Source organism: Epinephelus lanceolatus, chromosome 15 (genome assembly GCF_041903045.1).
Source record: "Epinephelus lanceolatus isolate andai-2023 chromosome 15, ASM4190304v1, whole genome shotgun sequence".
NCBI lineage: Eukaryota > Metazoa > Chordata > Actinopteri > Perciformes > Serranidae > Epinephelus > Epinephelus lanceolatus.
Window position 1 is genome coordinate 39,046,053 of NC_135748.1, and position 144,179 is coordinate 39,190,231.

Sequence of the window (144,179 nt, forward strand, 5' to 3'; positions counted from 1 at the left end):
CACGCTACAAACATGATATGAGGAATATGATGAATCGCTGTAGATTAAATCACCCAACAGGATATAAAGGAGCAAAAATGAGCTCAACCTTAAACATCTACTGCAGTAAAATGCAACAGTATAGTTACTATAGTGGAGTATTCTCACAGTGTGGTGTTAGTACTTTTACTGCAGTAAAGTATCTGAACACTTGTGTCCACTTAGAGACAAACTTCACCTGTCGGTATGAATGCTCGTGACAGGCAGCCATGAGTGTGCTCGCCCTGCGTTTGTTGTGTAGAAATAACCTCCAGAGAGGAAGATGACATATAAGGCTCTGCCGTCACTCTCTTCCTGTTACGTAAAAGGACGACGAGCACGCCCACTCCGGCTCTTTACAAACGGCGCCACAAACACCGACTGTCTCCGACAAAAAACCTGACGCCTGTTCCCGTGATCCTCCGTAAAATATGTACTTATCGTCTTCAGTGCTTGAGTCCAGCTCGTCGTCTGGATGTTTGTGACGTAAAAACTACAGTGGAGCGGTTTGTTGTGAAGACTGGTACACCAAGATCCCCGATATGTGACGTTGTCTCACATATGGAAACCGCATCGCCAAAGTACATTTAAAAAAACGCCCACTGAATGTTTGCAGCGGTCAATGTGAAGTTGACGACGTGATAGAACATAAATTAGGACATTTAACAACGTTAAAATAGCACCTGTTCATTTCGGCACACTTGTCATGCAACAAGCAGTGCGTGTTTAAATATAAATTAAACTTTTGTTCACTGTTTAACCTCTTTTTCCGGTTATTTCAGAGCGGTAGCATTTGCACTGAAACGTGGTGGCAAACCAAGCGAAACGGTGTCGTTGTTTAAATTTTGTGTATTTTACCTGATGTTTTTCGGGTAAATAAATAAGAAATGTTGTTGGTTTCCAAAATGCAGCGTGTGTTTTTCTTTAACGTACAAAGCTATGTCGATAAACAAGGTTATTTTCACTCCGAGGATTTTTGAATGGAGTTTGGTCTGCTGCTCTCCAGCACGTATTGGGGCAGGGCTTCCTCCAGTGTTGGTACAGACAAGGAAGCCCGCTCAGCCAATAGGAATGCGCCATTTCTGAGAACAGAACGCGACAAGCCAATAGCGATCTCCGGTGGTGGGTTTTTCTTTTGTACTCGCCTCTGATTGGACAATTATCCAACAGATGCCGTCATTTCCCTCGTGGCGCCGCGTTCGTATCGACCAATGGCGGCGCCAGAAGAGATATGTCCTATTAAAATTGAGGAATGGGTCGACCAATCAGATTTCCCCGCTGCAACCACCGCTGTCAGCGCAACCAATCGCGTGTCGGGAAACAGAGCTCGGGGCTCAACAGCTTGTTGTTCGTGTATCGCTTTGCAACCCGAGCGAGAGGGGAAGCAGCCGCGTCCGTGAATGTAAGTATAAAATTCTTCCTATTCTGCCCTGAACCGAGCTTAAACTTATAACAGGTACAATCACCGGCGGACCGGAGACAGAGGGCCGTGTGGATGTCACCGGAGAGACCGGGAGGGTTCCAGTTAGACGCTGTTGTAACGAGCTGACTGTGAATTGAATGGCAGCGGCGGTCGGCTTGTTTTTGCAGTGAAGAAATGTGAAGCTTCTGCGCCTTTGTGGAGCGGCCACATATTAAATAAATAAATCCACAACAGTTTTTGTTCCGTCGAATGTCACACGGTCCGGCTCGGCTCGACACAAACTTAGTTTAGCCCGGAAACGGTGGCTAATGTTGCCGTTAGCCGAGCCCGCTGTGGTGTTATCAGACGGTTTAAATCGCCATATGATCCACAGACCAGCTAGTTGAGTCGCTAGTTAGCCAACTAGCTAAATTTAGCCCCGGAGAGTGAACCCGCCGCTCGGTTCTCCGCTCAAACAGCCGTTGTGTGGACTTTGCTCGTGTTGTGACTCGGTTATATATGAACCGGGTGTCTGTCCCCAGCAGCTGGTCGCTAGCAGGCGGTTTTTTGGGGGGGAGGTAAAGTTAGCCGAGCTAGCCGAGCTGACATGGCGAGCTGTGATGGCGACGCGGAGCGGAGCGGGAAGGAACGCTCCTCTCCGGCCGCCGCGCTGTTCGTCTCACCGTGTCCCCTCACGGACCCGCCGATATTTAACCTCCAACCTGCTGAAACCGGCGGCTCCTTGTTCAGTACAAGCATACGTCGCTAGCTAAGTTAGTGTGAGCTGTTTGTGCCACATATTAGATCTGATCCAGGCAGGGAGGAGGAGGAGGGAGGGGGCCACACCGAGCCAGGGAAGAATGCCTGAGCTAACACAAGTGAGAGGCTAGTTGGTTAGCTTAGCATTATTTTAACAACCTCAGGACAGCATGACACCCTGTCCCTGTCTGTCCCCTCATGTGTCGCCAACTTTAATCACGAGTCCCGCCTTGTCTGTGTCTTTCAGTGAACCACAATCTTCCGAGCTGGACTCCCTCAAATAGCCGGAAAGATGAAGGTGAGTGTTTGACCTGCGACACAAGCTGTTCCCACTCTCAGCTCCATGTCTGCTGGGACCTTTAAACTGGGCTCAGATCATGGTCTTGTACTGGTGTCTGACCAGTCATCTCAGCACAGTTTATATCCAGCTTTTACACTGATGGTCACACACACACACACAGTAATAACCTCCTGTTTCAATCAAAGTCAATGGAGGAACAACACATCTGTTACCGTCTGCAGGCCTGACATGAACATGTTTTAAACATTTTCAGTGTAAGGATCCTGGTCTTGGTCTCATGTCACAGGGAACAGAATATCTAGTAACAGTAATATAACAAGCTGTTTAAATACTCCACCTTAGGTTTGTATATTTTTACTATATTCTGATGTTTTATGGACAAAGTGACTTAAATTAATCTGTAGATGATTTGTTAAGTAACACAACAGTTAACTGCAGCCCTAACCCTCAGTATCACCCGCCCTACTGTTAATACACATATATGGATCATTTCTAAACATAAGTCTCCACATCAGCTCCCAAACAAAGATGGCAGTTGTAAACCTGTCACTTATCTGGTTGCCATCTTATTTTGGGTCCTGGTCTGGACATGGACTCTGTGAGACTTGTTAAACCTGTCCTTCTCAGTACAGCAGAGGAACCAGGAGAACTAACAGCTTTTTCTGTGAATGACATCCATATATTAACACAGAAGTCTTAAATGTAAAATGGATTAAATTGCGGAAGAAACTGGAGCTAGGTCCAGACCTTCAGTCTGCCACAAACAGTTTAACTCCCAGACTAAGTTTAGTGTATTTAAAGGAATACTTCACCAGCAAAATGATCATTTGTACATCAGTTACTCATGTTGTGTTACACTGAGTTTATGAAGACAACTTATTTTTTCTCTCACTTGCGCAGTATAATCCAAGTCTCATTTGTCCAAGTTGTATGCTCAGTACATCACAAACCCATGACTGTTCACTTAGATATATCAATATAAAACGCTTCTGCCTTCAAGTAGCCTGCCTGAGCGCGTGCATGCGTAGAAGCTCCACATGAGCGGAGTTCCAACGCAGACACAAGCCCAGACAGGCTACTCAGCTGTGCCTGAGACTGTTTGTACTGATGTGTTTTAAATAATAATGTTGTAGTGAAAATGCACATGTTTTGAATTACAGATGTCAGTGGGTAACTGTTAATCGTTAACTGCAGAGAATATTTTTGACTGGTTACACGTCGGTCTAAAGGTTAATTTTACCACTCTTCAGTTCAGTAGTAGTGCCAACACTATGCTGTACCACAGCCAAGCTAATAAGTTATACATGTTACACTGGTTAGCCAGTTGCCAGTGCTCTGAATCGTGCACCATGTGGTGAGCCAGCTAGTGGTGCTGCTCATTTGGCAGTTACCGCAGGTCAGGATGGTGCTGTTGCAGAAACATTGTGCCCACCCTCTGGTCTCCCCCCAGGATAATTGTTAACTAAGTTATCACAGTTAGCACCATTAGCAGCTTCAGTGCGGCTAGTGGTGCTAACATGGTTAACAATGCTAAAGAGGTTTTGGATCAAAATGAACTGTTTACTCACTGGTTCCCACCAGTGTTACCAACAGTAATCACTGAATGAGTGCTACTGCTTGCTAGCTCCCACCAGGCCAGTATACAGTGCAGAGTGGAGTACAGGTGGAGACAGTGGGGTAGGCATTGGACACTATGTTTTAGTGGGCTAATGTGGTTGGCTGTCTGTCAGCAGAGCCAACAGGAAATAGAATAAAAGGCAAAACATCTACAACACAAAACATCAGAATTTCACCACCTCTAAACAGATTGTGTTTTGAAATGTGGCGCTAAAGCTCGATGAGTCTGTGGAGCGACAGACTAAAAGGAAGGGCCTCTTATATTTCACATTGTTCTGCTTTTTTTCATTTAAATTAACCTGTTAGTTACCAGTTAATGGGTGTTAGACTATCAAAAGCAAAATGAACCAAAACTGACATTCCCTACTTTAATTAGTGCTGAGCATACAGCTGTATAAATGACACATGGAGTATGCTGCACGAGTTGTGTGAGAGTTTGTTAACAGATGTTTTGATAAAGTTTTGCCGTTGTTAAACGTGGACGCCATTTACTTCAATTCACCTTTTTGGGATTCTCCGTTCACTGGAGGCATGAGAGGAAAACACAGTGTAATATGCAGCAAGTTATTGATATAACTGATAAATAGTCATTTAGTGTTCCTTTAATCGAGACTAATGTTAGCAGCTAACTATGCTACAAAGGGCTAAAATGGAGTCGTATCATTAAATGTCAGGTTTTAGCCAAAGCCACATCATCAGCTGCAGCTCCTCTGCTGTGTGCTGTATTGCATGCTGGGAGTGTGTGTGTGTCTTGATGTTTCCAATATGTGTGTGTGTTTCAGGCAGCAGACGAGCCTGCCTACCTGACAGTGGGGACGGATGTCAGTGCCAAATACAGAGGAGCGTTCTGTGAGGCCAAGATCAAGACTGTTAAACGCATGGTGAAGGTGAAGGTAAGACTCACAGCTGACAGGAAGTCCAGCTGGTGACCAAATAATAGAGCAGTCTGGCATGTTCATAAAATGACATCATGTATTGTAATGCAGCTTTTAAAACCAGGAAAAGGAAGTGGGAAATGTCTTCTTGATTATAGTGATCCAACATTTACATTCAGGATAATGAGGGAAACTTTTTAACAGCTTCAAAAGCCATTTTACATTATATAACATATCATACCTCACCCCTCTAATATCTATTTTATATTGCTGTGAAAACATCAACAACTTTGTTTCTCACCAAAAACTACATATTAAAGATTATACTTAACACATCACGACAAGGTCATAATTTACCTTTTACCAACACAGTTTTACCGAAGAGAGCTTGAACGCATCATAATGTGAATAAGTGCATTCTTCGTAAGCTGTTAGCTCCAGCTGCTAACTCTGACTAGCATTATCAGGGAAACAACAGGGTGCGTCCTCTGATGAGTTGATAGTTAGTTCACTGTGTCCTTTTGTCCTGGAGATGTCTAAGTGAAGGTCTCTGTTCGTCCCAAGCATGTTTTCTACCGACAATTGGACGCTGTTAGTTTGGAGTCCTGCTTCATAGCCTGCAACACAACAGAAAAACCTCAGTGAACATCATCTTGTTTGCTGATAGGCTGATGGCAGTCAACAAGGTGAATATCAGTGATACCGATGTTCATCCCATAAATCAGTGCATCTCTAACAACAGCTGCTGTTTAATCTTTGGTAGACTATCACCAGGTGAACAGCAGAAAAACACATTGCAGTGTTATCCACCAGAAGAGTGTGTGATTTGTTGGATGATGATGAGTCAGGTTAGTTTTTACTGTGTCAGTCTGAGCGTGGTGAAGTATCTGTTTGGTTGTCTTCGGTCTCTCTGTGAGGTCTGTGCACGCGTCATGTGATTCAGAAGAGCAGTGATAAAGTGAAGCAGCAGAAACAGTGGACATCTGTTCAGTTTGTCTAGTATTTAAAGAAGTATTTGAGAAGCAGCAGCATGTCCACATATGTCTCCGTCTGCTGTCTCTGAGAATACATGATTCACATGTCTTCATCTGTCTGTGTCTCCAGGTCAATCTGAAAGGTGAGAGTACGTCCCAGGTGGTGCAGGATGACCAAATCAAAGGACCACTGAGGGTAAGATGATGATGATGATGATGATGAGTGTGTGTGTGTGTGTCTGATGTTGAGCCTTCAGCTCGCTGCAGAGTGAGTCATCATCACCTTGGAAATGGGGAAAACTAAATCCTTGTCGTGAGACGTAAATATGTATTAATGAAAGATGTTTGTGTCTCTGTGTGTCCTTCAGGTGGGCTCCACTGTGGAGGTGAAGACAAACGAGGGTATATCCAGCGAGGCTGTCATCAGTAAGCTGACAGACGCCAGCCTCTACACTGTGGGTGAGTGTCTGCTGCTGCCTGCTGATTGGTCCACACACTACAGGTGTAACGGTCCACAGGAGTCACAGATCAATTCAGCAGAAACACACAAAGCCATATGGACCTGTTACTTTTCATGTATTAAGAGCAGACAGGAGAGGAAAGACAGACACAGTCCTCCTGGTGAAGACTGAGGAAACATTTCTGTAAACTGTTTTCATGATAAAAACAAGGAACATGTCAAACAGGTTGTAGAAAATACGGGTTGTTTTTTCCTCGTCCTGCTGATCAGCACATCTGGGATATGATGTTGAAAGTGTGATAACATGTTGGATGTATTTCCATTCACAACGTAGACACACCCTCCTCATCTTACACACAACTTTCTGTGTTGTTGTTGAAGCTGAGCGGGAACCTGCAGGCAGGTCTTCAGCTCCGCTGTTTCATTTGAGTTCTCCATAGTGCGACTGACTCACAACCAATCAGCTTGTTGTGCTAGCCTCAGCACATGTTGCTAAAAGTTTCAGTAACCCCTTCTCCACCGAATTAGCTCTGGTTCTTGAACCTGTTCTGTTCAGGATTCTTGGAACCTTCTATCCAGTGAAGCAGCTTGCGTTTCCAACAGTTACGCACAGCACCATTGTAATCAATGATGTGTCTTCAGTGGAGGGTGTTGCTTAATAGACATAAATAGTCAAAGTAGATATCAGTTTTCACCACTAAACCAAACATGGATCAGACTTTTCTGAGACCACTGCGCGCTCTTTTTGTTCCGACTATTTCTCACTTGACTTTTCCGTTGTTGCCTTCTCCTGCTATTTTTTGGTTCAGAACCAAGTCTTCAGGTTTGAACCAATTTATTTCTGGCCGAATGCTCTGAACAGTTCAAATTGAAATGCGGGAACTGGAAGGGAAGTGGTTTCATGCTGGTGGAAAAGGGGTGTAAGTGAAACTTGTGGTTGTGAACTTTGCTTCCACATTACATACAGTCTGTGTATTCTTGACTGGTTCCCAGTGTCAAAGATTTTTACATAAAGCTCACACATTACAGTTTAAAGCCTCAACGTGAGTCACAGTTGGGTCAGTTTTATTTCTACAACCCGAAATCACAAATTCGACTCAGAGAGTTTTACAGTCTGAACATTCATCACCTGACAACTCCACGGAATGATGCTGTAGTGTTCAACACCACAAGAAGACAGACACAAGTATCAATAATAAACAGATTAACAGTCTCAGGTAGATGGATAATAAACACATGAAGACTTTAAAGCCATTTTTACACAGATGTCCCATCTTTATGCCTCCTTTGCACTTTTACATATAACCAAACAATGGTGGCATCATTCAGCTCCAGTGTGTGATCTTTGACAGAATTCTGTCAGAGCGGATTCAAAAGAGACGTAACAGGCATGACATGTAGCACAATGGCGTTGGCCTCTAGTGTGACATAACATACACATCACATACACATCAGCTGCGCTTTCTAAACAATAACAGTGACAGAACATGGCAGTAACAATCCTTTACTGTCCCTGTTATATAGCGGCTGATCTAGTGTGAGGAGCTTCTGAATCTCTTTTCCCAATTTGCAGACATTTTCTGCCACTTTTCTTCTCCTTTGAGTTAGCTGCTAACTGCTATCAGCTGCTTTTGAATTCTCCCATGGTGGGTGGCATGCATAACATGTCATCAAAATGTCACACCCATCCTGCTGGCTGTCCCGTTCATACAGACATGGTTTCAGCGCTGTTACTACCTCTGTGGTGGATTAAAGGCGAGACCACTCTGTCCCCCCATTCTGTGATCACACCTTATGTACAGTATGGCGAGGCAGCATAACAGCCAGATATTTCCTCCTTGAACAGGCAGTGTAAAAGGGTGTAAAAAGATGTTGAGGAATTCCCAGCCGCTGCCAAAACTCTTCTCCACCATGGAAGTCTGGGCTACGTTCGCCCTGACAGAAAACCTTTATTTAAACAGAAACAAATGTGCGTTGTGTTACTCAGGTGCACTGCCCTTAGCATGGTGTTGTTTATTTTAATTCAAAAGGCTTTATTGGCATCATGGAAAACATATGTTTACAATGCCAAAGCAAGTGTGAAACAAAGAAATCATGTACTATAGTACAATAAGTAAAGATCTACCAGAGTTTTTTTTTTTTATGTAAACCTCAATGCTGATTGGGTAACACCTCTGATACTCCCACCAGACAAGAGAAAACAAACCTCAGAGCCCGTTGTGCACCGTTGCACACTGTTTTAAGATGGCAGTCAACCACGAAACCGTAGCAGAATGGTGCACACAGTGTTCAGACTGTACGTGCTCCTGATGAGAACACTCACCGCTGCAGGATCAACTCACTGATACAGTTCAGAAACTGTACTGACATGTTGTGTGTTTGATCTCTGAAGTGACTCATCCGCACGGTCAGAGGTCACATGACTGCAGGAGGCTGATGACACATCATACACTTTCATGAGTCTGTTTTAATGACTCAGGTGATTGAGAGAAGGAGTGGGAGGAGCTTCTGTTTGTGGAGCTTCAGAGTTTGTCTCCATGGAAACACAGCCGTCTCCTGGATCAGTGATCAGTGACCGGTCCATCTATTAAAAGCTGTTCTCGGATCAGATTCATAGAACGTGCTCAGTAACAGAAATTATTCAATAATAATAAGCCGTCATTCTTCCTACTTTCAGTCTCACACTGCACATGTGTGAGGTCACTGTGATGCCGAGATGATAGGCTGTGATTGGCTGATGGGGAGGAATGATGATGCTGAGAAAAGGTTTCGCTCAATGAGCTGATGATGTCAAGTGATGTCACAACTTCTCTTGGCTGTCTGACCAATCCCCTGTCAGGTTACCTGCAGACATGAACAGTAGGGGCTAACACGGTTCGCATGCTAACAGCAGCACTTTACTGTCATTAAGTTTGTCTCTGTGGATCACCAACTGTAGCCAATCAGCATCTTTCGTCTTCTTCTCCTGCTGTTTCTGTTGTTTCTCCTGCAGTTACAAAACAGGAAACTGTGTGTCCTAAATGACAGATGAGTCCCACCCCCTCTCTGATTGGAGAAATTTTAGATTTCGAAGGTCAAAGTTCAGATAACTGAAGAGTGTGTGTCTGTGCGTTTCAGTGTTTGACGATGGAGATGAGAAGACTCTTCGTCGTACATCTCTGTGTCTGAAGGGAGAGAGACATTTTGCAGAGAGCGAGGTAAGTCTCTCACAGACAGGCAGAGGGACTACTTATCACTCCGGTCTTCTTCCACCACTGTTTCTGAAATCATCTCAGTCTAATATGAGAACATCTTTTAATATCTGATTGTTTTCTCTGTCAGACGTTGGACCAGCTGCCGCTGACCAACCCGGAGCATTTCGGCACTCCGGTCATCGGCAAGAAGTCAAACCGTGGGGGGCGCCGTTCATCTCAGGCTGTGTGAGTTGGCTTTATTTAAACTTTATCAACAACACGGATTAAAGCAGATGTACAAAGAGCCTGTATGCTTCTTTAATTATAAATACACTACATGCATACATACGACACTCTGTAAAGATGGAAGTGTCTTATAAGATATAACATTATTGAGGGCAAATTTAGTCGCTTCAGCAGCACAAAGAAATTAGTACAAATAAATAATCCTATGATAAATAAAAATGATTAGAGGAAGAAGAATTATAGTAAGAGGTAGGGGTGCAGTGGTTCACAAAATTAACAGTTCAGCTCAATACAACACAGTGGTGTCGCGGTGATGATTTTTATCGACAAACAAACGAAATAATTGTGTGTCTGAAATGAAAGAAAAATTTAAAATTTAAAAGAAATTAAATGTGTAAACACTAAAATCTTAGTTTGGGCTTTTGTTTTGTACAAAGTAAGAAGTATGATCTTGCTGACACGGGCTCAGTTACATTAGTAAAGCCTGAGTTTTCCACTACAGAGTCAGGTCTATAATCGTGGTGTATATTTGCAGCTATAAATGTAATGATACCAGCCCCCACTGTGCTTTCTTTTTCCCTCTCTGAATCAGTTGGGAATGTCTGCCTAAATGCTGTGGAGATAACGTTAGCATGTAGCTTGTGTTGCTCCTTGTTTTTGTCTGGTTTCACCAACTGACACACTGGGGTGATGTCGGCGTAAATGAATTGACATGTTTAAAATATTCCCACTGATGTAACCTATTAACGTGTAGCAGATGTGACACGTAGTTTCTTTATCCACCACTCTCTCGCCATCTCCCTCATAATTCACAGCAAAACCAACGTGGCTCCAAACACCAGACCTGTCGGCTTGCTCTGACAATGGTGTTACTAACCATCTTGCTATGAGCTAGCTTAGCATAGCTGCCTTCCAGCTTGTCTCACTGGAACAGAATGTTTTTGGTTTGGGGGCTGGAGGGGTAGACAGCACCTTGCCTGTTAGGCTGTGTGGGCTACCTTGTTGAGCGCAGTGGTACTGTGAACATTATATTAGGAAAGGAGAGGTGGAGTGACACACAGCAAGGGCCGCAGGTTGGAATCGAACCCGGGCTGCTGCAAAGGCCTCAGAGAGCCTCAGAGCTATGGAGGGCGCCCTGACAACATTACATTAAACACAGTTTAAGCTGTATATTTTATTTTCAAATATAAAAGGAAAGTTCAAGGTATCATTCCGTTTGTAATGCGTACTGAACCTAAAGCATCTTACTGAGTGGTTTAACACAAATGTGTGTATTGTTACACCCCTAGGTAAGATGTTCAAAAGAGTGGAGGTAAAAATAGAAACCATCAAAGAGTAATGAAAGAAAAAGTTAGGAGGTAAAGATCACAGATCTCAAGATATTTATATTTATATAACTATAATTTCTAATTTTAGTCTATTTAGATTTATTAAGACATCTGAAAGAACATAAGATACAGTCAGCAGATTTATACCTGGAACCAAATTTAAGTCACTTCCTGTTTACTGTAAACCGGAATAATGACTCTCTGTCTGAATCTGTCTGTCCGTCTCAGGGCTGATGAGGAGAATGAGTCTTCGTCCAGTGAGGATGAGGAGGACGACAGGAGGAGGCTGAACGATGAGCTGCTGGGAAAGGTCTGCAGTATTGAGAATGAGGAGCCCAGCAGCTGGTACCTGGCTCTGGTAAACACAAGCACACACACACACACACACACACACAAAGGGTTTCCATGGATCCTTCTTGAGAAGAAGTCTTAAGAGGCATTAAGGCCTTACTTGGTATTGAAATTTCTTAAATCAATCTTTCTAAGGTCCTAAAAAAGCTCAGACATGGGAAGTAGGTTTCTGATAACTCTTTAGTTTTTTCAGGCGTTGCTTTGTAACGTCTCAAAGTAAAATCTCTGCTGCTCACGTAAACTCAGATGACGATTCATCCAGTTAAAAGATATAACGTCAGATACAAAAGACCAAAATCTAAAAAGTACGTGACTTTAATAGTAAGAAAGTCCTCAGCTTGAAATGTGTTCTGGAGGGGACAAACTGTTCAGCCAACATTCCTTTTTCCATTTATTTATTCATTAATTTAGTTTTGAAACTCTGGCTGTGCTCATGTTTTTGTGGGTCCGTGAACGCAGCACAGGTGAAACTGGGTTCTTTTTTTCCTCAGCAGCAATTTGTGGAGTTTTAGGATGTGGGGTGGATCAGTGAGAGGAGCTGCTGCTACAGAGGCAAGCTTGTAAACCAAGCGCTTTAACAGTTAAGTTTCACTTTCACTGTGCCCACGTCTATACCAAGAACAGGATCTGCAGTCCCCAAGTGTTGCAATGAATAAGCGAAAGGTGTATTTTTTTTTCTAGCAGCGATCATAATGAACGATCCAGGTCCAAAAATTAAAAAAATCAATATGTAGCGGCCGATTTTGTTTTAATCACAGCCCACCAAAAACCACCATGAATGTGTGGGAAACCCAGAACATGGTGAAGTGAAACTGGTGTGTAGTGATCTATCCACTCTTTCTAAAGGGTCTCTACTGTGTCACCTTAGACACGAGGACTCACTCAGGTGTGTGTGTCCTGCAGGTGGTGTCTCCCAGCTGTCACGATGAGCTGGTGGTGAAGAAGGATCAGTGTCTGGTCAGAGCCTTCAGCGACTGCAAGTTGTGAGTTTTCTTTTCTTATTACTGATCTTTGCTCAGAAGCTGATCGGCTGTGTCTCACCTTCGTCCTGTTTCCTGTTGTCTTGCAGCTACACGGTGGCAAGGAGACATGTCCACACCGTCAGCTCCATCAGCATCTCTGAGTACTCCTGCAGGAGAGGTGAGTCACTACAGCTCCCACCATGCACCAGGGCAGAGACTCAACGCTGACTCTTTTGTGCATTTTCATTTTTCTGCTTCTATGTTTTCTCACTCCTCTCTGCTTCCTCCCCTTCGTCTTCCCCCAGGGTTTGAAGCAGCCGAGGAGTTCCTGAAGACCGGGGAGGTCCCAGATGTCTGGAAGATGGACATGAGTCAGATCCTGGACTCTTCCTCCAGCGATGATGAGGACGATGAAGATGAGAAGGAGAGTGATGAGGACGAGGAGGATGAAGACGAGAAGAAAAAGAAGAAACACATAAAGGAGGAGGTGAGTGTTACACATGGCTGTAGATGTTGACTTGTCTATCTGTAGATGGGGATCAGGTGTTTACCTGTCTGTCTGTGTGTCTGTCCAGCCAGAGGAGGAGCCAGATCCAGAGGAGAGAGACCACTTCCTGCAGCAGCTCTACAAGTTCATGGAGGACAGAGGTGAGACCTCAGGAATGGTTCAACTGCTGGAATGTGGCAGCATCTGTTCAAAGGCTCCTGTGTCAAAATCCAGTTTAAATCTTTTAATGTCTGTCTGTCCATCAGGGACTCCCATCAACAAGCCTCCAGTGTTGGGTTATAAAGACCTGAACCTCTTCAAGCTCTTCAGACTTGTCTATCACCATGGAGGCTGTCACAAGGTGAGCACTGTCTCCCTCCTTGTCTCCCTGTCTAATGATCAGCTGCCAGGCAAGTAGCTAGTTGACGATCAGCTGCCTGACTTCAGCCGTCTGACGCTCAGTTGCCTGACGTTCAGTTGCCTGACGTTCAGTTGCCTGACCATCAGCCGCCTGACCATCAGCCGCTTGATGCTCAGCTGCCTGACGATAAGCCGCCTGATGTTCAGTTGCCTGACGTTCAGTTGTCTGACGCTCAGTTGCCTGACGTTCAGCTGCCTGATGATCAGTTTTCTGTCTCCCTGTCCGTCTCCCTTCCTGTCTCTGTCACTGTGTTGTTGTGTTGTAGATTGAGTCTGGGACCGTGTGGAAGCAGGTCTACATGGATCTGGGAATCCCCGTCCTCAACTCTGCTGCTTCCTACAACGTCAAGACGGCCTACAAGAAGTAAGAGAACTCACCTAAGCACACCTCCACCTGGTTTCCCCATCAGCCCCCCCAGCTGTTTGCTAACAGTGTCACTTGTGTCGTCAGGTACCTGTATGGGTTTGAGGAGTACTGCCGCTCCGCCTCCATCACCTTCAGGACCATCCATCACAACAACCCCCGCCCTCCCACCACAGCGGCAAATCACAAGCCACCGGCAGCAGAGATTAAAGAGCCCTCCACACCACCGATGAAGGCAGAGGCTGAGGATGACAAGGTGGAGGAGGCAGAGTCAGAGAGTGAGAGCGAAGAGGAAGAGGAGGAGGTGAAGGAGAGACAGTTGTCCCCGAGGGTGAGACACCAAGACATCAGACTTTAACCCACTTAATGTGAATTTTATAATTGTTAGGTGGTCTTCTTCTTCTTCTTCTTCATCTGCTTCTTCTTCTTCTTCTTCATCTGCTTCTTCTTCTTCTTCGTCTGCTTCTTCTTCCTTGTCTTCTTCTTTTTCTTTGTCTGCTTCTTCCTCTGCCTCTTCTTCTGCTTCTTCTTCTGCTAGTTCTTCTTCTTCTTCTGCTTCTTCTGCTTCTCCTCCTTCTGCTTCTCCTCCTGCTTCTTCTGCTGCTTTTTTCCTTCTTGTTCTTATTCTTATTCTTCTTATTACTATAATGAGGAGCGTCCTTCTTACCTGTTGCTCCTCCTCATGGATTTTTGTCCCTTGAACAGGTGATTGATTTGTTATCACAGCTGTAATAACTTTGATTTAAAAAGAAGAGTTTGTGAGTTTGAGTATTCGTTTAAAGTTGTTATATTTCTAGTTTGTGGTCTGTGAGTCCAGTGGAAGTATTTCTTTTTTGTTGTTTTCCGTTTGTCTTCTGACATGGACTGACTCTGTGTGCGTGTGCATGTGTTGTAGGGGAGGAGGAGGTGTGTTGGGAATCAGGTGAAGCCAGACAGAGAGTCGCCCTCAAGACCAGAGAAGAGAGGAGGAGGAGACAGCGTTGAGGAGCAGAGGGAAGTGAGGAGACGCAGCAACAGAAGAATGGAAGACTCTGAGAAAGGCTCTGAGGAAGAGGAGGAGGATGAGGACGACGAAGAGGATGAAGAGGGGGAGAGGAGGAGAGGAGACGGGTGAGACTGAAATAAACATTCAGATTTCTGTAATTCAACTAAAACATGAAAACTGTCAGTAGTGGAAGTACTCAGATACTTTACTGAAGTAAAAGTACAGGTGCCGCAATATATACTGTCGGCTACAAATATTACTTTACGTATAAAGTAATAGATTACAATCTAAGAGTGCTTTAAACCGTGTGTGTGTGTGTGTGTGTGTGTGTGTGTGACCAGTGAGGATGAGGAGGATGGGGATTCTGTGACGGGGACGAAGGTCCGGGTGAAGTACGGCAGAGGGAAGACTCAGAAGATCTACGAGGCTCACATCAAGAAGACGGACGTGGACAACGGAGAGCAGTTTTACCTGGTTCACTACTACGGCTGGAACGTCAGGTGAGTGCAGTGTCGGAGGCGGAGTCTGTTGTCAGCTGATCAGTTAAAGGTGCAGTGTTGGGGCAGAGTCTGTTCTGACGCAGGTGTGTCCGATCCACAGATACGATGAGTGGGTGAAGGCTGACCGGATCATCTGGCCAGCAGAGAAAGGGACAAAGAAGAGACAGAGGAAGAAGGTGAAGGTGAGTTTGGTGAGGTCATGTGACCTGCTGGTGCTGAATACATAGCAATCAAATATGTGTGTGTAAATTAATAACAGACTGAGATATTTTGTGAAATAACCTTTTCAAAAATATCTGTAAACATTTGGACAGTGATTTAGTTTGATCACTTTCAGCAGACATTAGTTTAATTAGTGTGCACCCTGCAGAGAAAAACAAGATGGCCGCTGTTGTTGTTGTTGTTGTTATCTTCAGAGGTTCATGTCCTCTGTGTCCCCAACAGAACAAGGACGAGGTGGAGCGGGACAGAGACAAAGAGGAAGAGAAGCCGCCATCGCTGCCGGTGGGGAAGCCTCCAGGAGGGAAGCGAGGTCGTCCTCAAATCAGGACAACGCCCACAGGCTCAGCGGGACGCAGCGTCTCCAAAACACCCAGCACAGAGGGACGTTCCAACGGCAAGAGAACTGAGACGCCGTCCAGCATGGCCAACGGAGACAGTAAGAGACACTGAGCATGCTCAGACCAGGACAATCTGTTGTTTAATACTGGTGTGATGATGCTGATGATGTGTCCTCCTCCCCGCAGACACTCCTCGCAGGAGAACCAGGAGAACGTCGGGAATGTACGACTCTGACAGAGCATCCAATGGTGAGAACACTTCCTGTTTCCTGTCACTGATCCGGTGTTTAAGAGAACTAACTAACCAATTCACTCCTCTGTCTTCCTGCAGAGGATTCTGGGAACTCATCAGAGGACAGCGAAACAGAAGACCCACCTGACAAGAAGCCGTCGCCCTGGCGAGGGAGGACTGAAGCTCCACCCTGCCAGAAGGAGAAGGAGAAGGAGGAGGAGGTGAAGGAGGACACGAATGAGGTCGCCAGTGTCACAACGACTGCCAGTGAAAATGACAGTGCTGTTGCCGCGGCAATAGCAAGTCAGCTGCCTGTTGCCGCGGCACCGGCGAGTCCCAGCACACCTCCGAAAACGGACAAACTCCTGAGCCAATCAGAAAAGGAGGAGGCGGAGCAGAGGGAGGAGCCAGCAGTAGAAGCTGCCATGTTGCTCGTTCAACTGGATAAGGAGGAAAAAACGTCTCCGGAGCGAGTCATGAAGACGCTGTCTGTCCAAGAGACGGACAAAACGTCCCCCAGCAGGGCGTCTCCTCTGCCTGACAACAACTTGCCTCCTGAGGAGCAGCTGTCCTCCCCTCAGCCTGTCCCTGCAGAAGAAGAGGACAGCAGGTCCACTCCTCTGTCCTCCCCCAGGTCCAAAGGGCGTAGGGCCCTCCTCAGGGAGGCGGGATCTGAAACTCCTCCCAGAATACCCCTCTGCACCCCAGCCCCCACTGCCAGCCCCTCCCATGTGGCGTCTCCTCCTCGCGGCGTCCTAAAGAGACAGGATGAGCCCATGGTGGTTCTTCACTTCCTCCCCACTCAGCACCTCCCCCCTGAGTCTCCCGCCGCTGACTCTGACACAGACTCCGCCACAGAGGAGGAGCAGGAGGAGGAGGAGGGGCGGTTATCTGAAGAGAGGAGCAGCTCCACGCTTAAACGTAAAGCAGCAGAGCAACGAGCAGCAGACAAGAAGCTCCGCCCCGACAGGAGGCAGGAGGAGGCCGCCTCCCCGAAAACTTCCCCTGCCCCACCCAAGATGAACCTCTCCTCCCCCCTCCGCAGGGGGGAGTCAGAGAGAAGGAGTGAGGGAGTAATGAAGACAGAGGAGTGGCCCCGCCCGATGGAGGAGACGCCGAGGAAGGTGTCAGAGGAGCGTCTTATGGGTGGAGCCACGAAGGAGTCAGAGGTGCACACTGGGACACCGACTCCTGCTCCGGAGGCCCCGGGCCCCTCCCCCGCAGAGGAGCTGGAGATTGGCCCTGACGCACTGGTCTGCCACGAGGTGGACCTAGACGACCCTGATGAGAAGGAGAAGCCTTCCACCGCCCCAGAGCACCTCCTCCTGATGATGAGGGAGTCACAACCAGCTCCGCCCCCGCTGCCCAGCCTCCTCCACGCCTCCCTCCCCTCCCCACACACCCCCCACCTCCCCCAGCCACAGCTCAGGCCCTTCATGCCAGTCACAACACCCAGCGCTGCCTCCTGCCCTGAGGAGCTCCACCCAGCCAGGAGCGCTGCTGAGGAGGAGAGAGGAGTAACAAGGGGGGAGCAGGAGGGAGACTCCAGTCCCGGGTTTGATGGCAGCGCCTCCTCTTCCTCCACCTCCCTTCTGTCATTGCAGGATACGAAGGACAGAGGTAAGAGTCAAGACCTGTATGAGGTTTGACCAGTGCCACAGATAACGCCTCCTCTCTACTCCTGTTTCCCTCCTCCCTTCTCTCTGTCTCTCCCTGTCTTCTCCTCCTCCTCTCTCTGTCTCTCCCCATCTTCTTGTCCTCCTCCTCCTTCTCTTTCCTGAGAGCAGAGGCCTGTATGAGGTGTGAACAGTGGTGAACATGTAAATAAATGAAGTTCAGTGTAACTAAAACATAAAGTTGCACCGCTGTAAAGCTTGAAGCTTACAGGAGTCAGTGGAAGGACTCCTAATTGGTTAGTTGTTGTAGAGAGTGACCTGTGTGACCTTTGACCCTACAGGTCAGAAGAGGGTGATGGACTGTAACTCGAGCCCGACGGCCAAGAAACAGAAACGCAACCAGAAACGACCAAACACACCTGGGAAGGTGGAGAAGAACGGAGCAGGTGAGCTGACACAGTTGAGACATTATTGCAGTGACAAGTGTTTCACGTGAACATTTATTGTCTGAAGTTCAGAGAAACGATGTAAAGGTCATGGATGTTAAAAGAGAGGTGGATCCAGTGTTGGAGGAGCGGCCTCCTTCATTCTATGAAAGTTACTCTGTGACGCATGAGACGAGGAAAGTTTGATGTCTTGGTTAGAAAATGACCTGAATCTTCTGCATCTTCAGGCCCATAGAGAAGGCGCACTAGAGAGTAGGCTAACTTCCTGTTTAGTGCTCTGCTAACTTGACTTTCCAAATGTTATCGGACTGAATGGAGCAAATCCCACACAGTGAAACGAGACATTTCACTGGGCTTTTAAGGCTAAAAAAAATGTTGCCACTGATTCACAGATGTCTCTTTCACAATGTAAGTCTATGGGAAAAGTCCCACGAGATCATGTGACCTCAAAGTTGTGATTTCACATTTAACTACTTGTCATATTGGCTTCAAGCCTGGCGCTCTTCCTGGGGGCCTTGTAAAGGTCCGCTCACTTCCTGGTTCTGAACAAGGCTATTCAAAGAAGGCGGGGACACACTCTTTGACCCCACAGAAGCTATGTGATATGACACATGTTTAATGTAACTGGGGCTGCAATGTTGGAGGGTTACAGCAGATGGCACCAGAAATGAAAGGATGGTGTCCACTCAGGTGCCTTTTGGGTGCCCTCGGCCTGTCAGAACTCTGGCTGAATCTAAACGTCTGCACTTCCCAGCACTTGCAGACTCGAGGCCGACTGCAGACCCCTCTTCTATGATCGTACGCCAGCTATTGAGCCTTTCAGCAAGTGCAGAGTAGATTTCACTGTATGTGTGTTAACCCAATGATATGACACTGTGACTTCTCGTCTTGTTAACATTCTTGGTTCTGGAGCTTTCCTTTACATCACATGGTCATCGGACATCTCCAGAATGTTGTTAAAGGGTGTTTTCAGCCCTAGAGTCGTCTCCTTTGGTCTGAATCAGGGACTCATGTTGTTCCAAAGTTGCATAAATATAAACGAACCGCACTGAGGGGGCAAACAAACTTAAATTCGACTGAACTGAACCAAGCAGGGCAGGTGTGAAGCACCCTTAAAGATTAAACAAGTTGACGACCAAAGATTGATTTTTATTTCAAGTGATGTTAATTTTGTTGTTTTAATACTAATTTTTATTTTCAATAACTTCCTTTCCTTCCCCCTCTGTCCTCCCCCAGGTCACAGCAGTGACAGTGAGGACCAGTCTCGTCTGTCTCTGTCTCAAAAGTCTCACAAGTCTCGTTGTCCAGGTCTCTCATCTCCGTCGTCTCACAGTAAAGACAAACACAACTTCTCCCCTCAGAGGACGTACAAGTGGACCTTCCAGATCGGTATGCTGACAGTATTTCGAATATTTATCCTACTAACGTTAGGAGCACATTCCAAATTTCCAAGTCCTGGAGGACAAAATATAAAAACATCTCTATCATCATCATCAGCAGCTCTGATGAAGGCTCTGTGTATTTGTATTATGATGTGAACCAAGTAAACAGATGAAATGTTAATGTTTTTTTACTTCTTATATTTATAGCACTACTAATCTAGTTGGTATAATAACTGGTCTCCCTCCTCCTCCTCCTCCTCCTCCTCCTCCTCCTCCTCCTCCTCAGATGAGCTGGACAGCATGTCGAGCACAGAGAGGATCTCCTTCCTGCAGGAGAAGCTGCAGGAGATCAGGAAGTACTACATGACCCTGAAGTCGGAGGTGGCGTCCATCGACAGACGGAGGAAGAGACTGAAGAAGAAGGAGAGAGAAGGTAGGAGGCACAGGGCATGCTGGGAAATGCAGTCCATCACATACTTGACTGTTTCCTGTCAGTTGATTATTATTTTTTTGTCCCCTCAGTGTCCAACACAACGGCGTCCACGTCGTCGGGCTCCTCAGACACAGGTATGAGTCCGTCCTCGGCCTCCCCGACTCAGAACACCGTTGCTGTGGAGTGCAGGTGATGACACGCCCACCAGTGACACGCCCACATCATCAGCCACAGCCCTTCCAACCACAGACTCCGCCCACTCAGCCAGCTCTGAGGGCATGATGGGAAAAAAACAAAATCCCTCCAGGTCAGAGGGGGGAGGGGGATAGGGGACTACCACCTGACATTAGCCCCGCCCCTCACTTGTGGACTGACTTCCTGTTTGAGGAGAGAAAGGAGACAGAAAAATCAGCCGTCTGTTCAGCTGCCACAGAACACTTTCGTTCCTTTCTTCCCTCCTTCCTCCCTTCTTCCCTTCCTCCAGTGCGTCAGTGCATCTCCTAATTTCAAAATAAAGTGAGAGGTAATTTTCTCTGGTTTAATTTTCTTTAAGTTCAAACAGGAAACAGATTCCTGAAGCTCATTATGCAATCTTTCTTTTCTTTTTCTTTTCTTGTTAACTCAGCGTTTTTTAAGAAAACAAGAAAAGATTAAAAAAAAAAAAAAAGTTTCCTGACTTCTGCTGTGAATGTTTTTGGTCTTTTTTATACGGAATCAGAGCTTTTATTTTGGTAAAAACAAACAAAAAAATGTTCAAAAAGTTTCTGATGTCACAGCCGGAGAGAAAATTAAATATTTGTAGAGACAGGTTTTTTTTTTGTTTTTTTTTTTGTTGTTATTTTTGTGTAAAATAATTAAAATAAATCTTATTTATTCAGTTTTCTAATGTGTGTTGGTCGTATGGAAGATCATTACTGCCAGGAAAATAAACTGAGTATAGAAAACTCATTTAGAGATTATAAAATAATTAAATGAAAAATACTCATAATAAAAATGGCATGATTTTGATTTAAAAAGTCTTAAAATTTTTGGTGTAAACTTAGTAAATGTAACCTCCATACCTCATGATTTTGATTGAGGAAATTGAAGTTATGATCAGATCTCATTGTTTGAACTGGGTAAATCTGGATTTGAATCACAATTCGTTCACTTTGACTCAGAAAGTCTTAAAATGCCGTTTTAATCTAAAAAATTTCAATTGAAAAAATGAAACTTCTACTAATTTTCAATTGACTAAATCAAAATTAAAATAATGTGACTTTTTATCTCAAAATTCTGACTTGAAAGTTCATTAATTAAAAAAAAAGTAAATTTATTATCTCAAAATGTTCCTTTCGTTAATTAAAATTGAGACTTTGATATTTACTTTTGACTTAAAAGTTTGACTTTGTGTCAGTATTCTGACCTCAAGTGATTTTGAATTTAATTTTTAGAAAAACGTCTGTAATGTGGCCTCATATCTCGATTCTGACTCGTTAATATTTATGACTCGTGGTCATGATTCATACCACGAGTATCCTTCATATTTGATCGGTTTATTTTTCTTCTGGCAGCTTTGATCTTCCGTACAATTAGCACTGATGTTGCTCCTGGAGAACCTCTGCTGCACTCCCCGACTCTTCTTCTGTGGTTTCTGTCTGACAGACGGCTGTTTCCTCAACATTTCTGTGTTTGTACATAAAAGCTCGGAGTAAAGAAAAGAATAAAACACACCATGTATTTGAAAAGTACGTTTTACACGCCTGTAAAGAATGATTTATAATATTTTTTAAGAGAAGACTGTTTGTATTATGAACTCCTCCTCTGTTGTTTTTTTCTATGTGGTGTTTTGTTAGCGGCGGTTCGAGAGCGACGACTGTAAATACACACACACACACACACTTCCTCCTGAAAAGAGAAGCCATGTTGGAACTGTGTGACAATAAACAGCTCTCTGTTTCTAATAAAGTTTTTAAATATGTTTCCACGAGTCTTGATCCTGATCCAAGACCAGCTCGACTACAGGAGCGGTGCGTTCAGGTGCTCGTTGTAAAGTCATTGATCGAATACCGAACAATACTCAGGTAGGCTGTGGTGTTTAAACCATGCTCAGTTGGTACTAAGAAAATCTCCCCCACACCATTACACCACCACCAGCAGCAGCCTGAAGCGTTGATACAAGGCAGGATGGATCCATGCTTCCATCTCAATGTGGTTTTTCCAATCTTCTATTGTCCAGTTTTGGTGAGAAAACCCGTGTGAATTGTAACCTCAGTTTCCTGTTGTTAGCTGACAGGAGTGGCACCTGGTGTGGTCTTCTGCTGCTGTAGCCCATCTGCTTCAAGGTTGTTGCTTCAGAGATGGTCTTCTGCACACCTTGGTTGGAACCAGTGCTTATTTGACTTCCTGTTGCCTTTCTATCATCTTGAACCAGTCTGGCCATTCTCCTCTGACCTCTGGCATCAACAAGGCATTTTGGCTCACTGGATATTTTCTCTTTTTGGGACCATCCTCTGTAAACCCTAGAGATGGTTGTGCGCATAAATCCCAGTAGATCAGCAGTGTCTGAAATACTCAGAGCAGCCCGTCTGGCACCAACAACCATGCCACGTTCAAAGTCACTTAAATCACCTTTCTTCATCATTCTGATGCTCAGTTTGAACTTCAGCAGCTCGTCTTCACCATGTCTACATGACTAAATGCACTGAGTTGCTGCCACATGATTGGCTGATTACCTATTTGCGTTAACGAGCAGTTGAACAGGTGTACCTAAGTGGTTAATGAGTGTATGTTCCTCGTATTACTCATTTAAAATTTGGTGATATGCTGCGTTAACACTGAAATGTCACTTGTATTACATGATACTGTCATTGCCCAGGCCACGCCCCCTTTTACAAAAAAGAAACATGCAGGAGAGAAATGGAAAAGTGTTGAAAATCTGTTGTGTAGCAGGTTAACCAACGCTCATTGGTCTACTGCCATATGCCACTAGTTGGTGGCTGGAATGACTAACAAGAAAGTAAAGCTAGCAGTTTGCTCATTTCCAAATGTCTGTGAAGTGCATGTTTAATAATGTATGGCTGTGTCTCTGTATAGGCCTGCCTGTTTCAACTACGTAAGTCATAGGTAAATGCAAAACGTATGGAAAACTTTTCAAAATTTATTGGTAGGAATGTGTGGGAATTCTAATTCAGCAAAATCCTCCTCAGGTTCTTCAGTCTCATTAACATGAAGCTGCAACTGCTTAGCTTAGCTTAGCATTAAGACTGGAAACAGCTATCTTGGTTCTGTCCAAAAGGCATCGCACCGAACACAGAACACTCCGACATGTAAATCTCAGAAAAAGTGGCTCGTTGGTGGATTTAATTAAATTAAAACTACGCTGCACTAAAACAGAAACTCAACACTATTTTAGCTCCAATTTTTCAGGATCAAACTGCTCATTGTAGAGCAGTGTTTTATTGAGCCGGTTTAGACCAGCGGTCTCATTTTTTAAAATGTTGCATAAGATCAATACTAATAATGTATAGACAGACAAAAGCAAAAAATGGCATGCGCCAAAACATTCGACAATTTCAGGCTTGCTAATTTCCATGGACTCATCGATGAACTGATTAAAATTTGGTGGTCAAAGGTCGCTGTGACCTCGGAAAACATGTTTTTGAACATGAGTCAAGAATGCGTAGCTTATTATGACATTTCACACAAATGATTAACATTTTATATCCAAAAGGTCAAAGGTCAACTTGACTGTAAATGTTTTCAACGTCATACCTCAGGAACAGAAGGGGAGACGTCTGGTGAGATACTGAATTGGTGACACTAATCTTGGGTGTCCACTTTAAAACTAGATCATAGATTTGTGCTGCTGAGGGAAGATGTGTGTGCAGCATTCATGTTTTAACAGATATCCACGTAAACTGTAAGTGCAACTCTAGTGGTCTCTGACGTCTATAAATCCACTTAGAAATCACAGAAAACTTAACGAAGACACTTGTTGGTCTTCTTACAGAATATAATTCGGCTTCAATGCAGCCTGAAAAAAAAAAAACATCTTGGCATTACGTTCGGTGAGGAAAGCTGGGAAACCTTGAAGACACTCACAGATGCTCCACAAGTTCCAGACACCTGCTTATTCAATTCAGTTCATAAGTTGTGGCCAAAAAACATGTTTGGTGAGGTCACACTGACCTTTGAGCACCAAATTCTAATCACGTCGTTGAGTCCAAGTGGACGTTTGTGCCAAATCCCTCAAGGTGTTCTGACACATTGTGTTCATGAGAATACAACATATGAACATGCTGAAACATAATTGTAGTTACTTCTGAATTTTTTTTTTTTACTGTGACATTAGATTTTTTATTTCCACACATTAAGAAAAAAACATGTTCACAATGTTTAATAAAATATTTCAACATAAAACTGAAAAATTAAATACCAACATTAAAGGACACCTCAACAGTTTGTGTCCACGAGTTAAACACATCTGCCCTCCTGTTTTACACTACATGTCCCATGATGCTCTGAGACAGAGCAGTGCTTCAGCTCGGCTTCAGACAGATGAACAGTTCAGTCTTTACTCAGCCAACATCCTGGACCTGTTGGACCAGGAGCCGCCTGCAGGGGCTGTGTTATGAGTCCACATCAGACCGGTTCAGTGCAGTTCAGCGAGGTTGTCCCAGCAGTCCGGCTTTAGCAGCCAGAGCCTCGTTCTGCTGGATGTGGTACTCCTGGAACCGCATCGAGATCCGCTGAGTCATCTTTAGATACTTCTGGAGACACGACTCGGAGCAGGTCGACTGAAACCACAAACAATTATGAATTATTATATGAAATAAACTGCTGAATCACCAAAACAAAAGACGAGCAACTGTGTTAGGAAATATCTGCTGCCTTAAAAGTCAACTGCAACTCCCAGGGTACATTTCACCAACAAACAGCAAATCACAGAACTCCGAATTAAACTTGTTAATTCAGCTGAAGATTCCACTCAGTAGAAACCTGATAAAGCTGTTATTAGTTTAAATCCCTGTCTGATTCTAGATCATGCCTGCAGCTGAGGCTCATGGGTATTGTAGTATTTAGATGAAAAAAAAAACAGTTGAATAAAGGATGCGTACAAATTAAAACACATTAATCTGTCTCCTCGAACTGACTAGTTTTACTGGTGAGAATCGTGTTGGTGTGAGCGCTCACAGCGGAGGTAAAGTGGCAGGGGATTGGTCAGACAGCCAAGAGAAGTTGTGACATCACATGACATCAGCTCATTGAGCGAAACCTTTCTCAGTATCATCACTCCTCCCCGACAGCCAGACACAACATCATGGAAGAATATTGTAATATATGAGGGATGTTTTCTGGCGCAATGTTTTTTTTTTTTTCCTTCTGTGACAACCTAAAGATGTCGGAGTGTCTTTGAACGCACCGTCAAGAAGACTTATAATAACAGTTGCTCATCTGAGCTGGAGTTTCACCTGAACTGTGACTGAAACATGAATAAATTAATCTGAACACTGACTGATTTTCTCTCTGCAGTGACTGAGAGTTTGTGTTAACAGGAAGTAAACAAGTAAACAACTGTGTTTACCTCCTCTGGCTTCACCTCCCTGGTGGTGAAGTCTCTGACACAGTCCATGAAGCAGTTCTCCGTCACCTTGTTGTACGTCCCCAGAAACTCCTTAAACTGAAACAACAACACACAACTCGTCATTACCATCATTATTATTATTATTATTAACTGTGGTTTCACTCCTGATGTGACATATCATAAGTACTAAGACTCTCGTTTTTCTGGTGAGAATCATGTCAGAGTGAGTGGTCACAGCGGAGGTAAAGTGGCAGGGGATTGGTCAGACAGCCAAGAGAAGTTGTGACATCACATGACATCAGCTCATTGAGCGAAACCTTTCTCAGTATCATCACTCCTCCCCGACAGCCAGACACGTCATCACAGCAGCTCTGTCTCCGCAGCTGATAGTGTATTTACTTGCACAACAAGGAAGTCAGCCATTTTGAGTTAGATGTGTAATTTTCGTGCTTTTTTTTTTGGCCATTTCCAGGAGTCATACTTTAACAAACTCCTCCTACAGATTTGATCTGACTGACTTCAAAAGTTGATTAAAGCTTGAGTTTTCGTCTTCACAGGTCTTATACGACTTCAGGCCCAAAGCCATCAACATGAACACTGGGTGTCATGGTGATTGCACCACCTTCTGGCAACAGGAAGTGCATCTTATATTTTGATTAACATTAAATTGACATGGTGGGGTCTACAATTGATGTACAATGTGTTCTTCAGCACCATGTGTAAACAGGAAGTGGAGGATATACTGTCTCACTCCTGCGTGCAAGGTCCGACTTTCATAGAAATGAACAGTGGTATCAGCCAGCAGGGTTGTGCGAAGGAGCGAGGGCCTGTTCAAGGTTGCTTGCAGCTTTAATAAGGTCTGCTTTTTAACTCTGATCCTGAGAGAGGCAGTTTTATTTCAGGTGGATTTTGCAGCTGAATCATTATTTGATACCAATATGTAATTAAAACTGTTAAAAGCAAACAAAGACAGCGGTTACCTGTTTGATCTGATCGGATTCAGTCACCTGCACCGCCATGATTCCGATTCAGAGTCTGTGAAGAACAAACACACAGCACACCATTAGACTCCATTAGAAAAATGTGACACTTACAGTATTCACTCCCTCATCCACGATCACGTCTCCTGTATAAACACGAGCATTGATCAGGACAATCAGACATAAATACTGTTAACGGTATTTTCCTAAACTTTATTCATAAACTTAAATAAATGATATTTTAAATTCTGGTGTGTCACTGTGCAGCAGCGTCCTGCCGGTTAAAAAGACGATTTACTGAACGGTGTTTGGTTCAGATCAGATCTCTGATAAAACAGCTGCACTGTGATCAGCCCTTTATACTCACTTACAGATAAAATATTCTCTTTTAATATATTAAAGCTAATTATTCAATTATTTCCCTGCAGGATCAGTTAGCTAACAGCTAACGCTAGCTAGCATTAGCTTCGTATTTCCGTGAGATTTAGTTGTAACGTTCAAAGTCTTCCGTCAGTTTCACACCGACAGCCTCAAACAGCCGCTGAGTGTTTAAATCTTAAATACGATTAATGATCAGATGTTATTAATGGATAACTAAATTGATCTCACCTGAGGACGATGTTTAACGTGAAGCTCCTTCAGCGGACTGAAGGACACGTGAGAGACCGCGGACAGAAATCAACGTTACACCGCACATTCGTACCGCATATCTATTTATTTATTTTATCTTTTTATTTTAAAAGTAAACGCAAAATAAATTCGCCGGAAGAGCGACTTTAAAACAGATTATTACTTTACTATTACGTTTATCTCTAAGGAAAAAAAGATTATAAAAAAAATTGTGACGAAAGTTCCCCTTGGAAACAAGCTGTGCGCGAGTGAAGAAACGTCCGGAGTGATACAAGTACTCAACAACATGAAGTTCCACCTAACAGTCAGTGACGTCATATCTAAGTTCTGTTTTTCATTTAGAACAAATAATCTTAATATTTAAATAAAATAAATAAATATATGCTTTTTAGATTTTATAGGAATAAATGTAAATATTTAAAGGTTTCTTTGCCTTTCTCTATAAATATATAGAAGTATATATTAACATACTTGTGGGCTTTTCTTTGTAGTAATCTTATTTTGGGTTTAATATTGCTTGTTTTAAAGCTGCCCATTTTTATACTGTATTTTTGTTCTATTGGCTGTCTGTAACTTATGTTGCGGCCTGTCTCGGCCAGGACACTCTTGAAAAAGAGAGTTCACCTGTGGGTTGTTGTAAAGGGCTGTATAAATAAAGTACATTTACATTTTACATTTACATTTAATCTCAAGGTTTTTCTGATTAAATAAAGGTTAAATAATAATAATAACTCCCTCAAAAAATAAAAAACAAATGGGAGTAATTATTTTAAAGCGTATGTGGTGATGGAAAGTCACTACATTCACTCAAGTACAAATTTGAGGTACTTGTACATTACTTGTGTATTTCCATATCATGCTGCTTTAAACTTTTACTCTCCTCCATCTTAGAGGTAAAGAGGTACTTACTGCACTACGTTTATCTGACACTTGTACTTTTTACATCAAAAACACATGATGTACTTAGATGATATGATACTATATTTACTATATATACAAAGTACTATATTTCCCTCAGAGGTGTAGTGCAGTAAAACACTTCCCACCACCACCTCTCTTGTATTTTTATTGACATAAACTTCTGTATGACTGTATGTTGTCGTTTTTGGTTTCTGAATTTACAGTCGAAGTGAGACATCTGTCTGCGTTTTGTAAAGTCTCTGCTGCTAACCGGAAGCCGGAAGTTCAGTGTTTTGTTGTCAGCAACAGTTGCTGTTTGCCGAGTTGGTCGCTTTGACAGTTTAGTTTGTGTGTTTTTATCTTTCTGACGCGTCTTTTTGTTTCTAACGCGATGTTTTAACTTTATAAACTTCTCTTTTCCGTCGTCACTTCCGTCTTTCACCGAGTTTTAACGGTCCAGCAGCTCCTCGGTCCCGTATGATGCCGGAGCGGGAAGTTTGAAAGCGGCTAGCTGAAGTTAGCACGTCGACTAACAGCTCTCTGACAGCCCACAACACCTTTAGTTAAAAGTTAATTAAAGTATTAATAAGTACATGGATCAGTATGTCGTCCCGGCTGGCCTCCAGCTCAGAAAGACAGCGGGGTTCATCCGGTGAAACCAGTCCGGATCAGTCCTCCTGCAGCTCGGACACCGGGGACGTTTTGATCCGGTCCACTCGGGTTCTTCCTCTGGATCGGGGACATGAAGGTAAACCGGGACCGGGATCCGGATCTGTCCACATAACCGTCCAGAAACTGCGGGACCCGCTCGTCCAGCCTCCTCTGTCCGAGCAGCAGCAGCGGAGCTCCGGGTCGGAGAAGCGGCAGCAGCGGCTAAAGCCCCGACAGAAGCCGGAGAATGCTCCTCCTCTGCGGGTAGTGGGACACGGTCAGACCGGTAAGAGCTCCGGGAGGTGGTGAAGATCCACCGGTGACCGACAGGAGCTGTTTGTTAACGGAGATTTACCCACAACAAGCTAATGAATTGTTTTAGTCTGGTCGGCATCAACAGATTATTTATATTATATAATAATATCATTTATATTTTAGATTAAATTTTCTGTGTTATATTCATGTATCAGATTTCAGGTTTCCTCCAAGTCACTGCAGTAAAAATATGAGAATCTAAAAAGGAAAAATGCAAAAATAAAAATATTAATACAATGAACAAAAATTTAAACACAACACTTTTGTTTTTGCTCCTATTTTCTTTACAGGTTTAAGTTAAAGATCTGAGACTTTTTAATTCACTCGACAGATTTATTTCTCTTTAAAGTTTGGTTGCAAATTTGTTAACATCCATGTCAGTGAGCACCTCTCCTTTTCCAAGATAATCCATCCACCTGTCAGGTGTGATCAAAATGCTGATTAAACAGCATCATAACCACACAGGTGTGCTTTGGGATGGTCACAATAAAGGGATATTCTAAAATGTGCAGTTGGATCAATCAGGCCAGTTTATTTGGCCCAGTTCTTGGGTGTCATTCATCCTGAGTCTCAGCTGAGTCAGGCAGTCAGACGCAGCCTGACTTATTTCTTCCTGCATGCCAATGCTGGGCAAAGTCATTTTTGAAAATGTCCCAGTGATGGCAGCCAGTTTATTAAGCTGGATTCTGGGGCATCTTTCATCTCAGCTGAGTCAGGCGACCTGATGTGGTCCGACCTATTTCCCTATGTGTGCCAAGGTCAGGCCAACGTTCGGGGCCCGGTCATTTTTGCTCACTTGCACTTCTGCTGTGTGTTTGTGTGCAGACGGACTGAGGAAACCTGGACTGACCAAGGAGAACAGAGAGCCCAGAAGAAGAGTGAGTCCTTCTCCTTCCTCTTTCCCCTTTATGTTTCCAATTGATATTAGTGTTTGTGTCGTACGTGGAGCCCTCATTTTTCCAGGAGCTCGTAGCCTGATGACTGATGACGTCATTATTCTTTTGACATTACATCATGCAATCAGCATTTACTTCATAATTAGAAGTTCCATGTGCACTGACTCACTCTGATCACATTATTATAAGAAGTCAGATCTGATGTAAAGTATCTTTGTCCTCCAGCAGCGTCCAGCAGCAGAGTCCAGTCCAGACAGGAAGCTCTCAGCTGGGACACACAGCGACCAGCAGCCTGGTGAGAGAAGAACCAGCTTTATTAATCAATTTATAATCAATAATCAATCACTGTCAGGACAAACTAACTGCTGAGGAGCTGAAACACACTGGTTTTATAAAGTTGTGTTGAATTTGATTGATTTACATCTTTACACAGTTCAGTTCAGTGTTCAATGTGATCATCTGGTCTTGGAGACTCTAAATATCTGTTATTGATTTTTTATACATGTATATTAGTGTCACTGCCGAATTGATAAGTTATCAGATGACACTGACGCAATAAAACTAAGGTGATGAAAACATAAAGTCAGATCTTCTGTGGACATCTCTTCCTGCCCCAGAGCCTTTGAGCAGCTAAATCTGCTGTCAGTGTGACACATTCAGTATCAATATTTGACATCATCACCCTCAGGTGACGACCTTCTGACGTCCCGTTTTGCTGCTGGAGGTCGTGGAGTCGTCCTCGCTGCTCTGAAACAACGGTGAGAAAAACTAAAAACACACAAAAAGTCTGTGGAGTCTGGAGCATGTTTAACAATGAGAGGACTCAGTTTATATTGTAGGAAATGAAACATGCAGTCACGTTTAAAATGGACTAAAGACGTAACTGTTGTGATGATAAATATCTGAAGAAAATAAACTCAGTGAATACACCTCCGGCTGTCCATCATGGAGTGACAGAAAGTTTGTACTTATATTTAATGACCTTCACTGCCTGCACTCACCTGCTGTCTGTCCTCAGGTCTCACAGCGCCCCCCACAGGAGGGAGGTCAGAGTGCAGCTGTTGGACCCAGAGCCCCTCAGGACCAGCTCCCAGGATGCTCCTGCTCCCAGCACCAGCTCCAAGGATGCAGTGGGTGTGGCGGGGGTCCAGATGGAGGCGGGGCTGTCCTCTGGTTGCCTTAGAGATGCCACCAAAGCGGCAGCAGCTGCTGCAGCTGCAGCTGTAGCTGCTGCTGCTCCTCTCATCAAGGTACATCTGGTCTCCTGTCAGTAACTCTTTAATCCCTCTGACGTGCAACACTTCCAGAATGCAGTATTTACTCACCTCTCAGTGTTTGTGTGTGTGTGTGTGTGTGTGTGTGTGTGTGTGTGTGTGTGTTTGTGTGCAGGCTCAGTCAGATATGGAGGCTCGAGTGTGTCACCTGGCTGAAGGAGTTCAGAGGCTGCTGCAGGCCGACAGGTACACACACACACACACACACACACACACACACACGCTTGTATTGTCCTTGTATTTCTGTGAGGATCCTCTGTAGCTTCAAACATGTCAGACACACACAGTTACAGATCTGTTGTTCACTCAGCAGTGATGAATCATCAGTTGAACTGTTCTCTGTGAACACACACAGTCACACTGCTGAGCATCAGTTGGTACAAAACAGCCGTCACTCACCCCCCGACTGTGTGACATCACTGTCTGCTCTGTTGTCAGGGATGGTGGAGACAGGGGGCGGAGCCTGAGCCAGCAGACGCTGCATTACCTGGAGACGCTGCACAGTCAGCAGCTGCAGCAGCAGGTAAACACTCACCTGGGCTCCGTTCAGCCTCGACAGAAAGTAGTAAAACATTTATTTAAGCAGACATGGTGGTGCGTTCAACAGCCGTTTGTGTTATACATGTGCACCACCTTTTAGTACAGCAGGGTTTAATTCAGTTCAGTTAAAAGGGGCTTTATTAACATGGGAGACACGTTTACTTCAACAAACCAAGTGTGAAATTGAAATATCTGAAATTCAACAAAAAATAAAAGTTTATCTAAAACATCATATTGTTGAGTCGACATCTGAACCAATCAGCTGTTAGATCAGGTGAGAGCCAGGCGTTTCCCATCATGCTCAGGGTCTTGCAGTCAGTGGAGAACACCTGGCTCTAAAAACTGCGGCTGCCTCGACCTTGTGAGATTATTGCTGTCCACTTTTGTATGACGTCAGAGCAAGTCGGGATGAAGTTGCACACAAAACTAACCAGCATGCATTGTGCCTGAATCATCTCGAACGAGCCTCTTGTTTCACACCATACACAGGAAACATGTCATTCAACCTGGAAACCCTAGTTTGAATGAGCCCCTGTTCAGCCCACACCAAACTCTGACTGTCTGACTGCTCATTGGCTCTCCTCTGCTCCAATCAGAGCCAGCTGCTGGAGTCAGCCCTCAGGATGATGACAGGCCACGCCCCTGCGACCCGTGACCTCACAGCTTCGGGTCAGTCACCCTGTCTGCAGGTCACTCATCTGGACACTGCAGGTAAACGTGATACTTCCTGTCTTTAATGTTCAGTACAGATGTAAAGTATGTGTTTATGGATCAGCTGATCGTTATCAAAGACTATTATTGTGGAGCAGACTGAGAGGAGAGAAGGAGGTGCAGAGATAGTGTGTGAGGTGAAAGGGCAGGTGCACACAGGTGTGACAACAACAGGTAAGTTAATTATTGTGGTTAAAACTCTCCCTCCTTCTCCTCTTCATCACTCAGTGAAACGTGGACACACAGACATGACACACATGTTGATATAAGTCAGTGTGACTTCTCATTATCACTGATGTTCATCCAGAATAAACATCCAAAAATCCACGTAGAAATCACAGAAAAAAGAATCACCATGTTTTTAAGTTTCCTTCGGTACCACAGAGACCCAGCGACAGATGTCTGTGGAGCTGTTTACTGATCATTAAGCACGCTGTCAACGGATGCAGGCGTTTCACATCTCAGAGGTTGTGACACGTTGTGAGCAGCAGGTGGCAGCAGCGTCTCCCCCGACACATGGAGGCTGTCACTGCTCACATGTGCTGTTACCATGGAAACACTCCACCTCAATCCCAGACTGATGCAGCAGAACAGATCAGTGTTTTTTTCTTTGGATGGAGACGGGGTTGTCATGGTAACCAGGCTGTTTGTAGCAGCAGGCTATTTTTAGTCTCTCGTCTCTCCTGGGTACACTGCTGATACAGTGTGTGTGTGTGCGTGTGTGTGTGTGTTGACAGTATACACATTTACGTCTGTATGAGGTTTTCTAGGTCCCTGAGCAGGTTTCATTTGTGCTGGAGGAGGTCTTTGAGGTTCTGTCAGAGGTTGTAGAGGACTGTGAGGTGCTTAAAGTGATAGATCCGGATTTTTGAAGTGGGGCTGTACGAGGTCCTTATCTGCCACACATCTATCAGTGTGTTACCCATCTATTGAGGGTAACACACTGATAGATGTGTTGGCGTGTCCCCAGTTTGTAATAGCAGGGAGCTCAGCATTACATTGCTGTGAATGGGGGTTGACATCAAAATGTATTTTAGCCACCTTAAAAGTGTCCCACCTAGAAAAATCAATATCAGTTTAAGTCTACACTATATTGAGGATTTTTTTTACTGCTTTACCTCACCGTCAGGCAGCCTTTTATTTGGCACTACATTATTTTAACCGCAAAACTTCAGAATTTCTGTGCAGAAATTGCAGTACCACTGTTTGGTCACTACAAAAACTGGCGCACTACCTTAGGGCCTGCTCTTACCCAAATATGGTCACTTTAAAAAACCAAGATGGCAATGTTTGAAATGCTGAACTCGAGTCTTCGAAACAGCAGGCCACAAACCAGTGGGTGACATTGTGGTAGTTAGGTCCATTATTTTTACAGTCAAAAGCTGGATTTATACTTGTGTGTCAGCTCTATGCAGAGCCTACACACGTGGCCTAGGGCGTTGTGAGCATTTATACATGTGCGGTGGTGTGTCTGTGTCACTCTGCAGTAACACCTCCAAAACACTAGTCGGCGGCGGGGTTTCTGTGAAGTGCTGTAAAGTTTAGTTGATTCTAAACACACATTAAACACACATTAAACATGGCTTAATAGAGACAGTTTCAAACACAAGTACACAAATCAGCTTCACTATAACTCGCAGCATTCACAGACAAACACCTGTCTTTATCTGGACACATTTTCCCCACAAATACAACATGCTAATGTTTTTAGCACAAACCTATGGCATTTTACATTGTATTAATTAGCCTAGCAGCTAGCAGACTTTTCCTCGACTTATATGAAGCCAGGGACAACTAGCCTGGTTCCAGACCATAGACCCCGCCCACTCAACTGAGTAGGCTTGCATCTCTGGTCTGGCATACTTCAATGAATTTGCGATTTATCTCGTCCAAACGCTGGACACACCAATGAACGCCGGGGGTCTAGCGATTAGCCAATCAGCGCCACGCTGATGTCAAGCTGTACGCCGGTGGGTAACTGGTGAGGATAGCAACAATGGCGACCGCTACAGATCCTACAGACCACATTGACGATGCTATCGAGGTATTTCGCCACTACTCGCGTTAATGGAGGACCAAATTAAGGAAGCTGCTAAACTGGATTTAACGGCGATGCAGCTGGGCGTGCACGACGACAGAGACATTTTAAACGGGCAATGCTCACTTGTTTTCGGCACCCCCGAGGCATGGATACTAATGATGTCAGATTCTGGGTGAGTCGTTGATCTCTACTGATTGGTTAGGGAAAAAATCAAATTCCCTCCCCCTTGTAAATCGCCTTCAATGGAAGCCATGTCAGACTGAAGGTTCTGGGAGCTTCAGTCTGACACTCAGGCTAAGGGACAACAGCAACATTTAACAAAAGTAATTTTACAAAATTTGGCTCCATTACAACTCACAAGGTTCACTGACAAAACAACTGTCTTATACTAAATAAACAAATACAACATGCTAACATTATTAGCACAAGCCTATGGAATTTTACATTGTATAAATTAGCCTAGCGACTAGCAGAGATTTCCTCTGCTCATATGAAGCCAGGATAAATCACACACAAGACTTAAAATGCTATTATTGTGGAGGCTTTATTGTCTTCACAATTTATTCTTATCTGTGAAATTAAAGTAAATAAAAGCTTTGTTTCCACTGAGGGAAATGGTTTCAGCTTACAGAAACAGACAGGAGGTCTGTGTCGCTGTGATGTGAAGTTACCTTTCTGGGGAGGTGCACGTCACGCTATGCCGTAGGCTCTACGTCAACGCAGAGTCTACGGTACGGTGTCGATTTGATGCTGAAGTATAAATCCCGCCAAAGAGTTGACCTTTATTATCACAATAAAAAAACAATAGATAGTGCTGCCCTCATCAGCACACTGTCTGGGGTGAACCTTTCAGATTGTACTTTACTGATGAACTGCCATTCTCAGACCTCTGACCTCTTCAGTTTATGACATAATATATGGAGAAAACATTTGTTCAACCAACAATAACCTTTCTGTTTTCATTCCTTTAAGGCTCATTCTGACTGATAATATGAATTCTGTGACACTGTGAAACTGTGATATTTTCTGAGATGGTGAAAATCTCATACCATTGCAACCCTAGTACAACGTGTGTGTGGTTGTGTGTGTGCAGTCTGTGGATCAGACGCTCAGAGTGTCTCTAAATGTCCTCACTGCGTTTCACTGACTCACTCTGCTTTGTCCTCCTCTGTCTCCATCAGCAGACGTCCTCAGCAACCAGCAGCAAAGCTCCTCGGCAACCAGAGCTGCTGCCGCCGCTGTGGAGACTGGCCCAGTTGCTATGGCAACACCTTACCATGACCGATGGCCAGAGCAAACCAGGTGAAGGGGGGGGTAGAGGGGTGGATGGTGGGCTCTGTGGGTTGGAGCGTGACAGTTTTATTAAACAGAGACAGAATCCTGCAGACTGTTTAACATCAGACACGCTTACAACATGTGTCACACACATACACAACCACACAACCACTGTACAGTTTATACACACACAAACACATACATACACATATATCTATATATGTACATGCTGTGTGGATCTCATGTTGCGCCACATGAACACTGAGGATCTCCATCTCTCAATCAACACCTGATACTTCCTAGTGTGTGTGTGTGTGTGTGGGTGTGGGTGTGTGGGTGTGTGTGTGTGTGTGCGCTCATTAGCATAATCATTCAGAGCGAGAGTGAGGGGCGAACGAGGCTCCGGTTCTTCATGTATTCAGCAGCTTCCTCCTCCTCCTCCTCACAGCACGGTCGCCGGGCGCGTTTCCATGGCAACACAGACGGTATCCATCAGAGGCACACTGGAGCTAATCTCTGTGTGTTTGAGTGTGTATGTGTGTGTGTGCAGGTTTTGATGTCGGCTCGTTGATATCTTCGATATTTATATTTTTCCCAGAATGCCTCAGTATGGCGAGGAGCCAGAATCAGTAGTTAACCCCGTCCTGTCTGGACTCTGTTTAATAACTGATACTTACGCACAGAAACAAAACAAATGTCAGTCTCAGTTTGTCAGAATCAGCAGAGAGCGATCCGTCGACGGTTTCAGCTCTGCAGGTGTTCACATTATTCTGTCCAGCTGATCAGTAAAACCGATTGATCTCAGAACAGCTGAGGAACAGAGAGGAGGAACAGAGAGGAGGAAACAAGCATACTGAGAGATCAAGGCTCACTGCACACTGACACAGAGAGGTGAAACCTGCCTAGCAACACACGCAGATGTGTTTTTTTTTTTCAATATGGTACAGTATAACATACACTCACTGGCCACTTTATTAGGTACACTCTCCTTTTTAATTCTTGGTGTCATAGATTCAATAAGGTGCTGGAAACATTCCTCAGAGATGTTGGTCCATATTGATGTGATGACATCACAGTTGCTGCAGATTTGTTGGCTGCACATCCATGATGAGAATCTCCCGTTCCAGCACATCCCAAAGGTGCTCTATTGGACTGAGATCTGGTGACTGTGGAGGCCATTGGAGTACAGTGAACTCATTGTCATGTTTGAGATGATGTGAGCTTTGCGACATGGTGCGTTATCCTGCTGGAAGTAGCCATCAGAAGATGGGTACACTGTGGTCATAAAGGGATGGACACGCTCAGCAACAATACTCAGGTAGGCTGTGGTGTTTAAACCATGCTCAGTTGGTACTAAGAAAATCTCCCCCACACCATTACACCACCACCAGCAGCCTGAAGCATTGATACAAGGCAGGATGGATCCATGCTTCCATCTGAATGTGGTTTTTCCAATCTTCTATTGTCCAGTTTTGGTGAGAAAACCCGTGTGAACTGTAGCCTCAGTTTCCTGTTGTTAGCTGACAGGAGTGGCACCTGGTGTGGTCTTCTGCTGCTGTAGCCCATCTGCTTCAAGGTTGGACAAGGTGTTGTTGCTTCAGAGATGCTCTTCTGCACACCTTGGTTGGAACCAGTGCTTATTTGACTTCCTGTTGCCTTTCTGTCATCTTGAACCAGTCTGGCCATTCTTCTCTGACCTCTGGCATCAACAAGGCATTTTCACCCAGAGAGCCACCTCAGATCAGCTGTTATTATACCTGCAGCCTCTCTTCAGTGTTACTTGAATCTATAATGTGATGTGCAGACTACAGACTGCAGCTCCTGATACAGACTAGAGGAGGAGGAGGAGGAGGAGGAGGGGAGGGCAACAAGTGGCGTCATGTCAATTCAGTCTCAGAGGAGCTGCAGGAGTGGGGGGGGGGGGGGGGGGGGGGCATGACGTCACTTACTCTACCAGGTGGCATTCCTAGAGAAGGGGGAGGGGAGGGGGGGTATACAATCCAAATTCCTCAGCTTCTCTCGGAGTGAAGCATGCAGGGAAAAAAACGCAGACCACCCCTCTCCTCCTCCTCCTCCTCCTCCTCTCTGCAGCACAACACGGAGCTCCAGCAGCAGCAGGAGGAACAATAACCTGAGAGGAGCGAAGAGGAGTCACTGCAGTCCGTCTGTCCGTCGGTCCTCCTCTCCGGGTTCATTTCTGTCTGAAGGCACCGAGCAGCTCCGCGGAGGAGGCAGGGAGGGAGACGGGCAGAGGGAAGATGTCCTCCCCGCAGGTCTCCTCGTCCCGCAGACAGTCATGTTATCTGTGCGACCTGCCCCGCATGCCCTGGGCCATGATCTGGGACTTTACCGAGCCCGTGTGCCGGGGCTGCGTCAACTACGAGGGCGCGGACCGGATCGAGTTCGTCATCGAGACAGCCCGCCACCTGAAGCGGGCTCACGGCTTCCAGGAGGGCAGATCCTCGGCCGGCGGACCGCCTCCTCCACCGCAGCAGCAGCCCGCCGTGGCGAAGAGCCAGGCGGTGTTACTGACCGGGAAAGACCCGGTGGGGCAGATGAACCATCACCACCACCAGGCAGACGGACCGGGGAAGTCTCAGCAGCCCGGGTTGGACCGGTACTCGCTCGGTGCAGATAGCCGGGCTCGGTTCGACTACAGCGGGCACAGCAGCAGCAGCAGGCTGCCCAACGGACTCGGGGGACCCAACGGGTTCAAACCGGACGACGGACCGCCCGAGCTGAACCGACAGAGCCCGAACTCGAGGAGCAGGAGTCATGGCGGGCTAGTGTCGGCACCGGGACAGATGAACGTACCGCCGAATCTGCTGCCTCAGACGCTGCTGAACGGACCCGCCCCGCACGGCATGGCGAGCAGAGCCGCCCCGCAGAGCTCCATGGTCGGTGTGTCTCTTCCCGGACAGGTGGGGCTGTCTGAACCGGGAGGGAAGCGTCCCGCCTCGGTGTCCAGCACGGACCAGGAGCGGGAGCTGAAGGAGAAGCAGCGGAACGTGGAGGCTCTGGCCGAGCTGAGCGACAGCCTCCGGAACCGGCAGGAGGAGTGGGCCAGCAAGCCGAAGACTGTGAGGGAGACACTCATCACTCTGTCCGGCTGCACCCCGTTTGACGTCCGCTTCAAGAAAGACCACGGGCTGGTCGGCAGGGTGTTCGCCTTTGACGCCGTGTCCAAACCCGGGATGGAGTACGAGCTGAAGATCTTCATCGAGTACCCGAGCGGCTCCGGGAACGTGTTCTCCAGCGCCTCGGGGGTCGCAAAGCAGATGTACCAGGACTGCATGAAGGACTTCGGCAGAGGGCTGTCCTCCGGGTTTAAGTACCTGGAGTATGAGAAGAAGCACGGCTCCGGGGACTGGCGTCTGCTCGGGGATTTATTACCGGAGTCCCTGCGGTTTTTTAAGGAGGGTGTGGGGGGAGACATGCTGCCGCAGCCCTTTATCGACGGCAGCTACCCGCTGCTGCCCACCTCCCTGGTGCTCCCCGGCCGGGCTCTGGCTTCAGGCAGCGGGGGCAGCAGCTCCAGGGCCGGCGTGAGGAAGAGGAAAGCCTCCCCGGAGCCGGACTCTGCGGAGGGCGGCCTGAAGCTGACGGAGGAGCAGCAGAGGCAGCAGTGGATCAACAGTCAGACCGAAGCCCTCAAACTCTCCATGGCTGCGGGATCCTTCGCCGGGCCGCCACCTCCGCTCGGCCCGGGACACCCCGGCCTCTCCTCCGGCCGCGCCACGCCCCCCGAGTCCGCCGCTCCCCCGCAGAATGGGCAGTCCCCCATGGCCGCGCTCATGTCGGTGGCGGACACGCTCGGGAACGCGCACTCTCCCAACAAGGACAGAGACTCGGTTCACTCCACCACCTCCTCCTCCAGACACAACAGCAGCAGCCCGCTGTCCCCCGCCTCCGTGTCCGGACAGAGGCGCCTCTCGTCCCGCAACGGGGACCTAGGAATGTCCGCGACGTCGCAGTCTGCAGGTGGCATGGACCAGGTGCACGCGCAGAACGTGCCCGACTCCCCCATGGCCAACAGCGGGCCCCTGTGCTGCACCATCTGCCACGAACGGTTAGAAGACACGCACTTTGTGCAGTGTCCCTCCGTCCCCAACCACAAGTTCTGCTTCCCCTGCTCCAGAGAGAGCATCAAGGCCCAGGGAGCCTCCGGGGAGGTGTACTGCCCCAGCGGGGAGAAGTGCCCCCTGGTCGGCTCCAACGTGCCCTGGGCTTTCATGCAGGGGGAGATAGCCACCATCCTGGCCGGAGATGTGAAGGTAAAGAAGGAGAGAGACCCCTGAGAAGGAGGAGGAGGGTGATGATGATGAAGACACTCTTAAAACTCTTCCTCTCTGCTTTCACTACAGAAAACATTAATGTGAAACAGTCAGTCTGCTGCTGAGCCTCAAAACCTCTCAACACTGTCAGTGGAGAGAATCGATCAGAGTGTGCAGATCAGTGATATTGATCAGTGTTGATTAAACTACAGAAACAGGAGAACACAATCCTCAGAAAGACTTTAAAGTTTAACATGAAGCAGAAATATTGACAAGGTAAGGATCATAAATGGGTGAAATAACCTCATCCCTTAATGCTTCAATATAAAATCTACTGTGATACAGTTTAAATTAGTCTTTTCTCATTAATGAAAGTTTGCTTTAATATCAAGAGTTAACGATGTCTCTCAGTGACGCTTTATCAGATTTATCATCACTTTTAGGATATTTGGTGAAGAATGTGTTGATCTTTGACAAATTGCAGCTCCATTAATGATTAAATCAAAACCAGCAGCTCGTCTACTTGTAAATAAAACCAAATTTAGGTGAATTAAATAGATACTTCACTAATAAGTGAAAGAAAAGAGCCCCATTAACCAGCGAGTCTCCTTTAAAGAGGCTCCAGGCTAAAAAGGGCAGATTAGAGGAGTTAACACAAACTGAAAAATGTACATGAACATCAGAAACACTGGATCTGTGAGACGATCCACTTTATAAAATCATATTCATCATGAGACAAGTGTTTAATGTTTGATCTAAATTATTCAACATGCATTTCATAAAATCTGTTAGAAATAGTTTAGTCATGTCGACAGGAAGTTTAGTGAACATTCAAAATAAAACCTGGAGATGAATGTTGAAGATAAAAAATGTGAAATTAGGAGGAAAAACATTTCTAAAATGACCAACCTCATTTGAGAGTGAGTGAATATGTCATCGCACTGTGTTCGAAGAACCTCCTCCTGCTTCATTCAGACCTCACCAGTTTATAAATAAATTATGATTTCTATAACTAACTTCTATGTTTGTGCACAAGCCAAAATCTCAAGGCACACCTGTATTTATATCTGTGCACAACAGCTTCTATAACGAGTGTAATCACTCTCATCACGACATACAACAATAAAAATAAGAAAACATAAGACAGGTAGCTTCATGACACTGTCTACTGATAGTTGTTTGTCTCTTTCAGTGTTATGTCGTCTTCGCTGGTGCTTTGTTGTAGTTTGTTCTGTACAATGAAGCGATCCGTCATCCCACTCACTGCTTTCTCCTTTTAAATGTTATCAACCCTCACACCGATCAGACAATTCCCACACTCTAACGACGACAAATAGGTTCCCCCTGTGAAGTTTTTGTAAATTTAATTCTATTAAATTACAGTTTTTAGGCAGTGTTTGCCTTTTTATTAGGAAATGGGTGCCACAACATACTGATACAATCAATTAAAAATTAATTCATAACTTTTTGGATAGGCTCAGTTGAATATTGCAATAGTAATGTGTGGTTATCACAGAATCCCACGACACACCATTTGAGAACCACTGATCCAGAGTAAAGACAGACTGGTCACCTCTCCTGAGCCTCTGTGTTTCTGCCGTACGTTAGTCATAACTGATGATTGCGTTTGTCTGTAATAATGAGAGGACAGGATTATACAGTCAGTAACAGCAAACAAGTCTGAACATCTGAACTTTTAAAATTGTGTACACTTAAATTTAGCTGTTCTTTGAGCAGCTGACCATAAACCAGTCACAGCTGAACTTAAACAGCGACGTGTAAAACGAGGCAAACATCTCACACCATCAGTAACACTCTGACAAAGACACACTAAAGCAGCTGTTTTTAAAGGTTCATGTTTGTTTATCACATGCACAAGGACACATTTTTAAAATGCTTTTGCAAATTAACTGTATTAAAAAAATGTTTAATGACAAAGAAAATGAACTGGACTGGGCACACAGTGAGAAGATCAAATTTTATTTACACAGACAAAGTGTTTAGTGCAGCAGCTGCAGCACACAGGAGGAAAGAGGACAAATAGATTATCAATAAGGTGCTAAAACTAAATTAAACCCGACAGCAGAGAAACACTGATTATAAACATGACTTTTGTTCCACAGGAAGCTTTAAGTGATGTAGACAGACTGCAGCTTCCACCGAGGTCACTGAGCAACATATAAATATAACATCCAGAAAATAAAACAGAGCATTACACAGATCCGAAGATTCATTCAGATTAAAATGTAATAAAGTGATTTAATATTTATCCAGTTGGATTATTTCCTGACAGCACATTTAAACATGGAGGGAGATGAAATGTGTTAAAGCCTGTTGTTTAATGACTTTATGCAGGGGCAGGCAACCTGTGTCTCTCTAGACCCTCTTCATTGGCTCCCTGTGGCTTTGACATAAATTATAACGAAATGAATAACAGTTATTTTTTAACATTCAGACTTTTCATTTGTCATTTTTGAGGGCCTAAAGTGAATATTGCATTCAACTGTAAAAATCCGCAGCCTATACATCAAATTAAAAAATGTTTTAACGTTACATCTACGACCTGGAGCCTTTTCCTCCAAATGTTGCTGAACTTCAGTAGCAGAGTCTCTCTAGTGAGGCGAGCTGTTACCTTTATTTAAACATGTGTTTGGCTCCAGAATTTTTGTCTTTTTTTGGCCAATAACGGCTCTTGTAATAGTAAAGGTTGTTGACCTCTGTCTTAAAGGAACAGTGTGTAAAATGTAGGGGGATTTAGTGGCATCTAGTGGTGAGGACTGCATGTTGCAACCAGCTGAAACTTCTCCTGGTTAGAATTCCTTCATTGTTCACGAGGTTTTTACCACGAGCTGAATTATCTACAGAGGTCTCTTCCTCTCTAAAACAATCAGACCTTGTGAATAAAACTGGTTAAAACACTGAATAAAGCAGTTTCAAGTTAAAAATCGATGTTTCCCTGACGCTGTTTAGCATGTGGGAGACGAGCCATTAGCCCAGCACCTGCTAATCTGTGCTCTCTTTCTTCTCTGATAACTCAAGATCCAGATGTTCAGAAGGTTTTCACTGGGAGCTCAATTATCCCCAGAGGTCTCCAGACAGACTCAGTGATTTAAACCGGTAAAAACACTGAATAAAGCAGTTTAACATTACAAAAATCGGTGTTTTTCCAATGCTGCTGGTCGTGGAGGGGCTGTTAACTACAGTGGGGACGTGAAAACGTTAATGTCCCTATCTAGAGCCAGTGTTTGGTTTATCCGTTCTGGGCCACTGTCGAAAGATGGCTGTGCAACAAAGTAATCTTCATAAATGAGGACTTGCTCCCTATGTAGATTTAATCGGCTCATTCTAAGGTAAAGAAAATTCTTTTTTTCAGGTGATAAAACACTAAAGAAAACATACTTATTGGATTTAATTTCTGCCAGTATAGCCCCGTGAATCCTACACACTAGACCTTTAAACAAGAAAACTTTGATTACAGGACGAGTGCACTGATCCAGAATCAGGTCAACACAATCTGCTCACACACAAACAACTTCAGCTCATAATGACTGAAGAAATTAAATTAAATTAATCAATTATGTTTTTATTCGTCATATGGAAATTATTCAAGGTACAACTTGGGTAAATGTGATCCCTTCGTCTCTTTGTCTTCTTACATTGTTGGCTGATGCATTATGCTCATTCATTTTTATTTATTTATTTTATTTATTTAACCAGGAGGTCCCATTGAGATCGAAAATGTCTTTAACAAGAGAGACCTGGCCGAGGCAGCAGCCATAAAAACACATTTAAAATGCAACAAATACAACATAAAACACAAGAATCCACAAAAAAAAAAAAACAACTATTCAAACTTAGTGGCCTCTTAAGAAAAACGAGCACGTCATTGTCACCACATTCTTTATGATGTCCTTAAATTCAATGATGGATATAAATGTGTCTAATTGTAGATCTTTTTGTTTCCGAATGTTTCCGGTAATCCATGGTTTCTGGTTGTGGAACAGTTGAACTGTCTCCGCATCCCGACCTCAACAAAGTGTTTTAGAAAATCAAACTGTAAAATTCACCCAACAAACATCTGAAGAGTTTATTTCTAAGTCAATGGATTTATTAGTCGATTAATTGACTCTTTAGACAAAAAAAGACATTTAAAGACGTGGCTATAATCAAGCCTTTGTCTCTATTTCCTGACTTAATACAAACTAAATGATTCACTGAGAAAATAACCAGCAGATAAATTGTTAATTATCATTAATTGCAGCTTGACTGCAGTTATTAATGAGACAAAACTATAATTTTGAGAGAAATGACCAGAAAATGAAGTCAAATCAAATTAATAAAGGTGATGATGATGATGCGGCAAAGTTGACTTTTCCGTTCTGCTGACAGATTTTATTCCACATCAAAGCAGATTAACAAGTACTCAGAAGAAAAGACTAATTTAAATTCAGTGATATATCATTTTAATTGAGCTGATAAAGAAAGTTTACCAGTTTGTTCTGATCAATTAAAGGATTCAAATTCAGATTCAGCATTGATTCTTCACATAGAAAGAAAACACAAAACATTTCAGGAGGCAATGAAATAAAATCAGAAAAAAAAAACCAAAACAAAAATAAATGACCCAAATGAATATATAGAAAAATAAAGTTGTCGCTGTGTTTCCTGGCTCCACTGACGGAGTGAGAGAAGTTTTTCGGACTCAGCAGCCGCAGTAAAAACTGGACACAGGAAGTGAAACGTATAAATATTCTTCATGTGGATGTTTCAGAATAAAGAGTCGGAGTGTTTGTGTCGTGGTGGAGGTGACGGAGGTGTGAACAGTGATGTTGTGTTTAAACAGGCAGACAGGTACAGAGAGTGAGACGGCTCTCACTCTTCATCATCACACCGTCACTTCATCAAATCGTGTCTGTAAGAAACAGTTTTTTATTTTTTTATACAAGTATTTATTTGATTTTTTGAGAATCTTTTTAACTTCGATTTTTGTGATTTTTTTTTTTAAAGTTTTCATATTTAAATTTTCTTACTGCAATAATTTTTTTTGTGTTTTTCTTTTTTACATGTAAGATTTAATTCAGTGGCAGCGACAGGATAAACAGTCTTTCTGTTTTTATTCCTTAGTATTTTCTGTAGTGACAGATGAAACTGATGAAACACATTTGATCTTGTAACGTGCCTTGGAGCTCAATCAGTTGTAATAAATTCCATTGGTATGAACCTTTTCAGTGACGTCTGACTTTTCTTTTGTCTGACTGAACACATCTTGAAACATTTGGAGACGTTTTCAAAGAACCTAAACAACAATTTTGGGTGAATGTGTGTGAAATGAAGCCGCTAATATAAAAACAAGGAGACTGTGTGTTGAATATTTTACAACAGTAAGCGACCTCTATTTACAGAGACTCGAGATATTGATCTTTATTTCATCTGTTTTATATCTGACCAGATTTCAGTTTGAATTTTCTGTTGATACAAACTCAGCTCTTCCTCTGTTATTTTGTTAGTCTCCAGTTTAATATTTATTTCTACACTAACAGAAAACACTGACACATCAGTCACTTATTGATCCAGTTGCTGGTACGTCTGTTTTTGATCGACGTTGAGCTGCTGTCAGTGAGACAAAGAGATTAATCGTGTGAAAATGTCCAGAGACGACTCATAAAAAAGTGACAGAAGCTCTCACCCAGTACAATGTAGATAAAACAGTATTTCACCGTCTTATTGGCTGCCTGTACATGCACCAAATATTCCGATTTTTGCCCTTTTTTTCCAGGGCTGCCCCCGACTAAGAATTTTCCCTGTCGACCAATAGTCATCATCATGGTCCATCAGTGGACTGGTCTCCTGCATGTTTCTGATATGAATGTAATGATTAAATGATATATTGGTGGTTTGAGTTGAAGGTGTGAGAAAGAATAGTATCAGTAACATTGTTAACACTGTGCTACATTACAGAGAAATACAAACTGTACTAATGAACCTTCATTAATATAGGCCTATATTTTATCTACAAGTGCACGTCACACACTGAGCGAGCCGCCTGTTAATGACGCTGTGGGCTAATGGGCATGTAGCTACTTCCATGTTTCAGATGATACGTCATGTTTGTAGTCGACCAATGAAGATGAGTTTACACATCACCTTGGGTTCGTTCCTTCACCTTCTCAAAATGATCCCACACTTTGGATTTCCTGCCCGACATGTTATTAACTAGCCTGCGGAATAACCGCAGGTACCAGCCCTGGAAATTAGGGGCCGCACACATGCTGCGTCTTTGGGCACTGGGTGCTACTCTTGTGCTTTTTTTGTGCCAGCTTTTAAGAGTGCAGCGGCAGGTTGCGCCTGGGGTTGCTAAGCAACCTTAACAAGCATCGTTTCATAGCCAATTTACCTGAAATCCTGAGTGCAGAGCTGATCTCGCATTCAACTTCTGTAGTCTTTTCAAATCCCTGTTTTCTTCCTCAGTCTCCATCAGGCCTGGTCTCCTCTCCAGATACATAAAACACAACATTGCTGTACTATAAGTAAAGATGAATACTCTTAACATAAATCCTTAACAACCCTCTAATGGGCTTTGCTATTGGTTATACCCTTAAGTTCAATGTTTAGTCATTGTTAGAATTGTAATGGTATGAAATCCTGCATTGGTACTCTGTATCGGCAGCTACCTAAATGTAAGTACTTTGGTCTGAAACAAAGTGGTATCCGTGCATCCCTACCCTTTATACCTGTGTACACCTTCCACCACACCACTGGCACCAGTGTGCTGCTTTGAGTCAGAATGAAACAGCAGGCCTGTTATTGGCTGATGGTTACCATGGAGACCACAGCTGCTGGCCGGATTGGTTACTTAATACTTTAACTACTATTTTAAAACCCTATTTGTCCCATTTTAACTGACCTCGCCTTGGTTTTACAGGAGAACTGAAATACACACATTGTGTGTAGTATTTTTACTGTACAAATATAGAAATATATAAGTATTATTGCACAGTAAGCAGTGGTAGTAGTATTAGGAGCAGTGGTAGTGGTAGTTGGTAGTGGTTATAGTAGAAATAGTAGTAGTAGTAGTCATAGCAGCAGCAGTAGTAGTAGTAGTAGTATTACCATTTACAGTATTAGCAGCAGTACAGCATGGTATCTTAATGTAGCAGCAGTGTCCATAGGAATACTATCAGTGGTAATGTCGGTAAAAATCATATAGAAAATATTATGAGTGATACAGTAGCGGTTTTTGCAGTAGTAGTAGTGTAGGTAATAGTACTGGTACCAGAGGTAGTGGTAGTAGCTGTAGTATTATCAATAGTACTCTCAGTCCTCACAGTAGTTTCAGTTTCTTGCTGCATTGCAGATTTTTTCCTTTGAGCAACAACACACACCTGTGTGTGTGTGTGGACAGTGATGGTTAAGGTGCCCTTGGCTCAGTGCAGCAGCTCACAGTGTGCATGCTAATGTGCACACACACACACACACACTGTGGGGACTCCAGGGTGGTTTCTAAGGAGATGCCAAAGTGTGTGTGCACGTGTGTGTGTGTGAGATAGGGAGTGGCAGCAGCAGTGGTAAAGTAAGTAACGGTGTCAATGGAGTTTTTCATTCACTGCAGTTGACAGAAAATAATCGGCAGTATTTCTGTTAATCATTGAATCATTTGAGTCATTATTTAATCAGACTCGTTGGGCTCTGACAGCCTGAGATGAACATGCTATAAACCAGACGATTAAAAAAGTATGACACTGCTACAAAGATGTCCTTTTCATAAACTGGGCTCTCGGTGATGTAGAGAGACACAGATACACAGAGAACAAAGGAAAAAGAAGGTGGCGTTGGCTTTTGTATGAGAGTTTTTCAGCCTCTGTTTTCACTGTGCGGGAAACAGTATGGCGCCCACTTCCTGCTCACAAACTCTCGTATTACAGCCAAACAGGGCACTAAAATATTTTTCTGGATACATTTGAGGTAAGAAAGAGGCCATGCAGTAACAGAATCCTGATTTATATTCGACCAGCACTGCCAAGTTTTACTAACTGAGGGGCAGCTCTGCCTCTCAAACTGCCTCTATACTCTTTGTGTCCATGGTGGCGGCTGTATGATCATGTAGAAGAACAAATGACAAAAATTGCGTTATGTGTCATACACCAGATTTGAGCTGGGAGATGAGCAGGGAGATCTGGGCGCTAGTTAGATGGAGGGAAGTTTAGCACAGTTCATTTATACACACTACCCACATCATTATGATACAAAGCTGGTTGAAAATATCCCTGTACTTGTTATTTAAAATAATCTGCTGATGAATCAATAAAAAAGTAATCATTAGTTTTAGATATTTGGCTCTCCATGAATTCTAAAGGCTCATTTATACTCTCAAACATTGTAAATGTCATTGCCCTCATACTCCCATGTGTCCTTTATGATGGCGCAGACACAGCCAATAGATGGCACTAGAGGGCGGAGTCAAAAGTTGCAGACAGCAACAAACCAGGTGACAGTGGAGGAGGTCATAATCATGTACCTTTAAATGGACGCAGCATTGTGGACTGTCTGTAAGGCTATTAAATAGCAGGGGTGGCAGTAGCTCAGTCCATAGGGACCTGGTGAAGGAACAGAGGGTCACTGGCTCACGTCCCCGTCCAGACCAAATATGGAGTGTGGACTGGTAGCTGGAGGCGCCAGTTCTCCTCCTGGGCACCCCTGAAGTGCCCCGAGCAAGGCATAAAACCCCCAACCGCCCAGGGCGCCTGTCTATGGGCAGCACCCTCGTACTGACATCTCTCCATTTAATGCATGTATAGGTCCTGTGTGTGCATGTGTGTGTATTTCAGGCCTGTGTGTGTATGACAACAGAGTGAAAAAACTGAATGTCCCCTCTGGGATTAATGTAGATGAGGAGTTATTTTCACTATATTGTCAATTCGATCCATTACGACATTATTTAACAGCCTTCATCTCGTCTCCTATGGTCGTATCTTGCTTGAATTACGCTACACTGCCTCCATGATCTCCAGTGGTTCTGCTCTGTTTCATCCATATCTGCGAACTCTCAGAAAATCTGCACAAAGTGAATGCAGAGTACGGACAAAATGATCTGTCTCCGTCTCCATATCTCCACAGCCCCAGACGTTTAATCATCAGCAGTTTAATTCCAGTCTGGAGCCTTTGTCACATGACATGTTTTCATCTCCTCTGTCATATAATCAATAAGTGGATGCAATAAATCAGTTCATCTACTGCAGTCTGAGTTTCAGACATCCAGACTCTGCTTACTTCGTTATTTCACCATCACAGGAAACTGTATACAGCAAGAGGATTCCTGGTTTGAACCCTAGGGTGGAGTTTGCATGTTCTCCCTGTGTCAGCGTGGGTTTCCTCCAGGTGCTCCAGCTTCCTCCCACAGTCCAAAGACATGCAGGTTAATTTGTGACTCTAAATTGTCCGTAGGTGTGAATGTAAGTGTGAATGGTTGTCTGTGTCTATGTGTCAACCCTGTGATAGTCTGGTGACCTGTCCAGGGTGAACCCTGCCTCTCACCCAGGATAAGCTGTCACACAAAATGGATGCATGGATGCAGGAAACTTGTTAGATATGGTGATATGAGACTGGATATGGTCTTAGATTTTGGATATGATAAGTAAGAGTGTCTTCTCCTTGGTTTAAAGGCTGCGTTACAGTGCAGTGATGACTGTTCCAGCTGTTGTATCGCTTGTCTTCACCCACTCAGTCGTTATATTCACAGTACTGATGATGATTGATCAGAAATTTCACTGTAAATATTTTGTGAAATCACGAACAGTCAACCTGACAGCACAGTTGCAATATTGATATCAAGGTATTTGGTTAAAAATAACCTGATATTTATATATAAAATAACATCTGCAGCTGAATAATTATCTTCTGTTACACAGTCGACTCAAATGATCTCACAACGCAGCATCAGCCCCGTCTGTCTGTCTGTCTGTCTGTGCATCACTGCAGTCTGTTTTCCTCCTCCGTTGCCATGCAGGGATGCTACGGTTGCCCTGGTTACCAGCCTCCGGTTGAAAACATCATTTATTCAGGAATGTGCCAAGGAAACAAAGACAGACAGACAGAGAGAGAGAAAACGTGATGATGTATAAAACGTGTGTCTGAATTTTACACAGCGATGTGTCGCTAACGTTCGTGCCAGTAAACCTATTTGAATGTGAGGGGGCAGAGAGCCTGCAGGTGACAGGTGATGAGGTCACAGGTCAGGTGTGTGTGTGTGTGTGTGTGTGTGTGTGTACGTGTACATGTGTGTGTTCCTCCCGCTCGTCATCTCACCGCTTCAACTCCATTTATAGACGATGATGTCAGCACTATCTTTCTCGCAGCATGCTCCCCTCCTCCCCCGCTCTGACACCTCTAGTCAGTATAATGCAGTCTCAACACACCCCCTCTCTCTGTGTGTGTCCCCCCCCCATGTTTCTCTTCCCCTGACAAATGACCCCCCCACCCCCACGCTGCTGCCGCATTCAAACAGAACCAACATGTGCTGTTGTTTCTTTGTCTCGTCAGATTGGTCGTGTCGAGGTCGTCGTACCAACGAACACTGATCACGTTGTGCTCATATATAGGGCACATACTGACTCACGTGTGGGTCCATGTTTGGCTCTAATGGACCCTGTCAGTGGCTCGATTTAGCACATTTAAACCCACGTTTAGTCCACATGTTTTGCATTAACACATGCACAGTGAACAAAAATCCATCCCTGATTCATTTCCTTCAATAGACTGATTGATTAATAAACTGATCACTCTTCAGCTGACACAGAGAGACTTAAGCTTTAATATTCAACTCCACCCGTTACTACAACACTCATCAATTATTAGTACGTAAAGAAGAGGAGAAGCCTTTCTCACCTCCTCCTCCTCCCTCTCCTCTCTGTGAATGGAAGCCTCTCTCCTCTATCAGCATCTCTGCTCTCTGTCACCATGGGAAACCACTGATGTGTTGCCTAGCAACAGCAGCAGCAGAGACTGAGACGGTCTGCAGCAGCTGTATGTGATAGTTTCTGAGCTGCTAAATGACCAAGCAGGAGGTTATAGTGGCGGCCATTTTATCTCCACCCATCACACCTACACACACACACACACACACACACACACACACACATACATACATAAACACACAGACACACGCAGTGGTGTCCTCTGACTGACTCCAGAGGCAGCAGACTGTAGAGAGACGCCAGACGGCTGTTACTAATGGGCTTTTCCTGCTGCGTGTGTGTGTGTGTGTGTGAGACGCAGCTGATGACACACACACCAAATAAAAATCAGAGAGGTTGCACAGTTGACATTTTGTGGAGTAATTAATCATTGTTGTCAGTGGATCGATGAATAAACAGACGCGTGGAGGCTGAGAGTACCTCCACCCTTCTCTCTACTGTTCTCTTCTTTTTGTTATTCAGAGATGACTGGTATCGCAGAGGAGCTCCCAGTGTTTCCACAGCAACCCAGCCAGCTGCAGGAAGTCATCCGCAGTCCTCGACCAGTCACAGTCAGGCGGCAGCGAGGAGAGCCAATGAGACGCTGAGGGAGATGGGACGTTTGAAGGCTGAGATGAAGATGCTGCTTACGGTGAGTTGGTAGAGAAGAAAATTAGAGTACAGCAGTTGAACACAGTCGAGTACAGTAACATCAGGGGGCCCTGGTGTCTGTTTGTTTGTTTGTTTGATGTCTGAATGACTCTCCATCGTCCAACAGCCAGAAGACTCTCTGATAACCATTAGACCTGGACCAGACCACCACCAGGCCCAACAAAATCTGCTTCAGTCCCAAGAATCACACTCCAATCCAAACCATTTACGATCCCAGTCCCAACAATCCAAGTCCCAGTCCAAACAATCCAAGTCCCAGTCCCAACAATCCAAGTCCCAGTCCCAACGATCCCACTCCCAGTCAGAACAATCTCATTCCTTGTCCCAACAATCCAAATCCCAAGAAAACCTGCTCCAGTCCCAACAATCCCACCACCATCCAAACCATTTACAGTCCTCACAATCCCAGTCCCAACAATCCAAATCCCAAGAAAACCTCCTTCAGTCCCAACAATCCAAATCCCATCAAAACCACTTACAATCCTCACAATCCCAGTCCCAAAGATCTCATTCCCAGTTGCAACAGTCCCAGTCTCAAGAATCTCATTCCCAATACCAACAATCCAGATCCCTACAAAACCTGCTTCAGTCCCAACAAAACCACTTAGAATCCTCAGCCCATCAATCTCATTCTCAGTACCAACAATCCAGATCCCAACAATCTCATGCCCCATGCCAGCAAACCGAGCTCCAACAAAACCAGTCTCAATTCCAACAAGTCCAGTCCCAACAAAGTCCGACCCATCAAACCCAGCCCCAGTTGTCCCAGCAGTCCCAGTCTGTGGTGGTCCAGAGGAGGCCTGTGGTCCCGTCCATGTTCGAGGAGGCGGGTCTGGTTCTCCGTCAGGTTCGGCGACAGAAGAAGGTTTTGGAGGAGAACCTGGAGGCTCTGCTGAGAGCCAAAACTGGGGAGGTCCTGAACTGCCAACTGGAGGCAATGGCTGCTAACAGGTAGCTAATGCTAACTTACTGTCCGCTAACTTATGGCTAACATTAACATACTCTATGTTAACCTTATGTGTGCTAACAGGGAGGCAATGCTAGGTAATGCTAAGGTATTAACAGTGACTTACTGCTAAAAGGTAACTAAAAGCTAACTTTATTACTTCTATGGTAGCTTCTAATATTATTTTAAAACGAATGCTAACACTTATATTTTCACTAAGAGGTAGCTGGCTAGCTACCAGTTTGCTATGTGTAGTTAATGCTAACTCTTTAAAGGAAATGAAAGGATAACATTACCCTTTATCTTAACCTTGTCTGCTAACTGTTAGCTAACATTAACTAAAGGACTACTATTGTCTACTATCTTGAGTTAACTTAATGTGTTAATTAAATGTCTATTAAAACATATCTTATATTAACTCTATGTCTGTAAATGTTAGCTAATATTAGCTAAAGGACTGCTAACATGTATCTTGTGTTAACTTTATGTCTGTTAACTGAATGTGTGCTTACATGTAGCTACCTAATGTTTACTTTATGTGTGCTAACAGGTAGGTCTAGCTAATGCTATGTGACTGTACTTATTAAGTAACTAAAGAAGCTAACATTGACTTTATCTTGGTTACAGTAGCTTTTACCGACAGGCAGCTAAAAGTACTTTAAAATCTGCAAAGATGTAGCTAACACTGGAGATAAAGAAGAGATTTGAAATGTGTAAAAAAAAAAAAAATACTTATAGTTAATATAGTTTGAATTGTATTTTTATTTTTTGGCTGTCACCATAAACAGTTAATTATTGAAACACATCAGCAGATACTCAGAGCGCTGTCAGTTCAGAGCTGCAGACAAACAAACACACTCTGTCATAGGTTATGTGTGTGTGTGTGTGTGTGTGTGTGTGTTTGTTTATGATGTTGATTGACAGGCGGCCTCAGAGCGTCCTGCAGGCGGTGATGAGGTGAAACTGAATGCAAACATCACTTTGACTGACAGCTGTCAGACTGAAGAGACGCTGTCAGTTTCCTTTTCTTTAGATTTTCAGTCCTCAGTGATGATGCTTTCATCTCACTGCTGTTTTTTCTCCCCACACAGAACAAACATATCAGGGAGGAACCTCGTACACTCGTATCTGTTAAATGATGTTAAAAGCATCTTTTTAGACCCATAAAATGATGTGTGAATGATGTGCGGATAATATTACATTTTATTTAACGCCATTCCTTTGATTGATGAAGTGTTTATTGTCACCAATAAATGATTGGTTATTTTGGTCAGGGACATGGATAATTCCTGGACAACCACAGCTTGTTATTCAGAGTGTATTAGCTTAGTGGAGAAAGTCGTGTATTAAATTGAACATCCTAACCAGCCACAGGAGAACATGGAGCCTGTCAGCTGTCCGTACAACAGAAACACCACAGAAGAAGACTATGTCAGTAAGTTTGTGTCCTCTGTCCTCTGCAGAGACTGGACAGAAGAGGTTCGGATTAAGAAGACAGTGGACGCCTGGATCAGCACTTTAACCAAGGACATCCAGGTGAGTTCACACCTGTGCTGGAACACCTGTAGCCAGATGCATATAACTGTGTAGATTCAGTGTTCACACAGAGACAGAAACATTCTTTATTTATAAAGCCACACATACGGCTGAATCTGTTTTTTAAATCTAAATCATGTGTCGTTGGGCGCATGAGCACAAGCCTCATGTTCACTCCCACAGTTCACCATAAATGGATGGAGAAATGTCCTTAAAGAGCCGTTTGCATGTCGATAGTCGTACCTGCTCCACTGCTCGTTGCACCTGTCAATGAGAAACATGGCAAAGAGGAAGAAGTGCAGTTTCATCGACTGTGTCGCAGCAGCAATGTCTCCAGCAGAGCAGCTGTCATCACGCACAGCTGTGAATGTTTGTAGCATCTGTACCAACCATTCCTCACATTTCTGCAAACCATCAAAATGTCCATCATCTTAATTATTGATTGATTTCGAGCATTCATGTTGAAACTAACTTTATAAAGCGTAGATGATGAAAATATCCATATTTGATACCATTTTTGATACCACAGGAAAATTGTCATTAAGGGGATAAAATTTCAAATGACTATTAAAAATTATTTTCTTGGTTAATAGCAGAGAACAGCAGACATTATACAGAAAAAAGAGCAGCTGGTAGCTGTGTATCAATACTGCAGAAAATGAGGATTAAAACAGTTCCAAATATTCAGAGTCAATGTGTTTCAATAAAGCAATATTTTGACAACACTACATTTTACACAGCAGCCTAAAAACATAAGAACATTCGCCATGAAATTGACAATCTATGAACACTGTTACCGTCTCTCAATTTAAATTCAGCCACCTCCTCTCACCTGCACATATCTCAGATCAAGTTTGATTGTCTGTTCTCCTTCTTCATCCTTCTCTTGCTTCTTTTTTCTTCTTCTTTGTCCTCCCCTTGTCCTCAGGCTGAGATGTCCTCAGAGGATGCTGCACTGACATCACAGCAGGGGGCTGCAGGGAGCTCCACCCACACAGGTAGGGGGAGGCCAGTGAGCGCGCCCAAAGGAACAGGAAGTAAGAATGTGGCGGGGAGAGGAAGCAGAGGACAGACATCTGGACACAGAGCGGTCAGTCTGGGCTCTGCTCTGATCGATTGATTTCATTGATTTAATCGCTAACGTACAGGTGACGACTCATTGCTGTGATGCCATTGCTCCCAGCTGCAGGGGGCGAAGCCTGACAGAGCCACAGATAGGCTGGTGGAGAGTGACAGGGAATCGTACCTGACTCGTCTGTACGGCAGAGCTCCGTATGAAGGTCTGAGACGAACCCTGAAGAAGAGTCCCTACCTGCGCTTCAGCTCACCTGCCTCGCCGCTCGGCAGGAAGCCACACCCCCGGCTGGTGGAGAGCGTCACAGGTGAGGATGATTGATTTAAACAATAAACACCAGAGAGCAGAACAGTGTTATAAAACATACGGACTCATCTTGTCTCCATCAGGTGTGAAGGTGAAGTCCTGTAAAACTCAGACATGTTTGGCTCCTCCCATCACTCCGTCACCTGCACGACCTCAGCATCATGACATCATCAGGGCCTCCCGCCTGACCTCTGGTGACCCCACTGACCTTTCAGTGATTCCTGCTGACACTTTCTCCGTTCCCATGGCGATCCCTCTGGGTCAGTAAACTAATAAACATCTGCACATTACTGTTTTTAATATAAGTGTCAGTTTATATGAAATAAACGAGAACAACCAGAGCTAACTGTCTGAACATGAAGGACTCCATTATCCAGAAATCCCTGCACGGTAACAGACATTTATGAAATATAGGTCTTTTTAAGATTTCAGTTAGTCCTCTTTGACGTTTATTAGAAATATTAAAATAAAATCTGGCTTAAATGTAACTTTAATAAATAAAGAATGTCTGCTGCTGTTTCTCAGATTGAATTAAACAAAAAGTAAAAAAAAAAACAAAATTGAATAAAAAAAAGTAGCAAATAAAAATGATAAAACGTTACTAAAAATTAAAAATATAAATAATGATAGAAAATAAATATAATAATAATATAATAATAATGCTAATAATAAATTATTTTAAAAATTTTTTTGAAAAAATAAAATCTAAAAAATTCAAACAGTAAAATGTTAAACATGTAAGTTGTCCTTCCCTCAGGTCGTCCCAGGATCGACTCCTCTTCCAGGTGTCTCACTGAGCGTCGACAGGAAGTGACATCACCACCTGCAGCTCTTCCAGAGTCTAGCATGGTTGCTGTGGACGAAGGAGCACCTGAGCTCCAGTCTCAGGTGAGTCTGACTGTGCCTTCCAGTACCCATACTACCATACTACTTAGTATGCCAGAAAAGATTTAGTATGTCCCACTACACAGTATGTCACATGCGGTAAGCAAGCCAGCATGCTTTTCTGGCTTTTCTGACCCACAATCCTTTGCACATTTGAAGGTACGTCACATCGACTGAGCTGCAAACAGATGACAGCTTGACAGAAGCCGTAATGACAGATGACAGCGTGTTCTAGTGACTGATGACCAGTTGTATAATAAAACTTGGCAAGACATTTAGCTCGAAATCCATTTTATTGACACAAACAAATAAAATATTTGGATCTAAACAATATACAAAAAATCATATGTAAGATAAACTCAATATTAAAAACATTCAGAGGTAATACAGCTAACAGCACAGAGCCACATCACTCAGCAGACGCCTGACTAAGATTCTTGTATCAGTGTCCATGAGGAGCGAGCTCAGTTCACTGGAGTCAGGTCCATACTTCTCACAGATATCCTGTGTAAGAAAGCACACAAGTATATGTTCTTCATTTTGTATCAGTCTGACACAAAACCAGCCTGAAAATGAACAAATGTGAAACGACTGCATGAGAGTCGATGGAGCGCAGCAGTTATGATGTCAGACCCTTGTTGTTAAGCAGCGGAAGGCTGTACTCGGTCGCGCTCGGCTGCTGCAAGTCTCTAGTGTGCTTACTCTACGGGCCTTACCTGCATCATCCAGTTAATTGTGTATGCGGCAGTTGAACCATTTTGACTTTATGCACCAGGGGGTGAACAGGGCCCTGTGTTCAGGGCCCAACTGGTCCAGCCACAGGGTCCAGATTCCCCTCAGTCATTAGTTTAAGGTCCACACAGTTTAATATACTCAGCGTCATACTTGCGTTTGTTCATGTCGTCACGCTAGTTTGCTGTCTTTGTTGTGTAGCCGTCCATTCTCTCACTCTACAACAGGAAATGGCGCGTCAACATAAAAGCTTGTGCCAGAAATTCACTGTACTTAAAAATAAAGTGTGTTTTTTACAAACTCAAGCGAGTCATTTGTGGTCCATTCAGAACGGACCCATGACCCACTTTTGGATCATGACCCACCAGTTGGGAACCACTGATGGGTGGAATGCACCGTGAATCCTCAGGCCAGTCTGTATGAAGTGCTGCTGGCGCCCCCTGCAGGCTGCTCAGCTCATCACAGCCAAACTGCTTGTCATACTGAGGTTGCCATGGTTACCTCCTCTTCCAGAACAGGTCTGATTGGTTCACACTGAGGCCTTTAAAGAAGTTTCTGTTTGAATCAATACACCTCACACTGAGTGAATACACTGAAGATGAACAAACTGATCACATCTGGTTGCTAAGCAACAGCATCAGCTTAAACCTGAAGATGTAAACTGTTGTAAAAAGTGTGACACAAAAAGACCTGTCCGCCTGTGATGATTACAGTTTTTTTCTTTAATTAGTTTTAGTCTTAGTCTGTCTAACAGTGTAGATCATTTTCATGGACTGTTCACATTTATTTGTTTCTGCTTTATTTTTCTAGTTTCACTGAAACTGTGAAATAAAGTTGCATGAAAAACCTCAGAGGAATCAGGAGGTCAGAGGTCACTGACAGGTGTGTTTGTGTTGACAGGAGGAGCAACAGGATGCAGGTGAAGTTCCTCCTCCTCCTCCTCCTCCTCCTCCTGCTGACATCATCGAGAAGAAGAGTGAAGAAGAGGAGAATGAAGAGGACGTTTTCCCTGGAACTGACTTTCTGTCTGTTGCTGACATTGCCCAGGTAACCATCACCTTCCCCCTCCTCCTCCTCCTCCTGGTGTATGTGTCTGAACTGCTGTGAGTGTGTGAAGCAGCTGCAGTCCCACAGCTCCTCCTGCTGGAGACAAACAGACATACAGCCTGTCTATCAGTCAGCATAATAACTCTGTATTCCACCTGGAAGTCCAAACTGGAGCAGGTCACTGCCTCAGGTGTTATTGATCCTCTTTTTATTGATTCAGTTCATCAGTTGGTGTCATTTATTGATTTAAAGGTCCAATGTGTAGGATTTAGGGGGATATATAGGCAGAAATGGAATATAATATAATAAGTATGTTTTCTTTAGTGTACGATCACCTGAAAGTAAGAATTGTTGTGTTTTTATGACCTTAGAATGAGACGTTTATATCGCCATAGAGAGCGGGTCCTCATCCATCGCCATGTTGTACCGCTGTGTTTCTACAGTAGCCCAGAACAACCAAAGTAGACCAAACGCTGGCTCTAGATAGGGACATTCACATTATTTAATCAGCTAATGTAGTTAGCCGCCCCTCCACAACAAGCAGCATTGAAAAACACAGACTTTTTTTTTAAGCATGAAACTGCTTTATTCCGTGTTTTTACCAATTTAAATCAACTGGTCTGTCTGTCTGGTCCAAAACCTGCATTACTAATGACAGTATAGCACCAGTGTCTTTGTGTTCACCCTGTGTATGTGAGTGGAGAGCTTGCTACCTTCTACAATCTGTCTTAGCTTTTTCAGCCTTGTAAATGTATGAATAAACATCTTTGTTAAATGCCACAATCATGGAAACACTTTCAGTCCATCAGCCCCAAATAAGCTAGCTGGCCCACTGGCAGTTAGTGCTCACTGCTGTGGGTGTGTGCTTTGTGCCAGTGTTAGCTGGCTGTCACTGTGCAGCGGCTTGTTCTTTCCCTCAGCTCCTTCAGTGAACATGACCCAAGCACATCAGAGCAGAGATTACTGCTTATTTCTTAACAGTTTTGGTACCTAATGTTATATAGGCTACTTGGCAATTTTTTTTAATCATTTAAATTTGGCTGGGTGGTTAATAACACACTTTCCTGTGATGTGACAAACTCAGAGTACATATTTGTCTTTTATTTACCCACACTTCAAAATAACACTTGTCTCTGCTATCCTCTTCATCCTCTTGTTCTTCAGCAGGAGGAGGTGAGTGTTGTGGGTGAGGAGGCGCTGGAGTTGGACGGAGGTCCGTCTCCCCCTCCGGTCCTGTATCAGGGTCCAGTCTTCCCTCCACAGGCGCCCCCTGCCCTCCCTGCCCAGGATCAAGGCTCCATCCCGGGCCTCAACCCGCAGACAGACGCCCTGGAGAACCGTCTGGTGGAATGGTGAGAAACCAGTCTGAACTGGTCTGACACTGACAGAGGTGGTGTTAGACTTTCTTGTTATTTTGACAGACAGGGTTGTGAAAATTCTGTCATACTGTATTATTGGTAGTCATTTTAACTTGTAAAATATTAACGTGACCTCTGACGTTGTGTTTGTGATGTGTCAGGGTGGAGCAGCAGCTCATGTCCAGGATGATCTCAGAGATGTACCGCCCCCCTCTCTCTGACCCCGCCCAGAACGACTCCACAGACCAATCAGAGTCCAGGAAGCAGAGCGTCACCTCAGATATCGGTGAGCAGACGGGCCGAAGGATCAGTCAGAGCATGGTGTTTGGTTCTCATCATCATCAGACTTCATGAGCATGTGTTTGTGTGTGTGAGTTATGCAGGACTTTTATTTGTAACTGAGTATTAATACTTTTACTGAAGTAAAGTATCTGAGTACTTCTTCCACAGCTGCTGTCCGTTGTGTGAAGAGTTATGTTGTCCTGAGTTGAGGCTTGAAGGTGGAGGAGGAGAACCTGACTGTAGATGTTTCTGTGTTCAGTGGAGGCAGCAGGAGGTGGAGGTCTGCAGCTGTTTGTGGACTCCAACATGTCGGTGGACTCGGCTCTGATCCGTCAGCTGGTCAGTGAGGTTCTGGCAGAACACGTGGCCCTGATGCTGGGACAGAGAGACTCCATAGAACCAGGACCAGAGCTGGAACCAGAACCAGGGCCAGGATCACATCAGGAGGTACAGAGTGTTCAGTCCTCAGTCTGTCTGTGTGTTCTGACCATAAACTGATACCTGCTGCTGGTTCTGTTCCAGGACAAACCAGTACCACTGGTCCCTACACCAGTACCAACGCCTCCACCCAGCCCCACACCTTCCAGCAGGGAGACACCAATCCTGACCACACCCCCTCCATCTGAACCAACCAGCCTGCTGAATGAGGAGCCAATCACAGCTCCAGGTGAGACAGCAGTCCAGATGATACCTATATGTGTACATGTAGCATCAGCATTATTAACTGTGATGATGATGATGATGATGATGATTTGTCTCTCTCTGACTGACTGTGACCTCAGAGCCTGTAGCCACGCCGACCTCCAGCCCTGAGCCCGCCCCCTCAGCAGGAAGTCCTCCTGCTCCCCATCAAGCCCCGCCTTCTCTGACCTGGGGCAACGCTGAGCTGCCATTGGACGAGGAGAGACCTGAGGAGCACCTGGATACACGCCCGCAGCCTCTGTACGTACACACCAATACACTCTAATGACACCCAGGTGCATTGTGGGAGATGTAGGACCAGAGATGACTGACTGCTCTCTCCTCCTGCAGGGTGATGTCAGTAGCACAGGAGGAGCCTCCTCTCTCCTCCCCTTCTCTTCCCTCCATCCCTCCTGCTCTGTCCCCGTCTCCTCCTCCTCCTCCTCCTCCTCCTGGTCCTGACCCCAGACCAGCGTCCCCGTCCAGCTCCTCAGAGGACTCCAGCACCAGTAGCACCAGTAGCACCAGTACAGTGACAGCAGGGACTGAAGCAGCGCTGAAGCACATCTCAGAGGGAGAGCTGCTCATCAGTGTCAACCAGCTGGCTGCCATGACAGGTATCTTCATCACCAACATCATCATCATCACCATCATCATCATCAGTATCATTATAATCACTTCGATATCTTTTCTGTTCTCAATATTTAAAACTAAACTTAGAAGCATTTTACAAAAAAACTCACACGACTCTCTGTCCATCTGTCTGACTGTCTGTCTGTCTCTCTGTCTGTCTGTCTGTCTGTCTGTCTGTCCCTCAGAGGAGGAGGCTGTCTGCAGTTTCTCCAGCTCTCTTCAGGAGCTGCAGGACATGGTGAGCAACATGTTTATAATCACTTGTCACCACTGACAGTAATATTGCAGGCTGTAGTATTTCCTGTGTGTCTGTTTGGTCACTTCCTGTCCCTCCTGCAGGACTTTGACCCCCCGAGTGAGGGACAGGTCAGAGGTCACGAACTCCTGCTGAACAAGATGGAGCAGAGAGTCACACACCCACCCAGAGGAGAGAGGCCACAGCCAGAGGTACATGCACATACACATAGAAGCCCCTTTTGCACTGCCTGTTCAAGGCAGGAATATCGCGTCGTTATTCCGACTCGCCATTTTGTATAAAAGGTACAGATACAGAGAGGAGTGTCAGAGTTGCTTGCCTTTAAGCCGGCAGCAACAGCATCTGTGTAAAGGGGGCAGAAAGCAGGAATGAATAGGTTTGACGTTTTGACGACGTGTTATGTGTGTGCAACTCACCGCTGGTAAATTTTAGAAGTAGCTGTTAGCAGCTAACTCAAAGAAAAAGAACATCGGCCAAAAATGTCCTCGAATTGGGAGAACAGTGAGGTCCAGGAGCTCGTTACCCTCCGAGCAGAGGATAAGATCAGCTGCTATATAATAGAGACCGTGAATGATTGTTTTTGCCATGTCATTGTTTAAGTGCTGCCAACACGAATCTTATATGTCGGACTACAGTCGGATGCTGTTGTATTACATGTCACACCCTTCACACCTCTTTTGCCAGCAAAAAAGGCGTGCTGCCTAAAATCACAGACCCGAGATACTTGAACTCTGTCGCCTCTTGAACCTTCACATATGGTCATGAGCTCTGGGTAGTGACCTAAAGAATGAGATCGCGGATACAAGCAGCTGCAATGAGTTTCCTCCGTGGCGTGTCTGGGCTCAGCCTTAGAGATAGAGTTAGGAGCTCGGACATCAGGAGGGAGCTCGGACTCGAAAGGGGTCAGTTTAGGTGGTTTGGGCATCTGATCCGGATGCTTCCTGGGCGCCTTTTGTTAGAGGTGTTCCAGGCACGTTCAACTCGTAGGAGGCCCCGGGGCAGACCCAGAACACTCTGGGGGATTACATATCTCATCTGGCCTGGGAACACCTTAGGGTCCCCCAGGAGGAGCTGGAAAGCGTTGCTGGGGAGAGGGACGTCTGGGGTGCTTTGCTTGGCCTGCTGCCCCTGTGAGCCGGCCCCGGATGAATGGATGAATATGGATGGATGGCGCAGCTTGACTCTGCCCTCATTTTGCGCTATTTAAAAAAGTGAACGCGACATAAAGAAGGGACGTCGTAGCGATCTCTGTGTAAAAAGAGCTATACACATACACTAATAACACAGACACAAATATACACACACACAGAGTAAACTGTAACCTGCTGTGACCTCAGGGCGCCTGGGGGAGGGATCAGGAGGAAGAGGTGAGCGTGGGTGAGGTGAGAGACGACTGGACCACAAAACCTCACAGGACTGCAAATACCAAGAGCTACAGCAAGAGTACAGCAGGCCAACGGGATCAAACCTCACCTGGACAGATCAGTCAGTGTGCAGGTACGATATGACTGCCTTCAGACACAGCTGAGGGCTTCACTTCACACATTCATTAATGTCACAACATTTGAATATATATTTTATGTTCCATTAGATTCAGACTGTGTCTGCAGGTACACTGGTAGTTTTTAAACAGATTCTTTTCTTCTCTATGGAAACAAGCCCAAAAGAAGCAACGGATACATATATATAGAGAAAGGTGACATTTAGAGAGCAAGCCCAAATAAGCAACTCCACTTTAGAAACAAGCCCAGAGTTGCGGCTCATAAGCAGACCTGGCAACCCTGCGGCTTCTCCTCCTCACATTTCTTACGTCCTCCTGCGTACTGACGTGGGACGTATCCCGCCTCTCATTGGCTGATGCTCTTTGTCAGTCGTTTCACACAGTTTTCTAGCATGCCAGATATCCAGTCCCAGTCGCAGATGAGGGGGCGACTTGCTCGTAGGCTTGTTCACACATGAGGACTCGTCGTGGCAGACTATCTGCCGACTCACCTTCGACCCAAGGTGGCTCTCAAGATCCTCTGCAACGTCAAAATCGCAGTGAAAATCGTGTAATGTGAACTAGGCTTTAATATAACCCTATTTCTAACAGATGTGTCAGAGGGCAGTTTAGGAGCAACCAATCAGGACTCGGTTGCCATGGGTGACCTGACGATGGAGCCAGTTGGTACGCTGACCTCTGACCTCCAGACTGACCTGACACTGTCTCCTCCTCCACACCTGGAGGACACACACACAGCGGGACAGGTGACAAACTCACTGAGACACACACACTGAGACACTGCTTACTTAGTGAAGTGAAATCAACTGACTGTGTGTGTGTGTGTGTGTGTGTGTGTGTGTGTCTGTGTCTGTGTGTGTGTGTGTGTTCAGGTTGTTGCTGTCAGACCAATCCACAGACAAACAGGTAAGAAGCTCAGTGATGGTGTCCTTTTAAAGTAGGTCGTCCACATGCTTTTGTCCACACGGTGTTTGTATATGACCACCAGAGGGCGCTGTAGTTCCACCACTCACTGTCTGTCTGTTCAATAGTTCCCTTGTTACTAATTCCATCAGTGTGTGTCTCTCCCAGTCAGTTCCACTGGTTTCACTGGTCAGGACTCAGAGATTCAGACTGGTCTCTGGGTGCTTTGATATTAACTTTGATTTATAGCAAGAACTACTTGTATAGTCGTTTTATATATATATATGTATATAAAGCAAAGACACTCATTAAAAACACACACACATACACACACGCACACACTGAAAACATTGTGTATGTGTGTGTGAACAGCTCCACACTGACTGCAGCCTCTCTGTCACCAGCTCTCCATACATGGTAATGTTTATACTGACTGAGCTGCTTCAGTGTATTGTTACACTGTGTGTGTGTGTGTGTGTGTGTGTGTGCTCATTACAACAATAACAGCAGAGTTTCCTCAGATTTCATCAGTTATCAGCTGATATTTTGGTTTATTGGTTATAAATGTTATTTACATGTTGTGTGTCTTAAAGGGACAGTTCACCCCAAAATCAAAAACACGTTTCCTTTTACCTGTAGTGCTGTATATCAGTCTAGATAGTTTTGGTGTGAGTTGCAGAGTGTTGGAGATATCAGCTGTAGAGACGTCTGTTTTCTCTCCAGTATAATGAAACTCAGCTTGTGGTGCTCAAAGCACCAAAAAACTATTTGAAAAATGACTCAGTTACTCAAGATAATCCACAGACCTTGTTGTGAGCAGCTTCATGTAGGAACTATTTTATGTCTACTGAACTACACCTGGCAACTGTGTCACCGCGCAGAAGGAAGCCTGCTTTTACTCATGGACGTGAGGCTCGTGCTCGTGACAGTGTGAGATGTAAACTTTAATGGTGTCCTCGTCGGTAACTTTAGCTAGCTCAGTGGTGCTACGGAAGCTAACAGTAGATGCATGCTCTCTTCTGTGCAGTGATACGGTCGGCAGCTGAAGTTTAGTAGAAAGTAAGTGTAATGTCCCCACATGTCTCGTGAAGGAGTCTCAGGTCTGAAGAGGAGGACACGTGTTTCATTACTACACTTTGATTAAAGTCAGAAAACCTCAGCAAAGTTTTACACAAATATTTTATACTTCTTTTCTCTTTAAAGCAGTACTTCAGTTTTGTAAAGCTGCTGCTGATGATGTGACTTTAGCCCAAATCTGATGATCTGCTTAATGATAAACTACAATTTAGCCTTTTATAGCATAGTTAGCTGCGATCATTAGCCTGGTGATTAAGGGGCCGTACACATGCCACATCTTAAACCGCTTGCTAGGCAATCTTAACAAGCACCGTATCAAACCTGATGTACCTGAAACCCTGAGAGCAGAGTTGATCTTCTTCCAGGAGCTGTTTATAAGTGTGTAGGCCTATCGTCTGTGGGACAGATGTAAAGCTCTGGGTAGCCCTGCACTAACATATATATTATATATATATTTACAGAAGAAGGGAAAGATATCTGTCGGCTGTGATTGGTTGTTCCTCGTCACATGACATGCGGTGTGCGCTGCTGTGTTCCAAATGTTGAACTCAGTTTATCTCAAAGTGCAGCCGTCTCTCTCTGGCGTTTGAGCGCGCCTGCCGTGCGTCTACATTGAAAATAGGGCTGCAACTAACGATTATTTTCATTGTCGACTAATCTGTCGATTATTTGTTCAATTAGTCGACTAATCATTTTATCGAGAAATGTGTTAAAATGTTGAAAAATTGTCGGTCTGTCTCTCCCAAACCCCAAAACTGTCATCTAATGTCTTGTTTCATACTCACACCAAAGGTTTTTAGTTCACTGTCACGGGAGAGTGTGTAAAGCTGCCAATATTTGAACATAAGAAGCTGCAATAAGAGTATTTTGGGGTACTTTTATAGTACTTTTCTATGACTCAAACCGATTAGTCGACTACTAAAATAGTCACCAGTTATTTTCATAGTTGATTACTCATCAGTTAGTCGACTAATTGTTGCAAAACAATTAATTTGAGGGCAGAAAAACGTGGCATGTGTACGGCCCCTAAAGGAATACTTCAGCCACTGAATGATCATTTGTTTATCAGTTACTCAGCGTGTGTTCCGTTAAATTCATGGAGGAATTTTTTTTTTCTTATGGGCCTCCACGGTGAACGGAGAGTCCAAAAGAGGCTAATTTTCTTCATGAATTGAAGTAAAGAGGGACCACCTTTAACAACAGCAACTTAATCAAACCATCCGTTTACAAACTCTCACACAACTCGTGCAGTATAATCCAAGTCTCATTTATCCAGTTGTACGCTCAGTATTTCACAAACACATGACTTTTACCTAGAAAACTTTACTATTTAAAACTGATCTGAAAGTGAAACTTATCTATGTTCTCTTCAAAACCAGATTTCATTGATCAAAACACTCATTTTACCTCCCTGAACACAGGAGCTGCTGGTCTACCCCTGCCTCCATCAGTTGTTTTGTTTGTGTTGTGTGATTTTGGGCTATATAAATAATATTAGACTAAATCCAAATTAACCTTTAACAAATTAACCCAGAAGTTTTAATATAACTTTGCTGTTGTTAAATGTGGTCTCTGTTTTTGGATTCTCCGCTCACCGTGGAGGCCTGAGAGAAAACTGATACACACGGTCATTTTGTGGGTGAAGTGTTCCTTTAATCATCTCCTCAGACTGATGTTTTCTCCCGAGGTTCAGCGGTCCGCTCTGCGCTGGGTGTAGTGTGTGAAATGTGTGTAGTTTGAATGTAAACAGGAAGTAGCAGCATCAGTGGGATCAGTGTGTCTGGATGAGAGTCAGGATGTGGAGTCAATAAACTCACACATACACACACACACACACACACACACACACACAGATCCTGTACTGAAACAACACACAGTCAGTGATGTGTGTCAGTGTTTACTTTACACACACACACACACACACACACACACACACACACACAGGCTTTGTATTCTCAGCTGAACTGAACGTCTCTGTTGTGTTTAGAGATGCCATATTCTTTGGAAGAAAAAAAAAAAACAGTTGTAACTGGCGCGTAGTGAATCTTGGGGTAGGTTCAGGGCCACGCAGGACTCCTCAGTTTCACCCCCCAAATTCAGGGAAAGAAGGCCTCATTTTTTTTGGCCACATTTGAAGGAGTGTTCGAGATGGGACAGCCTCGATTGGCCCCTGTGACAAAATCGGTCTTCAAATGCTGCCATCGACTGCTGCAGTCTGAATTGAGACCCAGCTTGTGTCTCATTTATCACATTGTCACGATCTGATCATTAATTTATTTGACTAAAACCACAGTTTGAGATGAAACACAGTGAAAGTACTTTCAGGTGTGATCCACACGCGCGTGTACAAGTGTGTCATATCCAGGCATTAATACAAATAATCCAGAAGCATCACAGTGTTTTTTATGGTGTGAGAGAGTGCATGGATGTAAGTGAATGTCTGGTTGTCATGGAAACGTGTTAGAAGTTAAAGCAGGCGTGTTTGCCATCACGCATCAGCGGCCAATCTCAGAGCATGTATTTATAAGTGTGTGTGTGTTTGTGTGTGTAAAGTTGAAGGTCTGTCAGTGTCATCTTTGTCTCTGTGATTTGAACGAGCTCGGTAACCACGACGACCGGCTAACGGAGGGACGTGTTGTTACTGTGTTGCCAAGGAGACGCAGAGAGCGATGAGAGCAACAGGAGGAGAGAGGTTTTTATTTGAAGGCAGGAGTAACAGAGCAGTCTCATGCTCTGATTATTATTATTAATGTTATTAATAACCCAACAGACTGAACAGAAGTCATTTCTTCAGGCTGATCTGACATCAGATGAATGTGAGGATGAGGAGGGAGCAGCTGTTGTAGGGTGACGTTACTGACTGATCTGACATCAATGTCCTGGTTTATTTAACTGGTTCTGTTTGAACATCAGACATCTTAATGACACTTCAGGTTTCAGTCTGTAAACTAAATATCTGGTATTTGATAATCTGATGAACTGATGATATTATTATTATTATTTCCACATCCAGTACAGATCAACATAATGATCAGAGCTTTTTCTGAACCAGACAGGAAATGTGCTGCAAAACTAAAACTAGGAGCTAGAAGAGGCTGAAGAGCTGCAGAGATGGAGACAGACCATTCTCTGAGAGTTCATCACTAACCAGAAACTGGGTTTCATCCACCTGTTTTTATTTTTCAAAAAGTACAAATAAGAAGAGTTTCCTGTGTGAGGTGTGACAGTAGTTTTGTGGATAAAAGCAGGAACAGGGTGAGTAAATAAATGATGACATACATGAGGAGCTGAAACATGATGATGATGAACATGATACACATACATGAAATATTTCAGCATGTTTTCCTCCACATTGGTATTGCACGTTTCTGCAAACCTCAGATAATGTTACATTTACGTAGCAAATACGTTGAAACTTTAAATTTCAACAATGCTGTGGTTAATGTGTGTTCAGATTTAAGTACAAAAATCATTTGGTTATAGTTAAGAAAGGTCATGTTTTGGCTTAAAGTACCTGGTTTTGGTGGTACCGTCTCTGCTGGAAACAGCAATGACTCACTAAACCTCTGATCACACAGAAATTATTTTAGCAGGCACCTTTCTGTAATTGTTTTTAATGAGAGTGAAGCTTTTAACTTGATGAAAAAAGCTGTCCTTTAACTTTGGCAAGATCGGTTGCCGTTATAGTTTAACAGCATTCGGAAAGACTTGGGAAACGTGGCGAGACAAGAACTAAAGTTAAGGCAGCGAAAGTCCCAGTAGGGAGAGTGGGAGTGGGGGATGGGTCCAACTAACTGTGACTTTCACCTGGGAGAGCGGTGTTCACGTCCTGTAAGATTATAAAGCCAAACCCTGTTCTTTTTTCCTAAACCTAACTATGTGCTTTTGTTGTTGAAGGAAAACCCTCTTTTTTAGGGTCTCATGTACCCACACAGATCTCTGTTTATCTGCTGACAGCCTCTCACCCTCAACCAGCGCTACAGACAGTACCCTCTGCCTCAACATGGCAGCAACTACACACTGATTACTGGAGGATAAATACAATAAAATAAATGGAAAGGTCAGGGTGAGGAGGTGATGGGGTGGTTGCCTGGCAATAACGAAAAGGTGCAGCAAGAGTTGATTTTTTTACAAGTGGTATTCAATTTTAAAAAAAGAAAAAGGCAGTGCAATGAGCCTCGCGTTTTTGCAACCTGCAAAATGCTCTCTGACACGCTCTCTAAAAAGCAGCAGGTTTTGTTGTTTGTTGGTCATCAACAGTGGTCTGCAGCTTGGCAGGCGTCTCTCCTGGGTGTCACACCATCCACCATCCCCTCGACCTCCAGGTGACAAAGTCAGCTCACTTTAGTTGTTAGTATGAAACGTACAAATGTAACGTATTTGTAGTTTGCAGAAATGCCAACATTTTCTCCTGGAAACTGAACTGGGTTCTCCAAGGTCTGAGCTTTTAATGGCACAAACCAGCTGTTTATATATACTCATATTCACGCAGCAGCAGTGGATTGTTTTTTTGTTTTTTTTAATCCAGTTCAAATCAGAGCTGAGTTTGTGTGACGCGTGATATGACTCCTGACAGAGTCAGTGTGAGAGGAGCAGACCTCCAATATGGCCGCTGGCTCCTCTCTGACTGATGTTTGTTCTCACAGTGAATCTGTGAGAACCGAAAACACACTGAGGTTCTCTGAGAGGAACCACACACTGAGAGCTGCTGGTTGTGTGTTTACTTACTCTCATGTTTCACACACACACACACACACACACACACACACACACACACTGAGCTCAGTGTTTTTACCCAAACCCTCCATCAGCAGCTCACACTGCCTCCATTCACACACTCTGACACTGTGTGTGTGTGTGTGTGTGTGTGTGTGTGTATGTGTCAGTCAGTTACATCTATAAACTCCTCTTTCTCTCAGTTTGGTCTGTGGAGACTGACAGGACTGTAAACATGTGCCTTGTACTGAACGCCTGTATATTTCTGTTGCTGTCGTGAGTCAGAGGCTGATATTGTTCATGTGTTTGTTACAGCATCTGAATGTTTGAGCAGCAGTGACTGATGTGTTCACAGAAGCTGTTAGAAAAGTTACTTGTTGTGTTTTCTGTCTGGAAAGTGTTTGATTTATTATAATCAGCTGGTTGTACTTAAATGTAATTCACATTTAATGAGTAAATATAATCTACAGCTGATGTGTTTGTTTCTGCAGCCGAGCAGCAGCAGGGAGGAGGCGGGAGGGTGGACGTTCACCTGCCCTCCATTACACCACAGGAGGAAGAAGAGGAAGAGGAGGAGGAGGAGGTAATGGAGGAGGTCAGTGCAGCTGCAGACACAGAGTCCTCCTCTGATGATGTTTTCTAGGAAGAAAAGACAAATATCATCATCATCATCTTTATTCTAACAGGCTGATGATTTGAGGATGTCACACTTTGCTTTAATAAAAAACACTGTCAGACTGTAAATACATGTTTTTAATAAACTTTTACTTTGAAATCTCTCTGCAGTCAGCTGTAATGTGTTTATGTTTGTGCTCAATTTGTAATTGCTTCTTTGTCTATGATGTCATACATCAATGCGCTGTCCAGATGGCGGGCAGCTAAGTGGAGGCAAAGACTACCAACAATACACACATGACTATAATTTGCGCTGTTTACGGCTGTTGCAGCAGATAAAATCGGGGAAAAGCAAAAACCACCTGAAGCCCCGAAAATAGTAAGATATAAAATGGAGAAGCAAAAAAACACGGCAGCAAATGTGGATCAAAAACCTTCGTCTTCAGTCTGGAGGAGCGGAGTCAGCTACGTCAAACATCAGCAATAGTGCCATGAGTTGGATACAATTACAAACTTCTGTGGCAACGTCTATGTGTTTTTAGCCACAACTCAGGTTTTTGTTTCTCCAGACCTCCTGGAACAGTTGACTTAGTAGGTAGGAAATATAAACTCGACACCAGTGATCATAGCATCCTTCTAAATGCATGTCATAAGAGTCATGTGATTGCATCATAGACTGTAAAAATAATGGAAGTAGCCATCGCGACGTCACCCATTGGTTTGTGGACTGCGGTTTTGAAGCCTCAAGTTTGGCATTTTGGCCGTCGCCATCTTGGATTTCTGGAGCCAGACATGCAAATATTTGGATGAGAGGGTGGATCTGACTGAGGGAGCCACCGACTTTGCTGTGCTAAATTGCCAATAACAAAGTTAGCTTCCATAACTCGAGGCAAACTTCAGAGGTAAGTTTTAAAGTCAATTTAGTGACGTTAGCTAACTGCATACATATCCACATTTGGTAAATATTACATATAAGAGGAGTAACGTTAACCTTGTAATGTTATTGTAGCGTTGGTTTAAGTTAACATTACAGTGTGTAGGTTAATGTTAAAGTGTGTGGTTAGCATAGCTGCAATAATACAGTGGTTATCATGTTAGTCGTCTCGATGTGCTGATCGCTCAAAAGCTAGCAGATGAAATTTAGCTATTTAACTCAGTTAACGTAACATCACAAAAACCGTTTTTGATTGTAATATTCTCCCAGCTAAACAGAGTAACGTTACAATTTAACGGTAAGTCAGTGTGCATTAATATTAATGTTTCGTGGTTAAGGTCAGTGTTTGTAGGCTTTTTTTTTTCTGCATGCAGGTCCTGTTCCTTTCAGTGTTGATGACAGTCGTCAAAAACATCTGTTGGAATGATTCTGTCTTTCAGCCTGTCAGTCAAAGTGGCCACGCCGTTAATTATGCAGAACTTTAAGCCTTAATAACATTTGAACCGAATCATTATATGAAGATTCAGCCCTTGTACAGTTGTCATGAATGATGAAATAAACCATAGACACCAAAACTGTTTCTGTACCAGGCTGTAAACATGTTTATTTTAGCTGTAAAGTTGGGCATTTTAACATGGAGGTCTGTGGGGATTTGATCTGTTTTGGAGCCAGCCTCAAGTGGCCAGTCAGCGAACTGCAGTTTTTGGCACTTGAGCATTGGCCTCACTCGTCAGCCGTGGAAGTTGCTGCTTGAGCTCATTGGTTTATTTCAGTAAAAACAGCAGAAGAAGAAGAAAGTTGTTCGAACCGATCACAGATAATTTGTGGCTTTGATTCATGCAGGTAAATAAAAAATAAAAAGTTAAGATGATTTTTTTTTCTATGAAAACAAAACAGTTGAAGCTCTTTTTGTTTTGTGAGTTCAACAAGATAAACTCTCTGTACTTCCACCATGAAGGTCGGTTTATTATTTTCTGTGTCCTTATGAAGAATCAGACGGGTGGAGCTGCAGCGATCAGATAACCAGTCTCTGATTAATTTATCCTCGTTTCTGCTGTACAGACGATAACTGCGGGAACATTAACTGTTCTCTTGCCATAACACACACACATTCTTGTACTTCTATCTTTGTGAGGACCCTCGTTGACATAATGCATTACCTGACTCCTTACCCTGTGTATTCATTGACCTATTTATCTATTTTCTTATCTCATAAATCTCATCAGCAGTCGCCAGGTTATTTCTCCAGAGACCCTGAGGGACAGGAGCATCGTTAATAAAAACAAAGTTTCAGTTGCCCCACGTGCGGTGAACAAGTGCCCTCAGATTTTAGCTAAAATTTTAATTATTCTAATGTTCATGGGGGTCTTAAAACCCCTATCAGGGATCATAGAAGGACATATTTAAGTATTCCCATGCTACCAGTCCCCGGGAGACCATGCCCCTCGAAGCTCTCTCTTGTTTTTTTAACCTAAACCTAATTCTCACCTGAACCCTAAAACCAAGTCTTAACCCTAAAACAGGCCTTTTAAAAAGTGAGGACCGGCCAAAATGTCCTCACTTTGCAAAAGTGTCCTCACTCTATCGCTAAAATGCAGGGGGGTTGGTCCTCACTATGTAGCATGTACAAGCACAAACACGCACATACACAGAGTGCAGAGAGCTGATATCAGCACACATACTGTCAGTGAAGCAGAAACACACACACAGTCAGTGTGTGTAGATAAGAGGATGATAAGCAGGAAGTGGGATTAGTGAAGCAGCAGGAGAGGCAGTGAGACTGATACCAAACACAACACACGCACATTTACACACACACACACACACGCACACACACACACACACACACAGACTGAGTCCTGCAGGCTCTCATCAGCAGAAGCCGCAGCTTTTGAAGTCAATCTGACAGTTTTCATTCAGACGTGAAACATTCAGCGTTCAGTGTGTGTGTGTGTCAGAGTATCGATCGGCCTGATTGATCAGCTCTCTGTGGATCTGTGAGTTTCTCTGATGATCGATATTCTCAGACGAAGGATTAAACTTTGTTCAGATTTAACGAAGCTCCAGACGATCATCTGATCTCAGGCCTCAGGATACAGCACGCGCACACACACACACACACACACACACACACACAAACACACCTCCATGTATTTATAATTGATCAGATCATTAATAATTAATATGTGTTACAAAGAAAAGAAGTCTGATTATAAAGAAAAGATCTTGTAGTTTGAAATGAAACTAAAGGTTTAATATTTTACGTTTTTATTTCAGTTCTGCAAACTAAATGACAAATATCAGTAACTAACCTGTAGTCAGTTTTCGTGAGACCTGAACGTCCGCAGACACGAGAAGAAATCAGATCCTGAGTGGAAACAAACACTGATGATGATGATGATGATGAAGGAGTCCTTGATCTGGTTCTGGACTCGTGGTGTCCCCTGAGGTTCCTGTGTGCATTAAATATCCATAAATATCTACAGAAGCTTTAAAGCTCTTTGTTTGTTATGAATTCTTTATCATCTCTATTGTCTTCACTTTATTTCTGTCCTCCGTGTTCGTGTTCAGATCTCAGATCAGCTTCAGTCCATCAAAGATCTGAAGGATCAAACAAAGAAGAAGGAAATAGACTTGTATCTGAGAACGGTTTCAATTTCGGATGAATCATTTTCTTCATAAAACATCAGAAAACAGTTAAAAAGACTCCAACATGACGTCTTCACATGTCTTTAAATGTTTGTCCAACATTTCAAAACACAAATAGATTCAGTTTACTGAGAAACAGTCTTATCTCAGTTTATCTCGTCTTATCTACTCTTGTGTTGTACTATAGCTTGCCTGATATCTTCATCACTTCTCATCTCATCACTCGTCATCCTATTCCAACTCATCTCATCCTATCTCGTTTCATCCAATTTTACCTGATCTCATCTCACCTTTTCCCCTCCCGTCACATCTCATTTTGAGGATAGCTTCATCTCCTCTTATCTCTTCTTGTCTTGTGTCATCCGTCACATAGCCACTTATCTCACTTTATCTCATCCTATCTCAAATTGTCTGGCCCCATCTTTTTCCAGCTCATCTCATCCTATCTCGTCTCACCCCATTTTACATCATCTCTACTCACCCTTGTTCTTTCCTATTTCATCTCGTTTGTACTCCTGTGTTTTATTTGTAGCCTATCTTGTCTTATCTCATCTCATCTTCAGAGATTCAGTTTACTGAGATAGAAACAGAGAATCTTATCTCATTTTATCTCGTCTCATATACTCGTTTTATTTGGCTGATATCTTAATCTCTTGTCTCATCACACAGCATCTTGTCTCATTTTATTATCTTACCTCAAATGATCTCGCCTCATCTTGTACCAACTCATTTCACCCTATCTCATCTTGTCCTATCTTGTCACATCCCATTTTTTCCAGATCTCTTCTCACCTTGTTCTCACCCATCTCATCTCTTCACGTCTTGTCTCATCACAAAGTGTCTTATCTTATTTTAGCTCATTCTATCTTAAATTATCTGATCACATCTTGTTCCAACTCATTTCATCCTATCTCATCATCATCATCATATCTCATCCCATTTTACCTATTCTAATCTGTTTCCTCCCATCACATCTCATTTTTAGGATATCATCATCTCATCTCATCTTTTCATGTCTCATCTCATCTTGCCTCACAGCGACTTATCTCACTTTATCTCATCCTATATTGAATTGCCTGTCCCCATTTTTTTTCAGCTAATCTCATCCTATCTCGTGTCAGCCCATTTTTCCTGATCACTTCTCACTTTTGTTCTCTTCTATCTCATCTCTTACCTACTCATCTCTTCTACTCTGTTGTATTTCTAGCCTGATATTTCGTCCCATCTCTTCTTGTCTCATCTTTAGAGATTTAGACCGCGATAGAAACAGAGGATCTTATTTTATCTCGTCTCATCTACTGTTTTACCTCATCTGTCATCACCCCATTCTCTCCTGTCTTATCTTGTTTTGAAGGATATATTCATCTTTTCTTTTCATATCTCATCTCATCTTTTCACACAGCATCTTATCTCACTTTAGCTCATCCTATCTCAAATTATATGGTCTCATCTCATTCCACTGCATCGGACCCCATTTTACATGACATCTCATCCTCGTTCATCTCATCTCATCTCGTCACATGGCATCTTATCTCATTTTAGCTCATCCTATTTTTTCCTATCACAAATTATCTCAGCTTATCTTGTTGCATCTCATCTCGAATCCTCCCGTCTGATCTTATCGTCCTATCTCATTTTTTTCATGACTTGGATTTTAAATATTCCAAAATAATTAACAAATGTTTTCACTTCTTTTCTTCTCTGCTTTATCCTCTCTCAATTGGCCTCATGATATCTTGTCCTCTCTCAGCTCGTCTCATATTTTTCTCATATCTTGTTTCATCTTCTTACTTTCAGCTCTTCCAAAATAAAGTTCTACCCTTCGTCTCTGGAGGTTTCAAAGCAGCTGCTCTCTCTTTCTCTTCTTCTTCTTCTTTATCAATTCTTCAGCAGCTGCTGTGAAACTTTAATGCAGCAGCTGATGGAGAAACAAACGTCCATCTGAAGCGGAGGGAGTTCACCCTGCAGAGATATCTCTGACTCGATCAGATGTGTGAGGCGGCTGTAGGTTGAAAACCAACAGAGCGAGTCATTTTTTCAGTTCATGGTTTCAGCAGATTTCTGAGCTTATATTAAAAAATGTTTTGACGTCTCAGAACATGAGTATTTACACAAAATATAATGAATGAATGTTTTTCTGTCTGTTCTCCAGTGAAGCCTCTGATGATCCAGTTTAATCTCTTTATAAACTGAATGGAAACCTGAAACCTTTGAACCCTTCAAGGTTTTAACAAAAAAAAAAGTATTATCCTGAAGACTTTCATCAAATCACACTCTATTGATGATACGATACTATATGATAGAGTATACCAAAGGAAAATTTGTCCCTAAATGGACAATAAATTTGTTTGTTTAGATTTTAATATATCTACATTCAGTAATTCTTTCTCTCCAGTAGTTTTCACTGGTAGTGGCGGACTCCGCCATTACTGTTCATTCTCCAGCTTCCGTATCAGAGCTGGATGAGTTTACTGCTAACACTAACACAACATTTCCTCCTGCTGCTCCTTCACATTAAAACACTTCAACTGGCTTTTATTGTGAAGCAGTCACAGGAAACACAATGATTCTGTCCCTTACCCTACTACCAAACAAGACTTTTAGTTCACTTGATGTCAGTGGATCATTTTTTAATTAATTTGTTAGCGTAAAACTACAAGTTTGGAAAGTGAGGACATTTAATACTCTGCTCATATGTCTGAGGGTTCAGACTCAGTTTAGGGTTAAATGGCGGCCTGCGGGCCACGAGCAGCTCGCCTCTTTGCTTCATTCGCCCGTGAGTTATTTTCAGAATAATGTATTTCCTGTAGTGAACGCCAGGCGTCACTTTCACTGAATAACTTCCTCTGTAAGATTATTATCTGCTCTGATGTCTGCTGGTTTGTTTAGTCTTTCAGTGTGTGTGTGTGTGTGTGTGTGTGTGTGTGTGTGTAGTTTCCAACAGACGTCACCACTGAGCTCAGTGGAAACATCAGTTATTAAGTTATTAGAGTTTATTAAAGGGTAGAACTCACTCTGTATATGTGTGTGTGTGTGTTGTCATGGTTTCATTTCTTAATCTTTAAATAATTTCAGAGAATAAGAGTTCACATTCAGCAGCTGTGAGCTGACACTGAACATCAACTAACTGACAGATTTTTGACTCTTTGATAGAAACACACTCAGCTGGAACTATAGACAGAATCACAATGTTTCTTTAGGGTGAATTCAGGTAATGTGGGACGTTTATGCATTGTGATGATTTAATATGGTCAAAATCAATACACAATGATCAAAACTGACCTTGAATTGTTGCTACAACACTTCTTGCCACTAAACAATGGTTTGGGTTGGTCTGACATCATCAGAGTGGGCGTGGCCTATCTTCGCAGGAGGTCTGCACAGCACAAACGCTTGGTAAGTTCAGCGGCAACTGGGTTTCAATTTTTCAATGTTAAGGCTTTTAATGAAATTTAAATTAGGTAAGAACCTATACTTCTGTTTCATAATGAAGTAGGTTAAACACTGGTTGAGAAACAGGAGAAAAAGTGTAAAATAATCCTTTGTTTTTATGAAAACATGATTTATGTCACTGTCCCACATTAGCTGAACATGTTAGATAATGTGGGACGGCATTGTTCAGGTAAAGTGGGACAGCGTGTTATGCTTTATTTATGCTATAAAACTGGCCCTAACCCTAACCCTCCTAAGTTTTAACCTTTGTAGAACTACAACTAGGCCTACTCCATCATTTCATTTAGCTAGCTATAGGTAACATTGATAGCTAGCAAGCAGTCAATGCTTTGTCGCGACACAAATACAGAGCACATTTAAACATAATCTGTCACAGTTGTGGGTGGTCACAGAAGACCCCAAAACGGATGAGGACTGGATCCAATGTTGGACGTGCCAGCTCTGGTACCACGAGTCCTGTGCCGAAGAGTATGTACTCTTTGACGATGTTACTTTCACTTGCAAAGACTGCTTCACGGAGTTGTAGGTTTCTGGACACTGTTAGTCAGGGTTGGTCAGGGTTGATAAAACTGGTTATTTCTAGCAAGATGTTCATAATTTTGTGGCGATAAAACTGTTTATTTTTAGCAAGATGTTCATGATTTTGTGGCGATAGCATTTTTTAGCAAGACATTGACGATTTTGTGGTGATCAAATTGGATATTTTAAGCAAGACATTCATGATTTTGTGGTGATAAAACTGGATATTTTTAGCAAGACGTTACTGTTTTTCTGTTCTCTTCTGTTTCCTGTTATTTCCTATTATCTGTTCTTATTTAATAAATAATTCTTAATTAATAAATAATTTCATACAAAAATACATCATGCAGTTATTAAAAATCAATGTTAGTTCAATCTTTATCACCCACTGCAGGACCTTTTTGTTTGCAGCCGAACATCCACAATACCACAGGGAGATGCACTGCGTCAGCAGCACACTCTCGATGGTGGAGCGGTAGAAGGTGACCAGCAGCTGTTGGTTTGTCTTTGAAAAGTACCCTAACTTTAATTGTTAATTGAAATGATTTGTATTCACTGCAAAGAGGCCTGTTTTTTAAATCTAAGAATGACTGTCCCACTTTACCAAACAAACTGTCCCACATTACCTGAACATGCTGCTCGAATGAAAGAGGGTGTCATGTTATGTTTGAAGGTGTGTAGCTTCTAAAAAAAGATTGTATTCCCACTGAATTCAAACATAAAATGTTAATAAGGCCTAAAATGATTTAATGAAACATCATTGGAGCAAGTAAATAGTTTTTATATAAGTCTACCGGAGCATCTACCAAAAACTGTCCCACATTACCTGAATTCACCCTACATGAACTTCTCACGTCACATACATAAAATGAAATGGTGCCAAACAAATGCTCAGACGCTGGTTGACCAGCAACTCCAGTGTTCTGCTGAGTAAGATAACTGTTTATCAGTGAAAGGCCTCAGAACTCATCAGGGAAAGAAGAAGTGTGTGGCAAAGAAAGGGCAGAGTAGCCGCATTGATCAGTACTTCCTAAGAAGTCAGTCGAGTCAGTCGGATGAAGTCCAGCGGCAGGTAGAAAACCACAGTTCGCAGGATATCAGTAACGCTGCCACTGAGGAGGAGGGGGTAGTAAGAGAGGATGCAGGTGACACTGAGGCCAGTATGCTAGCCAGAGAAAGAACTATGGAGCAAAAGGTTAGAGTTAGATGGCCTAGAGCAAATGACAGTAAAGAATGGGAGATAGTTAATAGAGACTTGTCAGTAATCTTGAGTAGGCTTAGAGGAAATGCAATACAAAGGTTAGAAAAGATGGGAGATATAATGTATTCATATGGTGTAGAGAGGTTTGGGGTGCATGAGAGAAAGAGGAGTGAGAGGGTACAGTCAGGTAAGTCTAGGCGGCAGAGAGAAATAGAGAAGTTAGTCAAGGAAAGGAGACAGTTAAGAAAGCAGTGGAAAAAGGCTACAGAAGAAGAAAGGGAGGGAATTAAGGTGTTGCAAGAGGAATTGAGAAGCAGGCTAGCAGTTCTTAGAAGGGCGGAGCATCTCAGGAAAAAGAGGAGGAAGAAGGAATATGCTAGGACAGGTTTTTTCAGGGACCCTTTTAAGTTTGTTAAAGGATTGTTCAGCCAGGAAAAGGGAGGGCAGCTTAAAGCAGAAAGGTTAGAGGTTGAAGAATATTTGAGAAACACGTATTCAGATTTGGAGAAGAATAGGATAGTAGGTTTCCCACCTGATATCCCTCCATTAGGAGGGATAGAGCATGAGATGGATGTCAGGCCACCTAGGTGGAAGGAAGTTCAGGAGGTGGTCAGGCGTGCAAAGGCTTCTTCGGCCCCAGGGCCTAATGGAGTCCCCTACCGGGTTTATAAAAGTGCGCCTGATACCCTTAAATTTTTGTGGAAACAGCTAAGAATAGTTTGGAAAAAACAAATTATACCAAGAGCATGGCGTAGGGCAGGGGGTGTCCTCATTCCTAAGGAGAAGGAGTCTGTGGACCTTAGCCAGTTCCGGATGATTTCTCTCTTGAATGTGGAGGGGAAGATTTTCTTTAGTGTAGTAGCGCAGATACTAGCTAGCTACTTAGAAAGGAATAGCTTAATAGATACCATGGTGCAGAAGGCAGGAATACCAGGTTTTTCAGGGTGTTTAGAGCATACTAGCATGATCTGGCACCAGATTCAGGCAGCGAAGATTAACAAAAGGGACCTACATGTAATATTTTTAGATCTTGCAAATGCGTTTGGTTCAGTACCGCACAGCCTCATTTGGAGTGCGTTTGACTACTTCAGAGTGCCACAGGTAGTTGTTAACTTAGTGAAAGCATATTTTCAGGGTATTAGGTTGTGTCTAAGTACAGCAGGTTTCACAACAGGTTGGCAGAGGCTAGAAATAGGCATCATGGCAGGGTGTACAATTTCTCCATTAGCATTTACTATGGCAATGGAAGTAATCATCAGGGCTTCTAAGTGGGTGGTAGGTGGGGAGAGACGGCAGAATGGGTTGCATCTTCCACCAGTTAGGGCTTACATGGATGACATGACACTGGTGACCACAACAATGCCATGTACAAAGAGGCTACTAGAGAAGGTAAATAAGAACCTCAAGTGGGCCAGCATGAAAATCAAGCCTAGTAAATCTAGAAGCATCTCGATATGTAGAGGGAAGTTAAGTGATAGGAAGTTTGTCATAGATGATGAGGACATCCCAACAATTAGGGAAAAGTCAGTAAAGAGCTTAGGTAGGTGGTACAATGTAGAGTTGAATGATAAGGAACAGGTGGTGAAATTTAGAAAAGATGTGGCTGAAGGATTGGATAGAATAGATAAATCAGAACTTCCAGGAAAGTTGAAGTTGTGGTGTTTGCAATTTGGGCTATATCCTAGGTTAATGTGGCCATTGTCAGTTTATGAAATTCCAATATCTGTTGTGGAGAGAATGGAAAGGTCGGTTAGCTCCTACATTAGGAAGTGGTTGGGCGCTCCTAGGTGCCTAAGTAGTGTTGCATTGTATGGAAAAGGGATACTTCAGCTGCCAGTATCTAGTTTAACAGAGGAATTTAAATGTACCAAGGTCAGGACAGAGCTCTTGTTATCTGGGAGTAAGGACGTGGTAGTTAGGAGTGTGGTTCCAAATCCAACCAAGGGGAGGAAGTGGAACCCAAGATCGGCAGTTCAGGAGGCAGAGGCAGCTCTTAGACATGCAGAGATTGTAGGTAATGTTCAGTTTGGCCGGGGAGGCCTGGGGCTTGGCTCAGGTAAACCGGTATGGAATACAGCAGGCCTCAAAGATAAAAGAAAGCTGGTTGTAGAACAGATACACAGACAGGAAGAGATAGTAAGGGGTGCAAAGGTAGTGGCCCAGGCTAAACAGGGACAGTGGTTGAATTGGGAAAGTGTAGAGAAGAGGAAGCTTAGTTGGAGGGACCTGTGGAGTATGGAGGAGAATCGTATTAGATTCCTGGTAGGGGCTACATACGATGTGTTACCAACCCCCCAGAACCTAAAACTGTGGGTAAATGAGGACCCATCATGCCCATTGTGTTCACGTACCGCAACTTTAAAGCATATTTTGTCAGGCTGTAAAGTTGGCTTGTCACAAGGCCGATATACATGGCGACATAATCAGGTGTTGAAATGTTTAGCTGCAGGCATCGAAGGGAAACGAAGACAGGTGAATTCAGAAGGTGTTAAGGATAGGGGCTTAGTAATTCAGTTTGTCCGTGAGGGAGAGAAATACAGAAGGGATAAGTTAGTGAGGAGGCAAGGGTGTGGCCGCCTAGAAGGTGCTCGTGATTGGGAAATGCAAGTAGATTTAGGGGGAAAGCTTGTTGTTCCTCAGGAAATAGTCTGTACCAGGCAGAGGCTTGACTTAGTGTTGTGGTCAGTGAGTCAACAGATAGTTTATTTCATTGAGCTGACAGTTCCTTGGGAAGACTCAGTGGAAGAAGCCTATGAAAGAAAAAAGCTTAGATATGCAGACTTAGGAGCAGAAGCTGAGCAGCGAGGATGGAAGACTAGGATTTGTCCAGTGGAAGTGGGGTGTAGGGGATTCATAGCAAGATCAACTGTCTCACTCCTGGGGGAACTCGGAGTGCGGGGACAGAATTTGAGGAAGACAGTGAGGGAAATGTCAGATGAAGCAATTAAATGCAGCCAGTTTATCTATTACAGAAGAAATAATGTCAGCTGGGGGCCAGCAGGGGGAACTACTAAGCAGGGCACATAACTCCTTGAGATCAGGTGGAGAGATCCACTTCCTGTCAGGAGAAATCCAGGAAGAGGAAGTATTTAAGTGTGGGAGTGGCCTATTGGAATCCATTTTGTTTGAGGCCATGCGGCAAGGTGAGTGTGCTTGCTGATCCTGTAAGTCCAGTTAGCTCCTTTAACTTTAGCTTATATTGTAGTTATGCTATGTAGTGTGTGAAATAGAGTATGGTGAATGTGACAGGAAAGCTAGTATCAGCATTGCTTCTGCCTGGAGCTCGCATGTATGGAGCCTGGGTTTGGTTGAAGATGGCAGTGCTGTTTGGGCTGAGAAAGCCATGTGTAAGTAAGAAGGAAATCCAGGAAGAGGAATGTTATTTAAGTGTGGGAGTGGCCTATTTGAATCCATTTTGTTTGAGACCATGCTGCAAAGTGAGTGTGTTTGCTGATCCTGTGAGTTCATTTATCTCCTTTAACTTTAGCTTACATTGTAGTTATGCTATGTAGCGTGTGAAATAGAGTACGGTGAATGTGCTAGTAAAGGTAGTATCAGCATTGCTTCTGCCTGGAGCTCGCATAAACGGAGCCTGGGCTTGGTTGAAGTTGGCAGTGCTGTTTGGGCTGAGATCACTGTCCAGCCTCCTGGAGGTGTCATTGTTGTGAGGGCTCGTCCTGGGGAGGTAGACTGTACAGCCTAACCCGGCGGGGGAGTGTGATAGCCTAACAAGGCTTCCTTCCCTGGGTCTACCTCCTCTGTGGTAGTATAGGTAAGGTAAAGGAGGTTGTTCGGTTAGTGTGGGGAGCAGTGAGACCTGGCATTAGGGGAGTGTCTCTGGGACGCCAGAGATCACTGTCTAGCCTCCTGGAGGTGTCGTGGGACCAACTAGACGAAACACCGGTGAAAGGAGGTTCCCACCCGATGACCCCAAAGACATGTTAGTTATCACTGCTCATGGGTCTGTATAGTTAAGCCTTGCCATAATAGCTTATCGTAGGGCTTAGGAGGATTATTCACTGAGCGCTGATCCCTTTTTTTTTTTTTTTTTAATTAGAGCACAAACTTCTTGTGTTTATTTGAATTGAATTCAAGGTGTGCTGATGTCAACTGAGAACCAGCTCTCCTTTACTATGACCAGACCTGACCTGACCTGGCCGAGAGGCGGCAACAGGAGGTGAGTCGATACACCACATACGAACACACAACTGCTGCAGTAAACCAACAATAAACTGAAACATCACAGTATATATATACAGCAGAGATCTGTGCACTGTGGGAGGTTTGAATCTTCTGACCTGCTGTGATTTTTTTTTTTCTTCCATCACCAGGTAACACCAACAATAACCTCTGTTGTCATGGCAACCCACCCCCACCTCCTGCAGCAGCAGCAGCAGCAGCAGCAGTGATCCAGTCAGCCACAGACTTTTCTTCAGGTTTAAAGTCATTTTCCTGATCAGACACAGAAACTGAGCAGCTGTTTAAAATGCCGGACTGTCCCTTTAAAGCCTCGGGTGTCTCAGCAGATTAGAAACAAACTTTTCTCCTGAAATCAACCAACTGAAGTCAGAGTTTTAATTTAAAAAGTTCACTTAGTGTGTTCACCTGGAGCTCTCACCCACCTGCTCACAGACAGATTTTAGGATGTCACAGAACACTTTGACATTAAAATAAAATCAGATAAATGTTCCCAGCAGCATAAGCAGAAGGAGGCGCTCTGCTCTCGGCCCCGCCCCCTCATTAACATACAAATGAAGCATCGACCTCATTAACTCTTCACACACTAAAGACTCATTAAAACCTGCAATGACCCAAAAACCACACAAAGACACTGTGATACAGTCTGTTCATTCAGCTGCTGGTATCTGTACCGAGGACAATTAAGACCAGTCAAAACGTCACCTGAGGCACACATACTGTAAACAGTATTATTATTAAATACTACGTAAAAAAAAAAAAAAAAAAATCATGATATATACTGCAATCATTAATACTAAATATAGTATTAAATAATTACTAAATATTTTAGATTATAAAATATAAATTACTAAATAAATCGTAAACATTATAATAATAATAAATATTAATTATTTAATATAGTGTAAACAATTATTGTAATTACATATACTGGAAAATATTAATATAAATAGAATGTAAATATTTTCGATAATAATAAATAGAATGTAAACGTTTTTGTACTATTATTAGATGTACTGTGAAAAATAAAAATGTTTATAGTCACAATTGAAAATGACTCAACATGTTTTTATTGTTTTCATTTGTTCTCAATATTTTTTTGGTAAGATACAAAACATTTTTTAAAAATTTGATTTCACTGATAATATTGATTTTAAATGATCAAGATTGATCATGATTTATCAAACTAAAACCCCTCCACCACACTGCAGTGACGCTCAACAAAATAAATAAAATAAAACAAAAACGTAACTATTGTAAATAAGTAAAATTGGGAGAGGAAAAAAATAATAATTTTGTATAAAAACTGAACAGTGTAGAAATATTTCCGCAGTCTGTTTTACATAAACACACATGAAAGTTTTCTTTACAGACAGTTATTAAATATGATTTATGTGTTAGGAGCTGACTGATGGAGGACTTTAGGACCTGAAGGAGGCCTGACACAGGAGGAGGCTCTGAGGGGCGGAGCATCAAGTTCACACTAATTAACACAATCAGACCGGAAGTTCTGTTAATCAGCCCTCCAAAATAATATACGTTTTTGTTACTCTCAAAAAATAATTAAATTTTATCGCTGTAAAAAACAAGATAAATATCAAAATTCTTACAGACTTTTTTTAATTTAGATTTGTATTATTGTTAAATAGAACAATAAAGTCCAGGATTTAAATTTTAATTTAATTTCATTGATTTAACCTATTTCTAACCAGGTGTGTCCTGCTGAGATCAACAATCTCTTACAAGGGAGATCTGGCCAATGTCTCTGATGCTCTACAAACCTTTATCAAAGCACAGAGACACATATTTAATGTCTGACCGAAGAAATATTAGAAAATAAAATTTAGAAAATACTAAAATTTAATAATGTGATTAATCAGAAAATTTCAAAACAAATTCCAATGAACAGATTTTTAAAATTTGTGTTCTGAACTAATGAGAGTTAATCAGAAATCTGAGTTCTTAATTAGACAAAGAGAGGACATCTCCCTTCATTTAAGTGAGAAATATTGGAAAATGTCAAAAAAGTCACCAAATATTATTATATAAAACTGACACTACTTTAGTAAGTACTAAATATATAAGAATCAAAATAAACTCAAAGTACCAAAAATAAAAGTTCTCATTGTGGTGATAATAATATATAGCATTGTATTATAATTATTGATGCATTAATGTGTTCATCACTTAAATGTTGCAGGTGTAAAGGTGGAGCTCATTTTAATCACTTTAAATACTGCTACATAACAGAGCTCTTTATACAGTATTATTTTATTGATTATATATTTTTTATTAATTATCTAAATCTGTAAAGTAACTGAAGTTAAAAGATAATTTTACATTTGATCTCTTTTTAAATCCCAGACGACAGTTTTTAAATCTTCTCAGCCAGGTATCTTATTTTGAAGGTGACAACAGGAAGCGCAGGTGTTCGTTGCTGCTAACGTCACACAGCTCCGTGTGTGAGCAGCGTGCAGGGGGCGGGGTTTACCGGACTTGGTGCCGCTGTGGATCAGTGGGTCAGTCTGGACGGAGCTGCAGGAGGAGCGGCAGCAATACGGACCTCAGCCCGACTCTCACTGCTTTCTGACGGCTCTACTCACCTCTGCTGCCCCGGGGCATGCTGGGATTTACCTGGACCTGGACCTGACCGGACTCGGGACTCATTTACCGGATTAATTTCACCTGTGCGTGCGAAAGGACCGTGAAACCACCGGTTGATAGTGGGGGCTTCAGAGGAGAGCAGTGTGAGGATCTGAGTCTGGATTCACTTTCTGACCGGGTCCGTTTAACCCGGGTCACTCGTCTCACCTGACCCGACCCTGCTGCCTCCTCCGCGGCAGAGCGTCCTCACGGTGTCCCGCTCCGCTCCGCAGCATGCAGCCTTGAGCCTGCAGCTCCTCCGGACCCTGATGCTGCAGAGCCCCTGAGGTCACAGCGGACAGTGTGACGGAGGACATGCTGCTGTCCGCCCCCTCCAGGCGGGACAGAGCCGCTGCTGACGCGGAGGCGGCGGAGCGGCAGCGCTCGGTGCGGGAGCGGCTGGAGGCCACCGTGTCCGGGCTCGGGGAGCTGGAGTATCTGCGGCAGCGGCAGGAGGTGCTGGTCCGGGCCGCGTTAGAGCTCCGGGAGGAGAAGGTTGTTGAGGAGGAAGAGGAGGAGGAGGAGCGGCGGAGAGAGGCTCAGCTGAGCTCCGAGGAGAAGCTCCTGGAGGAGAACATCCTGCTGCTCAGGAAACAGCTGGTAGGTCCTGACCTGTCTGCCGCTTGACCTCTGACCTCTGTCTGGGACGGAATGACTCAGGTGCGGTGTGTGAGGTCACAGGTCAGAGGTGAAGGCGGGGTCAGCCACTCTAACATAACAGACAGACTAAGCGTTGTTTTGACCTTAGGTAAACTTTATTTATTTATTTTTTTTTACAGTATTTATTATATAGTCATAGAGGTATTATTGTTTATCAATAATTGATTCAGTCAATAAAGCCTCAAAGAATTAGGAAAAGTCCTCAGATATTTAGTTTTGTCCAAAATAAATTCAAAGCTTACTGAGAATTGAATCAAAGAAAAACTGAAAATCTGACATCAGTACAGATTGTAAAAAGACTCACATGATAAATCAATTATCAGTAATTATCAATTACTATTGCTGTTGATCTATTAGTTAAATCAGGTTACTTAATAGTTGACTTTGGCTTAATTTCACACTTATAATGATTAATACATGCTCTACTGATTCAAATAAATATGAGTCATATCAGATAAAGCTGATAGAATAAAGATCTGAAAATTGATTTAAAAACATTTGAAAACATCACTTGAGACAGTTTTATACATAATCTGCAGTTAATTGTTTAAATGTTGCATAAAAACGTTCTGTATTCATTAGGACCAGTTATAAGCATCTCAAACTATATTACAGTAATTCACGTGCAGATAAGTCTAATAAAATAAGTGAGCAAATCTTCTGTTTACAGGATCTTTTTACATTTTTCCAGTGACAATTTCATCTAAAAGACACAAATACCTTAACAGGACATGAATTAAATCTCTATATGTATGTTACTACATTTTTTTGTTATTAATACTATTAATGAAATAGTATTTATTTATTTATTTATTAAAGAATTTTACTATTTCACTGCTAGTACCTACACATTTTATTATGATATTTTTTTTAAATATATTTTGTTATTATAAATATCTGACAACAAATCTCAAGTCAAAGTCCACTTACTGGCTTTTTTAAACTTTTAACAATTCATCTTCAAACTCCATCTGAGGAGACAGAAAGGTTTGTTTTATGTTCCAGGAAAAACTAGAGTCAAATTTTGTTTTCAAGGATGAACTTTCATGTTTAAAATTTGTAAGTGTTTCAGGTTAAGTCTGTTGAAATGAAACCAGTAAGTTATCCTGTGAAAAAATATTCTTTCATTTAGTAAATAAACACAGCAACCTGATCTGAATCAGAACCAGCAGGAACTTAATTAACAAGAATAAATGACCCAGAATAGAACCCTGAGGAACACCTTTGACACATTTAGTTTATTTAACTTTAAAGGCTGTTTGTTATCTAATGAACGTCAAACCACACAGGACACATGGACAAAAATAAATAATAAGAAATATAAAGTACTGTAGATTTACAGGTTTTGTTCACCAAAGAAACAAGACAATTGTTTCTCATAATTACAAGAAGCTGAAGGTGAAAAATAATCGATAAATGTTAGTTAAAAAAAAAATACTTTAACTGTTGATAGAGTCATATTCATTCACTTCTTTTTCTTTATGTTTTTTATTAGAGTTCATTTGTGTCTGTAATGTCAGATAATAAACATCCTGATGACCAGAAAGACGATGATGTAATCATGGATCGTGTGTGTGTGTGTGTGTGTGTGTTTTCAGTGAAAGAGGTGTGATGAGTCGATACGGCCTGAGGCACACACACATATTATGTAGCCGTCACGTTGGTGTGTTCTCAGTCGTTTGTTTGAACAGGTGATCCCAGGTCATGTGAGTCTACAGCTGATCACCTCCACAGTCTGATGAGAAACTTTCTGTCAGCTTCTGGCTGTAACCACGGAAACATCAGACAGTTCTGAACTGGCCTGTGGTCGATCCACTGTTGTTCCATTGTTGGCCAGTAGTCGGTCCTTTGTCATCCCATGGTCGATCTGTTGTCGGCCCATGGTTGGCCCACAGTCGGCCCATGGTTGGCCTGTTTTTTGTCGGCATGCCACTCAGGGTAAACGCAAAGATTTAGTAATAATAATGCAGATTTATAAAAGTTAAATAGATTTGATGGAGACAGTGCAGCCCATTCTCACTCCCATTTCGTCAAATTCCAATGCTTGGTCAATGGCCCTCAGTGTCAGATACCAACACATAGAGGCACCCTTTAGCGGCAGTATGAGATACACTGGGCAGAGGCTTTTTTTTTTTTTAACATTCTGAGCAACTGCCATCGTATGAAGAGTAAGAAAGTCCATGACCCCACATGGAGTTGGGGTGGGAGGGGAGGTGGATGGGTCAGAAAAACTCTGGACTTTTACCTGGGAGCCTGCTGTTTTTTTCCCGTGTGAAACTAAAGGTCAGTCAGGTTATTTTAATAGTAGTGTGGTAGTATGTGTAGCATGCTATGCTAGTGGCGTATGTGACGTGAGTGTATATTATGTTAGCAACAATCATACTTGTTTTAAGCCAAACCGTGATGTTTTTTTCTGAACCTAACCACGTGCTTTTGTTGCCAAAACGTGAGGAATTAAACCTAAAATGTTTTTTTTATTATTTTTAATTATTGTTTAAAATATGAAGACCCTACAGTGTAGCCTATGCACGTGGCCTACGCTGTTGTGAGCTTTTATACTTGTGCGGTGGTGTGTTTGTGTCACTCTGCAGTTACACCTCTAAAACACTAGTTGGCAGCAGGGTTTCTATGACGTACAAGTACACAAATCAGCTTCACTATAACTCGCGGCATTCACAGACAAACACTTGTCTTTATCTGGACACATTTTCCCCGCAAATACAACATGCTAACTTTTTTAGCACAAGCCTATGGCATTTTACATTGTATAAATTAGCCTAGCAGCTAGCAGAGATTCCCTCTACTCGTATGAAGCCAGGGACAACAGCAACATTTAACAAAGTTAACGTTACAAAATTTGACTCAATTACAACTCACAAGGTTCACTGACAAAACAACTGTCTTATACTAAACATGTTTTCCAAACAAATATAACATGCTAACGTTATTAGCACAAGCCTATGGCATTTTACACTGTGTAAATTAGCAATTTAGCAATTAGCTATAAGGGGAGGTTTCCTCTGCTCATATGAAGCCAGGATAAATCACACAAAAGACTTAAAACTCAACTCTGTCCCTCCATTCCACGATTGTAAAAGAAGCTAGTGTCTTTAGATCTTCGTGACAAATGCTTTTGGACACCTAGACTTGCAGAGATGTTCGAAGGCGACTTGGTGGTCAGCTGACTTTCAGCTGTCATCTCTGTGCTGCGTTCAAGTGCAACTTTTAACACATCAGGCGACACGTGGGTGTGTCGCTGTGAGAGCTTTGAAGTGGGTGTGAAGTCAAACAGCTGAGAGCAGCTCCAGTGTGGAGTTAGAATATTTACTTTTCAGAGACGAGTCGAGACGTGGACACTTCTCTCTGTCCTTGTGAAGAGGTGAATGCAGCTGTTTTTATTTAAAGGGTTAATCAGCTGTTTGGTGTCGATGTGAGCGTCAGTGTTTCTGCAGCTGCTCGGTGTTTCAGGACTGAATCATGTTTTCACAGACAGGAAGTCTCATCTGTCTTATTCTTCTCTGAGGAGGATACAGTCGTGTGTTTTCATGTGTTGTGTTTGTGGACTCTGTCCGTCCTGCAGCTGCAGCTCTAAACTTGAATCTGGATCAGATTAGTCCCCCCGCCCCCCCATAAGCAGGAACAAATGGAGATTCCTGCGAGCTGCTGGAAACTCTGCAGATCGCCTTTCAGCTCTGTGACGAAGCAGCTGAGACACAAACACAGAAAAACTGCTCAAACCGTCTGCAGGAGACCAGAGACAGGGTCTGGTCCTGGTCCTGGTCCTGGTCCTGGTCCTGGTCTGGGCTGGACTTCCTGTTGAACAAGTTGAAATTGTTTCAACCCTTACTTATAATTCTGTTCATGGCCGGAGGGTCAGAGTACAGAGACAGACACAGACCAGTGCAGAGAATGAAGTGGACGTGATGCAGCTCGTGGTCATGAGTTCAGTATTTAGAGATGATGTGTCGACTCACCTTCATCTTTATTAAAACAGCGTGACGCTGACTCCTCTCAGTGTTCAGGACTCAACTCTGATGGACTCTGACTGTGAAGCAGCTCTCAAGCATATTCTAATAATGACGAATAAATCATCGTGTGGTGTGTGTAGAGATTTTAATGGTTCACTGTTTAAAGAATATTTTTGGCTGTGACATCACTTCCTGCTGTGGCTCAGCTGTCAGCTGGTTGACTGACAGGACAAACAGCTGGAGGAGCTTCGCTTTGTGTTTGAACATGGTGCTCAGACCAGAGAGCAGCTGCTGCACAAACTGGAGCTGATGGAGGATACTGGTGTCTTATACTGTTATATCAATTTCAATATCTTTTTATACTGGACCATCATACTGGTGACTTATAATGGTCCCTTAGACTGGTTTCTTATACTGCAGCCTTATACTGGTGTCTTATAATGGTGTCTTAGACTGGTTTCGCATACTGGTGGCTTATACTGGAGCCTCAAACTGGTCCCTAATTCTGGTTTCTTATAATTGTGTCTTATACTGAAGCCTTATACTGGTTTCGCATACTGTTGTATTATACTGGTCCCTTATAATGTAGCCTTTCACCTTTGTCTTATACTGGTTTCTTATGCTGGTGTTTTGTACAGGAGCCTCAAACTGGTATCTGAGACTTATGTCTTATACTGGTGTCTTACTAGAGTCCTTTACTGGAGCCTTGCACCTTTGTCTTAGACTAAGGCCTCATACAGTTGTCTCATGCTGGTGTCTTATTCTGGATCCTTATACTGGAGCCCCACGGAGGTCTGATGGGAGCTCTGTGGTCACAGCTCTGAGATCAATCTGTAACTGATCAGTTATTGATCGGATGTTTGAACCAGACGAGAGAGGCAGCAGTGTGTTTCTGCTCTCTGCAGCTCCGTCGCAGGAATGCGGCACATGACTGACCTGAGAGCAGCGCTGCATTACCCGCATGTTTTCCATTTGATTCACTGTGTGTGTGTGTGTGTGTGTGTGTGTGTGTGTGTGTGTGTGTGTGTGAGTGAGTGCCCCCTGAAATAAGCAGCAGTGTGTCAGCACATCATCCAGACTTCAGTTTGTTCTCACTGCATTGTTAAAGAAGCATATCTTCTGCGTCTGCAAGTTTACATCTTTATACTTTAAAGTCAGAATAATTCACCAGTATATTATTATTACTGTTTAGTAATTTGAGCAATTTAAAAATGATAAACAGTCCACAGAATATTAATTAACAATTTAGATTTCAGTTACGAATTTAGGAAAAACTTCACTTATCATCTCCAAGGTGAGGATTTGTATCCGAACATTTTAAAATATTTATATATTTATTTTTAATAGATTTTTTTAGCCTGTTGACATTGTTTACTACTTACCTGCACACCGCTCACACAGGCTTGTGCCTGGGCCACACTGTCTGTGTGAGCAGCCCTGCCGAGGCACGGCTCAGCTGCTAACTGATAACTGATTTAACTGATTTTTTTTCTGCTTAACACTCACAGTTTTCAGCAGAAGTAGACAGTAAAAAAGGTCTTTTAATAAACTGACATAGTATGTCTAGATCACACACAAACATTAAAATGTATGAATATATTTTTTAACTCATCACTGTTTCCATTTCAAATAAGCCTTCTGACAACCTTTCTGTGGACAGAATCCCTTTTTTTGTCAACAGAAGGTTTTTTATTGTGAAATATTTGCAGGACAGTGTTGTTGAAAATCCAGTGGTTTGCACTGCTTCGTAAATAAGTGGCTTACCAGCTTTTAATTGTGGAAATGCAGTAGTTATAATAGCAGCAGCAAACACCGCAGACTTGTTGAGTAATAATTAAGCTTTGGCACGATATGAATGACGTTAAATCGTCAACTGTAGAATGAACATTTTCAGTCTCACATTAAATGGTCCACAGAGGTGATCTCTGTGGTGCATCACCTTCTGCCTCTCCTGATAGTGTAATGTTAGCGGTTAGCATTAGCACTAGGGCTGTCAACGAATATTCTAAATTCGAATTTAAATTCGAATTTGAAAAAAAAATGGACCTTCGAATGTGAAAATTGATATTCGATTGTGGAGAAAAAAAAACACCACCGCAGCTGTCCTCTTTGCGAGTGGGAGGTGGGAGTGGCCATGGAGCTGCACGGCGCGGCACAGCCGGTGTGAATGACACAATCGGTTAATATGGGCGCCGAAAGGAAACTGGCTTCCCTTCTCGGTGCTTCGAGGCTATTCGCAGCACTTCCGCGGGCGGTGTGGCCTAACGGGTCAGAGAGGGGGGGCGAGCGAGAGGTCCACGGTCGTTTATAACGTAATGTTATAGATAATTGTTTTATGTGTTTTAATGTGTAGGTATGTAAATGTTTTCAAAGGTGTTTATGCTGAAATAAAAATACCTACAAGTAGTTATGTTTCCTTGTATTAATACATACAGAACTATATTTCCTTGTATTAGTTTGCCCTCTTGTGGACATAATGCGAAAAAAAAAATTCGAATGGTTCGAACCTATGAGTTATTTTTAGAACGAATATTCGAACGTCATTTTTGAGCAATTTTGACAGTCCTAATCAGCACACTGAATGTGACCATTTTTTTCCCAATAGTGTTTTGAATGTGAGATTGTGATTCCGAAAACTTAATTGTTCATCAGACGCGACAAAAGCGTCTTGTTTTCACATGCTAGTAGGCCGAGGATGTGGCAATAAATAGTCACTCTAGTGTTACACTTTGAGCACATATATAGCCTATATTAGGGATGACTAGTTACTCATGTTGGTCTTTAGTTTAGTATTATTACTCAAGTTTACTCAAATGTGCACCACCCGGGTCTGATTGGAAACAGCCAGCTAGCAGTGCTTACATGCAGAAATGCCCACCGTCATGTCTCCACTGGTTAGCTAGCCTTAGCCGCTCTGTGCTGGGCAGCAGCTGGGTCTGATGGGAGCTAGCTGGCGGGGCCACTCATTTGGCAATTACAGCTGTTAACCCCATTCCAACCCAACAGCGTTGCTGCGGAAACATTGTACCCACACTATGGCCTCCCCCCCAGGTCGCCCTGGTGTTTAAGCAAACCCCTTTTAGCATTATCAACTATGTTATCACTCTTAGCTCTGTTAGCACAGTTAGCAGTAGCTATCAGCAGAGCTAGTGGTGCTAACATATTTAACAGTACTAAAGAGGTTTTGCGGCTCAAAATGAAGCCACTTACTCATCGGGGCGCCTGCAGTGAGACTGAAAGGTGGCCACCATGTTTGTGCAACAATGCGTCCTGCTGCAGGGACACTGTCCCCAGCAATAATCGCAGACGAGGAGCCCCACCCAGCCAGTGTGGAATGCAGAAGCTAACGCTTACCAGTGGAGACCAGAGGGTGGGCAGTATGTCATCATGGCTATACACATATATATGGCTCCATTATCAGCAGTGGGTGGATCAGTCTGTTACATTTTACCAGTGGCTGCTTCTGTCTGTCTGTTGGCAGCTCTCCCAGATTAAATCACATACTGCACATGTCTGTGATAATTGTAAGCCAAGAATATACCGAGTGTCCCAGAGGGAGCGTTTGAGAATGTCTCTGCTCTCAGCTGATGGACAACATCACTGAAACATAAAGCTTCCTGCACACAGGCTGTGAGGGTTTTTCTCTCTGCAGGATCAGTTTAATAGGAAATGAAGTGAAACCTGAGAATGGTCCTTTAAAAACAGACGGCAGCAGATCTGAGATCAGAGTTTCTGCTCATCAGCAGGATGAAGATGACTGTGTGTGATGATGAAGCTGCTCGTTATCACAAGTGTATGTTGTGTTCAGGGTCATTGGCTCCTTCAGGTCCTGTGACCTCTGACCTTTGGTGTCAGATACTCATCTGCAGCTGCAGCTCAAACCTGAGAGAAGCCAGATGTTTTGAAAGGACAGAGAGAAAAGTTCAGTTATCTGGACTAATGTCCTGTCAGCGTTACATTCTTACAAAGTTATCTCGTCTGTAGTAAAGCCAGTCTGCTGGCGTCAGCAGGATGGCTGCCCCCAAGTAGTCGACCAGAAAGGTCATTTACCGGCAACTCTATCAGGAGCTGCGCCTTGTCAAAATGAATCCAAACCTATATGACTGGAGCATGTGTGACTTTAATTTGAAAGGACAGACACAGGAAGTGTCCACACTCAGCAGTCAGACAGGAGTCAGGTTAATTTCCAGGGCTGGTACCTGCGGTTATTCCACAGGCTAGTTAATAACATGTCGGGCAGGAAATCCAAAGTGTGGGATCATTTTGAGAAGGTGAAGGACGAACCCAAGGTGATATGTAAACTCATCTTCATTGGTCGACTACAAACATGACGTATCATCTGAAACATGGAAGTAGCTACATGCCCATTAGCCCACAGCGTCATTAACAGGCGGCTCGCTCAGTGTGTGACGTGCACTTGTAGATAAAATATAGGCCTATATTAATGAAGGTTCATTAGTACGGTTTTGTATTTCTCTGTAATGTAGCACAGTGTTAACAATGTTACTGATACTATTCTTTCTCACACCTTCAACTCAAACCACCAAAATATATCATTTAATCATTACATTAATATCAGAAACATGCAGGAGACCAGTCGACTAATGGACCTAAATGACGACTATTGGTCGACTAGAAAAATTCTTAGTCGGGGGCCGCCCTAGTCAGCACAGGGTTTCCATGGTCATGGAAGACCTGGAAAACTCATGGAATTTCAGAATCTTGTTTTCCAGCGCTGGAAAAGTCATTGAATTAGCAAAAATCATTTATTGGAATACTCATGGAATTTTGTTGTGTATAATGAATTAAACACTTACAGTGATCTTCCAAGGATAACCTTCCATGTAATGTAACATAACAGCTTTTGACATAATGTAGTTCTAATATGTGGATTAGGGCTGCACAATATGTCGTTTCAACATCGACATTGCAATGCACAATAGTCGCATCACAGGACGTGCAATATCAAGTAAGGCATTTTAACTCAAACAACTTATCTGCTGCTTGAAACAAAAGGAAAACTCTACGGTTCTCATTTTTCAGGACAAACACCAACCAAGCCTTCCCTTTTAAGAAAGGTTACATGTTTATATGAGGTAGTGGGGTGGTGTTTGTTGTTGAAAGTGAGACTCTGCTGCGTGTGTGTAGAAAAATACCACAATGTGGGCCGGCAAGTGCCACAGAGAACCCTGAGAACCCTGGTCAGCAGGTCTGAATGATGAGCTGTCTAACGTCTGGACGGTTGTAAATATAACGGATCCCAGGACTGACCCCTGTGGAGCACCATAGGTATCATATCATTAAACACTTCTGTGGCCTGCAGGCTGATTTCCTTCAACTTCATTTGAATCTGTTGTAGATTAAGCTATTCTTTAGTCTCAGTCAACCCTCTGACATACAGACCCTGAAACTCAAAACAGAGAACACACAAACATCTCTCTGAGACTTCTTCAGATCTCAGATCTGCTCTCTCTGTCCTCCGTGTTTACTGAAGTTACACAGCTGTAAACCGACTGTCAGCAGATCTGAGGTCTGTTCAGAAACTTTGAAACAGCTTCAAATGGTTTCAGTTGTTTTATATCTGACTTCAATCAGTTTGTTGTTGGTTTTAAATCATATTTTCGGTCTTTTGCTCTGTAAATAGATTCACTCTGTTTGTTCTGGTTTCTGGTTTCTGTCTCTGACTGTTAGAGGTTCCTCTGGTCCCCTCTGGAACCAAACCTTTAAGCTCTGTTTCCACCAAGCAGTTTAGTAAAGTTCAGTTCGGTACCTTTTTTTTTGGTTTTCACTGTGAAAAGTTGTGGATGGTACCAGTGGGACCCTTCCTTACCATCCCCCATTTTTGGTCCCCCCTCTGTTGGGGTACCTAGTAGGGTTGTAAATCACCAGTTTCATCTCAATACGATATTTGCTGATGTTACAAAGTCTGCCATGTTTTGTTATCTGGCTTGAAGCCCTGAAGGCAAACTTCTCCAAACAGCCATAAAACATGAATTACAACAGAAATATAAAACTCAGCTCAGTAATGACTGTCAAGGTTCATGGACAAAACATTTTTTTTGCTAATGACCCACATTAGCCTGACATTATTTTTCTTACTCACCATCAGTTTAAGTCACTGCATCTCCTGACAGAACAGCTCGGTTGAATTTCAGTCTGTATACAGGTTTTTTCAGCCGAACATTGTTGAAACAGAGCAGTTAATGTTGCTGTAGTGAGATGTTAGCAGGATAAGATGCCCGTCCAGGCAGGTAACATTATCTTGCGTTTTATCTCATAACGGCATTGTTTACATACGGCATGTGCTCTGTCTGTTGACCGGTATCTCTCCATAATCGAAAATATTTCCACACTGCTGATTTACTCCCAAGTAAATTACGTTATCGCCATCGTCTGGGTTGCTTGCTATCTGCCTGCTGCTGTTTGGCAGTGACACAGATTTTCTAATAAAGGTGTATTCTTAAGATGATGATATGGATTGATTATTGAATCAATATATATGATCCAGATTGATTGATCGTTACACCCCGAATACCTAGCACACAGATCTGGTACTAAAAGGTGGAGCTGTGAACACTGCAGTCTGTGGATGATAAACGAGGTGCAGACTTCCATCTGTGTCACAGGTGATGAGGAAATGCATTGAGTGGCAACAACCCCACCCACATTTAAGAGGACTGTTTGCAGTGGAAACATTAGGGTCTAGGTACCATGTCTGAAGGGTTACTTTTTATTCCAAAGGTACCCTACGGAAAGTGTTTGGTGGAAACGGGGCTCTAGAGGTTCCCTTGGTCCCCTCTGGGATCAGGACTCTGTCAGATGTTTGTTGTGTGTGTGTTGAAGAAAACAAACTGAAATGTGAAACAGGAAGCGGAGCTGAAATGACGAAATGTCTCATTTTGTCCATCAGAACTGTCTGAGGAGGAGGGACGCTGGACTCATCAGTCAGTTACAGGAGTTGGACCGACAGATCAGTGACCTGCGATTGGACACCGAGGTGTCACATGACCAGTTGGAGACAGACAGCCGACCCAGCTCAGGTACCAGGAAACCTTTGTGATTATTTCTAAGTTCTGAGTTTCTTTACAAGACATCTGTATGAAGATCAGTTCAGTCAGCTGTCTGAGGACATGACCTGATGATGAAGTAGTGATGAATAGTTTCAGAGTTTTTTTTTTGTTCTGTTTGATAAAATATAAACTGAAGTTCAGAGGTTTAAGTTCAAATAAGAGGTGAATGTAGAGAGAGAGAGAACTGTGTCATCTGCATACAGACTGATATTTACTGAATGAATATTCATGTGTCTGTCTCTCTCTCTCCTCTTGTCTCTCCTCTTGTCTCTCTGCCTGTCTCCCTGTCTGTCTCTCCTCTTGTCTCTCTCTGCCTGTCTCCCTGTCTGTCTCTCCTCTTGTCTCTCCCTGTCTGTCTCTCCTCTTGTCTCTCTCTGTCTGTCTCTCAGGTTTCTATGAGTTGAGTGACGGGGCGTCCGGCTCCCTCTCTAACTCATCTAACTCCGTCTTCAGTGAATGTTTCTGTTCAATGGCTGAAGCTGATGGACGCCTCCTGTCTGCAGGTACACAGCCTATTCACAACCAATACAAAACCAATATACAACCAATATGCAACAAATGTATATACCATAACTATTATACCTTATATCTTATAAACCCATGAGGGTTGGGCACTTTGTACATGACACGTAAATAAAAATAATCAATCAATCAATCAATATACCACCAGTGCACAACTCATACACAATCAATACAGAATCAATACACAAATACCCAAACAATATCCAACCACTATATAATCATCACACAACCAAAATAACCACTAAACAACCATCGCATAACCAGTACAGATCCAATCCACAACCAGTATATAATCAATACACAACCAGTATAGAACTGATCAGTCCATTAATTGATCAGATGATCAGCAGGTCAGAGGGAGGGAGGACGATGATATGTCAATCAAATTATTAGATGAAATATGAAATATTTTCTCAGCAGCCTGTTTGTGTGTCTTTTAGGTTTGTTTGTTTGTTTGTTTGTTTGTTTGGACGTGATGAAACATCTGGAAGCTGTTTCCCTGTTGAAGGCTCAAACTGTCACACCTCAAACACCAGCCTGCTAACACCTGCAGCACACACACACACACACACACACACACACACACACACACAAACATGCGTCCTGACCTTTGACCTGCAGCTTTGCAGCAGCTGATGAGGATCTACTTTCTGTGCTGCAGGGTTTGTGTGTGAGGCTGCCGTGCTGAGGCTGTGTTCAGACTCGACACTCAAACATCTGTCTCTGATTAACTGATAACAAGTGTGAACACACCCAAAATATTTCACACAGCTCCGACTCTCTGCAGCAGCAGATACATTCAGAACGAAACTTAAAACCAGCTGGATTTTATTTTCAATCAACCCAAAGAGCAAATGTCAATAAAGAAATGTAGGTACTGACTTACTCTTTGAGTTTTATTTCATTAGTTTTCCATCAGAATATCTGATCATTTAAATCAGTTTCTCCTCACAGTGACTGCAGCATGATGAACCTGAACTCTGGTTCTGTTGATGTTGGAGAAAGTTCTCAGTCTGATGTCATCACATTAACTTTATTTAGCTGACGCTTTTATCCAAAGAGGAAGTAGTGGATTTTAACTCATTATAGAATGAAGAACGTCAGACACACTTGATTTGTTTTACAAAGCAATGCTGGAGGACACTTTCTTGAGTTACATAGGCTAGACAGGAAGTGATGTCATGAGTTTAGCTCTGCATGTTTTTTTAATGCTTCCACACTAGAAATAGCCATGGTTAGAGGCATCCATCTATACGTCCCATTCTTGTAAATGCTATATCTGTGGCTGTGGTGTGACTTTTGTTTGTACATCCCTGAAGCCATCAAATATTTTTCCTTGAGCCTCCCTGAGTGACTGGCAGACATTTCATGACCCTCCCTCCACCATAAATTAGTTAATACATTTTTCAAAATAATGCCAAATTATAAATGAGATCTAAAATAAAATGATTTTGCAGAACTACCTAGGGCTGCCCTGACAAAGAATTTTCGTCTAACAGTCGTCATTAAGGTCCATTAGTCGACTAGTTGCCCGCATGTTTACGATATTAATTTAATTATTAAATGATATATTTTGGAGGTTTGAGTTGAAGGTGTGAGAAAGAATAGTATCAGTAACATTGTTAACACTGTGCTACATTACAGAGAAATACAAAACCGTACTAATGAACCTTCATTAATATAGGCCTATATTTTATCTACAAGTGCACGTCACACACTGAGCGAGCCGCCTGTTAATGACACTGTGGGCTAATGGGCATGTAGCTACTTCCATGTTTTAGATGATACGTCATGTTTGTAGTCGACCAATGAAGATGAGTTTACATATCACCTTGGGTTCGTCCTTCACCTTCTCAAAATGATCCCACACTTTGGATTTCCTGCCCGACATGTTATTAACTAGCCTGTGGAATAACCGCAGGTACCAGCCCTGGAAATTAACCTGACTCCTGTCTGACTGCTGAGCGTGGACACTTCCTGTGTCTGTCCTTTCAAAGTAAAGTCACACATGGTCCAGTCATATAGGTTTTGATTTATTTTGACAAGACACAGCTGACTAAGCGACCAATGCAATCTTGCCGACTAATGACCTTTCTGGTCGACTAATGTTTGTTTGACTTTCAGGGGCAGCCCTACCTAATATAGTGCATCAGTAAGCATTATGTGTGTTAATGAGTGTAGCCATAGAGCATTATAAATGCATTATAATTCACTATGAATGCCCTTATAATGTATTATAGATGTGGTCTTCATAGAAAGTGTTACCATAATTTCTATTCTTACAGTTTCTGGTCATGATAAATGGTGTAATTTTGGAGATTTGTAAAGAAAACATGCCACATGGTTCCTTAAAAAATGGTGGTAAAATAAATAAAAAATGCAACTATTTTAATTTTTATGCCCCTCCCGTACGCCAAAATAAAAGATATGCCTCTCCCCATTGCTTAAAATCTTATTTGACATGCCTCCCACCCCCTCCTCCCTCATAAATAACGAACAGTCCCTTGATGTTAACTGCTGGCTGTTTTAGCTGACATTTGCAAACTTGTAAGCCAAGAATAAATTCTACTAGATAGGGAATAAATTGTTCTTGTAGTCCTGAGCAGCTCCCACAGTGTAATGCTACACCCTCTCCCCCTCTCTGAGTGGGTATTCAGCATCAGTTCTGACACATAAATCATTTTCATGTCATGTCCAGGATCAGTGGTGAACACGGAGAGTTAACAGCACACTGTCTCCACAGGAAAGAATTTTCCACTTAGTGATGCAGCCGATCCAAACAGGGTCATTACCACACTCAGCAGAGCGTTTCATCAGAACTGCTCTGCTTGGAAACCGCTCCGCTCACAGTTAACTTCCTGTCAGCTGTTGACATTAGGAAACACTGCAACACGAAATAAACTCAGATCCACGGAGACTGTTTATGTTTGAAGCTGTGAAATGTCGAGCCGTGTGGTTTACAGCAGCCGTCGTCCACAGACTTAAAATAACATGTGAATGTCCTGAATGTGCAGCTGTGTCTGTTTCATAACATCACACTCTGTCTCTGTCTCCCCTCAGATGAGCTGGCCAGCTGTTTGGAGTGTGACGGTTTGGTTGGAGGACTTTGCGATGACTCGTCCTCCTCTGGTACAGTCCGCCGCTCGCTCTCAGCTCCTCACCCACCCACCCTGGACCCCGTCTCCTCAGTTGCCTCCTGTGACTCCCAGTCGAAGTACCACTGCGACCTGGTGGCCCGAAATGGCAGTGATATTTACCGCTACCCGAGCCCGCTGCACGCCGTGGCCGTCCAGAGCCCTGTCTTCCTGCAGATGTTGGGTCATGGAGGTCCCAGCAGAGATGAAGGGCTTCTAAAGAGCGTTGAGGCTGGTGTTGATGCACTCAAACCAGAGTCTTCCCCTCTTCCCGCTTCAGTTTCAGCTCCTCTTGTATCTCAGAGCTTCTTGTGGCCGGCTCCCTCTCCCTCTTCCTCCCAAACTCCTTCCCACAAGCGCCTGGACAGCTACATCTACAGTCTGCTGCAGCGGAAGGCCCTGCCCATCAGGACTAACAGACCCAGGACCAGCATCAGCACTGACCCATCAAAGAGCATCCTGAGGCAGGCCAGTCTCTGCATGAGGCAGCTATCTGGGTCTGGTTTAGGAACTCTGAGGGGGTCAGAGCTCAAACCCTCGTGGGCGACTGGAGGGGTATCAGCTGAAGGTGCCTCCACCTCGTCTCCTCAGAGGCAGTGGTCTGTGGAAAGTAAACCTGAGGAGTCAGATGTTTTCCCTGAAGGCAGTGCCGGCACAATGCAAAATGGCTTCAAGATGAACAGCAGTGATTTGGCACAAAACCAGAACAGCTCTCCTCTTAGTGATGGCATCCAAAACGGCTTCTCTGTCACTAATGTTGACACAAGCACTAACAGTCTGCTGAAACAGAAAAGCAAAAGGCTTCTCCCTCCCTCAGCAGCGTCCACAGCTACTCTGCCTAAAGACTTCAGGGAGCTGGGCAGTCCCCAAGCTAACTCCTCCCCCAAAGACACCAAGCAGCCATGTTACTTTCCCGAGCAGGAAGTGCTCCTCAAATCACCGCCAGTTATCAAAACACAGTCAGCGACTCCCAAAAACAGCCCGAAGCCGCCACAGACTGTCCCCACAGAGAAGGGTGACAGGTCAGTGCCTGAGATCGCCAGCTTAGGCTCCTCCTCCCAGAGTCAGGATGAAGCAGGAGGAGGGAGTCACATGGTTAATGCCAAGCATGTTTCTGCCCAGCGACAGAACATCAAACTCCGCAAGGGTGGCAGCAAGAATGTCAAGACTGTCAAGGTGAAAACCACGACTGTGATGAGGACGAGTAAGCTGTCTGACCATGATGAGTCTCTGTCAGAGAGAAGAGGTGACCAGTCCCACCACAGGTCCAGCTCTAAAAAGTCCCGCCTGTTAGAAGATGGTGGTTCAATCAACATCAAAGTCTCCAAGAGAGCAGCTGGACATGGCGTGTCCTCCTCTAGGCTCAAACGCCTCCCTGCATCCATCCCAGAAGGCCGAGTTCTGGACAAACACACCACATCAACACTGAGCAGTGTGCGCTCAGGTGCATCAAGGCACCATCACCATGGAAACCACCACCATCATCATGGTCACCACCACCATCATGGTCACCACCATCATGGTCATCATCACGGGCGTGACCAGGTCGTGGTTGTTGCCAAACCGAAGTACAAGAGAAATGATTACCGGAGGTTGCGAGCGATCATGGAGGTACCGTATGATGAGGCATTCAGGCGCGCTCAGCGGCGGCAGAGAAAGGAGCTGTTGAGTCATTCTGCAGCCAACGCATACCTCCCCTCCTCTGAGCAGGTGAGCAGCCCGTACTCCTACGTGGCAGGAAGTGACTCTGAGTATTCAGCCGAGTGTGCGTCGCTCTTTCACTCCACCATCGTGGACACCAGTGAGGACGAGAGGTCCAACTACACCACCAACTGCTTCGGAGATAGTGAGTCCAGTGAGGAGGAGTACGTGGAGGAGAGCACCACCACCAGTGATACTGAGGAGAGTGGAGGAGGTGGGGCCGGCGGTGGGACAGGTGGAAAGGGCAGGGTGTGGAGCCAGGTAGGGGCATCTGGGGCCAGGGCGGCGGGGCAGGAAATGACTCCAGCTCAGGCGAAGGCCTTCGTCAAGATCAAGGCCTCTCACAACCTGAAGAAGAAGATCCTCAGGTTCAGGTCGGGTTCTCTCAAACTCATGACCACCGTGTGAGTCAGCAGCAGGCGGACAAACTGGACCACAGCCATGTCTGCTGGTTGTCTTACCCACGCACTTCTGATATACCTGAGCTGAACCTGACCTGATGGAGAGCAGACAGTGCTGTGGAAGGACAGGTGCTGCATGGGAAAAGACACTTTTCTACACATTTAAACCAACATCAAGCCTCTTCAGCCTGAGAGACAAACCAGTTGGCCATCTTTGTAAAAGCATGTGACATTTTTAGACAACATCAAAGCAAACAGTCCTTTTTTCTTTGTTTACTTTCTTCTGCCTTAAGGCCTCTGCACACTGAGTCCGTTTCATCCTATGTTTATTTAATCCATCACCCGAAAAAAGCACTACGCACACAAACCTTGCACACTGAGTCCAGTTGGCTTTGTTGTATGTGTTGCGAAAATTTACAGTACGAGACACAATTAAAAGACACATTTCTTCCCTTGCTTCTCCTCACTGCTTGAAGAGTGGGGAATGAAAGGATACTGTGCAACCTGTTCCTGTCATGTTGCAGATGTGTCTTGCCGCCACATTTTCTTAACTGCTTCTTGCTGGAGCAACTGTCGAAAGATGCTTGATGGATGCCTAAAGATGCAGAAAATCGAACCTGTTCCAAAAACTTTATTGACAGACAAAAGTTTCACAGTTGATGTGCAAACCTTATTGACAGAATGCAAGGTTTCAGACGGACCCAGTGTACAAAGGCCTTTACTCTTCTGGTTTTAGTCAGGAGGTACATCTGATGCCTTCAAACACGGCCTCCCATGTTCACCAGTTGAGTTCATGTGAACTACCCAGTGTTGTTGTCGTCGTGACCTTAGGTGGCACATTATGACCTGTGGAGGATTGCCTCCTCTGTTGCCTTCTCTTCTTCACTATAGCTTTTTTTACACTGCCTCGTTACGGCGGGAAATTCACACCATTATGAGGTCTCACCATTCTGTATAAAAGGCACAGAGTTGTCTCGCCTTTTAAGCCAGGAAAGGAGGTAGTAACAGTGCCAAAAAGATGTCTATGTAAATGGGACAGCTGGCATTGATGGGATCATTGGCAACATGGGGGTGATGTTTTGACGATATGTTATGCGTGCAACCCACAGCTGGAATTTAGCCAATAGCAGTTAGTGGCTAACTCAGAGAAGAACAGCAGCCAAAAATGTCCACATATTGGGAAAACAATGAGGTCCATGAGCTCCTTACCCTCTGAGCAGAGGACAAGATCAGCCCCCATATAACAGGGACAGTAAATGATCGTTGGTGCCATGTTAATGCCATTGTTATTGTTTAGAAAAGGCTGCTGAAGTATGTAATATGTCGCGCTAGAGGCTGAAGCTGCTGATTCCGCAATGCCGCTATGCTGTCGTTGCCATTGTGTCGGCCTTATAGCACGACCTCTGTGTAAAAACAGTGCTCTCACCCTACCTTCAGGTGGGGTTTTGTGGAAGTTCAAGTTTAAAGTTGAAGTGCTTTAAGTTGTGAGTCACCACCTCCCACAGTACTGGGCTGTTCACATGGACTCTGGGTAAACAACACCAAATGTGACGGTGCTATACAGCGTGAACTCATACGTTCCTGGGTTCAGACTCACTTCATGATATCAGACATGGCTGCCCAAACAATAAACAAGTATCACTTAAAGAAGTTTGCACACTTTTAAAACACTCTAAAGATTTGAACCGGTGGTTCTGTCCACCCGGATTAAACTGTGTCTCTGTGCAAGTTTCTGTTTCTAACAGCAGCCGATCAGACGAGCCTCTCACATCCTGCTTTCAGGATTAATGCAGCATTAGATGCTTCAGGGAAACTGCTGTTAGTAAAGAGGTTAGTTTGGGAGTTTAGATTCAGCCAATCAAATTGGCCTCCTTTACTTCCTCCCTCTTTCCTGGCCCAACAAGTGCCTCAGCCGACGTTAACATGGCTATCAGTAAGACCTGAGAGGAAGAGTCAAGTTCTCAGTCTGCTTCAAACTGAACAGTTGGTATGACGTGCAGCACGTCTCAGCCTCCTCCTGCTGCATCCCAGCTCTGTCTCCAGAGTAAAATGTTAACAATGCACATTTCTGCAAACCACAAATACACAAATTTATGTTACATACATATCATATTGTGTGTCTAAAGTGACGCACTATCTAAGCTGGCTTCGTCAACACCTAGGAGAGACGCCTGCCAAGCTACAAATCACTGTTGAAGAGAACAAACAACAAAACCGGGTGTTTTATAGTGACCTATCACTGTGTTTCCAGCGAGGATAGCGCCATGAAAAGCAGTTGTTTTTTTACCAAGCCATTGCTGCATTTGCTGCAGCTTTTTAGCAACTAAATGTTTGTGTTTTTAGCAACGTGTCATTGCATTTCCTACCGTGATAGTGCCACCAAATCTGAGTATTTTAAGCCAGAACATGATCTTTTCATAACCATAACTAAGTGGTCTTTGTGCCTAAACAACTTCACATTAACAGCAGAATAACTAGGGTTGAAGCAAATAATCGGATTAATTGAGTATCCAGGAGAGACAATGTACTTGATACACTTACAAGTCCTATACAAGTAAAGTTTTGTCAACATCTGTACTTGTGATAAAGGACAATCATCATTAGGGTAGCTGTGTTTAATCTCTTTTGATCATAAAGGACCTGAAGCTTAATTCTGAGATTGTTCAGTAAACACTTTTCTAATAAATAATAAATATATAGCAACCTCTGCCCAACCCATATCAATATCAGGCTTAAAAGAACAACTTTCAGGTAGGCCCCACCCACTTCAGGTCCAAATGCCGCCCATTCCCAGTACAGATACAAATACAGATCATTCATTTGGTTAAACAGACACAGTTACAGATAATGGTGTACTCGCTCATCACTAATAAAAACATACAAAGGTAATGTATCTGTGGTTTGCAGAAAACAGTAGTTACCTGTATGTAACTCCAGTTCTATGAGTATGTGCACAGCCCTCTAACAGGTGCCAAGGCGATGCCTCAGAGGAATAAATTAACAGCGAATCCCATTACAGAGCAGAGCACATACGAAATAGAACGTACACTGCCAACATTTCTGGTGATTGGGTTGTGCCTCCTACTGCCTCCATGGTATCGCTCCAAAAATTCCCTGTGGCAGCATCATATATTAGTGTAGAAATACTGGTTTGTTAATGGGGCTCTCCACTAAATGGTTTTACGGAACGTGTATTTGAATAGCTAATTTTTGCCCCGGGTCCCAGAGCTGGTTAATCCAGTCCGGCTTTGTAGTTTTGAGGCCATAAACCATATAAATGAGGATAACAACGCTCACTGAAGGGATTTCAGAAGCTGCTGAAAAATCCAACGAGCTTTGAATCATGCTGATACCTTCAGTGTCTGTGGGACTAAGTTTTGTGGTCTCTGGTGGAAGTGGGGCTGTAGTCAGGTTCTCCAGAAAGATGTTTGGAAAGTTCTCCAGGTGGTTCTTCAAATGTTTTTTAAGACGTCTCTTTAGAGGGTTCTTTAGAAGGTTGTGCAGAAGGTTCTTCAGATGATCCTACGTTGTGTTGAGGGTTGTATCCTGCGGCAGTAATCTCCTTATTTCCTGCACTTTGAGACAAACTGTCAGCAGACAGACAGACGGTGTAACCCTGTTAATCTGGTTTTTGTATGTAGCCTTGTTTTGTATTTATTATCACATGATCTTTGCCTTTGGTTGTAGCGCACCGGCACGGCACGCCAAACGTCTGTACATGCTTCTCTTTTTATTACACAGTTCTGGTTTACGTTGTTATTTTTTATGAAAGCTATTTAAACCTAATATATTTGCTTATTGGATACCGCACATGGTACGGACTTACAGCTGGTCGAGCTGCAGTATATAACATTTATACTCAAAGTCTGATGTGTCTTTTTTTAACACTTCCACCACTGATGCCACGATAATCTTTTTATACAGCATTTAGATGTTCGAGTGAAAAACCAGACCGATGTTTTTTTTTTCGAGGTTTTTATCGTCACTGCTGAGGTGGAAACCTTATCTTCATTATTCTGCTTTCAGATCAGTAAAATGAGACCTTTTTGGATAATGTAAAAAAGAAATAAATCTGAACCATCCAACAGGAAGTTTTCTTGTTTACAAAAACAACCAGATGCCTTTCAGGTACATGAGGATTTAACCATTTTCACCCTCTTTACGTTAATATCAGAATGCATTGCTGTTTTTTTTTCTATCAAATCTGCTACCATATGAAATGGGTCATTGAAATGCTGTTGACACCTCTGGTCAAACTCAAACTTTGCCTGGTTTTAGCCGATACAGACAGATGTCTTTTCACCAACATAACATTCACTATCAGTTCAGTTCTAACTTTCATTTTATGAGTTGAAGGAACATTTTTCTGTTTGTGTTTCTGTCGTCTCAGATGTGTCAGACAGATGCTAACACTTTTATCTTTGGCTACATGGTTGATGCTATGGTAGCTGCAAATAGTTAGCATAAATAATACGCAAACAACATCAGCTCCCTGCAAACAGCTAGCATATTAAATGTTATGTTAGCTGTTTCAAGCTAACAGGTGTTATACTAAGATGTTTTTAGCTTAGCTTAGCACAAAGAATGGAAGCAGAGGGTACTGTTAGCCTAGCTCTGTGAAAAGAGAAAGAATCTACCTTCCAACAGCTATAAATCTGTCAGATTGCGTGTTTTCAACTAAAAGGTGTTTTCAGGTCTTTTCAGATTTACGTCTTGTCTTAGCTTAGCTTAGCTTAGCTTAGCACAAAGATTTGAACGGGGTAAACTGCTAACCTAGCTTTGTCAAAAGATAACGAATCTACTTTCCCCACAGCTCCAAGTCTCTCGGATACATGTTGTTAATTAAAAAGGTGTTTTAGTTTAGCTTATTTTAGTTTAGCATTAAGACATGAAGCAGGTGGAAACTGTTAGCCTAGCTTATTCAAAAGTAAAAAGAATCTACCCTACATCAACTCTGATTTACATGCTGCTAATTAAATATATGTTTTTAGCTTAGCATAGCTTAGCTTAGCTCAGTTTAGCTTAGCACAAAGACTGGGAGCAGGGGGAAACTGTAGCCTAGCGCCACCAAAAGAAAAAGAGCCTAGCTTAACTTAGCTTAGCACAAAGACTGATAGCAGGGGGAAACTGTTAGCCTAGCTCCATCAAAAGAAAACAAATATACTATCCTATGATTTACATGTTTTTACTAAAAGCATGCAGAAATAAAAATGTTAAAAGGAGACATGGTGGTTTTAGCTGCAGTTAGCGCTTTAGCTAATAAAAGTTTGCTGAATAGCATCTGAATTGGTCAACTGAGGGTTTGGACATAAATTTAAATATCTTTGAACAGTCAGAATAAACATTAAACATAATGTATGGTAATGAGATGACATTCATGCTCGACTGTCCCGTCTGTACTTTGGGATCATTTGCTGCAAATTTTCAGTATGTTTATCTTGTGATGGAGCTAAGCTAACAGTTCCCCCCCTGCTCCCAGTCTTTGTGCTAAGCTAACCTAAACGCACAGAGATAAAACTGATATCCATCCTCTGACTCTGGAGACGACAGCAGGAAAACAGGATTTCACTAAATGTCAAGAGTTTTTGAATTCGCAGCAGGCTGCTGCCAACACTTTGATTCGCAGGCTGGAAATGTGTTTGCCTGAAGCTCTTTAAAGTCATTGTTCTCCAGTCTGGTCCACTTTTACATGTTCCAGACATAAATAGCTCCCACAAAGCTTTAAAAAGAAAGCACACAAAGCTTCTTTTCAGCTGTCGCCTTCTGTTATTCTGAGGGCTATTTTCAGTTTCTGATGACTTTGATTTTCTCTGGAAACACATGATATTTAAAACTTAACAGCCAAAAACCTTCAACCAAAAGTGAAACTCGACTCGTCGTGAGGTTTTACCACCGAGCTGCTTCACACGTCACTCCTGTAAATGATCATATATGCAACTGTAAATGACTGTTACTGATGTGTGTGTTTGTATATAATGTCTGTGTATGCCAATACTGGTGCTTAACCTTTTTATGCTTCATTAAATGTGGACTTTAACATTACTGTTTGGTTGTTCTGGGTTCATCTGGAGCTCTGAGGGTTTGTCTCCCTGCTGCTCAGCCCGATCACAAGATATTTACACCGTGTTTGTGTGTTAAGCTGCTTCACACACTCCTGGCTGCAACCTCTGTATCAAATCTTTTTATCTGCATATTTCTGAGTCTCTGCGGTCTGATCGTGCTACTAATTATTTATCCACAGCAGCAACAGCGTCGCCCAGCCAGTCTGAGAGTCCGCAGCCTGCTGCAGCACGCTAACATGCTGATGTGAAGGTTTAATGTTCACCATCTTGGTCTCTATTTAAACCTTTATTTAAACAAGAGAAAACAGCCTAAAAGGAATGTTAATAAAAAACTGAAAAGTCACCGTGAAGGGTTGTAGTATTTAGTGTTTCTGATAAATATGTAACAGAAAGTTAAACCATCTTTATTATTAAACACTAGAGAGTTATCTTTTGTTTCGATTTAGCTTAGCATATTAGCATGCTAACAGTAGCTAATTAGCAGTAAGACAAAGTGCAGCTGAGGTTAATGGTGATCTTCAGTTTTGTTCTGTCTTTTACACGGTGTCATCTTATATTTCTTTACGGCCACCACGTCTAGCCAGTCTCATTGCAACAAACAACCTGTGGTGTAACCGTGCGCATCAGCGTTTTACACACAAATCTGGGATTCTTCAATATTTTCTCACCTGAATTTGTTCATACTCTGAAATTGAATGCATACTTGCCTCAGACTGATGATAAAGGCCCACTGGCTCCACTCTACTGCCATGAAATTGCAACCGATTGATATAAAGATTCTGATTTACCTCCAGACAGGTGTTACAATACATAACCTTGCTGGAAGATATCAAAGCCCAAGCCTTCATGAGTGAGCACATCTGCAGAGACTGACATAACATATTTGAAGAGAGCAACATAGCTCAACAGCTCTCTCAGACTTTAGAGACACATTTTGCTGCAGCTGTGTTATTCGCAGTCTTGAGACACACTGCTGTCACCTGATACCTTCCGAGGCTCAAGTCCTGTCTATCATCAGTTAAATGTCTACAGGGACGTTCCAGAGAGAAACAGCATCTTGAGCTGCGACATATTTCCTTAAATAGAGAGAGCGCTGGCCGATTTAAATGATTCTGATTCAGTAGGTTGCACACAGTGGTCAGACCAACATTGGTCATAAATGTGACAGTCATTTATTTTTTCTAGGTAAGTTTAAATTATTTATTTGCACATATTAGTGAATCAGGCTCAGTGTCTCTTTGTAGCTTGTTGTCTTAAAGATCTTGTCTCAGTTTGTCTCTTGTTGCATCTCGTTGTCTCTGGTATTCTGTTGTTGCATCACATCTGAGGTTGTCTTTTGTTGCCTCTTGTCTCAGTTTGTCTTTTCCTGCATCTCTTTTTCTCAGGTTCTTTTGTTGCATCTTGTCTCAGGTTTATCTGTTGTTGCATCTCATCTCAGGTTGTCTTTTGTTGCATCTCTTTCTCTCAGGCTGTCTCTTGTTGCATCTCGTTGTCTCTGGTTTTCTGTTGTTGCATCTCATCTCAGGTTGTCTTTTGTTGCAACTCATTGTCTCAGGTTGGCTTTCATTGCCTTTTATTGTCCCAAGTTGCTCGTTGTTGCATCTTATTGTCTCAGGTTGTCTTCATTGCATCTCGTTGTCTCAGGTTGTCTGTTGTATCTTGTTGTCTTTCGTTGCATCTTATTGTCTCAGGTTGTCTTCGTTGCATCTCGTTGTCTCAGGTTGTCTGTTGTTGTATCTTGTTGTCTTACTTTGCATATCTGTCTCAGGATGTCTTTCATTGCATCTCTTTGTCTCAGGTTGTCTTTCATTGCATCTCGTCTCAGGTCGTCTGTTGTATCTTGTCTTACATTGCATCTCTTTGTCTCAGGTTGTCTTTCATTGCATCTCGTCTCAGGATGTCTTTCGTTGCATCTCGTTGTCTCAGGCTGTCTGTTGTATCTTGTCTTTCGTTGCATCTCTTTGACTCAGGTTGTCTTTCGTTGCATCTCGTTGTCTCGGGATGTCTTTTGTTGCATCTCACTGTCTTTGGTTGTCTCTCATTGCATCTTGTCTCAGGTTGTCTGTCGTTGCATCTCGTTGTCTCAGGTTGTCTGTTGTTATATCTTGTTGTCTTTCGTTGCATCTTGTTGTCTCAGGTTGTCTTTTGTTGCATCTCATTGTCTTTGGTTGTCTCTCCTTACATCTTGTCTCAGGTTGTCTTTCGTTGCATCTCGTTGTCTCAGGTTGTCTGTTGTATCTTGTTGTCTTTCGTTGCATCTCATTGTCTCAGGTTGTCTGTTGTTGTATCTTGTTGTCTTACTTTGCATCTCTTTGTCTCAGGTTGTCTTTCGTTGCATCTCGTTGTCTCAGGTTGTCTGTTGTTGTATCTTGTTGTCTTACTTTGCATCTCTTTGTCTGAGGCTGTCTGTTGTATTTTGTTGTCTTACATTGCATATCTGTCTCAGGATGTCTTTCATTGCATCTCTTTGTCTCAGGTTGTCTTTCATTGCATCTCGTTGTCTCAGGATGTCTTTCGTTGCATCTCGTTGTCTCAGGCTGTCTGTTGTATCTTGTCTTTCGTTGCATCTCTTTGACTCAGGTTGTCTTTCGTTGCATCTCGTTGTCTCGGGATGTCTTTTGTTGCATCTCATTGTCTTTGGTTATCTCTCGTTGCATCTTGTCTCAGGTTGTCTGTCGTTGCATCTCGTTGTCTCAGGTTGTCTGTTGGTCTATCTTGTTGTCTTTCGTTGCATCTCGTCTCAGGTTGTCTTTTGTTGCATCTCATTTTCTTTGGTTGTCTCTCGTTACATCTTGTCTCAGGTTGTCTTTCGTTGCATCTCGTTGTCTCAGGATGTCTTTCGTTGCATCTTGTTGTCTCAGGCTGTCTGTTGTTGTATCTTGTTGTCTTTCATTGCATCTCGTTGTCTCGGGATGTCTTTTGTTGTATCTTGTTGTCTTACATTGCATCTCTTTGTCTCAGGTTGTCTTTCATTGCATCTCGTCATCTTTGTCTTGAGAAGTCTTTTGTTGCATCTCATTGTCTTTGGTTGTCTCTCATTGCATCTCGTCTCAGGTTGTCTGTTGATGTATCTTGTTGTCTTTTGTTGCATCACGTTGTCTTTGGTTGTCTCTCGTTGCATCTTGTCTCAGGTTGTCTCTCATTTAGTCCCTGGTTGCATCTCATTGTCTCTGATGGAGTCTCTGGTCTGCGGTCTGCAGCTGCAGTAAACGTGGAGGGTTCTGAACATGTTTTATGTTCCACTTTGTTTTCGGAGCGACGACTGTTGGCTGTAATCAGAGCGACCACAAATCATCATGTTGATGTTCAGACGGTTCAGAGAGAGTTCATCACACAAACCTCTGTGTCCTGCTTAAAGGAAGACAGATACAGAGACAGAGTCTTAAGAATAAAACTGAATTTGTCTCCAGATTTAACCCTAAAATCCCAGAATCCCAGAAATGAGACTCAGTGTTTGTCTTCAGTGTGATTAATGAACAGAAAGTCACTGACAACAAGGTGATGTATGTGTTCACTGCACAGGAAGTGCTGACGCTGTGTGTGTGTGTGTGTGTGTGTGTGTGTGTGTGCTCTCCCGGGATTCATTTACATGCAGTCGACACTCAGAGGTCTGTTCAGTCCGTCTGCACACTAACACGCTGTTCAGCCTCCTCGGACTGCTGCAGAGCTGCTCCCCTCACCTCCTCACCCTCCACCCTGCTCCTCACATGATGAAGCCATGTGTGTGCGTGCAGCAAAGATACAGACAAATATGCCTTTATTCATAATCCCATAGACAGTAATGTATCAGTGATGTATATAGAAACCTTACGGACTGGTCCTTGAATGTAGCTTCAACTTTGTATCATTGCGCTATGTTTATATTGTGTGTGTGTGTATTTGAGTCATGGTCTCTCTGATCATTAACATAATGAGAGTCGACAGCTGACAAATCTGCTGATAAGAACACACACACACACACAGCAGTGAACATGTTCACACAAACTGAAAAATGCAGGAAATCGAGCCGCTCTGCTCGTTTCTCTCCACAGAGACGCCTGAACTCGACTTCTGTTGATCTTCTGATCAAACACTCTGATTATTGATCCAGTTATAAACACCTTGTGATCATGTCTTCTGCAGTTTGGCTCAGTTTCTGATGCTGCTGGCGGTTAAGGCCCAGACACACCCAACCAACATCAGAGAGCTAGTGCCGACTAAGGCCGACTGCCAAACATTTGCACTTGAACACACCGCAAAGACAACAACCAACAGCCAACTAGCATGTACGTTCTGCACTTGCATGAAGGGAAATAACTCTCCACACCAGCAGGTGGTGGTAGTCTGTATTTATCCTTTGAAATGGAAAAAAGGAAGAGCAACAGGACAGATTGAAGATGCTAGTTAGCACATAAGCAACACAACCTGATGTTGAAAGAACAAACAATATTTTCTCACGAATATTTATGAACCAATTCTGTTAAAGAGCTCAGTGGCTAAAAACAAAATCATAACTGGTACAACACATTTGTTTTGAGCTCACTCCCTCTTGACTTTAGCCGTTTTGTTTACTTTCCTCACTTCACTGACCGACTCCGCTGTCATTGATGCTAATTTAACATGCTGAATTGGACAAATACAGGCCAACAAGGGTTGACTGGGGCCAATGGTGCAGAATTCACTGCTAAACTATAGGGTGATAGATACTCACGACAGCTAGACACTGAACAACCGACATTCTCCTCTCAGTTCCTCAGGCTGTTTCTATAGACAGAAACACTGACAGCAGGTCAGAGTTGGTGTGGATTTAAAACTACTTTTTCCATGGCGACTACAATAACAGTACCAATCCCATTACCTGACAAAATATGATCTTGTCCAGGACATAACAAAATTCTCCAGGTGCATGGATGTAAAAGGAAAGTGAGACACTATTTTCAGTTGAAAATCTGTCATTTCTATTGAGCAACATTCTTCAAAGTGTCCCTCGCCAAGCATAAAGTAGGCCTTAGTGTGTCAGGGCCTGTAAAGGGGAACTTCACGCCACCACCAAAAAGTATTCTTGATTGGTTACACATGTCGGTCTACAGATTAGTTTTGCTGTTCTTAAGTTTACACCACTGTGCACCATCTTGGTCAAAACAAACAAACAAACAAACAAAAGTCAAAACATTAAAGCATTTACATAAAAAATAAATACATACATAAAATGTCACTAGCTCTAAATTGATAGCACTTTGAAATGCAACACTAAAGCTCAAACGAGTGCTGGACTGAAAGGAAAGGCCTCTTGTATTTCATCTCTTTTTTTTTCCTTTAAAATTTAACTAGTTAATCACCAGTTAATAACATCCCTTCTCTCTGGGCTGCACATCACACAGAGTCTTGTTGACATGTGATGCTAATTCAGATTTTTCCAACAGAGCACACTGCAGAAACAAACTTCTGTGTGTTACAGTTTGGTTAGGGTTAGGTCCTGAAACAGCAGGCACAGCTCAATGATAACATGATGATGTTAACCATGTTCACCATCTTTAGCTTAGCATGTTGGCTAACATTTGCTGATTATCGGTAGACACATAGTCCAGCTGAGGCCCAGTGACGTCAGTTCATATACCAAAGGACAAATTAACACACTGACCTGATGAGGAGTCAGAGGATCACCAAAGGTAGAAAGAAATTAAACATTTAAGAGGTGAGTTCACGTGAAAATGTTGCTAAATGTGAACAGAGTCAGACAGTGATGTGTTTTCCAGGGGAACCTGAATGCAGCAGCTCGGCCCTGAAAGATTATTTTCCCTTTTTTTCACCAGATTTTCCGTCCGAGCTGCAGGTTTGGCTGCAAGACGACGACAGACTGACTCTGCAGGGACACACACACACACACACACACACTCACACACACACACTAAAATACACACAGACTGGATCAGGCTGTCAGCTCAGAGGGAACAGAGAAATAAATCACTGCAGTGTTACACACAGGAAACAGAAATCCTTGAGAGTGCCCTTTAACACACACACACACACACACACACACACACACACACACACACACACACACACACACATTCACAGCAGCCATTTGCTCGCCTCCTTCAACACCTTCAGATACAGTAAATCCCTGCTGCCCTTCACACTCTGCTGCAGCTGTGTGTTTTAACAGATTTCCAGCAAAAAAAAACAGAATATCTGTTTCTTCATATCAACTAAACCTACATGTGTATATTTAATACAGTGCTCCAATTCCCTCATCTTGAGGTCAGTGTTGTTTTTTTGAATAAGCTTTTGGTTAGATGCCTGAAATAAGGTCTGTGGTTACTGTAATGGAGTCAGTTATACAGCAGTGATATGTGCTGTTTCATTTCTTATTACCTAACATGTCAATATGTGGAACGTTTGATACTCAGTTTCTGTACCCCTACGTTCACCTTTAGGGGTACCCCAAAAAGGAGTATAAAGGGGTGTCTCCCGCCTTTCCTCTCCCCCTTTGCTGTTGTACTCCATGGGAGAGGTAAGCAACATTACTATCATAGTAATTTTGATGGGAGATTTTGTTCTTACCTCTTGCTGTCAGGGTTGTCAGGAATAAATGAGATCGCCTCCAAAAATATCCGTTGTCTGAACCTCTTCATATCAACACAACGCAGACACGAGAGTCCACCGGTTACATTAACACAAGCTGAAGGGACTTTTTCATTTTCTTCTACGACATAAATTACACCAGTAAATACCACACCTTGTGAATTTTAAAGCATTTATGTGTCTTTATAAAGGCAGTTGCTAACAAGTGGCTAAATGAGACTACAGAGCATCATCACACTGAGCGCAGCTTTACAGCCTCGCTGTGGTGGCAATTGTGAAGTCATGTGACCGTGATGTAGTTTGTTTATAGCCTAACGTTAGCTTTTCACATCTTCTAGGTAAATATATACATAAATGACTGTTTGCTACAGAGCTTTTTGCTGCAATAATCCAAAGTCCAGTGGGAAGATCCCACAGGCTTTTTGACAATGGAACCAGATGGATGGATGGATGGATGGATGGATGGACGACAGACGGACAAAGACGGACGGACGGACAGATAGATAGATAATGATGAAAACACAATTTTCCACCTCAGAAACATCGCCAAGGTACGACCACCTCAAAATGAAAAAGATGCAGAGAAACTGATTCATGTCTTCATTTCAAGCCACCTCGACTACCGTAAGGCACTTTTTACCAGCCTTCCAAAAAAACACCACTGAGAGACTTCAGCTCATTGAAAACTCTGCAGCTCGGCTATGAACCAGAACCAAGAGGAGAGAGAGCGCATCAGGCCGGTCTGAGCTGCTCTGCACTGACTTCCTGTTACATTTACAATTGATTTTAAGCTCCTCCTCCTTGTACACAAAGCCCTACATGGGCTGGGACCGAGCTACGTTGCTAACTCCCTGGTCTCCAAGAACACTGCGATCATCTGCTGCTGGTTTATTGGAGGTTCCCAGAAACAGGTGGAAGAAGATCAGGGATGCAGCCTTTGTCAATGACTCCCCAAACCTATGGAACACATTACGTACAGGAGTTTAGTCTCACTCAAGCTTTTCAATTGTCTGACAATTGTGATGAAGGACACCGATGCTTTAACTCTCATCTGCTTTGCTGTTCACAGATTTTCCTCAGAAAATAAAAACTGCTCTCTGAAAGAAGAAATTTCACAGTGAAGTTGAACTTCAGAGCTTTGATTGTAAAACTACAACAAAGCAGACACTTGAAATCAATCAGCCCGCTGTACGCCAAAAACATGATGTTATTAAACTTTAAATGAGATTCTCTGTTGAGCAACACTGAGCTGCTTTTTAAATTTATTGTATGTAGAAGAAGGAGAGGAAGATGAAGAAGGAGCCAAAGATGAAGAAGAAGGATTTCAACAGCAGAAGAACAACAACAATAACAAGAGGATTTGTTTGACAGAATAAGAAGAAGGTTTAGGTCAGCAGCAGCAGCAGCAGAAGAAGAAAAAGAAGCTGGAGAAGAAGAAGAAGAAGAAGAAGAAAAAGAAGCTGAAGAAGAGGAAGAAGAAGAAGAAGAAAAAGAAGCTGAAGAAGAGGAAGAAGAACAAGGAGAAGCTGAAGAAGCACAAGAAGAAGAGGAAGAAGAAGAAGAGGAGGAGGAGGAGGAAGAAGAAGAAGAAACCGTAGAAGAGGAGGAGGAGGAAGAAGAAGCTGAAGAAGAGGAGGAGGAGGAGGAAAAAGAAGCTGAAGAAGAGAAAGAAGAAGCTGAAGAAGCACAAGAAGAAGAAGAAGAAGAAGAAGAAGAAGAAGGTTTAGTTAAACAGCAGCAGAAGAAGAACAATAACAACAATAACGGGGATTTATCTGACAGAAGAAGAAGAAGTCAGGATATATTTTTGGACTCCAGACGAGTCAGAAAACACCCTCCATGAAGCTTTTAACCTTTGACCTCTGCTGACTGCTGCTGTTCAAACTCACACAACTTTATTTAGACACCGAATGAGAGGCTGAACGTCGACTTGCTGCGGGCAAGAAGAAGAAAGAACAATGTGAGCGCAGCAGACGGCAGGACATCCAAGTTATTTTCAGGAAATCAATCAGAAACACACAGAGAGGCAGACACAGTTTACACTGCACCAAGAGGAAGAAGAAGAAGACAGGAGGGACGTCTGGAGGAGGACGCTGAGGTTTCCCACTCATGATGTGGACTTTGAAGTGTCTGTGGGAGGATGAAGCAGAACCTCAGTATCCTTCCACATCTGGAATCACAATCTCACATCAAAGAGATTCAAATCAGGTTAATCACCTCTCTGTTCTTCCTCTTTTCTTTTCTCATATTTACTTTTGTGACTGTGGCAAAGTTGTGTTTGTGGACTTTCTGTGGAGTGTTTTTAAAAATCAGTCGTACTTGTCCTTCACTTCATTTCAGTTTCATCTGTTACAGAACAGGAAGTGACGTCAGATGACGAGCAGAGAAGAAGAAGCTGCAGCAGCAGGCTGAGGATGTTCAGGTGAACACAACAACACACTCATTGATGGATGTAACAAACAACAACAAATGACACAAGAGTTTACAAGAGAAGTTGTGTTGATCTCACAGCACCACATGGTTTGGATGTACTGGAAATATAAAGATGGTCTCTGATCAGAGAACTGACAGTGAATGATGTGTTTTCGTCAGTGATCAGATTAAATAATCAAACAGAACTCATCAACTCAAGATGCCTGCTATCTCACGTGATAGAGCAGATGCCTCATATACAAAGGCTGTGTTCTTTCAACAGCAGCTGAGGGTTCGATTCCAACCCACGGCCCTTTACTGCATGTCATTCCTCATCTTTCTCCCCCTTTCACACTATATCTGTCCTGTCAAATAAAAGCAAAACGCTCCCCAAAATATCTTTAAAAAAGATCTCAACTCCAACAGAAATTGGAGTCAGAAAGTAGCTAAGGTTGGTAGAATCAGGACAAAAGAAAATACTGAAATGATCCAAGTCTTCAGGTACCCAAAAACATATACTACTACTACGACTAATAATAACAGCTAGCGATTATTTCCTCTCCTCATATAACTCTCATCAGGGACAACAGCAACATTTAACAAAGGTAACGTTACACAGTTTGGCTCCATTACAGCTCACAAGGTTCACCGACAAAACAACTGTCTTATACTAAACACATTTTCCAAACAAATACAACATGCTAACGTTATTAGCACAAGCCTATGGCATTTTACATTGTATAGATTAGCCTAACAGCCGATAATCTTTTCCTCTTCTCACATGAAGCCAGGGACAACAGCAACATTTAACAAAGGTAACATTACACACAAGACTTAAAATGCTATCTATCTATCTATCTATCTATCTATCTAAAGAAGATGTAATATTTCCAGGAAAAAGTCACGACATTTCCAGAATAAAGTTATATTTCCGAATAAAGGTAACATTTTAAAATAAAGTTGTAATATTTCCAGAGTAACCCTTGAATATTTCCAGAAAAAAAAATTAAGTTGTAATATTTCTAGACACAAAATCATAATAGTTTTAGTTAAAAAACATTTTTAGAATAAAGTCATAATGTTTTCAGAAAAAAGTTGTCATATTACCAGTTTCCCAGAGTAGGGAAACTGGAATTATTACTCACCAGGTTGCCCAGGTGAAGAAGTTGCTCAATTTTGTGCTGCAGGGATGATGTTTTTCTGTAGGTAAACACAGAAGTTAGCTTCGCCCTGGTTCCCTTGTTAAAAAGCGAGTGGGATTTTCCCATTGGCTTTTTGAATACTGCAGAAAATAAACTGTGACAAACAAACGTTTATGCTACTGACATGTTTTACTCAGCAAGATAATCTTCACAAATTAACACCACTTTAATGGTTTTTGAAGCATAAATAGGAGAAGAAGTTAAAAGGCTAATGTTAGGGCTATAAACAAAGTACATTACGGTCACATGTCTTCACCATCTCCACCACAGCCAGGCTGTAAACTGTGTTCAGTGTGATGAAGGCTCATTCAGCCACCATCTCTCTGTCTCTGTCTCTCAGTGTATGATATATGATATATTTGTATTGATTTCAGTCGGAGACACTTAAGTCAGAGAGATGAGCATTGATATAAATACTGTGTCTGCACACACACACACACACACACACACACACACACACACACTGCAGGCTAAATGCACTACCTCGCCCACACGGCCGCCTACATGATGTCTCATTGTGTAAACACACAGACACAATTCTGTCTCCAGGATGGAGCTCTCAGTTAGAGCAGCAGAATAGTAAAAGGATCAAAAGTCAGACCAGTATCACTGATCGCTGGTCAGCCTCAGGGTTCATTTCAATGTTCACTGAATGTGTTGACGTCTGTTTGTAAGTCGTAAGAAATCATAAACCATCTTTTAGAAGGAGTAAATGTTTACTGTAAACAATCAGCTCTGTTAAATTCAACAATATGTAAATGGGGAAAGCCAAAATAGACAAAACAATTCAGTCGATTTTGTTGAGATTCAGAGACTCTAAGAGCTTATTTAAATTAAATCCTTTGGGTCTCACATCAGATATCACACAGCACGTTTATATTATATATAATATTGTATATTATGACTGTGTTTATTTATTCGTTTACGGTCTGATGTTTGTATTTCAGTCAAATCAGCTGTATTTTTAAACTGAATTTGAATCAGAAGGAGAAGCAGAGGCTCCAATTACCAGGAGAGTTTGCATGAATCACACACACACACACACACACACACACACACACACACACACACACACACACACACACTAACACCTCCACCCAGCTGCAGGCTGCTCCGTCTGACAAAACAAATGAATCTCCCTCCTCTCCTCTTCCAACATGGCTGCTGGGCAAAGCATCGCTCACACACAGCTGTGTCTCTGAGGACACACACACTCTCACACACAGTCACATACACACATATATCTCTGTTACTGTACTTGCGAGGACCCTCAGTGAGGACATTAACCTGAACGTGAACTTTGACCTTTAAACTCAACAGTTTGGAGACATGAGAACATTCAAAATGTCCTCACAAATAAGCATATGGTCACACACACACGTACATAAGTTTAAGTTTATTCACTTTATTAATCCCCCTGAGGGGAAATTCAATGTTTTCACTCTTGCTTGTCAATTACACACAGGTCTGAAAGACACACACATGCACAAACATACATACATACATACATATATACACACACAGTCAGCTTCCTTCTCCGTCTCCATGACAACAATAATAAAAAAGTGTTTGTGTTTCAGCTGAAATATAAAACTGTCTGATATCGTCTCCATCAGCAGACTTCATTTCCTCCTCTGATACACATCAGGTTATGTGTGTGTGTGTGTGTGTGTGTGTGTGTGTGTATTTTTAAACAGCGAGGAGGACATTTTGTCCAGTTCTCAGTGTATTAAAGGGCAGTTTCAGGGTTCAGACTTAGGTTTAGAATTAGCATGTTAGCGTTTAGCTCAGCCTCACGGAGCTGCTGGCTCAGCCGTAGCCTCAGTGTTTTTTGGCGTAATGTCCCTTTAGCTGATATTTGCTGACCTCACAGAAAGTCTAACATAATCTGCTGAGTCATGAACAGCCTGATGATGTCGCCGCTCGTTGTGCAGCCGCTCCAACACAAACAATAACAAATAAATCAATAAGTTACTACAGGTTCATTCATCTGCTGCTTCAGCAGCTGAGCTGCAGGGTCAAAGGTCACAGAGGGGTTAACATCATGTCCTTCATCAACACAGTCAGATTATTGATTAACTAATGATTGATTGATTAGTTACAAGAGTGAAATGACCTAACGACTCAAACAATATGAGTCATATTTAACTTTATTATCAGCACAGTTTATTTTAAATAATATGAAGAAAATGTTACAGAAGAGTCAGAAAAGAATCGTAAATAAAGTTGTGATATTTCCAGAAAAAAAAGTTAAAATAATTTCAGAAGAAAAGTTTATATATCTCCAGAATAAAGTCATAATTTTTCCAGGGGAAAGTTGTAATATTTCAACAAAAAAAGAAAGAAAAATGATGGATACATTTCCAGAATAAAGTAATAACAATTTAAGAAAATAATGTTGTAATATGTTAAAAAAAAATGTGTAATATTTAAGTTGAAATATATTTTTGAAAAAAGATATATTTCCAGAATAAAGTTGTAGCATTTCCAGGAAAAAGTCATTATATTTTCAAAATAAAGTGTTAATACATTCAGAATAAAGTCATAATATTTCCAGAAAGAAGATGTAACATTTCAAAATAAAGTTCTAATATTTCCAGAAAAAAAAGTCATGATAGCTTCAGGAAAAAGGTGTAATATGTGTAAAGAAACCCTTGCAATATTCTCTGGAAAAAAGGTGATATACAGTTGAAACCAGAAGTTTACATACACCATATAAAAAGGCACATAACCTTTTTTTCTCACCGTCTAACATTAAATCAGATTAAACTTTTCCTGTTTTTTGGTCAATTAGGATTACCAAAATTATTTCTATTTGCTAAATACCAGAATAATGAGACAGATCATTTTTTAGACAATTTTTTATTACTTTCTTGAGAGTCAGAAGTTTACATACAATTCATTAGTATTTGGTAGCGTTGCCTTTAAACTGTATGACTTGGGTCAAATGTTTTGGATATGCTTCCACAAGCTTCTCACAATAGTTTGCAGGAATTTTGGCCCATTCCTCCTGGCAGAACTGGTGTAACTGAACCAAGTTTGTAGGCCGCCTTGCTCGCACATGCCTTTTCAGCTCTGCCCATAAATTTTCAATAGGATTGAGATCAGGGCTTTGTGATGGCCACTCCAAAACATTGACTTTGCTATCCTTAAGCCACTTTCTAACCAGTTTGGCAGTATGCTTAGGGTCATTGTACATTTGGAAAACCCATTTGCGCCCAAGCTTTAACTTCCTGGCTGATGTCTTGAGATGTTGCTTCAGTATGTCCACATAATGTTCTTTCCTCATGATGCCATCTATTTTGTGAAGTGCACCAGTCCCTCCTGCAGCAAAACAACCCCACAACATGATGCTGCCACCCCCATGTTTCACAGTTGGGATGGTGTTCTTAGGCTTGCAAGCTTCCCCCTTCTTCCTCCAAATGTAACGATTGTCATTATGGCCAAAAAGTTCAATTTTAGTTTCGTCAGACCACAGGACATGTCTCCAAAAATTAAGGTCTTTGTCCCTGTGTGCATTTGCAAACTGTAATCTGGCTTTTTTATGTTTCTTTTGGAGTAATGGCTTCTTCCTGGGAGAGTGGCCTTTCAGCCCATGTCGGTACAGGACTCGTTTCACTGTTGATAATGACACACTCTTACCAGCTTCAGCCAGCATCTTCACAAGGTCTTTTGCTTTTGTTCTTGGGTTGATGTGCACATTTCGGACCAAAGCACGTTCATCTCTGGGACACAGAACCCGTCTCCTTCCTGAGCGGTATGATGGCTGGACATTCCCATGGTGTTTATACTTGCGTATAATTGTTTGAACAGATGAACGTGGCACCTTCAGGCATCTGGAAATTGCACCCAAGGATGAACCAGACTTGTGCAAGTCCACAATTCTCTTCCTGATGTCTTGGCTGATTTCTTTTGATTTTCCCATGATGTTACACAAAGAAGCAGTGTGTTTCAGGTGTGCCTTAAAATACATCCACAGGTGTGCCTCTAATTAACCCACATGTTGTCAATAAACCTATCAGAGGCTTCCAAAGACATGACATCATCATGTGGGCTTTCCCAAATTGTTTAAAGGCATACTAATCTTAGTGTATGTAAACTTCTGACTCTCAAGAAAGTAATAAAAAAATGTCTAAAAAATGATCTGTCTCATTATTCTGGTATTTAGCAAATAGAAATAATTTTGGTAATCCTAATTGACCAAAAACAGGAAAAGTTTAGTCTGCTTTAATGTTAGACGGTGAGAAAAAAAAGGTTATGTGCCTTTTTATATAGTGTATGTAAACTTCTGGTTTCAACTGTATTACCAGAATAGAGTTTTAATATTTCCAAATTAAAGTCATAATTTTTCAAAAAACAAGGCCGTAATATTTCCAAAGAAGACGTTGTGATGTTTCGAAATAATCTTGTGATTTTTCCAGAATAAAATCATGATATTTTCATAATAAAGTGGACAAATCCTTTGTTGTGTCACCAGTTTCCATAATACTGTCAAAGAATATAATAAAAACCAATTATTGATTCATTTAAACCATTAAAGGCAATTAACTTGTCTAAGTACTTGAGAGGTGAAGATGAAATCAGAGGAAGTAATAAATCTCCATGGAGACGATCATTTTCTTTATCTGACGAACCCTCAGACTGTCACACAGAGGAGCGTCTGCAGAGATTTATCCATACATGATACTGAATATGGTTTTGTATATGTTTTAAGGGACTAGATTATTATTATTATTATTATCATATTGTCTCTGTGAGGTGGACGTCATGTCTTTGTTTGAATGATCATTTTCATTTCCTCTGTTCTGACTCTGCTGTTTGTTTCTCCACCAACACAGAGACAGACCACTGCTTCCTGCCGTTTCCATGGAAACCAGCTGCACAGCAGGGATGATTGACAGTCCAGCCAAAGTGTGTGTGTGTGTGTGTGTGTGTGAGAGAGAGAGAGAGAGAGAGAGAGAGAGAGAGAGAGAATTTAAAAAAAGGAGAGGAAAAACAGATTGATGGAGAGAAAAAAAGAGAGGTTAATTAGCTGATTGGCTGAGTGACAGATTTGGTCAAAACACATGTGACTGTCTCAGGAGAGAGAGACAGACAGACAGGCAGAGGTGCTTACAGGAAAATAATCTAAACAATAAAAATAAAGGAACCACATGGAGATAACTAAACTCAACAGAAGACACGCAGAGAAACACTGACAGGACAAACGGAGCTCATGATTCAGGGACGAGGAGCGTCTCACTGTTTGACCCAGTCTCAGCAGGACTGATCTGAGAACAGCTGTCTGAGAGGAGCCATCATCTTATGTCCAGGTCAGCGCGCTGTTATAAACCTGACAGCTAAGAAGTCATGAATCCCCCGGCAGGAGCACATTCAATTGGTGAGCTCAGTGCCGTGCTGGATGACATCATCCTGAGTCAGGACCCCGCTGTAACAACACATCAGCCTGATGGAGATGAACGAACATGGACACACAGGTTAAACCCTGCACTGACAGGGGAGGAGGAGGAGGCGGAGGCGGAGGTGCTGATGCCAGATCTCTGGCTCGTCTGTCCTCTGAGTCTTCCAGCAGAGACAATAAAAGCTTTTGGGCAGTTCCTGTCTGACAGGAAACATCGACCTCGTTTCAGAAACCAGGTCGATCTATTCTGGATGGAGGGCGAACAGGGAGCAGTGTAAGGAGGACAGGAGACGCTGCGGGAGAAAACAAGGCTGCCTTCAGAGGGTTTTTATCGAATGGAGACATAATAACCTGCAGCAGAAGGACGAGGTCAGAGGTCAGGTGCCCACCTCTTATCTGTGACCTCTGACCCCACAGAGCAGCCTCAGAGGCAGCAGAGAGTCGACCTGACGACACACAAAGGGCTGCACTGACTCCAGATGAGCTGATAAACAGTCTCCAACATGTTCAAGTGTCTCTGTCTGTACCTGGGACATCAACACTGGTCTCCTGGGGAACATCCTGTGTTGTCTGACCCTTCCACGACCCCGAGCTGCCGCCTCAAGCTCTATTACTTCCTCCTTCTTTACTCCCATCAGCGCCTTGGTCACGTGACCGCAGCCTTCCTGATTACGTGGGTTAAATATAAAATCTGGTGAATTAGTTCTTGTATTAGGGATGTCAGTTTATGGTCATTTTGCTTTCCATAGCATGTCACCTGTTAACCTTTGATTAGCCTTTCGTTTTGAAGAAGAAAACACAACATGAGGTGAAAAACAAGAAGCGTCCAGCGCTCTGTTGACTCAGTGAGCTTTAGCTTCATGTTTCAAAGCTCTGTCCATTTAGAAGTGGTAAAATCTTAATGTTTTGTCTTTTATTTCACTTCCTGTTGGCTTTGCTGACACACAACGACCTAGCTGTGTTAACATGTTTAAACGTGATCACTGCCCACTCTATTCTCTACTGTTTAGCTAACGTTGGTTAGCTTTGTCCGCTCTGCACCGTGCACCAGCCGGGATGGATGGGAGCAAACTGGTGTGACCATTCACTCGCGATTACTGCTGGTAACGGTGTCCCCAGGGTGCAATGTGCTGCTGCAGAAACCCTGCGGCCACCCTCCAGTCGAGAATAAAGTTGTAACATTTCCAAGGAAGAGTCAGAATATTTTCAGAACAAAAGCATTATATTTCCAGAAAAAAAAAAACGTTATAGTTCCAAAATAAAGTCATAATAATTTCAGAACAAAGTGGCATCATTTCCAGAAAAAGTTGATATATTTCCAGAATAAAGTCACAATATTTTTTTAGGAAGAAGATGTAATATTTTCAAAATAATGTCACAGTATTTCCAGAAATAGTCACCATATTGAAAAAGAAAAATTAATATTTCAAAATAAAGTCACATAAGCCCTTTTTGAAAAGGAATTGTGCAAATTTGCAGGAAAGCCCAATCAGTCTTGTTTCAGCATTCATTCATTCATTCATCCTCTTGAGGGTCGCGGGGGGGCTGGAGCCTATCCCAGCTGCATCAGGCAGAGGCAGGGTTCACCCTGGACAGGTTGCCAGACTATCACAGGGCTGACACATAGAGACAAACAACCATTCACACCTATGGACAATTTAGAGTTATCAATTAACCTGCATGTCTTTGGACTGTGGGAGGAAGCTGGAGCACCTGGAGGAAACCCACGCTGACACGGGGAGAACATGCAAACTCCACACAGAAGGACTCCCACACCCGGAATCGAACCGACAACCCTCTTGCTGTGAGGCGAGAGTGCTAACCACCACACCACCGTGCCGCCCTCGTTTCAGCATTGGCAGTATAAAAACAAAATCGGGGAGTGCAGCAAAATGCCACCGACCTACTTTTGTTAATACAGAATGTGCCTTTTTCGGGGCAATGGGGGGCGTGAGCAAATAACAAAATGTGTAGCACAGCGTGTGACGTAAACAGTGGCGTGCTACGCGGACGTCAGTCCTTCTGCGATTCTCTCATAAGTCGGCCCATTCTTCACCGTCCCCGTCATCTGACGGTTAATGGCCTCTTTGTTTGCGAGGACAAGGAGGGCGCACAATTCCTTGTCTCCCCAGTTGCTCATTTTTACAGAATGAACAGGTTTGTGTTTCCCTCTTGCTACTAGCTGCTTGCTAATTCCTGCTATCAGCTGTTTCCTGTTTATCCACCACCAGTGGGTCACATGCGGCGTCATCAATAGCTCCTCCCACAAGTCTTCAACAGCCCCTCCCCTTGCGGAAGGCCGCTTCGGTCTTTTTAAACTAAAAGGATTCCACCAATATGTCTACCCTACGAGGCGGAAAATTGGGCACCTTGGATCAACTCGCCAATCTGGCTCTGTGTGTCTAAACGCTCGCAGCTTGCCGGCAAAATGGCCCAACATTCGCCAAAAATCTGGCAGTGTGAAAAGGGGCTAATGTTTCTATTGGGACTGGGATTATTGTTTCATTTAATCCTTTTATTTTGTTGTTTTGAACAGTTTTATTATTGGATGTAGCTTTGGATTGTTTTTACTTGTGCTTTTATTTTGTGTATTTATTTCCTGTCTTTTGATAATCAGTAGCTGATCAGGACGATAGGTGACACATATTATTTCTACAAAAAATATATGTAAAATACATGTTCAAGCAACACACACACACACACACACACACACAGTTAAAGGTTGTGTGTTTTCTCGTGTCCCCTTTTCAACCTTTGTCTGATTAATGACACAATTAACCTGCTGACAGTGTGTGTGTGTGTGTGTGGTTCATTAGCATGTTAAAGGTGTGTTCATTAGCTGAGGTTATTACAGGCTGGAGGGCAGAGCTCACACACACACACACACACACACACACACACACTGAGACAACAGGCCACAATGAAAACCAGTTTAAATCAGATTCAGACTCAGCTGGGAGGGAAATGTTAATGTGTTCATCTCCTCTTCTCCTCCTCCTCTTATCAGGCCTCGGGGAGTCTCAGAGGAGCAGCAGCAGGAGGTCAGGGGTCACACAGAGGGTCAGAGAGGAGGAGATGAAGGAGCAGACGGTCAGTCGAGCTCAGACATGTTAACAGACACATGAAGAAGACACACAGCTGCTGCTGGAGGACCTGCACAGAGAGAAGAAGAAGAAAGGCAGAAAACACAGTTTAAATACTGCAGAGGAGGAGGAGGGGTGATGAAGAAGAGTAGGAGGAGGAGGAGAAGTGATGAAGAGAAGCAGGAGGTGGGGGACAACAGGCCAGTTAGTGTTATAGTGTTTAAAGGGTTAATCCGTCAATAATTCTCTAATTAAACCATTAGTTCAGTCAGAGTGAACACAGAGGAGATCAAAGCAAAGCATGCTGGGAGGGATCTGTGTGTGTGTGTGTGTGTGTGTGTGTGTGTGTGTGATCAGCTGTCAGCACTTCTATCAGCGTGATAATAAGAAACATGCTCCTACACGACACAGATAAGATCTGCTCTTTGGTTATATAAACAGATGGGTGAACACATGAGGGAGGTGTGTTAGTCAGACGTGGGACCCAGTCAGTGTTCTGCAAGTCACACATAAGTTTCGAGTCTTTGCACTCAAGTCCAGAGTCAAGCCCCAAGTCCTAGACTTGGAGTGAAGGTTGGAAGTTGTGTCTCTGTTATTTTCATTTACATTTTTGTGACTGCGATTTATTTTTGTTGACCACCGCATAGTTGTTGTACATGAACATAATTCTTTGGTATCATTTTTCCCGACTGGCGCTCAGTGATGTTACATTAGTTCTTCATGCTTCTCTCCTGCAACTTGATTGGATTCTGTCAGATTGGATTTGGAGACTGAATGAACAGCGTTAACGTAATCTTTGGGCTTGGAGGTCGATATCAAGTATTTTCAAGTCAAAAGGCTCCACTTGAAGTGAAGTCACGAATCATTGGTGTTAAGTCCAAGTCGAGTTGCGAGTCCTTTTTGATTCTATGAAGTCGAGTTAAAAGTCATCAAATTTCAGTCAGTCATTTCAAATGAAGACTAAATTAAAAGAAGAAGCAATACAGCTCTCTTGTCATCAAATTTGTGACCAGAGTCTGACATGAATCCAAGTCATGTGACTCATGTATTGTATTATGTATTGGAAGTAACTGAACTAGGGTTGCACTGATTTTGAAATTCTGGGCCAACACTGATACCAATGTTTAAAATAATTTCATCAATAGCTAATACCGATGTTTTTATATTGGTGTTTCTTTTGTTTTTTGTTATTTATTTTTCTTTTGTTTCCAGGGAAACACAGAAATCTACACTATAAAAAAGAAACAGTTTTAAAGTCATTCAGTACTTCATTATACTTTAAATGAGCACACATTTATGAAACAACCTTTAACATAACCTTCTTTCACATCTTTAAGATAATTAGCAAAAAACCTTTCTACTATATATGACACATCATAATTCCCTCTCTAATGTATGTTTTATAGTGCTGTGAAAACAACACATTCCTCCTTCAAACAGCTGATTTATTCAAACTACATTTTACAGAATTACATTGAACACATCATGCAAACTTTATAATTTACCTTCGTCCAATACTAAGTTTTACTGAATAGAGCTTGAACGCTTCATAATGTAAATCAATGCAACCTCTGTGAGCTGTTCGTTACAGCCACCGGCTGCTTAGAGGTAATGATAGCTAGCTGCTAACTCCTAACAGCTAACTTAACCAGCTCTCCTCCTGCTGATTTCATGTCCTTTCTCTCCACATACTCTGAGTAGTGTAGCAGTAGTTGAGTGGGCACCAGAGCTTTTCTTGTTTTGACATGATAACGTCACAGCATGTTTCGGGGGTTCACGTGATGTCGGATAACTCGCCCATCTCTACCAGAGAGCAGGTAACTTTCTGGAACCCAGAAAAAAAGGCCTTTTTATCATTTAGTAGGCTTTGCTGTGTAGTACTGTTGTTGTGGCCTAATGTAATATTTCAAAATAATAGTAGTAATAGTTTTAGTAAAAAATGGTAAAAGATAAACATGTTGTTGTTTTTTCTTCCCCCATTTGGACTGTCCCCCATGGATGACAGTGCCCTTAGCATCCCCTACACTGCCTATGCCACAGCACATGGTAAACAAACAGCGGGTCCCCAGGTGAAAGTCCAGAGTTTGTTTAACCGGTCCACCTCCCCTCCTGCCCACTCTATGGGGACTTTCTTGCCGTTTATACTATGCAGTTGTCTGGTTCGTTTCATAAAGCCCTGAAAGGTGCCTCTTTGCGTTGGTATCTGACGCCTAGATCACTGACAAAGCAGCAGTATTTGATGACAGCAGGCTGGTGTTACACACCTGGGAATCTCTGGTACATGAGCCTGGTGAGTTCTTAAGTATGTGACCCAAACTTCACAGTAACATCATGTATTTTTAAAATGGTTTCACATTTTTACAACACATGATTTCACTGTGGAGGTTTGGTGAAGTGATGACAGGCTCCTGGATCATAACTGTGTCCCCTTTACGGAAAATTCACACTTCGGTGATGCGATCACAACGGGGCCGGCTCCATGACAACTGAGCCATGTCCATCCCCAAGGGAAGGTCATGAGATGTAGCTGAAAGCTCAGAGGGGGAAAAAAAAGGACAGTAAGGGGATGTTGAGATATTTTTATTTTTGGTCCAGAGAGGATGAGCCTACTGGGCACGCTCAGTCCACACAAACAAACACACCAGTGGTCATTAAGGTCCCTGGGGACTTCTATTTTCCAGTTTACAGGATGAACAGAGCGTTAATGGGTGTGTGTGTATGTGTGTGTGTGTGTGTGTGTGTGTGGTGACAACAGACACCATCTGTTTAATGGTCTATTCATTTATTCTCACACACACAAACACTGTCTCCCTGCTTCATGAATATTAATGAGTTGCAGATTTGGTGGGTGGAGTCAAACTCTCAGGAGGTTTCACTCTGAATCCTCTGAACAGGTGGAAACAGTCCGACCCCACCTGTGAGTCCTCCACTCCTCAGTGTCCCACAATGCACTCTTTACCATCAGCTGGTCAATGAGAGCTCAGCTAACTCATCTCCTTTATGTCTGATTTTTCTCACATTCATTATTTATCCTCTTTGTCGATTTGTTTACTGATTACTCTCATTTATAACAATCATAAATAAAATTTGTGGGGAAAACGATGTAGATATTGATTAACAGAGCGTTATATGACGATGTTCACGGGACATTTAACCAGGTGAACTCTTGTCACAACATCAGACTTGAGTTGACACATAATCAGCTTTAATGAATCCCTCGTTAGCCTCATGTATGAAAACATGGAGATTAGCCAGCAGGAAGTAAAATAAAGATAAAGAGTCTTAAAGCTGTTTGATCCTCTCAGTCTGCAGGTCTCATCTGGTTAATGGTCGACAAAGACGATTCAACTTCAAATTACAGTTGGTATAACATAAAGTGTCATGTCTTCTTTTTCCTCCTCTTCTTCTTCTTCCTTTTCTCCTTCTTTTTCCTCCTCTTCTTCTTCTTCCTTTTCTCCTTCTTTTTCCTCCTCTTCTTCTTCTGCAGTAATGCCAGATGCTGTTGTCATCATGAAATATTCACAGTCTGACCTTTTGTTGTGCAGCTGTGATTAAACTCTTGATATTTGAGTCATTTATCTTCAGAGAGGACATGTGGGAGGAAACGGACAGGATTTGTGTTTGTGTACAGCTTTCTGAATGGAAGAAGGAAACGTTAATGTGTTTTAATTCCTCCTCTTTGTCTCTTCTGTTTGAGGTCTGGTTGTACTCAGGAACCTTTTTGCCTGTTGGATGACGGAGGTGAACCTGGAGGGTGGAGCTGTGTTTCAGTTCTGCTTAGCTTCAATGAGACGTCACTGAAACTCGATGGAGACAAACGAGCTGCTGAGTCTGAATGATTCACCGACAGCAGAGAGGATGAAGACACACTGCAGCTGATCCATCTCTGTCCTCTTCAGCATCACACTGACCGAGACATCACTTCCTGTTTCTCCCTCACAGTCCTCTGATATCTGACACTGTGGCTGCAGTTTATTCAGCAGGGCGTCTCCACAAGTATCAACCAAGGACAATAATTCAAATCCATGCTCGATAAACTTGAATGTTTCCAGTTCCTGATGAAAATGAATTATTCTCCACTATGTAAGTCATTCAGTTCATGCAAGCCTGACACACACACACACACACACACACACACACACTCCTCTTCAGAGCGTCCAGCAGTGATTAGGCCTAAATATCAGTATGACTGCAGAGAAAACTTTATTTTGTGCTACATGTACATTATGAGCCAATGAATATAAAAACGACTCATCAAAATCAGTTGAGAAAAATAACTATTAGTGCTTTTTATCCACACAAAAAACAGTTTCCCTGATAATTTGCCTTTGTTTACAGGCCAATCTTGCCCTCTCAAATATGGCAGCGGCGTTGACTTACAATATGAGTGGCGAATGAAGCATTTATGTTTTTCTATCTGTGGTTAAAACCATTTGATCTGTTCATTAACTCTGAAACATAGCACCTCACTTAAACCACAGACACAAATTATAACACATTTAAACACACTGCTCACCACTAAGTATCAAGATACTGTAATAAATCGCTTTCAAGATAGCTACATATCTAGCTACCAATCTACTAACGTATGAAGACATCACTAGCTATCAAACTAGCTATGAAGATAGCTATATTACCAGCTATCAAACTAGCTATGTCACAAACTATCAACTAGCTACGTCACTAGCTATTGAGATAGCTACATCTCTAGCTACCAATCTAACTACATAGATAGTATGAAGATAGCTACATCACTAGCTATCAAACTAGCTACACCACTAGCTTTCAAGATAGCTACATATCTAGCTACTAATCTAGTTACATAAAAAGTATGACGATAGCTACATCACTAGCTATCAAACTAGCTACATCAGTAGCTATGAAGATAGCTATATCACTAACTTTATCAAAGTATCTATGCCATAGCTATCAAAATTGATACATCAAGATAGCTACATCACTAGCTATCAAGGTAGCTATATTACCAGCTATCAAATAAGCGGATCCATGTCATTGGTCCGACATCCCATTACTCCGACGTCCCGTTGTTCCGATATGTGATTATACTAGGCTATGCTGTATTTGTGTACCATAGAGGATCAGCAAATGCAACAAAAGTTGGCTACTGGTCGAGATACAAGTGCCATAGAGAGGAGAGAATGAAACATCATAACCTCCTGATACTCTGGGGTCGGGGTTGTGTGGGAAGCTCTTCGCGGTGCTGAACGGCTCCCAGCGGGCGTATTTCTGCCTTGATGGTGCGCCGCAACCAGCTCTGGGTCAGCTGGGAAAGGCTTGAGGCGAAGCAGGCTCACGGCTAAGGTCTGGTTAGGTTTAAGCACAAAAACCACTTGGTTAGGGTCAGGAAAAGATCATGGTGTGGGTTAAAATGAAAAAGAAAGTAACAAACACATAGGCTGTGAGCCTGCTCTGCCTCAAGCCTTTCCCAGCTGACCCAGAGCTGGTCACGGCGCACCATCAAGGTAGAAATACGCCCGCCGGGAGCCGTTCAGCACCGCCGACTGTCGGACCAATGGGCTGTCGGACCAATGACATGGACCCCTACATCAGTGGCTTCAAGATAGCTACAATACCAGCTATTAAACTGATTACATCACTGATTATCAAAATAGCTACATCCTTAGTTACCAAGATAGTCACATAAATAGCTATCAAACTGGCTACATCACAAGCTAACAAATTGGTTATGTCACTAGCTATCAAGATACAATATTAGCTAACAGACTAGCTACATCAGTGGCTTCAAGATAGCTACAATACCAGCTATTAAACGGGGTCATCCCTATGTTTCCCAGGTTCTATGTTCCCCACTTACCACCCAAACAGGGTCTATGTTTCCTGGGTTCTATAAAATCCGGCCGTTAAATGCAGCGTTTCAGTAGCCTCGCATCACCAAGCCTGGTTTCCATTCACTCTGAATTTTGTCTGGATTGTGGTTCCGGTCCAGAGAGCGGATCCGGAATTCACCAAATTCACCAAAATAAAACTTTAAATTCTGGTGCACCATCGATTTACAATAAAAGAAAAAGGTTAACTTAATGGCTTGGGCTTTTCATGTAAATTATATTCTTTAAATTAAAAAGTTTCACCGCATTTTTATTAGCTTGGTGCTTTTATTTTGACGGAAAGGTGCATCCATCAAATTCCGGATCCTGTCTCTCTCACCCTGGTTCCGGTTCCTTACCAAAATGGCCACTAAATGACCCCAGACTAGCGTTTCAGTCAGTGCAGATTTCTTCGAGCAGCCACAGACCAGCTGGTGGCAAGATAGTTATCTACCAGTGTCCGTAAAGAAAAGAATAATTATCATGGCCAACCTTTTTTGTGTAAGCAGGGAACATAGAACCTTTTTTGCAGGGTTAAGTGGGGAACATAGAACCCGGGAAACATAGATATGCTCCCTTCATGAGCAAGTGAGCTAGCTGCATAAATAACTTTAAAGCTAGCCACAGTTTAGCTAGTGTGTGTGGATGTCACCAAAGGTGCCCTTTTTTTTGCAGAAACAGAGCAAATCACTATGAACCATTTAGTTAATCACACATTCACTCTGCTCGGCACTCTTCTGCTCCGTCTCAAGGGTGCAGTGTTTTGTAATATAACGGTACATTCCAGCAGCCACCTGAATTTATGAACGGCCCAGTTTGTGCCAAAGTGTGCTCCAGCCCTCCAAACGCACTCTGAAACGTGACCTCTGTTTTTATGCCTCTGCAGCAGCTTCAGCCTTGGCCTATATCTCAGGAATACCTTGAGGGAATTACCTCAAATTTGGCACAAACATCCACATAGACTGAACAGTCACAGAATCTAGTGATCAAAGGCCAAAGGTCAACAGACTCTTATTAATAATGTTGTATCAACTGTACATGTTTCTGCAGGAACTGACCTTCATGATCAAACTGTATAGGTCAGCTGAGTGGACACAACACAGAGCACAAATATGACATACAGTGGCATGCGTGGTGAGTTTACTGCATAAGACATAATTATTAGGCCTACACAGTAAATATACCACACAGTACTGGCAGTGTTCTCTGTCTCTGTCTCTTCTGTTTCTCACTTCCTGTCTCCTGCCGTTAATTTTCTCCTGCAGCTAAAATGCTTTTTCCTCATTTGCATTTTAAGGCGCTGAGCTCATTTTACTGACACACACACACACACACACACACACTGCTCTCTGCTGCCAATAAAACATAAACCTGCCAACGTTTTATTACAGGACACACTGACAGGTTTCTCTGTTGGTCTCTTGTCCCTTCAGCTCCATCTCTGTATTGAGTTATCAGTATAATTTACTGTCAGTCTCTCTGCTGCAGCTCTGTCACATATTGACCCTCAGTATGATTTACATGTGGATAAAATAAAGGCAAACACTGCAGACAGAGAGCACTGATGGTGGCTCCTAATAAAACCAGAGAGCGTGAAGCGTGTCATATTCAGCAGTAACTGTCACACCTGACAAACACAGACCTCGAACTAATTTCAGATGTGTTGTTTCAGCTGAGTGTTTTCAGGCGTTGATGGTGTTGGTATGTTGGAGCACCAGGAGGGTCCTCGGTGCGTTCATCATGTTTTCAGTCTTTGTGTAGTCCTGATACTGCAGCACTGCAGTCCCCATATGTACGAGTATAAATTCACCTTTATGTACTGCGTGATGATCACACCCACACACACACACACACACACACACACACACACACACACACACACACACAGCCTGCAGCAGTAAACAGTCTGTGTGTTGATGTGAGTGATGCTGCGAGCCTGGATGTTAGTGATGACATCAGTGTGACCTCTGAGATTACTGCCCCGAGGTGTGTGTGTGTATGTGTGAGTGTGAGAGAGGGTTGCAGCAGTATACCATGGTATTAAAACTGATGGTTATACTGTGTATATTTGCTTATCTACAGTATTAGAAAAAAAAATGCAACCAGACGGAGAATCTCACCCTTTTTAAACACACACGTAGATTTTAAAAAATGGTTTCAAATTTCACTTATCGTAGTAAAACATTTACTCAACCAAGAACTTTCTGATTTCTTTCTTTTAAAGGTCCAGTGTGTTCATCCAGATTGATGCAGAACAGCGCATTTCAAGTAGGTGCATGTTTCAACTTGTCTCGTTGTGAATCTTTGGTCTGAACTGGGTTTAAGATTTAGGGGACTTAGTGGCATCTAGCATCGAGGACTGCAAATTTTAACCAGCTGAAACTTCTCCCGTTTAGAATTCCTTAAGTTCAATTCAATTCAATTCAATTTTATTTATAAAGCCCAATATCACAAATCACAATTTGCCTCACAGGGCTTTACAGCATACGACATCCCTCTGTCCATAGGGCCCTCACAGCGGATAAGGAAAAACTCCCCAAAAAAAACCCCTTTAACGGGGAAAAAAAAACGGTAGAAACCTCAGGAAGAGCAACTGAGGAGGGATCCCTCTTCCAGGACGGACAGACGTGCAATAGATGTCGTACAGAACAGATCAGCATAATAAATTAACAGTAATCCATATGACACAATGAGACAGAGAGAGAGAGAGAGAGAGAGAGAGAGAGAGATGCAGGTAATGACAGTAGCTTACAACAACATTAATGAAAGTAATAATATTATAGTTATAGTTCTGGCTACTGTGGTACAATATGTTGAAAGTATGTATTAATAAGTGTTCATTGTTCAGGAGGTTTTTACCGCAGAGGTCTCTTCCCTCCAAAACAAACATGTCATGTCAAACTTGTCATGTTGCAAATTTGTGTTTCTCCAATGCTTTTTGACACATGTAAGACGCTAGCCCAGCACCTGCTAATGTGTGCTCACCTTGTTTCTCTGATGACTTAAGATCCAGGCATTCAGGAGGTTTTTATCTGCAGCCAAATTATCTGCTGACCAGATGATTTAAACCGGTAAATACACTGAACAAAACAGTTTTACGTTTCAAATCCGCACATTCTCACTTGGACCTCGTCTCATATCAACGTTTGGTCATGGACTTTCCCACATCCTGATATGACCTGAAAGGTACCTTGGGTGCGTTGGTTGTTGACGTTCTGGGACACCGTGTCAAGTTATGCCTGTTGGGTTTTACCTTTTACAAGTAAAACCCAAATTATATTCTCAGATTCAGCGTCTGAACCATCGTCTGCAGCACAGAGGAACCTTCATGTTCTTCATGCAGTCCAAGGTTATTAAACCTTTAATTTGTGGAGGTTCATGTGTGTGTAGAGTGTCATTGTGAAACATTATCTGTTATCATAATGATATCAATCTGTGTGTGTGTGTGTGTGTGTGTGTGTGTGTGTGTGTGTGTCTGTCTGTCTGTCTGTCTGCAGGTGATAATGAAGCAGAATAATCAGACTGGACCCTCTGGGTGAATAAAAACTGAATTATAATTGAGACACCCCCCCTCAGGTGAGAACAGGTTTAATTAAATGGTTTGTGGTCACTGTGTGTGTGTGTGTGTGTGTGTGCCTGCTGTATTAAACACTCGCATACATTTAATTGTTACTGCAGGCACTCATTGTTATCCTGAACACACACACACACACACACACACACACACACACGCACAGTAATTGTCACTTAGGCCTCTTGAATATAAATGTGTCAATTCAGTGAGCCAGCAGCTGTTAGCTTAGCTTAGCTTAGCTTAGCATAAAGACTGAAAACAGCTACACTGGCTCTTCGCTCTGTGCACCCTTTTGAAATAACAAATTGCAACACGGAAAACCAACCATTATCTGTTTTTTGTTTTGAAATGACAAAATGAAAAAGGAAAAAAAAAGATCTGTCTCCCGTTTTTTTATTTGATAATAACGAAAAGAAAAACGGAAAACTAATCATTATCTGTCTGTGTCGGAATAATCGGAAAAATGACTTTCCGACTGGGAAAATACACATGAACGCCCGCTCATGTCAGAAAAACAACTCAGAGATAATTTTGGAACAGGAGTTGCTGACTTGACTGAAATTGACGTCACTTTCACAAAAAACTGGCAGACGAAAAGGAACGTTTGGTCCATGGTAATATAACTTTTTATTAATCCACCTATTGCATATCATTTTTTGCGGACATGTAATGTGTCATGTGGTATGCCATTAGTTGCTGTCCATGTAGAGTGACCTAGATTAGTTAGAAAAGTTATTTATTAGCATAACATGTCAGATAAAGCAATATTCTAGTAGTTATAGGAGATGTACATGCTCTGTATGTACATTTCATAGCTCTTATGTGCTCCATGAAGGACCCGTCAAGAGATGTGTGTCATCAGAGAGCTCTGAAAAAAAGTGGTGAAAAATAGAGAAAGGAGTTTCCCAAGGGTTCAAAAGACCCTTCATGATGAATACAAACAAGGACACGTGTACCCGGCCCGGAGGGTTACCGGGGCCCCGCCCTGGAGCCAGGCCCGGGGTTGGGGCCCGTGGGCGGGTGCCTGGTGGTCGGGCCTTCGCTCATGGGGTCCGGCCGGGCCCAACCCGAACCAGCTACATGGGCTCGTCCCCCTGCAGGCCCACCACCCGCAGAGGGATCCAGAAGGGTTCAGTGCAATGTGGATTGGGCAGCAGACCAAGGCGGGGGCCTTGGCGGTCCGATCCTCGGTTACAGAAGTTGGCTCTTGGGACATGGAATGTCACCTTTCTGGCGGGGAAGGAGCCGGAGCTTGTGGAAGAGGTTGAGCGCTACCGGCTAGATATAGTTGGCCTCACCTCGACACATAGTTCCGGCTCTGGAACCCTAGTCCTTGAGAGGGGTTGGACTCTCTGCTTCGCTGGAGTTGCTCCGGGTGAGAGGCAGAGGGACGGGGTGGGCTTTCTGATAGCCCCCAGACTCTCTGCCTGTACGTTGGGGTTTACCCCAGTAGACGAAAGGGTTGCTTCCCTGTGCCTTCGGGTCGGGGAACGGGTCCTGACTGTTGTCTGTGCTTATGTGCCGAACAACAGTTCAGAGTACCCGCCCTTTTTGGAGTCCCTGGGACGGGTGCTGGACAGTGCCCTGACTGGAGACTCCATTGTTCTGCTGGGGGACTTCAACGCTCACGTGGGCAATGACAGCGGGACCTGGAGGGGCATGATTGGGAGGAACGGCCTGCCCGATCTGAACCCGATTGGTGTTCAGTTATTGGACTTCTGTGCGGGTCGCAGTTTGGCCATAACTAACACCATGTTCAAACATAAGGATGTCCATCGGTGCACGTGGCACCAGGACAGCCAAGGTCGCAGGTCAATGATCGACTTTGTAGTCGTATCATTTGACCTTTTGTCGGGCAGTGGAAGGAATACTTTGAGGAGCTCCTCAATCCCACCAACACGTATTCCAGTGAGGAAACAGAGACGGGGGTCTCGGGGACGGGTCGTCCAATTTCTGGGGCAGAAGTTGCTGAGGTAGTGAAACAACTCAGAGGCGGCGGAGCCCCGGGGGTGGATGAGATTCGTCCTGGATATCTCAAGGCTCTGGATGTTGTAGGGCTGTCCTGGCTGACACGTCTCTACATCATTGCGTGGAAATCGGGGGCAGTGCCTCTGGAGTGGCAGACCGGGGTGGTGGTCCCCATTTTCAAGAAAGGGGACCAGAGGGTGTGTTCCAACTACAGGGGGATCACACTCCTCAGCCTACCCAGTAAGGTCTACTCCAGGGTGCTGGAGAAGAGGGTCCAGTCGATAGCTGAACCTCAGATTGAGGAGGAGCAATGTGGTTTTCGTCCCGGACGCGGAACCGTGGACCAGCTCTTTACCCTCGCCATGGTGCTGGAGGGGGCATGGGAGTTTGCCCAACCAGTCCACATGTGTTTTGTGGAATTGGAGAAGGCTTACAACCGTGTCCCCAGGGGCATCCTGTGGGGGGTGCTCCGGGAGTATGGGGTTGGTGGCCCCTTGCTAAGGGCCATCCAGTCCCTGTACCGAAGGAGCATGAGTCTGGTTCGTGTGGCTGGCAGTAAGTCGGACCTGTTCCCGGTGAGGGTTGGACTCTGCCAGGGCTGCCCTTTGTCACTGGTTCTGTTCATAACTTTTATGGACAGAATTTCTAGGCGCAGCCGAGTGGTGGAGGGTGTCAGGTTCGGTGATGGGAGGATCTCGTCCCTGCTTTTTGCGGATGACGTGGTCCTCCTAGCTCCATCGAACAGTGACCTCCAGCTCACGCTGGGACGGTTCGCAGCCGAGTGTGAAGCAGCTGGGATGAGAATCAGCACCTCCAAGTCTGAGGCCATGGTCCTCAGCTGGAAAAGGGTGGATTGCCCACTCCAGGTCGGGGAGGAGGTCCTTCCTCAGGTGGAGGAGTTTAAGTATCTCGGGATCTTGTTCACGAGTGAGGGTAGGATGGAGCAGGAGATTGACAGGCGGATTGGGGCAGCGTCAGCAGTGATGCAGGCGCTTAACCGGTCCGTTGTGGTGAAGAGGGAGCTTAGCCAGAAAGGGAAGCTCTTGATTTACCTGTCGATCTACGTTCCAACCCTCACCTATGGTCACGAGCTCTGGGTAGTGACCGAAAGAATGAGATCGCGAGTACAAGCAGCCGAAATGAGTTTCCTCCGCAGGGTGGCTGGGATCAGCCTTAAGGATAGGGTGAGGAGCTCAGACATCCGGGAGGGACTCGGAGTAGAGCCGCTGCTCCTCCACATCGAAAGGAGCCAGTTGAGATGGTTCGGGCATCTGGTAAGGACGCCTCCCTTGGGAGGTGTTTCGGGCGTGTCCAACCGGGAGGAGACCTCAGGGCCGCCCCAGAACATGCTGGAGGGATTACATCACCCGGCTGGCCTGGGAACACCTCGGGGTTCCCGCGGAAGAGCTGACGGAAGTGGCTGGGGAGAGGACTGTCTGGGCTTCTTTGCTGAGGATGCTGCCCCTGTGACCCGGACCCGGATAAGCGGAGGACGATGAGTACGACGGACGAGTACGAGTTTCCCACTGGGTTTTTATTTTAAATTCCCAAATTAAATCAGATAACTTATAACGGATAATGGATAACAATTCGTTTTCCGTTTTTCTTTTCTTTATTATCAAATAAAAAAACGGGAGACAGATCGTTTTTTTCCTTTTTCGTTTGGTCATTTCAAAACAAAAAATGGATAATGGTTGGTTTTCCGTGTTTCATTTTGTTATTTCGAAATGAAAAATGAATGGCCGCGAAGTACACGGACCAACAGGGTACCTTGCAGGACGTATGTGGACGTGTAAAGTCCATGACCAAACGTCGATATGTGACGAGGTTGGAGTGAGAATGTGTTGGAGAGGAAGAGAAACTAGTTTCTCTAAACTAAAAACTAGTTTTCAGAGAAAAAGGGTGAGCACACTGAGTGGATGCTGGGCTCATGGCTCGTCTCCGACATGCTAAACAGCGTTAGAGAAACACTGATTTGTAACATGAGACTGTTGTATTCAGTGTTTTTACTGGTTTTTATCACCTGGTCTTTTGTTTGGAAGAGACCTCTGTGGATAATTTGTTTCCTGGTAAAAACCTCCTGAACAATGAAGGAATTTTTACTGAGGAGAGGTTTCAGCTGGTTGCAATCTGCAGTCCTCACCGTTAAACACCACTAAATCCCCCTAGATCTGACACACTGTTTCTTTAATTCTGATAAATGGATCAATATAAGTATAAGCTCAGCTGATACTCGATATGACTGAGGGATCAGAGACGTGTGTAAAGATGTAAAGAATTGAGTCCACTTCATCGTCTGTCAGGACTGTGTTTTTGCTGTTTGAGGTTTCTACTGTAACATCTGCTGAAATCATTCACACACACACACACACACACACACACACACACGCAATGACCACACACACACACACACACACACACACACACACACACGCAGTGACCTCAGCTGTCGGGCTGCTGCTGATTTAATAAAGTCATTTAATGAGAAAACGTTCATGAGCTGCAGATTTACGGTGGGAAGGTCCTGCTGTCTGATTACCCAGAATGCACTGGGGCGTGAGCTCAAGCCAGATGAAAGAAAGAGGAGCTGAGAGTCTCTGATGTGATGAAGACGTGTGATGGAAACTACAGACAGAACTTCAGGACTTCTCTCTTTCAACAGTCTCCTTCTAGTGTTTCATCATTTAAAAATGTGTCATTGAGAGCAGAACTTTAATCCTTTAAATAATTCGGTCTGTTATTGAGTCTTTTATAATATTAAAAGAAGAATCACTCCAACATCACATTTAGTTTGATCTCAATCTGAGACTCAACAAAACTGAAAAAGGTGATGGTGTTTTTATTTGCAGCTTTAACCCAGTTAATAGTCTCTGTTCTTCACAGTCTTCCTTTCATTCATGTTAAGTTCTAGCATTTCTTTACTGACAGAATTTTTTCCTTGACAGTGTCTTGTAGGTCAGAGAAATGTTCTTTATGCCCTGAGTCTTGTCTGCAGACACCGGGGTTGTTAACACTTAGCATTTAAACATTTAGGTGGAGCTCTAACAAAGACAACTATGGTTAAATGTGATAAGACCAAAGGACTGGACGGAGGCCATCATCAAAAATGCTCACATGTGCAGCGCACACTTCATATCAGGTTAGGGAAAAAGTATTTCCTGTTGTAGGGATGAATAAGGTTATGTGTATTAAGGGTTATCATGTCCACCTCATCAGAAACTGGGGAGGGATTAAGAGGAATATTGGATTTCTCTGGGACGCTAACTTTTTAGCACATTAGCTAACGTTAGCTTCCATAGCAAAACAAACAAGCGTGGTCCTCCTTTGTAAGATTGGCTTCCTGTGACATCATCCATCCTCTCTGGTAGGCATAGCATGCTAAAATAATCCTTTGCCATCTTATTATTAGCTAATTATTAGCTAGCTATAGCTAATAATTTTAGCTAGCTAGCAATTCAGTCGTGGAGACATGAAGGCCCGGCTGCTGAGGCAGAATGACAGCGAACGAGCGAAGAAGCGGAGGGGAAAGAGGGCCTTGTTTCCCCTTTGGGGGCGTGGCTTTCAGATTATCAGGCGTTGCACTCTGTCTCTATACGGGTCGGCCAGTCTGGTCCCGTTGGTCAGTGTTTACTTATTACTATTAAGTAACACCTTTACCTATTACTTCAAGTAACACTGGCGGGCCCAGAGAGTGAGTGACCTGACACTGCGTTGGTAAATTCAGTCTGACGTGCTACACTAAAATGAGAGCCCTGTTGGTGGAAGGAACGGAGCGTTATATTTCTACATGAACTACTGAACAACTCAGTTAATCACACCTTACTACTCCGCTCTGCCCTCCGTCTCCCCAGAATCCCGAGAGTGCGCTCTGCCACTGTGAATAACCAAACGGTACATTCAGACAGTGCTCCGAATTTCCGAACACTCACACTTGTGTCAGAGTGCACTCTGACACTCAGAATTAGTATTTCTGAACGCACCACTCGCATCGTCTTCCTTTATTGTCTAAAACAACCCAACAGAACTTGCTAGCTAGCACTAGCTAATGTCTGTGGAGAATTGTTTTGCCTCCAGCTAAGCCCCGTCCACCAACAGTAAAGCAGCTAACAATTTCTGATAGTTTATGTCCAATAAACACGTTGCTATCTGTTCATGATGTTGACGTCCATGCATCAGGGTCACTCAGCTCATGTCATGTTATCTTTCCCTGGCTGAATGTTCTCTGTATGAACTGAAATGCAGTGATTATGTCGTGCTTTTCGCTTCTGAAGTAAGCTAGGCTCCTCTGTCTGGATGTTCGTGGGTGGAAATCACTTCACATGACAAGGAATCTTCCGTTTCTGCACCAGTGTTGAGTGATGGAGCTCCAGGTGCCCACGGACAGTCACAATATGTTTGTCCCCCATTTCTGACTCTCTGTGACGCCAGGACAGTTTCAGTTCTGACAGGCTTTTGCACAGCATCGTGCAAATTTCTCTCTCAAGTTGAAGCATTTCAGCTGGTGTGGAGGCATATTTGTGTCTATTTGCATCTTTGCATTGACTTTGTGTGTAACTGCATCATGCAAATAATCCACTTTGCATTTAGTCCTCCTTCAGTTGATCCAGGACCAGATCTGTGGTTTTAATGCATTGTCGCAGTTTGGGTCTTGTAACTGTTTAACTGTTGGACATGTTGAGCGGTGAAACACTTTGACTTCTTCTTTAAGGCGTCTGACAGTTTGAAAGTGAGTAGAAGAAGAAGAAGAGGTGTGTTGGAGGTTTAGTGCTGACAGAACATTCCTCGGAGTCAGCGAGCGTGCTGCAGATCTCAGATCAGATCAGAGGATAAGATGTTCTCCACCCTCGCTCTTATCTCTCAACTTTTCTTTGTTTTGGCTCAAAGACTGAAGTTATCTGCAG

At 43.2% G+C, this 144,179-nt stretch overlaps 5 protein-coding genes and 3 non-coding genes across 11 annotated transcripts; 5 read left to right on the plus strand and 3 right to left on the minus strand.

Moving 5' to 3' along the window:
• The first annotated feature begins 1,310 nt into the window (after positions 1 to 1,310).
• arid4a (AT-rich interactive domain 4A) lies at positions 1,311 to 20,189 on the plus strand. The gene is made up of 25 exons (XM_033642897.2): positions 1,311 to 1,420; positions 2,427 to 2,477; positions 4,880 to 4,990; positions 6,077 to 6,142; positions 6,315 to 6,405; positions 9,524 to 9,603; positions 9,728 to 9,825; positions 11,382 to 11,511; positions 12,408 to 12,487; positions 12,574 to 12,644; positions 12,772 to 12,953; positions 13,042 to 13,114; positions 13,220 to 13,314; positions 13,640 to 13,737; positions 13,825 to 14,068; positions 14,633 to 14,847; positions 15,064 to 15,222; positions 15,323 to 15,404; positions 15,667 to 15,880; positions 15,969 to 16,031; positions 16,114 to 17,634; positions 17,972 to 18,076; positions 19,313 to 19,465; positions 19,745 to 19,891; positions 19,981 to 20,189. The coding sequence occupies exons 2-25, from the start codon at positions 2,472 to 2,474 to the stop codon at positions 20,082 to 20,084; spliced, it is 4,188 nt and encodes a 1,395-aa protein (XP_033498788.2). The 5' UTR covers positions 1,311 to 1,420; positions 2,427 to 2,471; the 3' UTR covers positions 20,085 to 20,189.
• Positions 9,149 to 9,234, plus strand: LOC117267667 (small nucleolar RNA SNORD53/SNORD92). Its single transcript, XR_004502596.1, has one exon. It is a non-coding gene; the product is annotated as a small nucleolar RNA SNORD53/SNORD92 (small nucleolar RNA).
• Positions 20,190 to 24,188: 3,999 nt separating the features above from the next.
• timm9 (translocase of inner mitochondrial membrane 9 homolog) lies at positions 24,189 to 27,317 on the minus strand. The gene is made up of 4 exons (XM_033642109.2): positions 27,047 to 27,317; positions 26,438 to 26,492; positions 25,458 to 25,553; positions 24,189 to 24,669 (listed from the first exon to the last, which is right to left on the minus strand). The coding sequence occupies exons 2-4, from the start codon at positions 26,474 to 26,476 to the stop codon at positions 24,535 to 24,537; spliced, it is 270 nt and encodes an 89-aa protein (XP_033498000.1). The 5' UTR covers positions 26,477 to 26,492; positions 27,047 to 27,317; the 3' UTR covers positions 24,189 to 24,534.
• Positions 25,090 to 25,171, minus strand: LOC117267666 (small nucleolar RNA SNORD53/SNORD92). Its single transcript, XR_004502595.1, has one exon. It is a non-coding gene; the product is annotated as a small nucleolar RNA SNORD53/SNORD92 (small nucleolar RNA).
• LOC117267665 (small nucleolar RNA SNORD53/SNORD92) lies at positions 25,716 to 25,797 on the minus strand. The gene has a single exon (XR_004502594.1). It is a non-coding gene; the product is annotated as a small nucleolar RNA SNORD53/SNORD92 (small nucleolar RNA).
• Positions 27,318 to 28,250: 933 nt separating the features above from the next.
• Positions 28,251 to 70,282, plus strand: kiaa0586 (KIAA0586 ortholog). 4 transcript variants are annotated; one of them, XM_033642626.2, is made up of 29 exons: positions 28,251 to 28,904; positions 29,759 to 29,811; positions 30,055 to 30,124; positions 30,518 to 30,587; positions 30,848 to 31,079; positions 31,219 to 31,289; positions 31,542 to 31,626; positions 32,240 to 32,354; positions 35,577 to 35,697; positions 51,377 to 51,545; positions 51,672 to 52,516; positions 53,975 to 54,047; positions 54,976 to 55,137; positions 55,231 to 55,429; positions 55,512 to 55,688; positions 56,186 to 56,316; positions 57,946 to 58,092; positions 59,257 to 59,444; positions 59,612 to 59,736; positions 59,992 to 60,179; positions 60,255 to 60,399; positions 60,515 to 60,674; positions 60,765 to 61,030; positions 61,232 to 61,284; positions 61,386 to 61,493; positions 62,640 to 62,799; positions 63,395 to 63,549; positions 63,676 to 63,709; positions 69,991 to 70,282. In XM_033642626.2, exons 1-29 carry the CDS (start codon positions 28,571 to 28,573, stop codon positions 70,140 to 70,142), a joined length of 4,788 nt encoding a protein of 1,595 aa, XP_033498517.2. In that variant the 5' UTR covers positions 28,251 to 28,570; the 3' UTR covers positions 70,143 to 70,282. The 4 variants fall into 4 exon arrangements, with proteins under 4 accessions (XP_033498517.2, XP_033498520.2, XP_033498518.2 ...); XM_033642629.2 differs by having other exon boundaries at positions 55,237 to 55,429; XM_033642627.2 differs by having other exon boundaries at positions 35,580 to 35,697.
• Positions 37,639 to 41,081, plus strand: irf2bpl (interferon regulatory factor 2 binding protein-like). Its single transcript, XM_033642630.2, has one exon. The coding sequence runs from the start codon at positions 37,929 to 37,931 to the stop codon at positions 39,966 to 39,968; it is 2,040 nt and encodes a 679-aa protein (XP_033498521.1). The 5' UTR covers positions 37,639 to 37,928; the 3' UTR covers positions 39,969 to 41,081.
• Positions 70,283 to 85,579: 15,297 nt separating the features above from the next.
• On the plus strand, positions 85,580 to 109,569 carry dact1 (dishevelled-binding antagonist of beta-catenin 1). The gene is made up of 4 exons (XM_033642965.2): positions 85,580 to 86,310; positions 97,249 to 97,378; positions 97,798 to 97,911; positions 100,991 to 109,569. The coding sequence occupies exons 1-4, from the start codon at positions 86,026 to 86,028 to the stop codon at positions 103,171 to 103,173; spliced, it is 2,712 nt and encodes a 903-aa protein (XP_033498856.2). The 5' UTR covers positions 85,580 to 86,025; the 3' UTR covers positions 103,174 to 109,569.
• The last annotated feature ends 34,610 nt before the right edge of the window (positions 109,570 to 144,179 follow it).

Coding starts and splice junctions, on each gene's coding strand:
- irf2bpl (XM_033642630.2), top strand. CDS start 37,929: ATGTCCTCCCCGCAGGTCTCCTCGTCCCGCAGACAGTCATGTTATCTG.
- dact1 (XM_033642965.2), top strand. CDS start 86,026: ATGCTGCTGTCCGCCCCCTCCAGGCGGGACAGAGCCGCTGCTGACGCG. Junction 86,311..97,248: donor TGCTGCTCAGGAAACAGCTG/GTAGGTCCTGAC, acceptor TTTGTCCATCAG/AACTGTCTGAGGAGGAGGGA. Junction 97,912..100,990: donor TGGACGCCTCCTGTCTGCAG/GTACACAGCCTA, acceptor GTCTCCCCTCAG/ATGAGCTGGCCAGCTGTTTG.
- arid4a (XM_033642897.2), top strand. Junction 12,488..12,573: donor GCCTTCAGCGACTGCAAGTT/GTGAGTTTTCTT, acceptor GTTGTCTTGCAG/CTACACGGTGGCAAGGAGAC. Junction 13,738..13,824: donor GTCAAGACGGCCTACAAGAA/GTAAGAGAACTC, acceptor TTGTGTCGTCAG/GTACCTGTATGGGTTTGAGG.
- timm9 (XM_033642109.2), bottom strand. CDS start 26,476: ATGGCGGTGCAGGTGACTGAATCCGATCAGATCAAACAG. Junction 25,554..26,437: donor AATCCGATCAGATCAAACAG/GTAACCGCTGTC, acceptor TTGTTGTTTCAG/TTTAAGGAGTTTCTGGGGAC. Junction 24,670..25,457: donor GGGAGGTGAAGCCAGAGGAG/GTAAACACAGTT, acceptor TTGTGGTTTCAG/TCGACCTGCTCCGAGTCGTG.
- kiaa0586 (XM_033642626.2), top strand. CDS start 28,571: ATGTCGTCCCGGCTGGCCTCCAGCTCAGAAAGACAGCGGGGTTCATCC. Junction 30,588..30,847: donor CTCGCTGCTCTGAAACAACG/GTGAGAAAAACT, acceptor GTCTGTCCTCAG/GTCTCACAGCGCCCCCCACA. Junction 63,710..69,990: donor ACCAATCCACAGACAAACAG/GTAAGAAGCTCA, acceptor TTGTTTCTGCAG/CCGAGCAGCAGCAGGGAGGA.